Consider the following 144,179-nt stretch of genomic DNA (forward strand, 5'->3'; position numbering starts at 1 on the left):
GAGACTGAGAGACAGAGAGACTTAGAGACGGTGAGACGGGGAGACAGGGAGACAGGGAGACGGGGAGACAGGGAGACAGGGAGACAGGGAGACAGAGAGACAGAGAGACTTAGAGACAGGGAGACAGAGAGACTTAGAGACAGAGAGACAGAGAGACTTAGAGACAGAGAGACAGGGAGACTTAGAGACGGTGAGACGGGGAGACAGGGAGACGGTGAGACGGGGAGACAGGGAGACAGGGAGACAGGGAGACAGAGAGACAGAGAGACTTAGAGACGGTGAGACGGGGAGACAGGGAGACAGAGAGACAGAGAGACAGAGAGACTTAGAGACAGGGAGACGGTGAGACTGAGAGACAGAGAGACAGAGAGACAGAGAGACAGAGAGACAGAGAGACAGAGAGACAGAGAGACAGAGAGACAGAGAGACAGAGAGACAGAGAGACTTAGAGACTTAGAGACAGAGAGACAGAGAGACAGGGAGACAGAGAGACAGAGAGACAGAGAGACAGAGAGACAGAGAGACAGAGAGACAGAGAGACTTAGAGACTTAGAGACAGAGAGACAGAGAGACAGGGAGACAGAGAGACAGAGAGACAGGGAGACAGAGAGACAGGGAGACAGAGAGACAGAGAGACTTAGAGACGGTGAGACGGGGAGACAGGGAGACGGTGAGACTGGGAGACAGAGAGACTGGGAGACAGAGAGACTGGGAGACAGAGAGACTGGGAGACTGGGAGACAGAGAGACTTAGAGACTTAGAGACAGAGAGACAGAGAGACAGAGAGACAGAGAGACAGGGAGACAGAGAGACTTAGAGACAGAGAGACAGAGAGACAGAGAGACAGGGAGACAGAGAGAGACAGAGAGACAGAGAGACTTAGAGACGGTGAGACGGGGAGACAGGGAGACAGGGAGACAGAGAGACAGGGAGACAGGGAGACTTAGAGACAGAGAGACAGGGAGACAGAGAGACTTAGAGACAGGGAGACAGAGAGACAGAGAGACTTAGAGACAGAGAGACAGAGAGACAGAGAGACAGAGAGACTTAGAGACAGAGAGACTTAGAGACAGAGAGACTGAGAGACAGAGAGACAGAGAGACAGAGAGACTTAGAGACAGAGAGACTTAGAGACTGAGAGACTGAGAGACTGAGAGACAGAGAGACAGAGAGACAGAGAGACAGAGAGACAGAGAGACTTAGAGACAGAGAGACAGAGAGACAGAGAGACAGAGAGATGGTGAGACTGAGAGACTGAGAGACAGAGAGACTTAGAGACGGTGAGACTGAGAGACAGAGAGACAGAGAGACTGAGAGACTTAGAGACGGTGAGACGGTGAGACAGAGAGACTGAGAGACTTAGAGACGGAGAGACGGTGAGACTGAGAGACTGAGAGACAGAGAGACTTAGAGACGGTGAGACGGTGAGACTGAGAGACAGAGAGACAGAGAGACAGAGAGACTGAGAGACTTAGAGACTTAGAGACTTAGAGACGGTGAGACTGAGAGACAGAGAGACAGAGAGACAGAGAGACTGAGAGACTTAGAGACGGTGAGACGGTGAGACTGAGAGACAGAGAGACTGAGAGACTTAGAGACAGAGAGACAGAGAGACAGAGAGACTTAGAGACGGAGAGACGGTGAGACTGAGAGACTGAGAGACAGAGAGACTTAGAGACGGTGAGACGGTGAGACTGAGAGACAGAGAGACTGAGAGACTTAGAGACAGAGAGACAGAGAGACAGAGAGACGGTGAGACTGAGAGACTGAGAGACAGAGAGACTTAGAGACGGTGAGACGGTGAGACTTAGAGACAGAGAGACAGAGAGACAGAGAGACAGAGAGACAGGGAGACAGAGAGACTTAGAGACGGAGAGACTGAGAGACAGAGAGACTTAGAGACGGTGAGACGGTGAGACTGAGAGACAGAGAGACAGAGAGACTGAGAGACTTAGAGACGGTGAGACGGAGAGACTGAGAGACAGAGAGACAGAGAGACAGAGAGACAGGGAGACAGAGAGACTTAGAGACGGTGAGACGGTGAGACTGAGAGACTGAGAGACAGAGAGACAGAGAGACTGAGAGACTTAGAGACAGAGAGACAGAGAGACAGAGAGACAGAGAGACAGAGAGACAGGGAGACAGAGAGACTTAGAGACGGTGAGACTGAGAGACAGAGAGACAGAGAGACAGAGAGACAGAGAGACTGAGAGACTTAGAGACAGAGAGACAGAGAGACAGAGAGACAGAGAGACAGGGAGACAGAGAGACTTAGAGACAGGGAGACAGAGAGACTTAGAGACAGGGAGACAGAGAGACAGAGAGACTTAGAGACAGGGAGACAGGGAGACAGAGAGACTGAGAGACAGAGAGACTGTGAGACGGTGAGACGGTGAGACAGAGAGACAGAGAGACAGAGAGACAGAGAGACAGGGAGACAGAGAGACTGAGAGACTTAGAGACTGTGAGACGGTGAGACTGAGAGACTGAGAGACAGAGAGACTGAGAGACTTAGAGACAGAGAGACAGAGAGACAGGGAGACTGAGAGACAGAGAGACTGAGAGACTTAGAGACAGAGAGACAGAGAGACAGGGAGACTGAGAGACTGAGAGACAGAGAGACTGAGAGACTTAGAGACAGAGAGACAGGGAGACAGAGAGACAGAGAGACTGAGAGACTTAGAGACAGAGAGACAGAGAGACAGAGAGACAGAGAGACTGAGAGACTTAGAGACTGTGAGACTGAGAGACTTAGAGACGGTGAGACAGAGAGACAGAGAGACAGAGAGACAGAGAGACTTAGAGACGGTGAGACGGAGAGACGGTGAGACTGAGAGACTGAGAGACTTAGAGACGGTGAGACGGTGAGACTGAGAGACAGAGAGACTGAGAGACTGAGAGACTGAGAGACTTAGAGACAGAGAGACTGAGAGACAGAGAGACTGAGAGACAGAGAGACTGAGAGACTTAGAGACAGAGAGACAGAGAGACAGGGAGACTGAGAGACTGAGAGACTGAGAGACAGAGAGACTGAGAGACTTAGAGACAGAGAGACAGGGAGACAGAGAGACTGAGAGACTGAGAGACTGTGAGACTGAGAGACTTAGAGACGGTGAGACAGAGAGACAGAGAGACAGAGAGACAGAGAGACTTAGAGACGGTGAGACGGAGAGACGGTGAGACTGAGAGACTGAGAGACTTAGAGACGGTGAGACGGTGAGACTGAGAGACAGAGAGACTGAGAGACTGAGAGACTGAGAGACTTAGAGACAGAGAGACTGAGAGACAGAGAGACTGAGAGACTGAGAGACTTAGAGACAGAGAGACTGAGAGACTGAGAGACGGTGAGACAGAGAGACAGAGAGACAGAGAGACAGAGAGACTTAGAGACGGAGAGACGGTGAGACTGAGAGACTGAGAGACTTAGAGACGGTGAGACGGTGAGACTGAGAGACAGAGAGACTGAGAGACTGAGAGACTGAGAGACTTAGAGACAGAGAGACTGAGAGACAGAGAGACTGAGAGACTGAGAGACTTAGAGACAGAGAGACTGAGAGACTGAGAGACGGTGAGACAGAGAGACAGAGAGACAGAGAGACAGAGAGACTTAGAGACGGTGAGACGGAGAGACTGAGAGACTGAGAGACTTAGAGACGGTGAGACGGTGAGACTGAGAGACAGAGAGACTGAGAGACTGAGAGACTGAGAGACTTAGAGACTTAGAGACAGAGAGACTGAGAGACTGAGAGACAGAGAGACTGAGAGACAGGGAGACTTAGAGACTGTGAGACTGAGAGACAGAGAGACTTAGAGACGGTGAGACAGAGAGACTGAGAGACTGAGAGACTTAGAGACTTAGAGACAGAGAGACTGAGAGACTGAGAGACAGGGAGACTTAGAGACTGTGAGACTGAGAGACTTAGAGACGGTGAGACTTAGAGACGGTGAGACAGAGAGACAGAGAGACTTAGAGACGGTGAGACAGAGAGACTTAGAGACTGAGAGACAGAGAGACTGAGAGACTTAGAGACAGAGAGACAGAGAGACAGGGAGACAGAGAGACTTAGAGACTTAGAGACGGTGAGACAGAGAGACAGAGAGACTGAGAGACTTAGAGACAGAGAGACTTAGAGACAGAGAGACTTAGAGACAGAGAGACAGGGAGACAGAGAGACAGAGAGACAGTGAGACGGGGAGACAGGGAGACAGGGAGACAGAGAGACAGAGAGACAGGGAGACGGTGAGACTGAGAGACTGAGAGACAGAGAGACAGAGAGACAGAGAGACAGAGAGACAGAGAGACAGGGAGACAGAGAGACTGGGAGACAGAGAGACAGAGAGACAGAGAGACTTAGAGACAGAGAGACAGAGAGACAGAGAGACAGGGAGACAGAGAGAGACAGAGAGACAGAGAGACAGAGAGACAGAGAGACTTAGAGACGGTGAGACGGGGAGACAGAGAGACAGAGAGACAGGGAGACAGGGAGACTTAGAGACAGAGAGACAGGGAGACAGAGAGACTTAGAGACAGGGAGACAGGGAGACAGAGAGACTGGGAGACAGAGAGACAGAGAGACAGGGAGACAGAGAGACTTAGAGACAGAGAGACAGAGAGACAGAGAGACAGGGAGACAGAGAGAGACAGAGAGACAGAGAGACAGAGAGACAGAGAGACTTAGAGACGGTGAGACGGGGAGACAGGGAGACAGAGAGACAGAGAGACAGGGAGACAGGGAGACTTAGAGACAGAGAGACAGGGAGACAGAGAGACTTAGAGACAGGGAGACAGAGAGACGGGGAGACAGGGAGACAGAGAGACGGGGAGACAGGGAGACAGGGAGACAGGGAGACAGAGAGACTTAGAGACAGGGAGACAGGGAGACAGAGAGACAGGGAGACAGAGAGACTGGGAGACAGAGAGACAGAGAGACAGGGAGACAGAGAGACTTAGAGACAGAGAGACAGAGAGACAGAGAGACAGGGAGACAGAGAGAGACAGAGAGACAGAGAGACAGAGAGACAGAGAGACTTAGAGACGGTGAGACGGGGAGACAGGGAGACAGAGAGACAGAGAGACAGGGAGACAGGGAGACTTAGAGACAGAGAGACAGGGAGACAGAGAGACTTAGAGACAGGGAGACAGAGAGACGGGGAGACAGGGAGACAGAGAGACGGGGAGACAGGGAGACAGGGAGACAGGGAGACAGAGAGACAGAGAGACTTAGAGACAGGGAGACAGAGAGACTTAGAGACAGAGAGACAGAGAGACAGGGAGACTTAGAGACTTAGAGACGGTGAGACGGGGAGACAGGGAGACAGAGAGACGGTGAGACGGGGAGACAGGGAGACAGGGAGACAGGGAGACGGAGACAGGGAGACAGAGAGACAGGGAGACAGAGAGACTTAGAGACAGAGAGACGGTGAGACGGGGAGACGGGGAGACAGGGAGACAGAGAGACAGAGAGACTTAGAGACAGGGAGACGGTGAGACAGAGAGACAGAGAGACAGAGAGACAGAGAGACTTAGAGACTTAGAGACAGAGAGACAGAGAGACAGGGAGACAGAGAGACATAGAGACTTAGAGACAGAGAGACATAGAGACTTAGAGACAGAGAGACAGGGAGACAGAGAGACAGAGAGACAGGGAGACAGAGAGACTGGGAGACAGAGAGACAGAGAGACAGAGAGACAGGGAGACAGAGAGACTTAGAGACTTAGAGACAGAGAGACAGAGAGACAGGGAGACAGAGAGACAGAGAGACAGGGAGACAGAGAGACAGGGAGACAGAGAGACTGGGAGACAGAGAGACTGGGAGACAGAGAGACAGAGAGACAGAGAGACAGGGAGACAGAGAGACTTAGAGACAGAGAGACAGAGAGACAGAGAGACAGGGAGACAGAGAGAGACAGAGAGACAGAGAGACAGAGAGACAGAGAGACTTAGAGACGGTGAGACGGGGAGACAGGGAGACAGAGAGACAGGGAGACAGGGAGACTTAGAGACAGAGAGACAGGGAGACAGAGAGACTTAGAGACAGGGAGACTTAGAGACGGGGAGACAGGGAGACAGAGAGACAGAGAGACAGAGAGACTTAGAGACGGTGAGACGGGGAGACAGGGAGACAGGGAGACGGGGAGACAGGGAGACAGGGAGACAGGGAGACAGGGAGACAGAGAGACTTAGAGACAGGGAGACAGAGAGACTTAGAGAGACAGAGAGACAGAGAGACAGAGAGACTTAGAGACAGGGAGACAGAGAGACAGAGAGACAGAGAGACAGAGAGACAGAGAGACAGGGAGACAGAGAGACAGAGAGACTTAGAGACAGAGAGACAGAGAGACTTAGAGACAGGGAGACAGAGAGACTTAGAGACTTAGAGACAGAGAGACAGAGAGACAGAGAGACAGAGAGACTTAGAGACAGAGAGACAGAGAGACAGAGAGACAGAGAGACAGAGAGACTTAGAGACGGTGAGACGGGGAGATGGGGAGACAGGGAGACAGGGAGACAGAGAGACTTAGAGACAGGGAGACAGGGAGACAGAGAGAGACAGAGAGACAGAGAGACAGAGAGACAGAGAGACTTAGAGACGGTGAGACAGGGAGACAGGGAGACAGAGAGACTTAGAGACAGGGAGACAGAGAGACAGAGAGACAGAGAGACTTAGAGACAGGGAGACTTAGAGACGGGGAGACAGGGAGACAGAGAGACAGAGAGACAGAGAGACTTAGAGACGGTGAGACGGGGAGACAGGGAGACAGGGAGACGGGGAGACAGGGAGACAGGGAGACAGGGAGACAGGGAGACAGAGAGACTTAGAGACAGGGAGACAGAGAGACTTAGAGAGACAGAGAGACAGAGAGACAGAGAGACTTAGAGACAGGGAGACAGAGAGACAGAGAGACAGAGAGACAGAGAGACAGGGAGACAGAGAGACAGAGAGACTTAGAGACAGAGAGACAGAGAGACTTAGAGACAGGGAGACAGAGAGACTTAGAGACTTAGAGACAGAGAGACAGAGAGACAGAGAGACAGAGAGACAGAGAGACTTAGAGACAGAGAGACAGAGAGACAGAGAGACAGAGAGACAGAGAGACAGAGAGACAGAGAGACAGAGAGACAGGGAGACAGAGAGACAGAGAGACTTAGAGACAGAGAGACAGAGAGACTTAGAGACAGGGAGACAGAGAGACTTAGAGACTTAGAGACAGAGAGACAGAGAGACAGAGAGACAGAGAGACAGAGAGACTTAGAGACAGAGAGACAGAGAGACAGAGAGACAGAGAGACAGAGAGACTTAGAGACGGTGAGACGGGGAGATGGGGAGACAGGGAGACAGGGAGACAGAGAGACTTAGAGACAGGGAGACAGGGAGACAGAGAGAGACAGAGAGACAGAGAGACAGAGAGACTTAGAGACGGTGAGACGGGGAGACGGGGAGACAGGGAGACAGGGAGACAGAGAGACTTAGAGACAGGGAGACAGAGAGACAGAGAGACAGAGAGACTTAGAGACGGTGAGACGGGGAGACAGAGAGACTGAGAGACAGAGAGACTTAGAGACGGTGAGACGGGGAGACAGGGAGACAGAGAGACAGAGAGACTTAGAGACGGTGAGACGGGGAGACAGGGAGACAGAGAGACAGAGAGACAGAGAGACAGAGAGACAGAGAGACAGAGAGACGGGGAGACAGGGAGACAGGGAGACAGGGAGACAGAGAGACAGGGAGACAGAGAGACTTAGAGACAGGGAGACAGAGAGACAGAGAGACTTAGAGACAGGGAGACAGAGAGACGGGGAGACAGGGAGACAGAGAGACAGAGAGACAGAGAGACTTTGAGACGGGGAGACAGGGAGACAGGGAGACAGGGAGACAGAGAGACAGAGAGACTTAGAGACAGGGAGACAGAGAGACTTAGAGACAGAGAGACAGAGAGACTTAGAGACAGAGAGACAGAGAGACAGGGAGACTTAGAGACGGTGAGACGGGGAGACAGGGAGACGGTGAGACGGGGAGACAGGGAGACAGAGAGACTTAGAGACAGGGAGACTTAGAGACGGTGAGACGGGGAGACAGAGAGACTGAGAGACAGAGAGACTGAGAGACAGAGAGACGGTGAGACGGGGAGACAGGGAGACAGAGAGACAGAGAGACTTAGAGACGGTGAGACGGGGAGACAGGGAGACTGAGAGACAGAGAGACAGAGAGACAGAGAGACAGAGAGACAGAGAGACAGAGAGACAGAGAGACTTAGAGACTTAGAGACAGAGAGACAGAGAGACAGGGAGACAGAGAGACAGAGAGACAGGGAGACAGGGAGACAGAGAGACATAGAGACTTAGAGACAGAGAGACTTAGAGACAGAGAGACAGAGAGACAGAGAGACAGAGAGACAGAGAGACAGAGAGACAGAGAGACAGAGAGACTTAGAGACTTAGAGACAGAGAGACAGAGAGACAGGGAGACAGAGAGACAGAGAGACAGGGAGACAGGGAGACAGAGAGACATAGAGACTTAGAGACAGAGAGACAGAGAGACAGGGAGACAGAGAGACAGAGAGACAGGGAGACAGGGAGACTTAGAGACAGAGAGACAGGGAGACAGAGAGACAGGGAGACAGAGAGACAGAGAGACTTAGAGACAGGGAGACGGTGAGACTGAGAGACAGAGAGACAGAGAGACAGAGAGACAGAGAGACAGAGAGACGGGGAGACAGGGAGACAGGGAGACAGAGAGACTTAGAGACAGGGAGACAGAGAGACAGAGAGACTTAGAGACGGGGAGACAGGGAGACAGAGAGACAGAGAGACAGAGAGACTTTGAGACGGGGAGACAGGGAGACAGGGAGACAGGGAGACAGGGAGACAGAGAGACAGAGAGACTTAGAGACAGGGAGACAGAGAGACTTAGAGACAGAGAGACAGAGAGACTTAGAGACAGAGAGACAGAGAGACAGGGAGACTTAGAGACGGTGAGACGGGGAGACAGGGAGACAGAGAGACGGTGAGACTTAGAGACAGAGAGACAGGGAGACTTAGAGACGGTGAGACGGGGAGACAGAGAGACTGAGAGACAGAGAGACTGAGAGACAGAGAGACGGTGAGACGGGGAGACAGGGAGACAGAGAGACAGAGAGACTTAGAGACGGTGAGACGGGGAGACAGGGAGACTGAGAGACAGAGAGACAGAGAGACAGAGAGACAGAGAGACAGAGAGACAGAGAGACAGAGAGACTTAGAGACAGAGAGACAGAGAGACAGGGAGACAGAGAGACAGAGAGACAGGGAGACAGGGAGACAGAGAGACATAGAGACTTAGAGACAGAGAGACAGAGAGACAGAGAGACAGAGAGACAGAGAGACAGAGAGACAGAGAGACTTAGAGACAGAGAGACAGAGAGACAGAGAGACAGAGAGACAGGGAGACAGGGAGACAGAGAGACATAGAGACTTAGAGACAGAGAGACAGGGAGACAGAGAGACAGAGAGACAGAGAGACAGGGAGACAGAGAGACAGGGAGACAGAGAGACAGAGAGACTTAGAGACAGGGAGACGGTGAGACTGAGAGACAGAGAGACAGAGAGACAGAGAGACAGAGAGACAGAGAGACAGGGAGACAGAGAGACAGAGAGACTTAGAGACAGGGAGACGGTGAGACAGAGAGACAGAGAGACAGAGAGACAGAGAGACAGAGAGACAGAGAGACAGAGAGACAGAGAGACAGAGAGACAGAGAGACGGGGAGACAGGGAGACAGGGAGACAGGGAGACAGAGAGACAGAGAGACAGAGAGACAGAGAGACAGAGAGACAGAGAGACAGAGAGACGGGGAGACAGGGAGACAGGGAGACAGGGAGACAGAGAGACTTAGAGACAGGGAGACAGAGAGACAGAGAGACTTAGAGACGGGGAGACAGGGAGACAGAGAGACAGAGAGACAGAGAGACTTTGAGACGGGGAGACAGGGAGACAGGGAGACAGGGAGACAGGGAGACAGAGAGACAGAGAGACTTAGAGACAGGGAGACAGAGAGACTTAGAGACAGAGAGACAGAGAGACTTAGAGACAGAGAGACAGAGAGACAGAGAGACAGAGAGACAGAGAGACAGAGAGACAGAGAGACAGAGAGACAGAGAGACAGGGAGACAGAGAGACAGAGAGACTTAGAGACAGGGAGACGGTGAGACTGAGAGACTGAGAGACTGAGAGACAGAGAGACAGAGAGACAGAGAGACAGAGAGACAGAGAGACAGAGAGACAGAGAGACAGAGAGACAGAGAGACAGAGAGACGGGGAGACAGGGAGACAGGGAGACAGGGAGACAGAGAGACAGAGAGACAGAGAGACAGAGAGACAGAGAGACAGAGAGACAGAGAGACAGAGAGACGGGGAGACAGGGAGACAGGGAGACAGGGAGACAGAGAGACTTAGAGACAGGGAGACAGAGAGACAGAGAGACTTAGAGACGGGGAGACAGGGAGACAGAGAGACAGAGAGACAGAGAGACTTTGAGACGGGGAGACAGGGAGACAGGGAGACAGGGAGACAGGGAGACAGAGAGACAGAGAGACTTAGAGACGGGGAGACAGGGAGACAGAGAGACAGAGAGACAGAGAGACTTTGAGACGGGGAGACAGGGAGACAGGGAGACAGGGAGACAGGGAGACAGAGAGACAGAGAGACTTAGAGACAGGGAGACAGAGAGACTTAGAGACAGAGAGACAGAGAGACTTAGAGACAGAGAGACAGAGAGACAGGGAGACTTAGAGACGGTGAGACGGGGAGACAGGGAGACAGAGAGACGGTGAGACGGGGAGACAGGGAGACAGGGAGACAGAGAGACTTAGAGACAGAGAGACAGGGAGACTTAGAGACGGGGAGACGGGGAGACGGGGAGACAGGGAGACAGGGAGACAGAGAGACTTAGAGACAGGGAGACAGAGAGACTTAGAGACAGGGAGACAGAGAGACTTAGAGACAGAGAGACTTAGAGACAGGGAGACAGAGAGACTTAGAGACAGGGAGACAGAGAGACTTAGAGACAGAGAGACAGAGAGACAGAGAGACAGGGAGACAGGGAGACAGAGAGACTTAGAGACAGGGAGACAGAGAGACAGAGAGACTTAGAGACAGAGAGACAGAGAGACAGAGAGACAGGGAGACAGGGAGACAGAGAGACTTAGAGACAGGGAGACAGAGAGACAGAGAGACAGAGAGACTTAGAGACGGTGAGACGGGGAGACAGGGAGACTTAGAGACAGTGAGACGGGGAGACAGGGAGACAGGGAGACAGAGAGACTTAGAGACAGGGAGACAGGGAGACAGAGAGACAGAGAGACAGGGAGACAGAGAGACTTAGAGACAGAGAGACTTAGAGACAGGGAGACAGAGAGACAGAGAGACTTAGAGACAGGGAGACAGAGAGACTTAGAGACAGGGAGACAGAGAGACAGGGAGACAGAGAGACAGAGAGACAGGGAGACAGAGAGACTTAGAGACGGAGAGACGGGGAGACAGGGAGACAGGGAGACGGGGAGACAGAGAGACTTAGAGACAGAGAGACTTAGAGACAGGGAGACAGGGAGACAGAGAGACAGAGAGACAGGGAGACAGAGAGACTTAGAGACAGAGAGACTTAGAGACAGGGAGACAGAGAGACAGAGAGACTTAGAGACAGGGAGACAGAGAGACTTAGAGACAGGGAGACAGAGAGACAGAGAGACAGAGAGACAGGGAGACAGAGAGACTTAGAGACAGAGAGACAGAGAGACAGGGAGACAGAGAGACTTAGAGACAGGGAGACAGAGAGACTTAGAGACAGGGAGACAGAGAGACGGGGAGACAGGGAGACTTAGAGACAGGGAGACAGAGAGACTTAGAGACAGAGAGACAGAGAGACAGGGAGACAGAGAGACGGGGAGACAGGGAGACTTAGAGACAGGGAGACAGAGAGACTTAGAGACAGGGAGACAGAGAGACTTAGAGACAGGGAGACAGAGAGACTTAGAGACAGGGAGACAGAGAGACTTAGAGACAGGGAGACGGTGAGACAGGGAGACAGAGAGACTTAGAGACAGGGAGACAGAGAGACTTAGAGACAGGGAGACAGAGAGACTTAGAGACGGGGAGACAGGGAGACAGAGAGACAGAGAGACGGGGAGACAGGGAGACAGGGAGACAGAGAGACTTAGAGACAGGGAGACAGAGAGACTTAGAGACAGGGAGACAGAGAGACTTAGAGACAGGGAGACAGAGAGACTTAGAGACAGGGAGACAGAGAGACTTAGAGACAGGGAGACGGTGAGACAGGGAGACAGAGAGACTTAGAGACAGGGAGACAGAGAGACTTAGAGACAGGGAGACAGAGAGACTTAGAGACGGGGAGACAGGGAGACAGAGAGACAGAGAGACGGGGAGACAGGGAGACAGGGAGACAGAGAGACTTAGAGACAGGGAGACAGAGAGACTTAGAGACAGGGAGACAGAGAGACTTAGAGACAGGGAGACAGAGAGACTTAGAGACGGGGAGACAGGGAGACAGAGAGACAGAGAGACGGGGAGACAGGGAGACAGGGAGACAGAGAGACTTAGAGACAGGGAGACAGAGAGACTTAGAGACAGAGAGACAGAGAGACTTAGAGACTTAGAGACGGTGAGACGGAGAGACTTAGAGACGGTGAGACGGGGAGACAGGGAGACAGGGAGACGGGGAGACAGGGAGACAGGGAGACAGGGAGACAGGGAGACAGAGAGACTTAGAGACAGGGAGACAGAGAGACTTAGAGACAGAGAGACAGAGAGACTTAGAGACAGAGAGACAGGGAGACTTAGAGACGGTGAGACGGGGAGACAGGGAGACGGGGAGACAGGGAGACAGGGAGACAGAGAGACAGAGAGACTTAGAGACGGTGAGACGGGGAGACAGGGAGACAGAGAGACAGAGAGACAGAGAGACTTAGAGACAGGGAGACGGTGAGACTGAGAGACAGAGAGACAGAGAGACAGAGAGACAGAGAGACAGAGAGACAGAGAGACAGAGAGACAGAGAGACAGAGAGACAGAGAGACAGAGAGACAGAGAGACAGAGAGACAGAGAGACTTAGAGACTTAGAGACAGAGAGACAGAGAGACAGGGAGACAGAGAGACAGAGAGACAGGGAGACAGAGAGACAGAGAGACTTAGAGACTTAGAGACAGGGAGACGGTGAGACAGAGAGACAGAGAGACGGTGAGACGGGGAGACGGTGAGACTGAGAGACAGAGAGACAGGGAGACTTAGAGACAGGGAGACAGGGAGACTTAGAGACAGGGAGACAGAGAGACTTAGAGACGGTGAGACGGGGAGACGGTGAGACGGGGAGACAGGGAGACAGGGAGACAGGGAGACAGAGAGACAGAGAGACAGAGAGACTTAGAGACGGTGAGACGGGGAGACAGGGAGACAGGGAGACAGAGAGACAGAGAGACAGAGAGACTTAGAGACGGTGAGACTGAGAGACAGAGAGACAGGGAGACAGAGAGACTTAGAGACGGTGAGACGGGGAGACAGGGAGACGGTGAGACTGAGAGACAGAGAGACAGGGAGACAGAGAGACTTAGAGACGGTGAGACGGGGAGACAGGGAGACGGTGAGACGGGGAGACAGGGAGACAGGGAGACAGAGAGACAGAGAGACAGAGAGACTTAGAGACGGTGAGACGGGGAGACAGGGAGACAGGGAGACAGAGAGACAGAGAGACAGAGAGACTTAGAGACAGGGAGACGGTGAGACTGAGAGACAGAGAGACAGAGAGACAGAGAGACAGAGAGACAGAGAGACAGAGAGACAGAGAGACTTAGAGACTGAGAGACTTAGAGACTGAGAGACAGGGAGACAGAGAGACAGAGAGACAGGGAGACAGAGAGACAGGGAGACAGAGAGACAGGGAGACAGAGAGACTGGGAGACAGAGAGACTGGGAGACAGAGAGACTGGGAGACAGAGAGACTGGGAGACAGAGAGACTTAGAGACTTAGAGACAGAGAGACAGAGAGACAGAGAGACAGAGAGACAGGGAGACAGAGAGACTTAGAGACAGAGAGACAGAGAGACAGGGAGACAGAGAGAGACAGAGAGACAGAGAGACAGAGAGACTTAGAGACGGTGAGACGGGGAGACAGGGAGACAGGGAGACAGAGAGACAGGGAGACAGGGAGACTTAGAGACAGAGAGACAGGGAGACAGAGAGACTTAGAGACAGGGAGACAGAGAGACAGAGAGACTTAGAGACAGAGAGACAGAGAGACTTAGAGACAGAGAGACTTAGAGACAGAGAGACTTAGAGACTGAGAGACAGAGAGACAGAGAGACAGAGAGACTTAGAGACGGTGAGACTGAGAGACAGAGAGACAGAGAGACTTAGAGACTTAGAGACAGAGAGACAGAGAGACAGAGAGACAGAGAGACGGTGAGACGGAGAGACTGAGAGACTGAGAGACAGAGAGACTTAGAGACTGAGAGACTGAGAGACAGAGAGACTTAGAGACGGTGAGACGGTGAGACTGAGAGACAGAGAGACAGAGAGACTGAGAGACTTAGAGACGGTGAGACGGTGAGACGGAGAGACTGAGAGACAGAGAGACAGAGAGACAGAGAGACAGGGAGACAGAGAGACTTAGAGACGGTGAGACGGTGAGACTGAGAGACAGAGAGACAGAGAGACTGAGAGACAGAGAGACTGAGAGACTTAGAGACAGAGAGACAGAGAGACAGAGAGACAGGGAGACAGAGAGACTTAGAGACAGAGAGACTTAGAGACGGAGAGACGGTGAGACTGAGAGACTGAGAGACAGAGAGACAGAGAGACAGGGAGACAGAGAGACTTAGAGACGGTGAGACGGTGAGACGGAGAGACTGAGAGACAGAGAGACAGAGAGACAGAGAGACAGGGAGACAGAGAGACTTAGAGACGGTGAGACGGTGAGACTGAGAGACAGAGAGACAGAGAGACTGAGAGACAGAGAGACTGAGAGACTTAGAGACAGAGAGACAGAGAGACAGAGAGACAGAGAGACAGGGAGACAGAGAGACTTAGAGACAGAGAGACTTAGAGACGGAGAGACGGTGAGACTGAGAGACAGAGAGACAGAGAGACAGGGAGACAGAGAGACTTAGAGACGGTGAGACGGTGAGACTGAGAGACAGAGAGACAGGGAGACAGAGAGACTTAGAGACAGAGAGACTTAGAGACGGAGAGACGGTGAGACTGAGAGACTGAGAGACTGAGAGACAGAGAGACTTAGAGACGGTGAGACGGTGAGACTGAGAGACAGAGAGACAGAGAGACTGAGAGACTTAGAGACTTAGAGACAGAGAGACAGAGAGACAGAGAGACAGAGAGACAGGGAGACAGAGAGACTTAGAGACGGAGAGACTGAGAGACAGAGAGACTTAGAGACGGTGAGACGGTGAGACTGAGAGACAGAGAGACAGAGAGACTGAGAGACTTAGAGACGGTGAGACGGTGAGACGGAGAGACTGAGAGACAGAGAGACAGAGAGACAGAGAGACAGGGAGACAGAGAGACTTAGAGACGGTGAGACGGTGAGACTGAGAGACAGAGAGACAGAGAGACAGAGAGACTGAGAGACTTAGAGACTTAGAGACAGAGAGACAGAGAGACAGAGAGACAGAGAGACAGAGAGACAGAGAGACAGAGAGACTGAGAGACTTAGAGACAGAGAGACAGAGAGACAGAGAGACAGAGAGACAGGGAGACAGAGAGACTTAGAGACAGGGAGACAGAGAGACTTAGAGACGGTGAGACTGAGAGACAGAGAGACTGAGAGACTTAGAGACTTAGAGACAGAGAGACAGAGAGACAGAGAGACAGAGAGACGGTGAGACGGAGAGACTGAGAGACAGAGAGACAGAGAGACAGAGAGACAGGGAGACAGAGAGACTTAGAGACGGTGAGACGGTGAGACTGAGAGACAGAGAGACTGAGAGACAGAGAGACTGAGAGACTTAGAGACAGAGAGACAGAGAGACAGAGAGACAGGGAGACAGAGAGACTTAGAGACGGAGAGACGGTGAGACTGAGAGACTGAGAGACAGAGAGACTTAGAGACGGTGAGACTGAGAGACAGAGAGACAGAGAGACTGAGAGACTGAGAGACTTAGAGACTTAGAGACAGAGAGACAGAGAGACAGAGAGACAGAGAGACAGGGAGACAGAGAGACTTAGAGACGGAGAGACTGAGAGACAGAGAGACTTAGAGACGGTGAGACGGTGAGACTGAGAGACAGAGAGACAGAGAGACTGAGAGACTTAGAGACGGTGAGACGGTGAGACGGAGAGACTGAGAGACAGAGAGACAGAGAGACAGAGAGACAGGGAGACAGAGAGACTTAGAGACGGTGAGACGGTGAGACTGAGAGACAGAGAGACAGAGAGACTGAGAGACTTAGAGACTTAGAGACAGAGAGACAGAGAGACAGAGAGACAGAGAGACAGAGAGACAGAGAGACTGAGAGACTTAGAGACTTAGAGACAGAGAGACAGAGAGACAGAGAGACAGAGAGACAGGGAGACAGAGAGACTTAGAGACTGAGAGACAGAGAGACTTAGAGACGGTGAGACTGAGAGACAGAGAGACTGAGAGACTTAGAGACTTAGAGACAGAGAGACAGAGAGACAGAGAGACAGAGAGACGGTGAGACGGAGAGACTGAGAGACAGAGAGACAGAGAGACAGAGAGACAGGGAGACAGAGAGACTTAGAGACGGTGAGACGGTGAGACTGAGAGACAGAGAGACTGAGAGACAGAGAGACTGAGAGACTTAGAGACAGAGAGACAGAGAGACAGAGAGACAGGGAGACAGAGAGACTTAGAGACGGAGAGACGGTGAGACTGAGAGACTGAGAGACAGAGAGACTTAGAGACGGTGAGACTGAGAGACAGAGAGACAGAGAGACTGAGAGACTGAGAGACTTAGAGACTTAGAGACAGAGAGACAGAGAGACAGAGAGACAGAGAGACAGGGAGACAGAGAGACTTAGAGACGGAGAGACTGAGAGACAGAGAGACTTAGAGACGGTGAGACGGTGAGACTGAGAGACAGAGAGACAGAGAGACTGAGAGACTTAGAGACGGTGAGACGGTGAGACGGAGAGACTGAGAGACAGAGAGACAGAGAGACAGAGAGACAGGGAGACAGAGAGACTTAGAGACGGTGAGACGGTGAGACTGAGAGACAGAGAGACAGAGAGACTGAGAGACTTAGAGACTTAGAGACAGAGAGACAGAGAGACAGAGAGACAGAGAGACAGAGAGACAGAGAGACTGAGAGACTTAGAGACTTAGAGACAGAGAGACAGAGAGACAGAGAGACAGAGAGACAGGGAGACAGAGAGACTTAGAGACAGGGAGACAGAGAGACTTAGAGACGGTGAGACTGAGAGACAGAGAGACTGAGAGACTTAGAGACTTAGAGACTGAGAGACTTAGAGACTTAGAGACAGAGAGACAGAGAGACAGAGAGACAGAGAGACAGGGAGACAGAGAGACTTAGAGACAGGGAGACAGAGAGACTTAGAGACGGTGAGACTGAGAGACAGAGAGACTGAGAGACTTAGAGACTTAGAGACAGAGAGACAGAGAGACAGAGAGACAGAGAGACGGTGAGACTGAGAGACTGAGAGACAGAGAGACTTAGAGACGGTGAGACGGTGAGACGGAGAGACTGAGAGACAGAGAGACTTAGAGACTTAGAGACAGAGAGACAGAGAGACAGAGAGACAGAGAGACTGAGAGACTGAGAGACAGAGAGACTTAGAGACGGTGAGACGGTGAGACGGAGAGACTGAGAGACAGAGAGACTTAGAGACGGAGAGACTGAGAGACAGAGAGACTTAGAGACGGTGAGACGGTGAGACTGAGAGACAGAGAGACTGAGAGACTTAGAGACGGTGAGACGGTGAGACGGAGAGACTGAGAGACTGAGAGACAGAGAGACGGTGAGACTGAGAGACTGAGAGACAGAGAGACTTAGAGACGGTGAGACGGTGAGACTGAGAGACAGAGAGACAGAGAGACTGAGAGACTGAGAGACTTAGAGACTTAGAGACAGAGAGACAGAGAGACAGAGAGACAGAGAGACAGGGAGACAGAGAGACTTAGAGACGGAGAGACTGAGAGACAGAGAGACTTAGAGACGGTGAGACGGTGAGACTGAGAGACAGAGAGACAGAGAGACAGAGAGACAGAGAGACTGAGAGACTTAGAGACGGTGAGACGGTGAGACGGAGAGACTGAGAGACAGAGAGACAGAGAGACAGAGAGACAGAGAGACAGGGAGACAGGGAGACAGAGAGACTTAGAGACGGTGAGACGGTGAGACTGAGAGACAGAGAGACAGAGAGACTGAGAGACTTAGAGACTTAGAGACAGAGAGACAGAGAGACTGAGAGACTTAGAGACTTAGAGACAGAGAGACAGAGAGACATAGAGACAGAGAGACAGAGAGACAGAGAGACAGAGAGACAGGGAGACAGAGAGACTTAGAGACAGAGAGACTGAGAGACTTAGAGACGGTGAGACGGTGAGACGGAGAGACTGAGAGACAGAGAGACAGAGAGACAGAGAGACAGAGAGACAGGGAGACAGGGAGACAGAGAGACTTAGAGACGGTGAGACGGTGAGACTGAGAGACAGAGAGACAGAGAGACTGAGAGACTTAGAGACTTAGAGACAGAGAGACAGAGAGACTGAGAGACTTAGAGACTTAGAGACAGAGAGACAGAGAGACATAGAGACAGAGAGACAGAGAGACAGAGAGACAGAGAGACAGGGAGACAGAGAGACTTAGAGACAGGGAGACAGAGAGACTTAGAGACAGAGAGACTTAGAGACAGGGAGACAGAGAGACTGAGAGACAGAGAGACTGTGAGACGGTGAGACGGTGAGACAGAGAGACTGAGAGACAGAGAGACTGTGAGACGGTGAGACGGTGAGACAGAGAGACAGAGAGACAGAGAGACTTAGAGACTTAGAGACAGAGAGACAGAGAGACTGAGAGACTTAGAGACTGTGAGACTGAGAGACTTAGAGACGGTGAGACAGAGAGACAGAGAGACAGAGAGACAGAGAGACTTAGAGACGGTGAGACGGAGAGACGGTGAGACTGAGAGACTGAGAGACTTAGAGACGGTGAGACGGTGAGACTGAGAGACTGAGAGACTGAGAGACTGAGAGACTGAGAGACTTAGAGACAGAGAGACAGAGAGACAGGGAGACTGAGAGACAGAGAGACTGAGAGACTTAGAGACAGAGAGACAGAGAGACAGGGAGACTGAGAGACTGAGAGACAGAGAGACTGAGAGACTTAGAGACAGAGAGACAGGGAGACAGAGAGACAGAGAGACTGAGAGACTTAGAGACAGAGAGACAGAGAGACTGAGAGACTTAGAGACTGTGAGACTGAGAGACGGTGAGACAGAGAGACAGAGAGACAGAGAGACTTAGAGACGGTGAGACGGAGAGACGGTGAGACTGAGAGACTGAGAGACTTAGAGACGGTGAGACTGAGAGACAGAGAGACTGAGAGACTGAGAGACTTAGAGACAGAGAGACAGAGAGACAGGGAGACTGAGAGACAGAGAGACTGAGAGACTTAGAGACAGAGAGACAGAGAGACAGGGAGACTGAGAGACTGAGAGACAGAGAGACTGAGAGACTTAGAGACAGAGAGACAGGGAGACAGAGAGACAGAGAGACTGAGAGACTTAGAGACAGAGAGACAGAGAGACTGAGAGACTTAGAGACTGTGAGACTGAGAGACTTAGAGACGGTGAGACAGAGAGACAGAGAGACAGAGAGACTTAGAGACGGTGAGACGGAGAGACGGTGAGACTGAGAGACTGAGAGACTTAGAGACGGTGAGACTGAGAGACAGAGAGACTGAGAGACTTAGAGACAGAGAGACAGAGAGACAGGGAGACTGAGAGACTGAGAGACAGTGAGACTGAGAGACAGAGAGACTGAGAGACTTAGAGACGGAGAGACGGTGAGACTGAGAGACTGAGAGACTTAGAGACGGTGAGACTGAGAGACAGAGAGACTGAGAGACTTAGAGACAGAGAGACAGAGAGACAGGGAGACTGAGAGACTGAGAGACAGTGAGACTGAGAGACAGAGAGACTGAGAGACTTAGAGACAGAGAGACAGAGAGACAGGGAGACTGAGAGACTGAGAGACAGAGAGACTGAGAGACTTAGAGACAGAGAGACTGAGAGACAGAGAGACTGAGAGACTTAGAGACAGAGAGACAGAGAGACAGGGAGACTGAGAGACAGAGAGACTGAGAGACTTAGAGACAGAGAGACAGAGAGACAGGGAGACTGAGAGACTGAGAGACAGAGAGACTGAGAGACTTAGAGACAGAGAGACAGGGAGACAGAGAGACAGAGAGACTGAGAGACTTAGAGACAGAGAGACAGAGAGACTGAGAGACTTAGAGACTGTGAGACTGAGAGACTTAGAGACGGTGAGACAGAGAGACAGAGAGACAGAGAGACTTAGAGACGGTGAGACGGAGAGACGGTGAGACTGAGAGACTGAGAGACTTAGAGACGGTGAGACTGAGAGACAGAGAGACTGAGAGACTTAGAGACGGTGAGACTGAGAGACAGAGAGACTGAGAGACTTAGAGACAGAGAGACAGAGAGACAGGGAGACTGAGAGACTGAGAGACAGTGAGACTGAGAGACAGAGAGACTGAGAGACTTAGAGACAGAGAGACAGAGAGACAGGGAGACTGAGAGACTGAGAGACAGAGAGACTGAGAGACTTAGAGACAGAGAGACTGAGAGACAGAGAGACTGAGAGACTTAGAGACAGAGAGACAGAGAGACAGGGAGACTGAGAGACAGAGAGACTGAGAGACTTAGAGACAGAGAGACAGAGAGACAGGGAGACTGAGAGACTGAGAGACAGAGAGACTGAGAGACTTAGAGACAGAGAGACAGGGAGACAGAGAGACAGAGAGACTGAGAGACTTAGAGACAGAGAGACAGAGAGACTGAGAGACTTAGAGACTGTGAGACTGAGAGACTTAGAGACGGTGAGACAGAGAGACAGAGAGACAGAGAGACTTAGAGACGGTGAGACGGAGAGACGGTGAGACTGAGAGACTGAGAGACTTAGAGACGGTGAGACTGAGAGACAGAGAGACTGAGAGACTTAGAGACAGAGAGACAGAGAGACAGGGAGACTGAGAGACTGAGAGACAGTGAGACTGAGAGACAGAGAGACTGAGAGACTTAGAGACAGAGAGACAGAGAGACAGGGAGACTGAGAGACTGAGAGACAGAGAGACTGAGAGACTTAGAGACAGAGAGACAGAGAGACAGGGAGACTGAGAGACTGAGAGACAGTGAGACTGAGAGACAGAGAGACTGAGAGACTTAGAGACAGAGAGACAGAGAGACAGGGAGACTGAGAGACTGAGAGACAGAGAGACTGAGAGACTTAGAGACAGAGAGACAGAGAGACAGGGAGACAGAGAGACTTAGAGACTGTGAGACTGAGAGACTTAGAGACTTAGAGACGGTGAGACAGAGAGACAGAGAGACAGAGAGACTTAGAGACGGTGAGACGGAGAGACGGTGAGACTGAGAGACTGAGAGACTTAGAGACGGAGAGACTGAGAGACTTAGAGACAGAGAGACAGGGAGACAGAGAGACAGGGAGACAGAGAGACAGAGAGACAGTGAGACGGGGAGACAGGGAGACAGGGAGACAGAGAGACAGGGAGACAGGGAGACAGAGAGACAGAGAGACAGAGAGACTGAGAGACTTAGAGACAGAGAGACAGAGAGACAGGGAGACAGAGAGACTTAGAGACTGTGAGACTGAGAGACTTAGAGACGGTGAGACGGTGAGACTGAGAGACTGAGAGACTGAGAGACTTAGAGACGGAGAGACTGAGAGACTTAGAGACAGAGAGACAGGGAGACAGAGAGACAGGGAGACAGAGAGACAGAGAGACAGTGAGACGGGGAGACAGGGAGACAGGGAGACAGAGAGACAGAGAGACAGGGAGACAGGGAGACAGAGAGACAGAGAGACAGAGAGACTGAGAGACTTAGAGACAGAGAGACAGAGAGACTGAGAGACTTAGAGACGGTGAGACAGAGAGACAGAGAGACAGAGAGACTTAGAGACGGTGAGACGGAGAGACGGTGAGACTGAGAGACTGAGAGACTTAGAGACGGTGAGACGGTGAGACTGAGAGACTGAGAGACTGAGAGACAGAGAGACAGAGAGACAGAGAGACAGAGAGACAGAGAGACAGAGAGACAGAGAGACAGAGAGACAGAGAGACAGAGAGACAGAGAGACAGAGAGACAGAGAGACTGAGAGACTTAGAGACGGTGAGACAGAGAGACAGGGAGACAGAGAGACAGAGAGACAGTGAGACGGGGAGACAGGGAGACAGGGAGACAGAGAGACAGAGAGACTGAGAGACTGAGAGACAGAGAGACAGAGAGACAGAGAGACAGAGAGACAGAGAGACAGAGAGACAGAGAGACAGAGAGACAGAGAGACAGAGAGACAGAGAGACAGAGAGACAGAGAGACAGGGAGACAGAGAGACAGGGAGACAGAGAGACTGGGAGACAGAGAGACAGAGAGACAGAGAGACAGGGAGACAGGGAGACAGAGAGACTTAGAGACAGAGAGACAGAGAGACAGAGAGACAGGGAGACAGAGAGAGACAGAGAGACAGAGAGACAGAGAGACAGAGAGACTTAGAGACGGTGAGACGGGGAGACAGGGAGACAGGGAGACAGAGAGACGGGGAGACAGGGAGACAGAGAGACAGAGAGACAGAGAGACTTAGAGACGGGGAGACAGGGAGACGGGGAGACAGGGAGACAGGGAGACAGGGAGACAGAGAGACTTAGAGACAGGGAGACAGAGAGACTTAGAGACAGAGAGACAGAGAGACAGGGAGACTTAGAGACTTAGAGACGGGGAGACAGGGAGACAGAGAGACGGTGAGACGGGGAGACAGGGAGACAGGGAGACAGGGAGACGGAGACAGGGAGACAGAGAGACAGGGAGACAGAGAGACTTAGAGACAGAGAGACGGTGAGACGGGGAGACGGGGAGACAGAGAGACAGAGAGACTTAGAGACAGGGAGACGGTGAGACAGAGAGACAGAGAGACAGAGAGACAGAGAGACTTAGAGACAGAGAGACAGGGAGACAGAGAGACATAGAGACTTAGAGACAGAGAGACAGAGAGACAGAGAGACAGGGAGACAGAGAGACAGAGAGACAGGGAGACAGAGAGACAGAGAGACAGGGAGACAGAGAGACTTAGAGACTTAGAGACAGAGAGACAGAGAGACAGGGAGACAGAGAGACAGGGAGACAGAGAGACTGGGAGACAGAGAGACAGAGAGACAGAGAGACAGGGAGACAGAGAGACTTAGAGACTTAGAGACAGAGAGACAGAGAGACAGGGAGACAGAGAGACAGGGAGACAGAGAGACTGGGAGACAGAGAGACTGGGAGACAGAGAGACAGAGAGACAGAGAGACTTAGAGACAGAGAGACAGAGAGACAGAGAGACAGGGAGACAGAGAGAGACAGAGAGACAGAGAGACTTAGAGACGGTGAGACGGGGAGACAGGGAGACAGGGAGACAGAGAGACAGGGAGACAGGGAGACTTAGAGACAGAGAGACAGGGAGACAGAGAGACTTAGAGACAGGGAGACTTAGAGACGGGGAGACAGGGAGACAGAGAGACAGAGAGACAGAGAGACTTAGAGACGGTGAGACGGGGAGACAGGGAGACAGGGAGACGGGGAGACAGGGAGACAGGGAGACAGGGAGACAGAGAGACTTAGAGACAGGGAGACAGAGAGACTTAGAGAGACAGAGAGACAGAGAGACAGAGAGACTTAGAGACAGGGAGACAGAGAGACAGAGAGACAGAGAGACAGAGAGACAGGGAGACAGAGAGACAGAGAGACAGAGAGACAGAGAGACTTAGAGACAGGGAGACAGAGAGACTTAGAGACAGAGAGACAGAGAGACAGAGAGACAGAGAGACAGGGAGACAGAGAGACAGAGAGACAGAGAGACAGAGAGACTTAGAGACAGAGAGACTTAGAGACAGAGAGACAGAGAGACAGAGAGACTTAGAGACAGGGAGACAGAGAGACAGAGAGACAGGGAGACAGAGAGACAGAGAGACAGAGAGACAGAGAGACTTAGAGACAGAGAGACAGGGAGACAGAGAGACAGAGAGACAGGGAGACAGGGAGACATAGAGACTTAGAGACAGAGAGACAGAGAGACAGGGAGACAGGGAGACAGGGAGACATAGAGACAGAGAGACAGAGAGACAGAGAGACAGAGAGACAGAGAGACAGAGAGACTTAGAGACAGGGAGACGGTGAGACTGAGAGACTGAGAGACAGAGAGACAGAGAGACAGAGAGACAGAGAGACAGAGAGACAGAGAGACAGAGAGACAGAGAGACAGAGAGACTTAGAGACAGGGAGACAGAGAGACTTAGAGACAGGGAGACAGAGAGACTTAGAGACAGAGAGACAGAGAGACAGAGAGACAGGGAGACAGAGAGACTTAGAGACGGTGAGACGGGGAGACAGGGAGACAGGGAGACGGGGAGACAGGGAGACTTAGAGACAGGGAGACAGAGAGACTTAGAGACAGAGAGACTTAGAGACAGGGAGACAGAGAGACAGAGAGACAGAGAGACAGGGAGACTTAGAGACGGTGAGACGGGGAGACAGGGAGACAGGGAGACAGAGAGACTTAGAGACAGGGAGACAGAGAGACTTAGAGACGGTGAGACGGTGAGACGGGGAGACAGGGAGACAGGGAGACGGGGAGACAGAGAGACTTAGAGACAGGGAGACAGAGAGACTTAGAGACAGGGAGACAGAGAGACTTAGAGACAGAGAGACAGAGAGACAGAGAGACAGGGAGACAGAGAGACTTAGAGACGGTGAGACGGGGAGACAGGGAGACAGGGAGACGGGGAGACAGAGAGACAGGGAGACAGAGAGACTTAGAGACGGAGAGACGGGGAGACAGGGAGACAGGGAGACGGGGAGACAGAGAGACTTAGAGACAGTGAGACGGGGAGACAGGGAGACAGGGAGACAGAGAGACTTAGAGACAGGGAGACAGGGAGACAGAGAGACAGAGAGACAGGGAGACAGAGAGACTTAGAGACAGAGAGACTTAGAGACAGGGAGACAGAGAGACAGAGAGACTTAGAGACAGGGAGACAGAGAGACTTAGAGACAGAGAGACAGAGAGACAGGGAGACAGAGAGACAGAGAGACAGGGAGACAGAGAGACTTAGAGACGGAGAGACGGGGAGACAGGGAGACAGGGAGACGGGGAGACAGAGAGACTTAGAGACAGTGAGACGGGGAGACAGGGAGACAGGGAGACAGAGAGACTTAGAGACAGGGAGACAGGGAGACAGAGAGACAGAGAGACAGGGAGACAGAGAGACTTAGAGACAGGGAGACAGAGAGACAGAGAGACTTAGAGACAGGGAGACAGAGAGACTTAGAGACAGGGAGACAGAGAGACAGAGAGACAGAGAGACAGGGAGACAGAGAGACTTAGAGACAGAGAGACAGAGAGACAGGGAGACAGAGAGACTTAGAGACAGGGAGACAGAGAGACAGAGAGACAGGGAGACAGAGAGACAGAGAGACAGGGAGACAGAGAGACTTAGAGACAGAGAGACAGAGAGACAGGGAGACAGAGAGACTTAGAGACAGAGAGACAGAGAGACAGGGAGACAGAGAGACTTAGAGACAGAGAGACAGAGAGACAGGGAGACAGAGAGACTTAGAGACAGGGAGACAGAGAGACTTAGAGACAGAGAGACAGAGAGACAGGGAGACAGAGAGACGGGGAGACAGGGAGACTTAGAGACAGGGAGACAGAGAGACTTAGAGACAGAGAGACAGAGAGACAGGGAGACAGAGAGACGGGGAGACAGGGAGACTTAGAGACAGGGAGACAGAGAGACTTAGAGACAGGGAGACAGAGAGACTTAGAGACAGGGAGACAGAGAGACTTAGAGACAGGGAGACGGTGAGACAGGGAGACAGAGAGACTTAGAGACAGGGAGACAGAGAGACTTAGAGACAGGGAGACAGAGAGACGGGGAGACAGGGAGACAGAGAGACTTAGAGACAGGGAGACAGAGAGACTTAGAGACAGGGAGACAGAGAGACTTAGAGACAGGGAGACAGAGAGACAGAGAGACGGGGAGACAGGGAGACAGGGAGACTTAGAGACAGGGAGACAGAGAGAGACAGAGAGACTTAGAGACAGGGAGACAGGGAGACAGAGAGACAGGGAGACAGAGAGACTTAGAGACTTAGAGACAGAGAGACTTAGAGACAGAGAGACAGAGAGACAGGGAGACAGAGAGACTTAGAGACAGAGAGACAGAGAGACTTAGAGACAGGGAGACAGAGAGACTTAGAGACGGTGAGACGGGGAGACAGGGAGACAGAGAGACAGAGAGACTTAGAGACGGTGAGACGGTGAGACGGGGAGACAGGGAGACAGAGAGACTTAGAGACAGGGAGACAGAGAGACAGAGAGACAGGGAGACAGAGAGACTTAGAGACAGGGAGACAGAGAGACAGAGAGACAGAGAGACAGGGAGACAGGGAGACTTAGAGACAGGGAGACAGAGAGACTTAGAGACAGGGAGACAGAGAGACAGAGAGACAGAGAGACAGGGAGACAGGGAGACAGAGAGACTTAGAGACAGGGAGACAGAGAGACTTAGAGACGGTGAGACGGGGAGACAGGGAGACAGGGAGACAGAGAGACTTAGAGACAGGGAGACAGAGAGACAGAGAGACAGGGAGACAGAGAGACTTAGAGACAGGGAGACAGAGAGACAGAGAGACAGAGAGACAGGGAGACAGGGAGACTTAGAGACAGGGAGACAGAGAGACTTAGAGACAGGGAGACAGAGAGACAGAGAGACAGAGAGACAGGGAGACAGGGAGACAGAGAGACTTAGAGACAGGGAGACAGAGAGACTTAGAGACAGGGAGACAGAGAGACTTAGAGACAGGGAGACAGAGAGACAGAGAGACAGAGAGACAGGGAGACAGGGAGACTTAGAGACAGGGAGACAGAGAGACAGAGAGACAGAGAGACTTAGAGACAGGGAGACAGAGAGACTTAGAGACAGGGAGACAGAGAGACTTAGAGACAGAGAGACAGAGAGACTTAGAGACAGGGAGACAGAGAGACTTAGAGACAGAGAGACAGAGAGACTTAGAGACAGGGAGACAGAGAGACTTAGAGACAGGGAGACAGAGAGACTTAGAGACAGGGAGACAGAGAGACTTAGAGACGGTGAGACGGGGAGACTTAGAGACAGGGAGACAGGGAGACAGAGAGACAGAGAGACAGGGAGACAGAGAGACTTAGAGACAGGGAGACAGAGAGACTTAGAGACAGGGAGACAGAGAGACTTAGAGACAGGGAGACAGAGAGACAGGGAGACAGGGAGACAGAGAGACTTAGAGACAGGGAGACAGGGAGACAGAGAGACAGGGAGACAGAGAGACTTAGAGACAGGGAGACAGAGAGACAGAGAGACAGGGAGACAGAGAGACTTAGAGACAGGGAGACAGAGAGACTTAGAGACAGGGAGACAGAGAGACAGAGAGACAGGGAGACAGAGAGACAGGGAGACAGGGAGACAGAGAGACTTAGAGACAGGGAGACAGGGAGACAGAGAGACAGGGAGACAGAGAGACTTAGAGACAGGGAGACAGAGAGACAGAGAGACAGGGAGACAGAGAGACTTAGAGACAGGGAGACAGAGAGACTTAGAGACAGGGAGACAGAGAGACAGAGAGACAGGGAGACAGAGAGACTTAGAGACAGAGAGACAGAGAGACAGGGAGACAGAGAGACTTAGAGACAGAGAGACAGAGAGACAGGGAGACAGAGAGACGGGGAGACAGGGAGACTTAGAGACGGGGAGACAGGGAGACTTAGAGACAGGGAGACAGAGAGACTTAGAGACAGGGAGACAGGGAGACAGAGAGACAGAGAGACAGGGAGACAGAGAGACTTAGAGACAGAGAGACTTAGAGACAGGGAGACAGAGAGACAGAGAGACTTAGAGACAGGGAGACAGAGAGACTTAGAGACAGGGAGACAGAGAGACAGAGAGACAGAGAGACAGGGAGACAGAGAGACTTAGAGACAGAGAGACAGAGAGACAGGGAGACAGAGAGACTTAGAGACAGGGAGACAGAGAGACAGAGAGACAGGGAGACAGAGAGACAGAGAGACAGGGAGACAGAGAGACTTAGAGACAGAGAGACAGAGAGACAGGGAGACAGAGAGACTTAGAGACAGAGAGACAGAGAGACAGGGAGACAGAGAGACTTAGAGACAGAGAGACAGAGAGACAGGGAGACAGAGAGACTTAGAGACAGGGAGACAGAGAGACTTAGAGACAGAGAGACAGAGAGACAGAGAGACAGAGAGACTTAGAGACGGTGAGACGGTGAGACGGGGAGACAGGGAGACAGAGAGACTTAGAGACAGGGAGACAGAGAGACAGAGAGACAGGGAGACAGAGAGACTTAGAGACAGGGAGACAGAGAGACAGAGAGACAGAGAGACAGGGAGACAGGGAGACTTAGAGACAGGGAGACAGAGAGACTTAGAGACAGGGAGACAGAGAGACAGAGAGACAGAGAGACAGGGAGACAGGGAGACAGAGAGACTTAGAGACAGGGAGACAGAGAGACTTAGAGACGGTGAGACGGGGAGACAGGGAGACAGGGAGACAGAGAGACTTAGAGACAGGGAGACAGAGAGACAGAGAGACAGGGAGACAGAGAGACTTAGAGACAGGGAGACAGAGAGACAGAGAGACAGAGAGACAGGGAGACAGGGAGACTTAGAGACAGGGAGACAGAGAGACTTAGAGACAGGGAGACAGAGAGACAGAGAGACAGAGAGACAGGGAGACAGGGAGACAGAGAGACTTAGAGACAGGGAGACAGAGAGACTTAGAGACAGGGAGACAGAGAGACAGAGAGACAGAGAGACAGGGAGACAGGGAGACTTAGAGACAGGGAGACAGAGAGACAGAGAGACAGAGAGACTTAGAGACAGGGAGACAGAGAGACTTAGAGACAGGGAGACAGAGAGACTTAGAGACAGAGAGACAGAGAGACTTAGAGACAGGGAGACAGAGAGACTTAGAGACAGAGAGACAGAGAGACTTAGAGACAGGGAGACAGAGAGACTTAGAGACAGGGAGACAGAGAGACTTAGAGACAGGGAGACAGAGAGACTTAGAGACGGTGAGACGGGGAGACTTAGAGACAGGGAGACAGGGAGACAGAGAGACAGAGAGACAGGGAGACAGAGAGACTTAGAGACAGGGAGACAGAGAGACTTAGAGACAGGGAGACAGAGAGACTTAGAGACAGGGAGACAGAGAGACAGGGAGACAGGGAGACAGAGAGACTTAGAGACAGGGAGACAGGGAGACAGAGAGACAGGGAGACAGAGAGACTTAGAGACAGGGAGACAGAGAGACAGAGAGACAGGGAGACAGAGAGACTTAGAGACAGGGAGACAGAGAGACTTAGAGACAGGGAGACAGAGAGACAGAGAGACAGGGAGACAGAGAGACAGGGAGACAGGGAGACAGAGAGACTTAGAGACAGGGAGACAGGGAGACAGAGAGACAGGGAGACAGAGAGACTTAGAGACAGGGAGACAGAGAGACAGAGAGACAGGGAGACAGAGAGACTTAGAGACAGGGAGACAGAGAGACTTAGAGACAGGGAGACAGAGAGACAGAGAGACAGGGAGACAGAGAGACTTAGAGACAGAGAGACAGAGAGACAGGGAGACAGAGAGACTTAGAGACAGAGAGACAGAGAGACAGGGAGACAGAGAGACGGGGAGACAGGGAGACTTAGAGACGGGGAGACAGGGAGACTTAGAGACAGGGAGACAGAGAGACTTAGAGACAGGGAGACAGAGAGACTTAGAGACAGGGAGACAGGGAGACTTAGAGACAGGGAGACAGAGAGACTTAGAGACAGAGAGACAGAGAGACAGGGAGACAGGGAGACAGAGAGACGGGGAGACAGGGAGACTTAGAGACAGAGAGACTTAGAGACAGGGAGACAGAGAGACTTAGAGACAGGGAGACAGAGAGACTTAGAGACAGGGAGACAGAGAGACTTAGAGACAGGGAGACAGAGAGACTTAGAGACAGAGAGACTTAGAGACGGGGAGACAGGGAGACAGAGAGACAGAGAGACGGGGAGACAGGGAGACAGGGAGACAGGGAGACAGAGAGACTTAGAGACAGGGAGACAGAGAGACTTAGAGACAGGGAGACAGAGAGACTTAGAGACAGAGAGACAGAGAGACAGGGAGACAGAGAGACGGTGAGACGGGGAGACAGGGAGACAGGGAGACTTAGAGACAGAGAGACAGGGAGACAGGGAGACTTAGAGACAGAGAGACAGGGAGACAGAGAGACTTAGAGACAGAGAGACAGAGAGACAGGGAGACAGAGAGACTTAGAGACAGGGAGACAGAGAGACTTAGAGACAGGGAGACAGAGAGACAGAGAGACAGGGAGACAGAGAGACTTAGAGACAGAGAGACAGAGAGACAGGGAGACAGAGAGACTTAGAGACTTAGAGACAGAGAGACAGAGAGACAGGGAGACAGAGAGACGGGGAGACAGGGAGACTTAGAGACAGAGAGACAGAGAGACAGGGAGACTTAGAGACGGGGAGACAGGGAGACTTAGAGACAGGGAGACAGAGAGACTTAGAGACAGGGAGACAGAGAGACTTAGAGACAGGGAGACAGGGAGACTTAGAGACAGGGAGACGGTGAGACAGGGAGACAGAGAGACTTAGAGACAGGGAGACAGAGAGACTTAGAGACAGAGAGACAGAGAGACAGAGAGACAGGGAGACAGGGAGACAGAGAGACGGGGAGACAGGGAGACTTAGAGACAGAGAGACTTAGAGACAGGGAGACAGAGAGACTTAGAGACAGGGAGACAGAGAGACTTAGAGACAGGGAGACAGAGAGACTTAGAGACAGGGAGACAGAGAGACTTAGAGACAGAGAGACTTAGAGACGGGGAGACAGGGAGACAGAGAGACAGAGAGACGGGGAGACAGGGAGACAGGGAGACAGGGAGACAGAGAGACTTAGAGACAGGGAGACAGAGAGACTTAGAGACAGGGAGACAGAGAGACTTAGAGACAGAGAGACAGAGAGACAGGGAGACAGAGAGACGGTGAGACGGGGAGACAGGGAGACAGGGAGACTTAGAGACAGAGAGACAGGGAGACAGGGAGACTTAGAGACAGAGAGACAGAGAGACTTAGAGACGGTGAGACGGGGAGACAGGGAGACAGAGAGACAGAGAGACTTAGAGACAGGGAGACAGAGAGACAGAGAGACAGAGAGACAGAGAGACAGAGAGACAGAGAGACAGAGAGACAGAGAGACTTAGAGACGGTGAGACGGGGAGACAGGGAGACAGGGAGACAGAGAGACGGTGAGACGGGGAGACAGGGAGACAGGGAGACAGGGAGACAGGGAGACAGAGAGACTTAGAGACAGAGAGACTTAGAGACAGGGAGACAGAGAGAGACAGAGAGACAGAGAGACGGTGAGACGGTGAGACGGTGAGACGGTGAGACGGTGAGACGGTGAGACGGTGAGACGGTGAGACGGTGAGACGGTGAGACGGTGAGACAGAGAGCCCCTGCACCTTACATTTGCAAATGCTAAACAGCAGCCTTTTGCATGCTCACAAATGCACTGGATGTATGTTTATTAATCTGTGTGTTGCTGTTACATAGAATGCCAGGCATTGCACTTGAGCCAGAAGGGCAGCATTCACCAACTTATCGTTTGTCAGGTACCAATCATGGCACTCAGCGTCATCAAACTCAATGTGCACTGAAAATGAAAACATCCATACAGTATACTGTTCATAAAAACCCCACATGGAAACTTCCTCTAGAAACTGTTACCAATTATTTCTAAAACAAATCAACCAAGCAGGTTAATAAAAAGCACTGACAATGTAACTATCACACTGCATCCACCTGTCATTCAATTACAACAAATCGCCTTGCAAAAGCTGTCAAACAACAGCCCCTGTTAATTGTGCAAATCCTGACTGCAGTACCTTTACCTTTAATATGAGGATCCACTTTATGTTTGGGATAGTTGATTTATGAATTTTAATGTTCAATCTAGCAATGATATCACCCATCATTTCTCAAACCAAAACACAATGCACACCCAGTTTCTTCAATCTTACCTCAGAATACAACAGCACCACCACTACACAACGTCTATGGCAAGTATTTCCTTCAGTGAAACCAAAACTGAGACAATACTCCAGCTTCACAATCCCCATGGATTTCTGCAACTGCAACAAAACATCTTTCTGTTCTCAAAACAACCTGTTCCTTCTGTACAAATTGTTATATCTACATCCTAGCTTTTAATGCCTCATGAACAAGGACACCCACATCAAGAAATCTCAGCCTTTCCTTTTTGTACCATGTAAACAACTTCACTGTGAGTAACATTATATCCCATCAGCCATGCTTTTCCCCATTCAGATAGCCCCTTCAAGCCTCCTTGCATTCTCCTCAATACTTACATACTTGTTTGATGCACACATCTGGAAAGAGTCCAATGCCTCTGAACATCCAAATCACTGATACAAATTGTGAACAGTGGGGTAGTTGGAAACTCTGATCCTTCCACTCCACCACTCCCAGCAGCCTGAATCACTCTAACAACCCACATTCACCTACAGTCTGATTGCTACCAAACCAATCTGCTCTATTTCTCTTTGCAAACCTCCTGTGTGCGAAATTTTCAAACACCTCCCAAAAAGCAACATAAACCACATCCACTGATTCTCATTCAACTAGGCTACAATTAACACCCTTGAAATAATCCAAACAATTTGTCAGACTACATTTCCCTTTCATAAATCCATTTAACATCACCAAACTTATACCATTACTTTCCAAATGTCCACTGATCACATCATTGATAACAGATTCTTTCCATTTCCACACTACTTATATCAAACTAAAAACACAAAGCAGAAGTATTGTCTCCCACCTTTCTTGAGGAGTGCATTTACATTTGCTGCTTTCCACTGTGCAGCAACCTTTCCAGCATGTACAGGTTTTGCTAACATACACACCCAATGCCTCAGCAATTCTTCCAACTACCTCCTTCAAGCATCTGCAACACAGGTCATTTCATTCACAATGTTCAACAAAGTTGTCTTCACAAACACCAGATCTATTAACAATAATTTTTCATTCCTCATATTGACAATTTCCTTCATTGCCAAACATTTGATTGTATGCTTTATATCTTCTGGCATTAAGACAAATAAAGGAATTATTTGTGTCTCTATTTCCCTGTTCTCCACCTGTAATGCACCGACATTTCGCCAAACTAACCTTATCCTTTTCACATACCTAATTAGAGCTGCTTTTATCATCCACCATCATATTTCTCACCATCCTACACTAATATTCTCCTTTCCTCAATTGTACATTAGTCACAATTCACTACTTCAAGTACCAGCCATTGCATATCAACACTCAAATCTTTTATAACATTTTCCCAATCCAACACAGCCAACTTTCCCTTGCTACCTTCATCATTTCCCTGGTGCAGACCCAAGACCAATTTGACAATCAACTACAGAACTTTCAAACTTCACAAAATATACTTTTTTATCGACACAATTTCCCAAAGGCTAACTTCTGACTGAGCCTTTTCTCACTGCAGAATACTAAATGGAAAATAGCCTAATTCTCAGTGGATTATCCATGATTCAAGTACACAAACCCATCTCCAACACACTCCACAAATTCATCCATCACTGCATTAGTGCTGATTACCTTTAGACAATCAGTAGGCAAGCTAATTTGCCCCTTAGTACATGCATCACTAATTTACACATTTCTACTGTTCCCAACACTTACCACAACTGTTTACTGCCCCCGCTTGTTCACTACACCAACATTGATAGTACATGTAGAACTTTCAATCTCATACCTTTCACGAATGACCTGATATTCTCCATGAACAGCACTCCACCACCTGCTGTTGGGTAAATGACAAATCCCCTTCAATATTGAGTTCCCATTCCTTCTTTCCCTGTCGCCACATCTTGAGAATGACAATCACATACCCATTTACCTCAATTTGTGCCTGCAACTGATGAACCAGATTGGAAATACTAGATGCATTCACATGCAGTGTCTTGAATCCTACCTGTTTATTCATCCACATTCTGAGAACATTTCACAATTGTCTTCACCTTCCCTTCCCTCCAATCTGAACTCCTTCTTAACTTCCCGTAAACCCTCACAAACACCACAAGCAAATTTCCCTATGTTTCAAATCCCACTCCTCCTAACATGCCACCTGTCCATCTGGTATATCTCCCACCTCTCCTATAAACATTCTCAATGATATCAAACAGTCTCAAAGATCTGATATAAAAACAAGAAATGCTGCAAATACACATCAGCACTTGCATCTGTGCAGATAAAATATATTTAACATTTCAAGAGTGTGACCTTTCTTTGGAACACACTGATGAAATATCACTGACCTCAATCATTAAAGGTTCTTCTCTCCACAGCTGCTGCCAGACCTAATAAGCATTGCCACGAGGTCATGATGCAGCTGTACAAAACTCTGGTGCGGCCGCACTTTGAGTATTGCGTGCAGTTCTGGTCACCGCATTGTAGGAAAGCTTTGGAAAGGGTGCAGAGGAGATTTACGAGGATGTTGCCTGGTATGGAAGGAAGGTCTTACGAGGAAAGGCTGAGGGACTTGGGGTTGTTTTCGTTAGAGAGAAGGAGGAGGAGAGGTGACTTAATAGAGACATACAAGCTAATCAGAGGGTTAGATAGAGTGGATAGTGAGAGTCTTTTTCCTCGGATGAGGATGGCAAACACGAGGGGACATAGCTTTAAGTTGAGGGGTGAAAGATATAGGACAGATGTCAGAGGTAGTTTCTTTACGCAGAGAGTAGTAGGGGCGTGGAAGGCCCTGCCTGCAACAGTAGTAGACTCGCCAACTTTAAGGGCATTTAAGTGGTCATTGGATAGACATATGGATGTAAATGGAATAGTGTAGGTCAGATGATCGGCGCAACATCGAGGGCCGAAGGGCCTGTACTGCGCTGTAATATTCTAAATTCTTGTTTTTAATTCACATTTGTACCATCCACAGTACTTGGCTTTGATATCCAACATCCAAAACCATCCCTCCTACAGTTCTCCAGCCACATTTTCAATCACGATCCTCCTGTTCCCATGCAAATGCAGTTACAGATGGGATTGAAAGAAACAATTCCAAGTCAAGAAACATAGATATGTCAATATAAGGGGCTTTTCCAAATGCTCCAATGACTGAACATGACTATCTAGCATTTCGCACTGTCTCATCTAACACAATTCAGCACTCTGGTCTCTGATGGCTTGTAACTATGCTGTGAGTCAGTGTCTCATTTCCTCTCTGCAGTTCCCACACCACAACACTGACCTTGCACAAAACCCACATCACCTCAGCTTCCAAATGACCTCAACAACGCCTCATGCAGACTGTCTACCCAAAATCTTAATACAACCATAATAATTGTTCAACCATTCTTCAGCATGGATCCAAATTTTCTCACAACAGCTCTAAATCTGCCACAAAAATTACTGATTGATACCTGCTGTTTTTTAAATAGCATTCAAAAGCCTGCTTTCACTTCATGGAGATTCAAACAACACAATTCGTCAAACACTCAAATACAACTGAGACAGCAATTAAATGTACATTCAATGTCACATCATACCAAAAATAAATATATACTCCACTGAGAAAAAAGGCCATTTCCACCTAAACTCTCTCAGTACGCAACTTCAAATTATCTAGCATGACATGATCACCACACTTCCTTCAGTAATTAACACTGCAGTCCCTGCCTGTTACAGTAATGATCAATTTTTATAGCTTCATGTATGCTCACCACTCAACAAATACACTTCCAACCAGTGTATCAAACCTGTGTCCTCAGTACCTTGCTCTATGGCAGCGCAGCCTGGACAACCTCTGTCAGTCAAGAGCAAGGTCTCAATTCATTCCATCTTCGCTGCCTCCGGAGAATACTTGGCATCAGGTGGCAGGACTGTATCTCCAACGCAGAAGTCCTCGAGGCGGCCAACATCCCCTGCTTATACACACTACTGAGTCAGCGGCGCTTGAGATGGCTTGGCATTGTGAGCCGCATGGAAGATGGCAGGATCCCCAAAGACACATTGTACAGCCATCTCGCCACTGGTATCAGACCCGCCAGCCGTCCATGTCTCCGCTTTAAAGACGTCTGCAAGCGCGACATGAAGTCCTGTGACATTGATCACAAGTCGTGGCAGTTAGTTGCCAGCGTCCGCCAGAGCTGGCGGGCAGCCATAAAGGCGGGGCTAAAGTGTGACGATTCTAAGAGACTTAGCAGTTGTTCGGAAAAAAGACAGAGGCGCGAGGGGAGAGCCAACTGTGTCACAGCCCCAACAAACAAATTTTTCTGCAGCACCTGTGGAAGAGCCTGTCACTGTAGAATTGGCCTTGAAAGCCATTCCAGGCACTGCTTCACAAACCACCTCCAAGCACTTACCCATTGTCTCTCGAGATAAGGAGGCCAAAGAAGACCTTGGTGTCCAGGGCACAAATTCTAAATATGCGGATGATATGAAACTTGAAACCACTCAACAAATACACTTCCAACCACTTCCTTCCAAACATATGTCAAACAGCAGCAAACCCATTCCATTCTCTGCAACTTTATTTCCACATGTCCTTTCCCTGTTTTTCACTTCCAACAGATGGAACATTTTACATTCTAATTCATATAGTGACCACAAAAACACACCCTTTGGCCCATTTCATCCCTGCTGGCCATCAATTCCACTCTGATTTTCCAGCACTTGGCTTGTAGCCTTGGATGCTATGTCATTGCAATCACTCATCGAAAAACTTCTTACATTTTGGGAGGATTCCTGCCTCTACCACTCCTTCAGGCACTACATTGCAGATTCTACAGCACCGTCTGGTTGACAATATATTTGCTCTAATCACCTCTAAACCTCCTGCCCCTTTCCTTCAATCCATGCACCCCAGTTACTGACAGCTCTGCTGAAGGAAAAAGTTTCTTAATATCTAACCTCTCCATGCCCCTCACAAATTGGTTTACCTCAATCAGGTCTCCCATCAGCCTTCTCTACTGTAAGCAAAACAACCCTAACCTATCCACTCTCTCTTCATAGCTGAAATGCTCCAGCTAAAGGTCTGCTACCCAGCATGTTCACATCAGGCCACTCTTCCAGGTCCTTGTTTCATGCTCAGGTCAGGTCAGGTCAGACACACACACACACAAAGTGCTCTGCCTCTAAGTATTAATAAAAAAATGAACTGATCTGGGATTCCACAACAAAACTGAGTCTGACCACTGACCAAGTGATGTCACAATGACATCGCCACACATGCACTGCAGCTTCCTGGAACTTCCCACTCAGGAAGTAAGCAAAGGCAGGGTCAAGTCAGAGCAAATGCATTCAGGCTCTGGTCATGTCAGCCTCACACCAAAATTGGAATGACTCGAGCCAGGTCACTCACACATCCACTGTGCAATTGTCAGGTTCATGTTAGTTTTTTTTCCCAATCTGAGCAGGCCTTTAGCTCCAGCCCAAGCAACATCCTGGTGAATCTCCTCTGCACCCCATCCAATGCAATCACTTCCTTCCTGTAGTGTGGCACCCAGAACTGTATACAGTACTCCAACTGTGGCTGACTAACATTTCATACAACTCCATCGTAACATCACCTCTCTTCGATTCAATGCCTTGGCTAATAAAGGCAAGTATCCCATGTGCCTTCCCAACCACCTTATTCACCTGTGCAGCTCCTTTCTGTGATCTGTGGACAAGTACAAAGTCCCTCTGACCTTCTGTCCTTCCTTGGGTCCGACCATCCAATGTACATTCCCTGACCTTGGTAGTCCTCCCAAAATGAAATCCCATTTGCCACTGCTCCACCCATCATGCCAGGCCATCTATATCATCCTGTAATCCAAGACTTTCGTCATGACTTCCTCTAAAAATTCAATCATATTAGTTACACATGATCTCCCCCTGACAAAGCCATTCTTACTATCCTCGATTAATCCCTGCCTCTCCGTCTGGATTTTGATCCTGTCCCTCACAATTTATACAAGCTGAGTAAACACCATTGAACCTATCCAGGCTTTTCCAATGAACTTCGGTAACCTGAAACACACCATTTCCTGCTCACATCCTGTGGGCAGACAATTGCAGAGCACTACAATTTACCCTGCATCAACCAACCACCCAACATGCAACATTTTAACCAACAATATCTTTCACAACATCCCAAAATGCTTTCCAGTCTATCAAGTCCTTTTTGAAACATGACACTCATGTCAAAAACACAGCACATAATGAGCACAAAGTCAAGTCCCACCAAGCACAATACTAACAATCTCGGGTTGAAATCATGTTGCTGGCTAGTTACATATTGCACAAAACAACCATGTAAACTCCCCTGCTCGTCAAGCACACACATGGGGTCTTCACTTCCACATCTCATCACAAAGACAGAACCTCAAACAGTGCAGCACTATCAGTCTTCAGTTTGTGCTCAAGTCTCTGTACAACAGCTTGGACCCACAACCAAGAATGGTACAAAGGGAGGCATGCCTCATCAATGTCAGTCATCCCAACAACAAAGTAGTGCTGATGACAAGACTGATCATTTCCACCCATTGGGCTAATGCCTCAAGTGACAGACATCATATTCAATTCACTGATGATCTTCTGTATCCCTGGTACTCATGAATAGATATCACTGCCAAATACATACAAGACAAATAATAGCAAATTAGCCTAAACCTCAACAATTATAAAAATTGACTTTAAAAAAGTACCTTACTTTTAATACATAAACAATTTGCTCCAAGATACTCAACAAAATTTAAAATACTGGGCCTTTCATGTCAAACTGTGTGACAAGAAACAAGGACAGGCGTTCAAAGCTAAGAGGTGTCAAATGCATCCATCCTGAAATCAAGTGGAATGTGTTCTTCTGAAAAAATAATTATGCAAATTGAAAACATTACACCTGCATTATTGTCATCCTGGGCCATTGTCTGATCACAATGGGAAACAAAAGGAACAGTCTCCTACCCTGAGATAAAGTGACAAACCTCTCCAACCAAGCAAAAGATATAAAGGTGCAAATACTTTGGTTCCACCTAAAATACCAGAAAAAATGCACCTCGCCAAAAGCAACAGGCCCTGCTGTAAAATTCTACATCTCTACTTGAACTGCAGTGTATCACATTTAATTCACTGTCTTCAACCAAGAGACAAACCGACAATCATCATAAGTATGCAACCAACAAGACGTTGGAAGTTGACTTCCAAAACAGTCCAACATATTTACCATGATTGTCCCATAGCCTACCCTCCTTTGCTTCGATCTGTGTGTTTGTGTCTGTGTGTGCATGTTAATGCAAGTGAGCAAATGGATGTGGTTGTGACAATTTCAGGTTGAGGCATATTAATCAATAAGTTCATTTTAAACCTCCCAAGAAAACCTGTCATTGTCTGTTTCACAAATATTGAACTCAAAACAGCTCCAATTTTAACATTCAAACCACCCACTGTCCTCACCAGATGAAATTACACTACATTTACATGATGTTGGCCTAACACACAATCCTATCAGCTCACACGTGAACAATAGTCATTTCAAACAGCTGCCAGAAGATCTGAACAATACTACCCCAACAATCTGCACTCTCTCAAACCAAACAGAAAAAAAACCAGATAGCCACATGCATTACATTGAACAGAGCCTGGAGCAGCAACATAGCAATGAATAAAGCATACGCAGGAACTCCTGGATTTATACCGTCACTGTTATGAGTTCCAACATCACACTCTCACTGCCCTCTGGCCCCTCTGCCAACACAGTCGAAAGTTAACTGCCTTTCATCCACTGCAACTCATATCTGACGAACAACCTGATTGAAGTAAGCATTCCTGATGCGTCAAAACATCTGTACATTTCCAAATTCCATTTACCACTGGTGAACTCAGTTCATACATTCGAAATGAAGATTACAGACAACTTCAGCACTAATACCAAAGTCATCCATTCATGCTGTATTTGAAGAAATCTTTGCTCTTTTTCAAACACATGCTGTACCTGCCCTCAGAATTTTAACAGACACTATCGAAGGAGCTTTACTCCATCTAACCCTGACAGGCCATTGATAACTGTAATTTTCACACTTATTGCACTCAAAAAATTGTACGAGAATTTGACAACTCTCTTCCAGAAATGAAGCTACATAAATAAATGATTTCACATCTCAGATTCATGCATTTATGCCATTAAGCATGACAGACTTACATTACAGAACCACTATAATCTAATTGAATGGCTGAACAAGCTCAATCAGCTGAATGTTTCTGTATTCCTAGATTAAGGTTAAAAGGCAGTTCATGCCAACTCTGGGATGTTGCTCAATGGCCTGAACACTCCAAAAAAAAAGCATTGCTCTCACATTGTGCTATTGATTAGCACCAAACTGCTCTCAGAACTGCTCAGGCTGGTTGGCCTCTGCATTTTTTTCTCCAACTGTGCACAGAGCCCCCATAGGCTTGCCTCAAAGTGCAGGCAACCACTGTACTACTCAGGGACACAGCCCACACATACCTGTGCCTCTGATCCTTGCCTGTCCAAATTATGCAACTATCAGCGTTGCCAATGATTGCACACTGCAGAAAACCTATCACCAGTGGACTCATGAAGATGATTGACCCCATCCCAAATTGCTGCTATTTCTCAATCAATATGCCTGTTTGTCTGCATGAGCAAGACAAGGGCCCAGCACCCAAGAAAGCCAACCCCAATCTGTGCTTACCAGATTGCACATCACCAATCACAGTGTATCTATCAAACAAAAGGGAAGTTACTTCTCCCCCCAATCCGATTACATAAATCATGAAATGAACTTTAGTACCTCAACTGCCATGTCAATCCATTTCCAGGCTCAACTGTCTGCCCAGAGCTCAATTATCCATGTCAAGACATTTCTAACCCAGACTACACACAGACACTGAGCACATTCAATTATCTTTTACACAATCATGCCCTTTATCAAATATCACTGAACTGTTCCAGAGATTGGTGCCACACATGGAATTAGTGACTCAACACGGAGGATTTCTGCGCTAATTGCAATGGAATCACCCAATCAACATTTCGCTACAAAGCCCAATTCCTGACCCACTTATACCACTGCCCAAACTGTTCAAGATACATAACAATTCGGAACAGCATTAAGCATTCAATACAATAATGGCTCATCTCAACGTGGCCTCAACTCCACTTTCCTGCCAGTTCTCCATAACCATTCTAATTAAAAATCTGTCTATCTACTCCTTTAATTTACTCAATCTCCCACCATCCACTGCACTCTGTGGTCCTAAATTCCACAGACTCACCACCCTTTTCACGAAGTAATTTCGCCTCATCTGTTTTAAATCTGCTACCCCTTATCCTAAAACTGTGAACCTCTCAATCTAGATTGCCCCACCAGATGAAACAGTCTCTCTACGTCTTAGTCAATCCCCTTAATTATCTTAAAAACCTCAATTAGATCTCCTCTCTTTCTTCTAAACTTGCAACAGGAAAGGCCTAAACTGCTCAATTTCTCTTCATGAAATCCATGCACATTAGGAAGTTATGATATACACTGGCAGCTGGCTGCTCCAATTGCTTTGAGTACACCCGGCTGAGGGAAAGAGCAGAAATTATTCCAGATGCCACTCCTCCTCACTCTCCAAAGATAGACACTTGATAAGCCGTCAGTGTGTCATACATAGGAACATCGGAAGACACTAACAGGAGGCGGCCATTCGGCCCCTCGAGCCTGTCCCACCATTCAATGAGATCTTAGCTGATCCACGGCCTAACTCCATATACCTGCCTTTGGTCCCATTTCCCTTGATAGCTTTGCTTCACAACAATCTATCTACCCAAATTTTAAATTAACTGTTCTACCTGCAACGTCTGTTTCTGGGAGAGAGTTTCAAACCTCTTCCACCCTTTGCGATAAGCGCTGTCTAATATCTGTCCTGAACGGTCTGGCCCTGATTGTTACAGTATGCCCCCTACTTTTACAATCTCCTACCAATGGAAATCCATTACCTTTATCTCGACTGTCTTTTCCTGTTAATATCTTGAAGAGTTCAATCAGATCACCCCTTAACCTGCTAAATCCGAGCGATGACGAGCTGAATTTGTGTAATCTCTGCTCGTTACTTAACCCCTGTAGTCCAAATATGATTGTTGTAAACCTACATTCCTCTCCCTCCTTCCTAAGAGGTAGTGCCCAGAACTGCTCACAGCGCTCCAATCCTCTCGATATCAAAGCTACCATTCCATTGGCCTTATTGATTATTTTGCACACTTGCTCATGACATTTTAAAGATCAAGCACCTGAACCCCCAACTCTCTTTGCAATCACTGACATCCACTGTACTTAACCTCTTCCCATTCACAAAGTACCTTGCTCTATCGTTTTTTGGTCACAACTGGATAACCTCACACTTGCCCACATTGAAATCCATCTGCCACAGCCTCAACTATTCTGTCAATTTCTCATTGCAATTTTATGCTCTCATCTACAATGTCACCTAACTTAGTATCAGCAGAAAATTAGGATTTATGACTTACTGTGCCATCATCTAAGTCATTGATGAATAATGTGAATAATTGAGGCCCCAACACAGATCTCGGCGGAACACCACTAGTCACATCCTACCAGAGGCCTGACCCGTTATCCCCACTCTCTGTCGCCTTCCACTCAACCAACTTCCTAACCATGTCAATAATTTGCCCTCGACTCCATTGGCATCTACCTTCATTAACAGTCTCATATGTCGGACTTCACTAAATGCCTTCGAGAAGTCCATATAAATAACATCCAACGACATTCCCCTGTCGACTACCTTCGTATGATGCCCCAAAATGACTAACAGCCTGTCAACAATATTGCTTTTGCTGCTCCTGCGATGAATGAGCAATATGTAAATGAACACCCCATTAATAGTCAACACTTCCAGCAAACAGACAATTTATCACTTTTCACACTCGATCTTTCTCTGACAAACTCCAACATACCACAGCGCCCATCTGGCTTATCCTGCCTTGACATAGCTCAACCAAGAGCACGATGCATTCAACTCCATCATTCCTCCCTGCAACAGTTCTCCACACCTATCCACTGGGCATACCATCTGCAACAAGCTACAAAGAGAAACATAGCCTTAAGCCCATTTACAAAAAACATCTCTCCAAAATTCCCCTCTAATCCCCAAGATGAAGCAGCAAATTCCAACATGTCTATCATCTCATTCATGACAGCCACCCTTTATTTACCTGTTTCAACGCAAAGACTCTGTGACTGATGAAACTCGCCCAGCTCTAAACTGTCACACTGCAACTAATCCACAGTTACTCAACATTTCATGCTCTATTCCACAAGTCCAGAATACACTATGAAAGGAAACATATTCTCACATCTAACCTAACTTTGCTTGCCCAGTTTTCATTGAAACTTGACCATTTTCTCATCCAACACCAATCTCAAACACCATTCCATTGACATTGCAACGACACACAATTGCAAGCCAAACACAATTCACCACCTACACGACCTCTCCAACCAATATTTAAGCAAACTGCTCAGACAAGAGTTCCTCTTGCAAATGCCATGTTGGAATTTACCCACAATTATCTCTACTCTTTGCAAATGATCCAACAGCACATTTCTCTTAATACCTGCACACAAAACTTGCCTGTAACCAACTGCCAAGTAACTGGCTGAATTTTTCAACCCATTAACATGCTCCCCTTATTCAATTTCAGGATCAAGTTTTTACATCACACAAACATAACATTCAGCTCAACAGCTCTGTGTCAAGGCTCAAGCTGTGCACAAATTTCCTACCAACATTCTTCATTTCACCTCATCAATATAACCTTCTAACACTTTCACGTGCTTAACTAACTTGCCTTGAAATACATCTATGTTCCGGAAATCAACTATTGCTTGCAATTATGAATTCGACACTGTCACTCCTCCCTAATTAAAGACCATTATCCTGAATTCCCTAGTGCATTTATTTGTCACCATCATATACTTTAGGCCCTCTCAGGTTGGCCTAACATTCAATACAACCAAAATCAAAACTTATGAGCCAGCAGTTGATTAGCACAACACAGCCCCCATTAATGCTGCCTCGCAAGCCCAAACCCCACAACACCACTGACAGAACCAAAATGATGCAATTTAATTCGCACATCGAGCAGCTCAGCCAACTCAACATCATGTTTACTGAGAACATCGGAGGAATACAACTCAATCAACAAACCTATTTCATCAAGCTCAAATTTCTTAACAGCACACTTTATGTTATGGTTCCAGCAGCACTTGCAATAACTCCAGCTTGTCAGAAATTGATGGATGTTACGACCCAATCTCCATTTGAAGAGCAATGGAGCCTCTTCCAGCCCAAACACAAACCACACCATTTAAGGTAATGTTTGTGCACTGTATCGATCTCCTCCAGTATCACCCCATGACCTCTCATGACATGAACCAGCAACATATGCTGGATACTTGCCAGTCCTTGCATCATTGCCAATCTCTTTCCATCTTCTCAGGGTCAACACTGTACGCTGAAATAAACTGTTTTACAGCTGGGGGTTTGCAGCAGATGATAGAGAGGAACAACAGAAAGGCAAGGGTTTAGTAACCTTGCACTCATCCAAAGAAGAAAACAATTACATTGACTTCCCCACAGACCTGCAGCTTGGCATTATTGCAACTCGGGGGAGGGCCATCTGGGTGTCCTAGTACACAAATCTCTGAACATTAGCATGCATGTACAGCAAATGATTAAGAAGGCAAATGCAATATTAACCATTATTGCAAGGGCAATCAGGTATGAGAGTAGGGATGTTTTACTGTTGATGTACACAACCTTGCTGAGTACGGTGTACAATTTTAGACTCCTTTTTTCAAAAAGCACATCATTACACCAGAAGCAATTCAGAGAAGGTTCACTTGACTGATGACACAGATGAAGAGCTTATCAAAAGGTTGAAAAGTTTAGGCCTATAAACATGAGAGTTCAGAACAATGACAGGCAATCTTACTCAAACATTTAAGATTCTGAGAGGGCTTGACAACATGCATACTGTGAAGATCTTTCCTCTTGTGGAGGACACATTTAAGAATGAGATCTCCCTTTTTCAGACTGAGTTGAGGAGACATTGTTTCACTCAGACAATCATTACTTTGCATTTCTCTTAACTACAAAAGTAGTGGAGGCTGGGTCTTGCGATATACTCGAGGCTGACTTCGATAAATTTTTAAGACACAAGGCAATCAAGGGTTATGGGGAGCGCACAGAAAGGTGCAGTTGAAACCACATTCATGACAGCCATAATGTTAACGAATGGCACAGCAGCATAAAAGTGGCAAACGGCTTACTCCTGACCCCAAGTCCTGTGTTCCTAAGCCCATGAAAACAGGAAATATATGTAATACTATATCTCAGAAAGAGAAAAGTAGAGGGAGAGTAACATTACATCTCAAGTGCACTACTTTAAGCTGACCAAGAAGCAAACAAGTCACTTGAAGCTGGTACACAATGTCTCAACCATTAACATCACCCTCTTGTATCGGTCCTTCTAGCCATGTCGTCCACTTATTCTTCTTAACTCAAGCCGTCCAGTCACTCAGATGGTTACACTGTTACATGTAGCAATCTGGGCAACTCCAGATATATCACTGAATCAAGGTATTATCGTGTCATATAATGGTTACAACAGAGCATGCGATACAAACAGCCCATTCTGTTTGTGTCAGAACTCCAAGTAATACAGCTACTAACACTCACCCAGCCTTTCCCTGCGGCCCTGCCATCTTTTATCTTCAGATTATTATGCAGTTTCCTTGTGAAACCCACACTTTGATCTGCCTCCATCCCACTTTAAAATAATGCAATTCAAATCCTAATCGTCTGTTAAAATTCTTTTCCGCATGTCACCTCCAGTTCTGTCAACAATCACGGAAGCTTTGTCCTCTGGTTCTTCACCCCTCTGCCAAAGCAAAAGTTTCTCCCTATCTCCTCTGTCCAAACACCTCATGATTTTCAACCACACTATCAAATCGCCTCTCAACCTTCCTCTCCCTCAAGAGAACTGTTGCACCTTGGCCAATCTATCCCACAAACTATGCTCATTGACTTTCTACACCCTCTCCAATCCTTCCACAAGTATGCCTTCCACATTTGCAACAGATCAGTCTTTTTTAAAAACTTGTACGTAAATTCCTTGCTTTTGTACTCTATGCCTGTCATTTAAGAAGCCCAGAATCCCATATTTCTCAACCTGCCCTGACACCTCCAATGATTTGTGCACATTTACACCCCTCAGTGTCTTTGCTCCTGCACTACTTTTATAACAGTTTTGTTTTATTTCTTATAGCCTCTCCTTGTTCTTGTGACCAAAGTATATCACTTCACACTTCTCTACGTTACGTTTCACCTGCCGTTTGTCTGCCCATTCCTCTAGACTAGCTTTGCGAGCTGGAGGTCTATCACTATCCTGGTCACAATTCAAAATACTTTCACATTTTGTATCACCTGCAAATGTTGAACTTGTTACCCTCCACACACCCAAGTCTCCTTCATGAATATGAAACTCAAAAAGCAGGGGTCCTAACCACAACCACTGGAAAAGGCCACCTGTACACCTTCCTCCAGTTCAAACAACTGTTCACTGCTCTGTTTCCTGTCGTTCAACCACCTTTACATCCATGCTGCTCCTGGCCCTTTTATTCCAGGCTCTTCAACTTTGCTGACAAGTCAGTTACATGTCACTTTTATCAAATACATCTTGGAAGTCCAAGCACCCTCACTGGTGCCTCAAACGACTCAAATGAGTTAAACACGATTTGTCTGAAAAAAATGTGTGCTGCCTTTCTTTAGTTCATCCACATTTATCCAAGTGGTTGTTACATGTGACCCAGATTATCACTTGGAAAGATTTGGACAGCACCGAGCTTAAACGGTTGCTGGCCTCTGTTATTCTCTTTTTTGAACAGTTGCTCGTGGTACTGCGGTCAACTAAGGTGGCAGGGGGATAGTAAGCGGGAGCTCAAATTAGACAGAAAAAGCAATGTGCAAACTGAATCACGACATACTATTCCTTACTCTAGTGCAAGCAGTAAGGGAATATGTACCGTGAGAATAAGAGGAAATGCATTAAGGTCTATGAGGTTGGTGAGCTGCACATGCAGCTAGCTATGTGGGAATATGATCTCGTGGCAATAACCAAGACCTGGCTTCAAAAAAAGGGCAGTACTGCGTACTAAAAATTACTGGATACAAGTAGTTTGGCAAAGAGAGGTGTGGTGGCAGGATTGAATTGAATAAGGTGAATATTCATGTTGTGAAGAGATGTCCATCAGAGGTCCACGACAGAATTATTTACTAAGAGCTGAGAGAAATAGAGGTACCATTGCATTCATGGGTGTATTCTAAAAGCCATCTAACAGTGGGTAAATATAGAGGAAAAAATTTGCAAGCCAATTGGAGAGCTGAAAAAACTACACAGTAGTTATAATGGGGACTTGAATTACTCTGAGACTGGGCTACTACCAATGTAAAGGACAGAGGTGGCCAAGAGTTTATGAACTGTTTTCAGGATAGTTTTACACGTGTTCTTTTGCTACAATGAGGAAGGAGGCATTGCTAAATCTGGAATGAAATTGGGCAAGGGGATGAAGGGTCAGAAGGAGGAAAGTGATCATCTCATCTGGTTCAGGCTAGCTATGGAAAAGGGGGAGGTGCAATCTCGAGGGAGAAGCATCAATTGGGACCTGTAATTTCAATGCAGTGAATACGGATCTGGTTCAGGTAAATTGGAAACAAACATTTGCAGGAAAACCTGGGATAGATCAATGGGCTGCCTTCGCAGAGCAGTTCGTTTCGGTCCAGTTGAGGTACATGGCTGTGAGGAGCTAAAGGAGGATAAAGAAAGGCAGAATGGAATGGATGATGGAACAGATAGCGACAAAGATAAAGGATGTGCACGATACATGTCACGTTGATATCAGTGGAAAACATTTCAAAAACGAATTGCAGAGGGGAGCTGAAAAAAGTAATGAGATGGAAGGAGATAGGAGAGAAGAAACTGACAGCCATCATAAAAGGGTCACTGACCCGAAACGTTAACTCTGCTTCTCTTTTCACAGATGCTGCCAGACCTGCTGAGTGATTCCAGCATTTCTTGTTTTTATTTCAGATTTCCAGCATCCGCAGTATTTTGCTTTTCTTATATTATATAAAATATCAAAAGTCTTCTACAGGGATTTAATTAATCGAAGGATGGGGAAAGGAGATTTAGGACTCATGTAGGGAGGAAAAAGTGGATCTTAGTATGGAAGCAGATGGCATGACTTAAGTACTGAATGAGTACTTTGCATCACTCTTTACCAAGGGAGGAGTTGCTTCCCAAATTGCAGTTAAAGAGGAGTTATTTGAGCATGTGGTTGGGCTCTAAATCAATACAGCATCGGCACTAGCAAGGATAGATGTAAAGTTAGGAGGACTGGAGCACAATAATCTCAGGATCTTGCGGAAAGTAAGGATGAAAATAGTACAGGCACTGGCCGTGTTGCGCCCTTGTTCAAATATGAAATCCCTGTTGATTTAAAACAGAAACAAACCAGCCATTATAATTTAGACTTGAGCTCAAACAAATATTGATTCAAAGACATTTACAATATTTATTGATACACTTACTTGTTTGTCCAGGGTTACAGCCTCACAAGTAAGTGGTCTGTGAGCCAATCTCAGTGATGCTGTCATGCAAACTGGTGGTTCTACACCTACAATTCAAATGAAAAACAGACAGCTCCTCATCTCAGCCATCAAGCGCAGGCTCAGCATTTCATTGAGCAGCAGGGTGCAAAAGTACACAACAGAATAGCGCACTGCCAAGGCACAGTGGCATCAGTAAGCAAAGCTTGTCCCAATCATCATGCCCTCAAGTACTCTCAATTCCGATACACACGTGGAAAGGCGCAAAATACAGCTCCCTCCACACTGCAGAAACAAGCACCACAAGTGCGGCACATCAAAGTGCGACCCATGCAACTGACTCATGCAACTGACTCTACTCCGATCCAAAGCGATCCATTTCCCACATCAGGCATGCGGTGGTCTCACTGCGAGAAATGGACAAGATGTTTAATTAGTGCTCATATTTCCAAAGACCCATATAACCCATGAGAAAATGGAAGAAAACTGCTCCAAACTCAATTCATAGATAGCACATATAACCAGCAGGTGGGTTCTCTTCTCAATCTCACCTGTGTTGGAACCCAACACCCTGGAGAATGACTTGCATTTATAAAGGACCTTTCATGACCTCAGGATGTTACAACACACTTTACAACAAAGGAAGTACTGTTCAATTCACTACTGTAAAGCACAAGTTCCCACAATCACCAACGTGAGCATAAGTAGATAATCAATCTTTTTCAGGCAAAATTGATTGAGGACTATTTGCTAGGAGAGTATGAAGAACTCAAAATTGTGCCAGGGCATCTTGCACATCTGCCTGAGAGCATCGACAGGACCTTGCATCAATATCTCAACCCAAAGATAGTGCAGCACTCTTCCAGTCTTGCTCTGGACTGTCAGAGATTTTTCCAACTTGAATTCAGAACATTCTCAGCCAAGAGGTAACAACGCGACACACGAAGCCATGGCTGCCATCCTAAACAGGTGGAAGGAGCGTCAATTCAGTAAACACTTACTTGAACTTACCAAATCAATTAAGCATTTCAAGGTGATCTGAAGTGGGCCACATTCTGCAGTCGATATCACCAAACTTTAACACAAACAATTTGGAGACTGTAGGTGTTGTAGCACATTTTAATCATTTTAATTGATATAAAAATACTTTCATAAATATTTTCCAGAGAGGCTGTACAATATTTAAATTACATGCTGAGCTCAATAAGTTACACAAGAAAGTAGAATACCACCTGCAGATTGATTCAAGTACATTATATGCAACCACATTGCAGACAAATCCACAGCACATCACACACCCCTCTCTCTCACTTCTCTTCCCGATCCTCCCTTCTGGACTCAACAAGACAGTGACTGAGATGATGAGGGGGAAAATGGAACATGAAACTGTTGCTGGACCCCTTCCTCCCGACTGACTCCAGGACAAACTGAAACCAGCCACCAAGAAGGCTATTTGCATCACTCAATGAACCTTACTCTGGTCACAATGCAAACACCATCTGCACCCCTGCACTCTGCAGCTGACTGGCTTTTCCCTCAGGGAACTCCCCGTCCCCTGCACACCCCACACCGGCTTTCTTTCTCATATTGTCTGCAATTTGCTCCAATTGCTCATTTCTACCTTCTCACTTCACTCAAACAGCATTTGCTATTCCTGCCACTCACTCCCTTCCTCTGCATTCGCTGCTATTTGCAGTGACAAGACTGAAGCTGGGTGCAAGGGGCTGATGGGTCTCGCCTCAGGTCCTCCCTCCACATCGCGACCAATTACACAGATTCTGACAATCAGTCATTGCCCTCAAACATTAACTGTTTATCACGGCACAGATGATACCTGACTTAAGCACTGCTTCCAGCATTTTCTGTTGAGATTATACCAATTTAACCCTTGGGTTCTCACATTCATGTCTGCTCTGTGTCCCACACCAGTCTTAACATGCCATAAATCTCTCTGCTGCCTATTCATACCAAGAGGATCTTCACCTGCAATTGGACTGAAGCTGGTTTGGATAGTCTGTCAATCTAAACCCACCAGTATACTGCTCTGCGCCAAACATCCAAACAACTTGCCCCACCTAATGCAACACTATACAACCACGTGACCACACGAACAGCAACAAACTATTTTCCAGCACTACTACAACCTTGAAGGAGACCTCAAAATAATGTCGACCACCATATGGATTGTCCTTCAAACAGAGATGGGAAAGCAACTTAAGAACAAACTTGCTTAAATACTTTTTCCCACTGAGACCCAATTAACACTTATTCAACTTGGTCATTATTTGACAACCATTCATCTTCCACTGGGAAACAAGCACTCATGAGACAGAGTCCATCAAATCAGGGCTTTCACCACCTTCAAATAGGTTAGAAACTGCTTTCAAAATAAGCCATTATATTCCTGGTATCTATTATTTTACATAGAAACCAGCCAAACCCTCACAAGAACTTCCTTCCCTTAAACTCACTCCTAAGTATCCAACAAAAACATCCAAATCCTTGAAGTCAACTCAAAGCTGACTTGGTAGCGTTAAGCTGAAGGCCCCAAATAACTCCGACAGTACCGATTTCTTGCGTATTCAGCAGTGTTGAGCAGCAGCATCCGTTCTATTTACCAATAAGCAGAAAAGTCACGCCCATCAAGACCAGGCGGTCTGGCAATTTCAGCATCACTCAGCAGGACAGGGGGAGAGAACGTACAGCGAATGGTGAAAGAGTGCACCTCTTCAGATTGCACATTTCATCTCTAAGTTGAAGTGCCACATCGGCTCCTTGTTGCTATGCTACATGCGTTATCGAGTTTGCCACAGTGTTGTGAGTTGTGGGCCCAGTAGAACGAAGACCCTGGTATCTTGGCTGGTCGATATTCCTGTCTCTGAAAATGGTGGGCCAGCGAGCAGTTTCCAATGCAGCTATGATGGGTCACACTGTGAAGAAATCAATGGGACAGTTACTTGGGAGGAGAGCAAAGACACACAATGCATGATCCAGTGTCACAACTAATGTCACACATTGGTTTGTTTGCTCAGTGATACCAAGCTCACCGCTCTCACATACTGAATGGTCAAAGGGTTCATGCTGAGAAATGAAATACGCTGCACTATGAGCATTTAGGGCAAGAATTCGAAGCAGAGAAAAGCTCCAGCTCTCCACCTGAGTAACTGTGGGAGTTTCCAAACACTAATTCGATCAGCACTTGTGTGGCCTTGCTGAATCAGCCAACAATGAATGCGACACTTGGAGCATCTCACCGCCAACTACACACCACCATCTGGACTTGAACCATACAAATCCTAGGATTCAACTCGAGCCTCAGTGTGTAGCCTACACTCAAGGTGAACTGAAACTGCACTCATTTCTTGTTCATTCATCAGTGGATCCATTGAAAATTGCAGACATATACAACTTGAACCCTTTTCACATAAAGCTCTTGGAACCGAAGACCACCTGTGGTCTGACCTTCCAACAGCACCAACATGATCCAGTTGGTCAACTGGAAATCCTCCCCCAGAGCTGCAGGGCACTGCCCGAGCTGTCATCCTCTCCAGACCATCAGCTCCATCTGGTACCTTTGTAAAGAGAGCTGGAGAGTCCTCGCCAGCTCATGACCCTGACACAGCACAGAACATAAGCCCTCTACGCGAGGTCAATTCACACCTACCTGACACCTGACATCCACCTTGATGAACATCAAACACTGCAAGAAGTGGAAAAGTGTCTCAGTTTGGATTCTCTCTTCCTGTTCACAGTATCACACAAGTTTGGCTACATAGATGGCAGGTACATTGTACAGACACAATCTGTGCTAAGTTGGCTGCGTATATTTTTAGGATTTCTTTTGGTTGGTAACTTTAAATCTTGATCTTTTAAAAGCAGATGTGGTCTCGTGAAATATATACACAATGTTGACAAAGTTTATACGTCAGTGAGTTTTGTTTCTTCTTCTGTCCTATTTACACAAAACGTGAGGTAGCCATATGCGGAATGGAGTGCCAAGCATCCCTCACACTGAGGACTCCTCCGGGTTTGCATCAGGCAACATCTGCCGCTGTTTCAGCTTCTTCCTCAACTCCTCAGAGAAAGGGTCCACCCCCTCCTCGCCCAGTTGGAGCCGGATGTAGCCGTTGGTGTTGGCCCCACGGATGTTGGCCAGGTTGAGGCGGGTAGGAGACTGGACGGCAGTGGGCAGGGGCTGCCCGGGGATCCCATTGGCAGTGCCGTTATGTGATGGCGAACTCCCATTCTGACATAGGGCATGGCCAGGGACGATCTTCAGGGAACCATCAGAGTAATAGTAGGAGGGGGAATCCCACAACTTCTCATCAGAGTTCGACGTCTGGCTGGGAATGAACTTGGTACCTTTGGGCAGCTCCTTGGGCAGGATGCGCTCAGCGGGGTAAGCACTGGCGCGGTCAGCTTCCTTCGTCGCTGCCATCTTCTCCAGCCGTTCCTTCAGCTTGCGGTTCAGGTAAAGAACCGCCCCCAGCAAACAGATGCAGACGATTCCCAACACAAAGACGCACAGCCACACGAGTCCCAGATTACTCGCGGCTGCCTGGCTCTCCAGCACCATGGCTGGATTGGAGACAATGTTCAGCAAGTACTTCCCCACCAGGAAGAGCTCACGCTTTTCCTCAGAATAACACCAGTAACTGCCGCTGTGTCGTGACCCCACGTCCGATATTAACAAAGCCTTCGGCCGTATCTCGTAGTTGGCGTCAGAGAGTTTGTCAAGGTCTTGCTGCTCAAATGCCCACTTGGGCACCGCCAGGTTGGAGATGAGCTGACATGGCAGCAGGATGGTTGTGCCAGCTACAACAGTGAAGTTCTTCACCTTCAAATCACCTGCAAACACATACGAAAACATAAAGAGATCAGTCAGCCTTTACGCCAGAGCACATCCCTGTGATTGCTCAGTGGTTAAAAAAAAGACTTGCATTTACATAGCACCTTTCACAATCTTGCAGAACGACTCAGCGCTTTATTGTCAATAAGGCATACTCACTGGTGTAATGTCCACAATGCAGAAGCCAATTGGGACACAAAAACATCTCACTAACAGCAACGTGATCATGACCAGATAATGCACCTTTAGTCATGCAGAGTGAGAGACAAATCATGACAAGCACACTGGTGAGAACCCCCTGCTCTTCTTGTCAATACTCTCATGGGATTCCTTTCTGTCCGCCTGTGGGGTCAGAAAGTACCTTGTCTTCATGTCTTAGCTGCAAGATGGCCCCTCTGGCAGCGCAGCACTCACTCAGTATTGCACTGGACTATCAACTTGGATTTTGAGCTCAAGTTCCTGGACAGGGATTCCAGTGCAGAACCTTCCAACCCAGAGGAAGGAGCAGAACTACTGCAAGAAATACCAAGCATGCAATGACTAGTAAACATATTCGTCAAACTGTCTGATCACTGACGAGACAAGTGCATAGCCTTAGCACAAACAGACAAAAATACACACTCACATACACACACATACACTCAGCTGCTACAAGTTGCATCCATGGCCTGTGCAAAGTGACCTGAACTCAGTACAAAGGCACAGGCCTCAGGCTCAGGGACAGGCCCTCATCTCGATCAACTGACAGGAAGCAGTCGACCATGTTAGCAGATGAAAATATTCTCGGCCGAGGCTGCCGCACAAAGCATGGGCGAACCAAACAGGCAGTGATGCCTACGGGAGCCCTTGGAGAATAAAAAGAGAAAGGATACAAGAAACATCATTCAGATATCAGGCCAGGGCTTTCAAACTGCTATTTACTCTGGCTCCTAATGAACTGACAACAGCAGCTTGCCACTTCCTGGCAGAACTCCCAGTCTGGAAAATTCCCAATCTAGCCAATGGCAACCAACATCATTTCTTGACCACCCACCCTGCCCAAGTCGCTAGGCTCCAGTTACCTGCAGTGTGGTGGCACAAAGTGACATCTGCAAACTCGACATCTTGGTATGCGGCAAGAGCTCTAAGAAAAAGCACAAGAGTAGCCCAGGATTAGTCTCAACAAAAACACACACAACGGCACTTCAACAGGTAATGGGCAACATCACAGCCTGAATTCAATTCCTCTTCACAAATTGCAGTGGAGAAATAGAACTCTCTGGCCTCACCTGCTCACTCTTGGCCATCCAAACCTGACACAGTGCTGGTGGCTGCCAATGACTGTCAGACTGTCAGTTAACAAAGTGTCTCAGGACATCAGTCTCTCCCCTACCTACTGCAACAAGTGACTGACATTGAAGCACACGAAGTTGAAGGAGCGCCAGGAGCCGGAGATCAACACTTGCCCGTTTGTGCAATTGATGTCTGCAATAATCACTTCCTCGAAACACAAAGCCCTGGTCCAGTGGACTGACAATAAACAGAAGGCGCCCCATAGTTGAAAGCCTCAACTCTTCCTGAAGAAAACTATGTACCTTCGGACATGAGCTCGATGTGCACTCAAGAAAACACAAAGTCAGCTCAACTCAACACAGCTCTAGAGTTTCGGCATGGCTACACTAATCCAAGGATAGCCACAATTTTTAAGTCTCGTGACAATATTCTTAGTCAGACTTTGAAATTAGTTTTCACTGCGAAACCAATGTATGTCAAATTATTGTCTTACAAACTCACTACTTCTGATGAAGCCACAGTTCCAAGTGGCCAACTTTCATGCATGTCAATGTGTGATTTCATGAGGCAACCACTACATAATGTAACATCCCAGCCTGGACTCAAAGCATGCAGTTTCCAGTGATCGGTTATGAGCATCCTGTGGAAATCCCAGCTGACCTGCATTCCTTCCTTCAAAGCAAGGGCAATGAGACAAACAGCAGTAGCTCCACCAGAGAGCTATGTACACAGAACAGACCTTCCCAGTCTGGACACTGCAGCAACACAAACTAGGCTCCAGAAGTGTTAACTGAACCTTGAGTGTCCTCATCGCCCAGCACCTCCCACTGAGATCCCCATAAAAAAACCATTTCCTTATTAAATTTCTCACATCTGTACATTCTTTATATATGTGGGCAGCCAATCACTGTTCCCACAGGACACAAGATATTTAGTTTCCACCTCAATTGATGTCAATGCCCAAGAGAAGATCCATTAATGTTTATCAGGATCTCACAAGGATGATGAATTTCACCTCCATGAAGGGATCAGAGAAACCAAGATGCTTCACCTTAAAACTGAGATGGCTGAGGGAATACCTAATGTAAACATTAACAGTTCTATCGGTTTCTCTCTCCATAGATGCTGCCAGTCCTGCTGAATTTTTCCAGCATCTCCAACATTTGGGCCAATGCCATGCATTGCTCGCCATTTAAACAGAAGCCACCAGAACCGCACAAACCCAATTCCTTACTTCGTCAAAGAATCGATCCTCGTGCATGCCCTCTTGGTCCAGGCGCAGTATGGGTCCCTCGCTAGGATGCAGTCCACACAGCTTCTGTACTTCTCGCAGTGAGCAAAAGGAACCTGAACAACCTGACTCCAAGACCCGGCGAACAGGACTTTCTGTGGGAACCATGGGGAAACTGACATTACTGTCACCATGAGTACGGAGATCCTTACCCACCCTAAGTATAGCAAGGTGTATTTAGATAGCACCTGCAGTACAGTAACATATTACATGATGCTTCACAAAAACAATGAGACACAAACACAAAAGGAGATTTTCACACATGGCAAAAAGAGTTAGATTTGATGAAGTGTCCCAAGAAGAGTCATGGAAATCCAAAGCTGAGGGCCCAGGCATACGAAGGGACAGCCATCAGTGGTAACATGATTAAAATGGGCGATGCGTAAAAGACCAGAATTACAGAAATGGAGGGGTTGTAGGACTGGACAAAGTACAGAGATAAGGAGATGAGAACCTGTGAAGTGATCTGAAAACAAGAACAATTTGTAACGTGAGTAATTGCCTGACCGGCAGCCAATGTGGGTCAGTGAACACAGGTCAGGTGCCACAAGTGGCAAACTTCTGCGGTTTGCGATTGATTTCATGTCATTTCTATGCAATTCCATGCCATCTCACACTGCTCATTACACCCAAATATTGCATGCTCTGCCTACAATACTCTTTGCTTGGGGGTGGGGCAGCGGTAAAATGCAAGCCACATGTCAAGGAAGGGCGATGTAACTGTGCAAGAGCAACAGGTTGTGTTCTCGCACTACCATAGGAAGAAACCACTGCGCAGTTTAACAAGTGACCCTCCTGAAGCCACTGACTCACATTGAGGCTGCACTTGCCAGAGTCGCTCAGGTACCTGGACACGGAGTGCTGAAAACTATCAACGAGAAAAGCAGCATGATCGCATCAGCCAGAACTCAGACCAACAGTGGGAACACACCAACCACTGCCTTAGCTCTGAGCCATTTGGGTGAGCTGTCTCAAATCTAACAATCCGCAACATGGTGTCATGAGGTAATCCTGGTGGGCAGACCGAGAGGAATAGCATCAACTTACCTTGCTCTTGGAGATGGCAAGGCTTTCCACAGGCTGGGCTTCCTGAAACAGCTGGAGTTCTTCAATAATGTGCATTTGTGAGCCAATCATCACTGCTTTGTGCAACCATCCTGACCCTGTTCAGTGACAGGACAAACATGTGCATGAAGAATTTGTTTCAGAGAAGCCAACATCAAAGTAACACAAGCTCCCCAACCAGAAAACTAGTACACAAAGCCATCTGCATCAGGATCAATGCTGCATGCTGCTCTTTTAACTCAGCGAAAACAGTCACCGCCAGAGTATGGAAGTCAGGTGCACTGCAAGGTCCCAGCTTTAGTCTGTTCATGGATCGAGGGTGAAGCAGCCTCATGTCTCACTCCAGCACCCATTCTTCATCAATTATTGCAGAGAGCAAGTTCCAAGCAGCAGCTTTTGCATAGCAACTCAGACAGAATAAATCATCCCAAAGCCTTCCACAGGAAAGTTACCAAACACCATTCAATACCGAGCCACATAAGGCATTATAAGGGCAAGTGACCAGAAGCCCAGTCCAAGAGGTAGCTTTTAAGGGGAGTTGTGAAGGGGGGGGGGGCAGGAGGGTATGGCACGAACAGGCTTCAGGAGGGAATTCCAGAATTTACACCATTGCGGCTGAAGACACGACTGCCAGTGGGGAAGCGATTCAAATCCAGGGGCATGCATGAGGTCTGCAGCTGCCTTGGCCCGAAAATCTGTAATTCAGTCATCAAACCTTTCTTCATTCGTCCTCACTCAAGACACGCCTTCGAGCACATCTCTGACTAAATTTCTCAGTACCTCAGCATTATGTGACTCAGTATTGAATGGTGCTTGGTAACCTTCCTGTGGAAGGCTTTGGGATGATTTACTCTGAGTTGCTATACAACAAGCTGCTGCTTGGAACTTGCTGTCTGCAATAATTGATGAAGAATGGGTGCTGGAGTGAGACATGAGGGTGCTGGAGTGAGACATGAAGCTGCTTCACCCTCGATCCATGAACTAGCTGCAGACGAAAGCTCACATGGCTTGGTGTTGAATTTTCCTAACATTTGCTCTGGTGAAACTCATTGAGCCCGTTACTTGATTAAAGGCATGATATCAAGTAAAGTTACGCTGCATACTGCCTTCCTAGTGCATTCAGCTGTTCCACAATCCGTGTCTTTCAGAGTTTGAGTGCACAAAAGTATTAGGGACTGAACCAGTCTATAAAAGCTCACAAAATAAACCATCTGCAAGCATCATACATTTCACGTCATGTTCCCCTGCAGTTTTAGTCTCCTTGTTGTCATGACCACCCCCTGAACTAAATTTAGCTGTGCAGTTTCAAAAGGCTGGATTTTCCCACAGTGGCAATGTCAAGTACAAAGATCTCAGGGCAAGCATTCTTCATCCAGTCACTCCTACTCAATAATCTTTGCTTTCCAATATTACTTTGCTTCTCACAATGGACGACTAAGCAAAACCTTGGATTCACTGCACGTTTTTCATTTGACATCCATTTCTGGATTCAGTCTCAGGCTCCTTCTCTGACCAATACTATTCTTCATCTCTCAGAATTATACTATTTCACATTCTAACCAGGATCGCCCAGCAAAAATTAAATGAACACTGTGGTCCATCGTTGTGCTGCTTCCTCCAAAACCCAATAAGGGGTACACGAGCAGTGATTATGTTACTGGACTGGTAATGCAGAGAACTCAAGTGATGAGGCAGAGACATGAGTTCAAATCCCACCACAGCAACTGGGCAATTTACATTCAGTTCATTCATTAAAAATCTGCTCTAAAAAAGTTACTATCTGTAAAAGGTGACCACAAACTGACTTGATGTTTTAAAAACCCATTTGGTTCACTGATGTCTTTTAAGGCAGCAAATCAGCTGTCCTCTTCTGGTCTGACCTAAATGTCACTGTCGAGTCTCAGCTATGCAGTTAACTCTTCACAGCCCTCAGAAATCACCCAAAGCATTCAGTTGCGTCAGGATGGGCAATAAAATATGCCCTTGCCACTGATTTCCACATCCCATGCAATTAAAAAAAAGCATCTGCCAATGTCTTTTCCCCTCTGCAGTAAAATCAAGGGAAATCTCCCCCTGCGAACTCAAACACTTCCTTTTCCAGATCCTTCACACTAGGAAATTTCTAACCTCCCTCAACTTTACCTTCCTCCTCACTTCCAAGTATTTCTAGCACAAACTTTGTGTCAGTGAATCATTACTCCATTTCACCTCAGCATTTCTCCTGCTCGAAGCAAACTGGAGGGGGGGGGTCTCAGCCTGGATTTCTCAAATTCAAATACAAACATCTCTCTTTGATAATTCTAAAAAATTGTCCAGGTTTCACTGACCCACAGCTTTCCTCTGAATCCTAGGAATAGAAGCACTCAGCCTGTAGTTTTCTCTCTTCCTCTTAACCCAAATATCTCGCTTTTGACGACTTGACTGAAGAAATGAGGAAACCAATCCGACATCAGATATTAGAGGACACAAGCTTGAGAAGCAGATTTATCCACAGCTTTGAAGGAACTCTTGTTAGCAATGGCGAGTGGAAGGTGTCACCTGGCAGCATCAGACAGTCACCACGTTCTTGTGTAAAAACCAGCAGGGAAATGGATCTTTCCCTTTACACCACTGCACCATTTCTCACACCGTCCAGTGTGGACACTTGGTGAATTGCATACCAACAGCCCAAACTTGGATCGTGGAGCTGCTGCAGCTAGCAAAGAGAACCTATCACCACCATCCATGTAAACTCAAAGCCTAGTGTCTGACCCAACACAATGTACGTCAGCCCTTCCAGCTTATCCAAACCTGCTCATTGCAACTGACCTGTCCCAATAAACAGGATGTCATACTGCTTTCGACTCCAAGCCAATACCCGATCCACCACAATTCTCGTGTAGTTGACATTTTTCTGAATGAGTAGAGGTCTGTGGCCAACTGGATGCACCAGGTCATCCATCAGTGGGTGGTTCTTCACAAAGTTGAGAACGTTGTCAGGCAGCTCCAATGAGGTGTTGTAGCTGTTCACCCTGTGGCTGTTGGTGATGCACTGGGAATGAAGAAAAGAACACGTGAGGAAATAGAAGAGTTCCAAATTGAAATCTCACATATATTAACTTCCAGCAAGATTCCCATTTATTGCCACAGGTACAAAAGCAGCAACTGTGCAGTCATGAGCCCCACAAGCACAGGAAGATCCCAGATTCAATACCAGCACTCAGCTAGACAATATCAGTCAAGAGGATGTTTGGGTTTTACACATGAATGCAGCACCTCACTGCAGCTGGTGGGAAGATAAGACCATTTATCTTCCAGTTCCTGATTCCTGCTGCAGTGTATGTGTGTCAATGTTCAGTAACTAATTCAAAGCACTTTGCCTAAAGCAGAGGAGTACCTTGAAATACTCCCAAGACACGTGGAGACTAAAATTTAACCAGTGCACCGAGCACATTCTTGAACCATTTGACCCATCAACATCTGCAGGGTAAATTCCAGCCATCTGGGAGCCCCACAGGCTTCAGCACACTAACAGCGACATGGGCCATTAAGTTCCTTGAGGGTTCTCCAGATTTCCTGCTGCAACTTCAGCACAAACACATCCATTGACCATTTATCAGGTGTCTCCTGCTGAAGATTGGGAATCCAACCCCACTGACTCAATAGCAATTTTGAATACAAAGTTACACTGACCAATTTCAGACATCTGTCCTTGTGGATACAGAACCCACATTACAACAACAAATATGCCTGGTCTGTCCTGAAATACACAAAGTTATGTATCATTTGTTTGAGCTTTTTAGAATTGACTCAGTCGACAAAAATTTTTTCCACCGGTAAGCACCTCTTGGACAAAGGGACGTAAGCGTAAATCAGAGCCAGAGCAGACGTGTCAAGTTAAGAAACACTTCTGCACAAAGAATGTACAAAGGGCAGTCTCTCCCACAAAAGGCACTGCATGCCAGCTCCATTAGATTCCAAATATTAAGGGTTAGATTTTTGCTGGCCAAGTAAATAAAAGGATATGAATCCAAGACAGGTGGATGAAGTCACTATTCAGATCAGCCATGAATTGATAAAATGGCTTGAACAGGCTTGAGGAACTGAGTGACTTCCTGCTCTGCCCATGGCTTCTTTACGAGTAGAAAGCCACAAGAGACTTGAACAGTCATTGCTGCTCCCCCACAATACCCCCTCTCCTGCTGGGTTCCAGCTTCGCAGGTATGGTTCACCTTCTGGTACCTCACTCACAGGGCTATGCTTCATGTACAAGTCTAGATAAGGGAGTGCTTGCAAGCTCCCTGACACCAAGGGACCTCACAATGGAACTCAAGCCCGCTCTCAGATTGCAACCCAGCACCTTGAGGCCAAGGATTAGTATCGGCAAAAAATTCAAGGGTATTACTGGAAAATACATCTGACCTTCAAAGCCGAAAGCCATCAAAAACAGAATTCATTGATGCTGCAAGGAACACAATTAAAGCCTGCCCTGTGAAAGACTTACTGCTCCAGGCCTGGGACTTGGCACCTTATCCGAATATCGGCCCCATTTCTGGGCTTGGTCCCGGTACTCTTTGTAGGATCCATCAAAAGCACGCTGGATATTTTCGATGCTGTACTGGCAGACAGCAGACAAGTCCACATCAGCCCTGTGGGCACAAATACAAGTCAGAACAACCATTAAACAATTAACTCATCTGCCCACCAACCTGACAACCAAGCTCCCACTTCCCATGGCAGTACACCCACACTGACTACACCATCACTGTGCTTCACTCAAGATTTGGCACCTACAAATCACTGATAGTTATTCCATTTCTCAGAAATACTTGAAACTGTTCAATCGTTCCTTAGCCCAGGTCTGAAGGCAATACGTTACAGCTACACTAATTGACATCATGGAGCAGGGGCACAGAAAATCATGTAACAGTCACAAATCCATGTGTTAAACTACATATTTGCTCAGTATCTAACTCATGTTCCACATTCTCCAGTACTGTTTGATGGCACCTTGTGCTTTCTTCCCATCAGCAGACAGGGAACCAAGCCTTACCTGAACACATTTCAGCTTTCTATTTACAGAGAAACACTTAGTGATAAAGTCATTTACATCACACAAGTAGGCCATTCAGCCCAGTGAGTCCATGTGCCTCCTAACTCAACACCCGCCATTTCAATCTGCTGCTAAATATAAGAGTACAATTGAATCCCCAGTTCATGACCACCACAAGAATAAAATGCTCCATGACTAGAGAATTAGCAGTGGAGAGGGAGCTCGACACTCTCTAGCCCATGCAGTGCCTGCCCTGAAATTTCAAGTATTCCAATACTCAGTGCAGCAGCTTTCTACCTGACATAACAAGGGATGATCCACTCGCAACAAAGAAAAACATCTGTAATGCCGGGAACACCACAGGAAAAAACTGATTTGCAAACTTGCAGACACACAGAATGCTGCCAGCAGGCTGCACTGACAGAAACCTGGCCTGAATCTCAGCACAGACTCAGACATACATTTGTCCACTGCCAATATACTACCTCTCTCGATCAGAAATTTTGGATTCTTGCCCAAATTCAGTTGCTTCTGCTCACATTTATTGTGTTACAAATACTACAGTAGTTTTAGGAAAATTTAATCTGCGTCATGTCTCATCACACATTCACCTTGCGTCATTCCCACTTGTCCTCCCATGCCCCCAACCCACCCTTCCTCTCTCACCGCGTCTCTCCTCCTGCCTGGATTTACTTCCCCACTATGCACCCATATTTGACATCATCTGGATAAATTGGTTTTAAAAGCAACAGACAGTGTGCAAAGTCCAGAACAGCTCCTTGCACAACTCACTTCCTCAGTTTGGTGAGCAACAGAGGCAAATGCTTCCCTCAAATCACTTCAGCGATGACAAATTCTCACAAGTTCATAACTAGAACTTCAATCGGTCCCCGTGCTCCCACTGTTGCAAAGTCAGTGATGTATCCATTCAATGCAAAAATTGCACAATTAAATGTGGAAAACTGAAGACAAGTCACTAAGAGACTGCTGCCTGCTGGGATCCTGTATCTCACCTTCTGCCATATAGCACTGAGCAAAAACATTCTATCTGCACCCACCAGATGGTGTCAGCACTCAGCAGTCCCCATACACACACAGTACAGAAAATCCAACTTGGCCGTGTCTCATCTTCCCTATCAGACAAAGGTTTTGGGGGTACATACTCCAGATAGCAGAAATCCTTCAAGGATCACATTAAGAGAAAATCTCACACATCGCCTGCCACAAGGGGACTCTCAGCAGTTTGCAGACGGTGTACCTCATGGTTGGTGTCTTCACATACCGGCTGTGGTGGCACCAGAGACTTCCTGCATATATTACACCATCTTCTTGCCAACAAGACATAAGCTCCCTCTTTGAACATCTCTCCCCACCTCCCCCAGTCCACAAGCAGCCACAAGTCTCCCACAAGGCAGTTCTGTAACCTTCCTTCAACATGCCAGCCTATGCAGCAAGTGCCAACTCTTCGAGTTCGGGGGCATCACAGCTAATTACAGATTATGCCCAACAATCACACGCACACTCTTTCCACTGGGAAAAACTGCACAGTGAGTAATCATTTGCATAAAGCCCCTGCGCTGATGCTCCCTGGTGGCAGGAAGCCAATAATGCAGATCTGCCCAAACTACTACCCCAGCCTAGTCCTAGCACAGAGTCCATGACTCCATCAAATCATGGGGGCAGACTGGGCAAGCACATTCCTGCAGTTCTTACCTATTCCACATCATGTCCATGACCATACAGGTAAACAGAGGACAAGACCGACTTGCAGCATCAGCATGAAAACATGAGTTTCAATTTACACGAAACCAACATTTTCAAACTTTGGAACAACAACAACAGGGAGCAAAGATCCCCTTCAAAATTCTGCTCTAACCTTTGCACTTGTGAGGCTCAGAGGGAAGGCTTCTGTTTTCCCTCTGCAGAAACTATTTTAAACATTCTCATGGGCTGGATCGATCAGTGAATCTGCTGACTGGCTGCACTGCATTCCGAGAAAGTGCATCAGATCTTGGACAGAAAGCTTGGAACTGTGCATGTACTCTCCCTTTTACTGTCAACACCAGATGGAATCAATATAATCTTTCCCATCCCCCACCCCCACGTCAGCATCAGATGCCTAAACTCTAAACATGCCTGCATTTCTCTCCTACTATCACCTTCCTCTCTGTAAACATCAAAGATGAAAAGCTGTCTGATTACAGCAAATACGCCCAAAAATGACCTTCTGTGGTCTTGGGCCAAATGCAATGCATAGGACTTGACTGCGATGAAGGACGAGAAAATGTACTGAGTAAAATCAAAACACTTCCTTGCGTGGAACCACACAATGCCAAGACAGAGCTCAGTAGCTTGCAGTCACAGTAGGAGTTGGTGTCCCTGGGTGGTATTGATAGGGTGCAGTGGAGTGGGGGTCTGGTCAGAAATCATGGACTTGTTGGTAATACAGAGACACATGGCAAGACACTGCACTGGTCATTGGAAAAAATGACATGGTGATGCTTTGGGAGATGAATAGTCTGCCGCCACTCCAGGTCTCAGTTCACACACAGACATAAATCGCACTTTTGCAAAGAGACAGCACAAGGAAGGATGCGGGGGGTGGGAGGTGGTGACTATCAGGTCAATAAATGAACTGGAACCCGAGGACTTACCACTGTGCCTGGAAGATAGCAAAGAACACGCTGCTCTTCCAGTTGCTATCATTGAGCATGTAAACGGTCTGAATTTTGTTGAAGTGAAGTTGTTGCTCAGGGACTGAGCACAACAAGCGGGCCTTCAGGAAAGTTGTCCATTTCTTCTGAAGAGTTCGAGCACCACCCATGTCACCCTGCCATTTCAAAAACAGACATGCATTTATAAAGCATTTTCGCAAATCCCTGGCACCTTTGAAATGCAGTCACTGTTACGTGAAGAAATATGATAGCCAATTTACACACAAAAGTTCACCCTCTGTCACCTCACTGCTCCCTCTCTTCACCCAGTAATAAACCAAACAGAGCAAAACAGGGATGTGATCAATTCAATACATTTGCTTTTCAGGTGGTCAGTGAGAGAGAAAGTTGACCAACCAAAGCCTGTCTTTCTGCAAATCGTGACAGGACAACCATCACCCACTACCAAAGCACCAACTAGTATTTAGCTAGCAGCTTGCATGTTGCGCAACATCCCAAGGTACGCCAAACGATCATTATCAAACAACATTTCAAACTGAGCCACATTAGATGAGGACAGATGACCTAAAACATGGCCAATGAAGTACATTATTAGGAGGATCTTAATAAGAGACAGAAGCAGTCAAGTTTAGTGAGAGAATTTTAGACCTTAAGGCCCGCAAGTCCAACAGCACGACCGCCCGCGGTCAGCGACTTAAGTCTGGAAGGTGCAACACATAACAATGAAAGGACCACTGAGACGCGGCCTCAGTTTTATGACCAAGGCAAAAGGCAACACCCCTGCAATGCAGCAATCCCTCATCACGACATTCAAGTGTCAGCTGAGAGAACCTGTACTTACATTTGCCCTGCCACTGGAGTCTGATTGCTCAAAGTAGAAATAAAAATGCAACTGACAAAACAAAGCTGCTGTCTGCATTTCAGGTGCATTTCAAACCCATGACCTCTCCCAATCTCACTGTCAATTAGTGCGGAAAGCAAGTCGACTGGCAATTGGATAGGGGTGCTCCAAAAATGTCGAAAGCAGTCCCTCAACAGCTGTTGAGACCTTTGTCTGATCCTAATTGAATTGGAAATGAGGACCCTAGGGTCACAAGGCAGTGTTGCAAACCATAATGATCTCCATTCGCCTCCCCTCAGAGAGAATCCCTGCTAATGATGGGCTTTTTAAAAGGTGGATGGTCATTGTAACAACGATGAGATTTTATTGGGCAAGATTAAACCAGGAATCAGATGACGTGGAACCAATAAACAGCTGTTGCAGTGGAAACCAGATGTTACAGGAATGACAAATGAGATGATGGATGCTAGTTTGATTTCAGAGACGGAGACGAGAAGCTGGCAGACAAAAAACAAGGCTAGTGCCATACGAAAATCAGGACAAAGGAAAACAACAGTTTCGGCATATTGAACGATGCCTGAAGCTTATGCATGTCAATAACCTGAGGAGTAACACAGAAAGAGTGCAAACCTGTGCCTTTAACCTGAACACAAAGCTCTGGCTGAATAATTATATACATTTCGAAATCAATTTACCAAGAGGTAAATTACTTCACATAAGTTTGGCAGGGGAAGAGGATCAAGACTTTTCAGATGACAAACAAATGTAGATGTGGTGTGGGATACAGGGACAGTATTGTAGATGGAGGTGCGTAAAAGAAAGGTAAAGGGGCAATGGTTAGGCTAAACCATTGTCATGCTGGCCCCCACCTGCCAAGAATGAGGCGCATGAATTTCGCCACATGGACATTACATTTCAAATTGTTGCTGGGAAGCAAAGAAGGCCTGTGACAAGGGGTTGCCTGGCCCCTGCCTGGAAGGACATACTTGTGCATTAACAGACACTGCTTGAAACAAAGGAGCTATCCCCTGCTCCAATACAACTCTCAAACAGATACGGACAAACCAGTTGGTCACATGACTAACTTGCTTGGCTGTCTGGGTTTTTTCTTTCTGAATTGTCCAGTTTTGAAATGAGAAAACTCAAAACTGGATTGAAAAGCCATCTCCATGCTGGCTCACCACAGCCTCTCTGTCTACTCCCGTCTCTTACTCATGGAACTCCAAAAACCCACTGAAGACATGTGAGCCCCAGGAGAGAAAAGTCTCCTGCAGTGAACAACACTGGGCCCCAACGAAACAAGGACTCGAAAGTGAACTCGAAAACCCATAATAAAAACTCTTCAAATATTGCCTTAAACTTTTCCACTTTATTTCTTCTGCTCTTTTCTGTCTCTATTGGCATGTGTTACTTCAGACTGGGAGGTCAGGGAAGAGAACTCAGCTGATATCTTCCAATAACACCATGAGGTCTGCCAGAGACCACTAGAAAAATGTCTTGGCATGTGCAGAAGGTAGCAACATCTCGTTTTGCATTGCCACTTAACTGAAATGATGGAAGAAGCAGGCTAACAGGGAAAGGATTTTTTCAATAGTGACTTTCTCAACATCATTATGTCCCAAACTGTTGTATTTATTTCACTACTTGTGAACTGTAGTCACGGTTGCAATGTATGAAAATTCCACACAGTCAGCTCCCACAAACAGTTATTTAATCATGGCCACACGATCTGCTTTGTGCTGTTAGTTGAGAGAGAAATGTTGGCCAGGACATTGAGGAAAACTCCCCTGTTCATGGAATACTAACACTTTCTTAAATATATCTGCCATGTTCATCATTCACCCTCCCTTAGTGAAAATTTGGCGAGGGGGAAAACATGGGAGAGAAGAGGAAAGAATGTGGCAAATACAAAGAGTTTCAACAACCCAAAACTAGGGAGGGTGATTAAAACACAGCCAGGGTGTCCACACTTAATTCACTCACCTTCCTCAGATTAGCAATGAGTCCTCTCATGGTGGATTGTACAAATCCATCTCTTCTTGAACACTATTCCACACAACAAGGCCAACAGAAGAGCTGCCTCAGCATGTGCTGACTTATGAAGCAACATGATCAAATTGACCCATTGCAGAGCATGCAAATGTGATAGCTCACGTTACCTTGCAAACACGAGCAACCCTCGCCACCACCTGCTCTCTGTAGCAGTCGTACTCCACAGCTCTCTCGCTGAAGAAAAAATAGATCTTATCATCATCCCCCGCGTCGCTGTTGGCACTTTCTTGGATATATGCAGAACCAACGAAGTTGGGCTCTGAAATAAATTAATAATAGTCAAGTCTTTGCAGAACAACATAGTTTTCCAGCACCTTGCATTTTCCAATTTCTATCACACGGCAGCATACTGCCATGCCAATGAACTGCCCATTTGTCACAGCATCACAATAGTTCAGGAATATTAATAAGGGTTTCAAACTAGTTCTTCAGGCAGCTGGGTGTGCGTGCTGGCTGCATTATTCTTCAGCAATGTCTCTGACATGGTTGTTTCTGCAGTGTCCAACTTGGTAGCAGTTTCCTCAAGGGTATGTCAAACGTGGGTCTGTTTGTCCCAATCTGTCGAATTTAGACAGAGGCAGCAAATGGAGTTGTATCCCCGTTGGACAGAAGTGTCATCCAGGAAAACCCACACGTTAGATAGAGGCACAGAGTTTCCCAAAGCAACAAAGTGGGGAAATGGGCTGAGCAAATAATGGCCAGATTCGAGAGCAGGCCAGGCAGCAGTCAGACTATTTCATTTAGCTGTAGTGGTGTAGAGTATCCATTGACCCTTGATGGAAGGTGCACACCACCTATTTGGATTGGTGAGCACCAGGCCACAATTGCGTGCGAGAAAAAAACATTACTTCTCTCTTCAATATCTAACTTCTTTTTGAAATTTAGCTTGGTGTGCTCATGCACTGCTCAAGGTTGGGGCTCAGTTCCAGGGACTGCCAAGTGCACATCAGATGATTGTCAGAGCAGGTTTGGCTGTGATGCTCCCACAGTTCAATAGTCTATGCTTCTAAATAATGAAAAACATTTCATACCATTGGACAGCACCAAAGATAGCTATCTGCCCATTGAGCATACTCTTTCTAAACTATCCCATTATTCCAACGTCCTGGATCTTTTCCCATAGCCCTGCTGATATTCCCTCTTCAAACGTGTTTGTGAACTGAACCCACTTCCACAACCCCTTCAGATCATAAATTCCGTGTTCAAGAAAGCCTCCCCCTCTGCAGCTTTTGCCATTACTTAAAATCTGTCTCCTCCAGTCACCAATTCCCCTGCCAGCAGCAGCATTTCTCTTGATTGACTCCATCAAAACCCTTCGTACTTTTGCACACCATGACTCAAATCCCTGTAATCTTCTCTGCTCCGAGGGAGAGCTATGACAGCTTCTCCAGACTTTCCATCTAACATGATGCCTGGAACCAAGCGCGTAAATCTCTTCCGCATCTTCCTTGAGGCCTCGACACCGTTCTTAAACTGTGGTGGCCAGAATTGCATACAGTACTGCGGCTGGGGACTAAGCAGTGATTTATAATGGTTTCGCACTACTTCCTTGCTTTTGTACTCCGCCTCTATTCATAAAGCCAAGGATACCATGTGCTCTAATTTTAAAACCTGAAGCAGCCATATCAACTTTTCCTGTCACCTTCCAACCTTTGACTCTGTGAACCCCCCAGGTCTCTGTGCTCCTTGGCCCCTTTGCATTCAGTATCGAAAGGCATTCTGATGCTTAGCAACGGGATCCCAAGTGAGAGGTATCGCTTTCAAGAGCGGATTGGATGAAAATTGGCAGGGTGAGGCGTTCTGTGAATAAAAAATCCAACATCCAAAAAACCTACAGCAAGCCTATTCCTTCACAACACTATGACAGCTGCGACTATTTGATTTACCCATTTGGCCCATCAAGCTGTTTACTTGCTCCAGACAGTGAACTGAGTGCCTGACAGTTTTCGGCGTTAGCTCTTCAGACACCAGGAAAGTGCCCGTCTGTCAGCTACAACTGTCACTTTTACAAATGAAGGCCAAGAACTATAAGCCGTCTGCCAATCTTCTCTCGCATTATTCGAGGGATAATCTGCTGCTCTGCCTCCCTGAGTGCACAGTCTCCTATTTGTTCCTGCGTTGGCACAAAGCCTGCTTTGGAGAGATCACGCCACCTGGCAGACTGAGGCCCTCAGTTCAATCCAATTTAAAAGCCTTCTCGATTCTGGCATGTTACACAGCGACCTGGTACTTTTTAAAACTTCTGCAGCCACCGGAGCAATACAACAGCCGACAACATTTTCAATTGCTCCATCGGCAACGACTGCTTTTTCCTGGGGGTTTTCCCTTCAAAATCAACTTTCATTGCACCCAAACAATCTTCACACTTTTGAGCAAAGGACAAACTAACAGGAGACCCAGTCCTGTCCTTAGCATCAGCAGGAGCTCGTGGACAACAAGAGGACCGAGATGGTTTCCACCTCCTTGAACCAGCTTCCATAGCAATTGCAGGCTCCCTTCCATTTCCAGTCTGCAATGGTGACAAGGAATACTGATTGGTACAGACAGGGCTTTGCACGTGGGCACTTGGCTGCAGCTTACTCTATCCTGCCTTCTCCTGGGCTCCTGCATTTCTGCGAGGAAAGGTCATCTGCTAAATAATGCAGCAGAGATGGGGCAGGGGGAGAAATATGAAATGGGCCAAATGGGGTAAAGCTTCAGCAAGATTTGCGGCAGTTTTTCTTTTGTTGAATATCATCAGAGAGCTGCTGATTCAAAGCGACAGAATGGGTGAAGGGTCTTCCAGCAGTGAAGCAATCAGGGAAGGCAAGAAGTCAGGGCATCAGTCGTCTTCTGTCATTACAACAATGAGACCAATGCCAAAGATTTGAGTGGGCAGGAACTGACAATGAAAAAGGTTCAATAAGCTTTCCTCCAACAACGCACCAGCTTCGGGTGCAGGGAGAAATGTTACACAAATTCCACTTAGATAGGACACGACATGCTACAGTCAGGATAAGGAACTGGAATTCAACAGACAACAGAAAATGTTGACAATGCACTCAAGGTCAATTAGCATCTGGCAAAACAGCCTCACTCTGCATGTAAACCATGCCGGTAGGTGCTCTGGGAGATTTCGATGGGGACTTTATAGAGATAGCTTTAATCTGTGTCAAACCCTTATTTTTTGGCCTTTTTGTTTTGGGAGCTTTACTCTGTATCTCTGTGCTGTACCTGGCTTGATGCTGACCATCAGTGCATGCACGAGCAACTATTCCAGTCCCCAACACTCCCAGTGTTCATTTCATGACCAAGTTAAAAATGCAGGACAAATGACTAGCTCAACAACCCTACCATTGAGCCAGGAAGCTAGATATTCCGTCTTCATAGAGTAGTGATGCCCCAGATTCCGCAGGATCACTGGTTCTGTGCCAAGAAAATTGTTCAGAGTTGCCGAATATAATTCTCCATCTGAAATAAAGAGCACAGGGAGCATAACCCATTTAAGTCCTGCTTTTCATTGAACAAAGCAACACCACTAAACATGTACATAAAGCGGCACCCATCCTTTCTGGGCCACATGAGCCACGGAACGTTGCTCAGTTATTCACCGTGTGGAGTTCTAATCAACAACAAGTCAAAAGCAAGAAACTGCCATCGAGTATGCTGAATCAGTCAAGTACACAAACTCTCCAAATCACCCCACTGTACAAAACACCCACTGTACTATTGCACTTGGCAGATTATTCTAAACTTTAATGCAACATCTGCTTTGAGTGGACTGCTCACTCAGTTAGATGTGAGGTCCAGAGGTGCAAATCTCCTTCATCTTTCCCTTATCCACATTCAATCAAACATTTTAGATTTCACAACAGTTCATACCTCCAGCTGCTTTCTTGCAACTCCATCCCTTTGACCTTCTGGATTTTTATGCAGTGATGACCCTATCAATGCCTGGCTAACATGCAACTCCCCAAATGTAAAGCTTCAGTATGACCATGTGTAGGGTTGCGCTTCATCCTTCCCAACTCCATTTACTTCACAACACATCTACAGCACGTGGTCAATCTGCTATCATCCTGCAGCCCCCCAAATCTGTCTCCGACCTTCCAACTGCCAATTCGATTCCATTCATTACCCGTCAGCTGCTCTTTTTTCAAAACCCACAGCAAATCTGATGTGGAACCTTCTATGAAGTCAGGAATTGCACCCTCGGTTCAGAGTGCCTCCCTAGCTGTACTTACTATACTGGCTGTATATATAGCACACCATTTGGTTGCAGTATTGCTATTCAATGCTGAAAGACTGGCTGGCCCCTGTGTGCCTCCTCCACTGACTGTGTCTCAAGATTAATGCATTTTCTATTCCACAACAACATCCTGGACATTGACATATTGCCACTGCATTTACTTACATTAGTTTTTAAGAAACCTCATTCCATTCACATGCCTAACAGGGGCCAGATGAGAGCAGTCAGAATGGAGAATCCCAGCTGACCTTTTTTTTCACCACAACAATACTATCCTGAGGAACCTGAGCCAAGTGGGACCAGGCGATGCCCACCGTAAAGAGTCTGTCAAGCTAAGAGGTCCAGGCAGTATTGGACCAAACTCACATACGATCCACAGCTCGACAGCCTGCCAACACTTCGAGGTTACACACGGTGAACTGTACAAAGTGTGCTGCAGTCCGTCCTTCTCCCCTTCGAGCCTAATCCAGCTCTTGACCAAAACCATCTCCTCTCATCCCAATTCACTGCTTTTACCTAGTGCTCTTCCTGACCAACAGCTACATGGATGAAGTACTGGCTACTAAAAGGAGAGTCTGCACCTTCAGGGAAGAAGAAAATCTGAAGGGCATCTTTTGAAATAGAACATGGAGTTCAAAATCAGTGGAAGGTCAATGGTGTGACCTTGACACTGCAATTGAAAAGTTGCACTCAGTTTGCAATTCTTTATCATATCACCACATCCTGTTATGCATTTCCCATCAAAATATTGTTTTGTGGAAAACTGGCTCCCACATCAACCGGAATTGCCTTGCCTGTTGCGGAGAACCAGACAAACACACACCTCTGTGACAGGAGCAGAGTTGGTTGGAAAAGGCTTTTTTGGGACGAGAGATGCCTACTTTTTTGCTTCAACAAACACCCAAAGGCACATGAAAACTCTCCTGGGATATGCTGACAATTCTATTTAAGTTGGCTGGCACTGTGTGTTGAGATAGTTTATACAATGGGGAGTGAGAGGGTCGGTGGGAGGGAAAGGAGTGTGGTGTTTGGAAAGCATGCCAGTTGTTTCTACAGATCAGTTTACTCTTCTAATCAAGTGGAAATAGAGCTGACAGACAGGATAACTCCTACATAAACACGTCTGCCCAGCCCCTACAAACTATTACCTCCCTTCAACAATAACAGCCCGAGCTTGTGGACTCCAGGCCCTCGTTTGGAAACAAAACTGGGGATCAGACAGTGTCATCAGGCTGTTATCCCAAATATTTCCATTTCCTCGTATCTCACCTCCTGTGCTGAAGGCATTGACTCTTCCTGGATGGCAGTTTCACAATGTTGAGCCTTGCGGCCATGATCGCCACCTGCAGGCGTGACGGATGTAAAGCTTGCTCATGGTGAGAGGTCGCGCTGTTAAACCCAATCCTGCCCTCATCCCATAGCAGTTAGGAACAGCTGGCTGCTAAAGCTTGCACAAGGGGGACCCCAGACAAATTTCTGGTCTCCCCTAAACCAGGAGCAATGAGACCAACTGCAATGGGTCCAAGACAAGTATTTTAAACTTAAATAATGACAATTGTGAGTGCATTCAAAGCAGAGCTAGCTGAAGTGAAGTGGCAAATGGAGGTTAAGGGATAGGGCAAAAGAGATACAGTGACAGACATTTAAAGGGATATTTTAGAATACAGAGAATAGATAAATTTCAATAAGGAAGAAAAATTCCAAGGGTGGGACCCACCATCCGTGGTTCACTGAAACAGTTAAAGATAGTATCAAACTTTAAGGAAAAACCTATAATTGTGCAAAGATGGGAGGCAGGTCAGAAGATTGGACAGAACATAAACAGCAAAGAATGACCGGAAGATTGATAAGGAAGGTAAAATTTGAGTACGAGAAAAAGCTAGCTAGAAATATAAAGACAGATAGTAAGATTGTTCAGAGATATTTTTAAAAATAAAAAATAATTAAACTGAGTATTGGTTCTATAGAAAAGGTGAGACTGGGGAATGGATAATAAGGAGATGGCAGATGAATTGAACAGATATTTCGCATCGGTCTTTACTACTCAGGGTACAAGGAACATCCCAGTATTAGCTCGGAGTCAGGAAATGGAAGGGAGGGAGGAACTCAAGAACATTACAATCACTTGGGAAATGGCACTGAACAAATTGTTGGAGATGTGGGCTGACAAGTCCCCAGTTCCTGATTGGAAAATAGCTAACGTAACTGCTTTATTCAAAAAGGGAGGGAGAGTGAAAGCAGGGAACAACAGGCCAGTTAGCTTAGGGAAAATGTTAGAAGCTATTATTAAGGATGTTATAGCAGGGCAGTTAGAAAAATGTAAGGTAATCAGGCAGAGTCAACATGGTTTTGTGAAAGGGAAATTATGTTTAACCAATCTATTGGAATTCTTCTGGGGAGTTACATGGGCTGTGGATAAAGGGGAACCAGTGGATGTATTGTACTTGGATTTCCAGAAGGCATTTGAGAAGATCATAGGCTACTGCAGAAAATAAAAGGGGATGATGTAGGGGGTAACATATTGCCATGGATGGAATATTGGCTAGGTAACAGGAAACAGAGCAGGCATAAATGGGTCATTTTCTGGTTGGCAACATGTAACCAGTGGTGTGCCACAGGGATCTGTGCTGGGGCCTCAACTTTTTACAATTTATATAAATGACCTAGACGAAGGGACCGAAGGTATGGTTGCGAAATTTGCTGATCACGCAAAGATAGGTCGTAAAGTAACTCGTGAAGAGGACATAATGCGGCTACAAAGGGATATAGATAGGTTCAGAGAGTGGGCAAAGACCTGACAAATGAAGTATAATGTGGGAAAGCGGGAAATTGTCCAGTTTGGCAGGAAGAATTTAAAAAAGCATATTATCTAAATGGTGAGAGATTGCAGAGCTGTGAGATGCAGAGGGATCTGGGTGTCCGAGTGCATGAATTGCAAAAGGTTAGCATGCAGGTACAGCACGTAATTAGGAAAGTTAATAGAATGTTATGTATTCCATTCCCCTCGCGATAAACGATAAGTAGGGAGGTTATGCTTCAGTTATACAGGGCATTGGTGAGACCACATCTGGAGTACTGTGTACAGTACTGGTCTCCTTATTTAAGGAAGGATGTAAATGCATTGGAAGCAGTACAGAGAAGGTTTACTAGACTAATACCTGGAAAGGGCGTGCTGTTTTACGAGACAAGATTGGGCAGGTTAGGCTTGTATCTGTTGGAATTTAGAATATTAAGAGGTGACTTCATTGAAACACAAGATCTTGAGGGGTATTGACGGTGGATGTGGGAAGGATGTTTCCTCTTGCAGGAGAATCTACAACTAGGGGTCACTGTTTAAAAATAAGGGGTTGCCCGTTTTAGACAGAGATGAAGAGAAGTGTGTTCTCTCCGAGGGTCGTGAGTCTTTGGAATTCTCTTCCTCAAAAGGTGGTGGAAGCAAAGTCTTTGAATAATTTTAAGGCAGAGGTAAATAGATTCTTAATAAGCAAGTGAGTGGAAGGTTATCGGGGGGAGGAGGAGGTGGAAATGTGCAGTAATCAGTTCAGCCATGAACTTGTTGAATGGCGGAGCAGGCTCGAAGGGCCGAGTGGCCTACTCCTGCTCCTAATTCAGATGTTCGGATGTATGCTCATAGACCCAAACTACAGCTCTTTCCTCTCGCATATCAGCTAACTTAGCTCCAACCAGAAGTTTAATACAGGACCTCTGGTGCTCACTAACACACTGTGTTCCAATTATCCGTGAGGGAAACGATCATATTTGCGTGAAAATAAACATTACACAGAAGTAATCTTACTTTGCATTGGAAAATTCCGTTTCATCGGTCACAGAATCACCGACTGTGAGAGCAGAGAAGGCCATTGTTTGGCTCAGCGTCTCTGCACAAGATCAAATTACCTACCGCCACTCCCCTGCCCATTCTTTGTTTTCAGCCAACAGTCTAATTCCCTCTTCAATGCCTCAACTGAACCTGCCTCCACCACACTCTCAGTCAGTGCATTCCAGATCCGACTGGCGCATGCGGCAAGGAACTTTTCTTCTTGTCTCCATTGCTTCTGTTGCCAATTACCTTAAATCCGTGCTCTCTCGTTCTCTATCTTTACACTAGTGGCAACATTTTCTCCCTACTTGCTCAGTCTGCACCCCTCAACACTTGGAATAGCTTTATCAAATCAGCTCTCAACCTTCCCTTCTCCACGTTGAGCAGTCCCAAATTCTCCAATCTGACCTCCAAACTGGAATTCCTCATCCCTGGAACCATTCTCACGAAACATTTCCAAATTCAGACTAATACCTTCACATCTCTGCTCAAGTGGGTTGCCCAGAATTGGACACAATACTCCAGTTGAGGCCAAATCAGTCAATCCAACTCAGCAACAAGCAAAAAGGGTGCGGGATAGGGGAAGCTCAGATCACCGACTGACGCATGCACAACTTTCTCCAAGATGCCCATAACATGACACACAGTAGCACTGAAGTTACAATTTCACTTCCAACTCAATTAAGCTGCACCCAAGCTGAGAATTCAAACCATTACCTTCAGGTACATGGAGCAGGCTTGAATATCAACAATCAGAGACTATCGAAAACTAAATGGCTAGCTCTGTTGGAACCCTCCAGCTTCTCAGCCACATTCAGCAAAAGCGACAAATTTAATTAGCTCTTAAAAGCACAAACACTGGCTTTGAGGCATTTCACAACAAGCTGCACCCAAGGGCCGCCACTACTTACCCACAATCAGGCCAGTGTGACCTTCGGCAGGGTCGTAGGGACACTTGCCTTTCCCATCCTCCATGGCTGCTTTGTTCAAAGTAAAATTTTGCACCTCCTGCAAAAAACAAAGGTTTTATTCTCCTTTATCAGAGAAGACTTCAAAATCTTTTCCTGCATAGAAGTTATTGCATGGTACAGCTGTAACATAATGGATTGATTCGAACGCAATGCGTGCATTTACAAGAGCACAGCCGAAATCCTACCCCAAGGGGATTTTCAACTTGAAAAGTGGAACCAAGAGATAAAGTTACCCATCTCCTAACTGATGCCTGGCCCTCCCAATTTCCAGCCATTAGCCATCTCCCCTGGTTGGCATCAGTCCATCAGACATTCAGTCCTCTAACTGCTGTCAACACCCACCCCATCCAAACATAATTTGTTTTCCTTGCCCAGTCACTCCCTGCAACTTAACTCATCCTTGCCCCGTTCAGTCACTACTCAATTCTGAACTTCTTTTCCTTCCCATTGGCATTGACCTCCACCGTGACCCAATCTGCTGCTTGACTGAACGATATGCTAATTACCTGGGTTCCCTTACAAAATAGCACCGGTGCTGAGTGACAAGGTCTCATCAAACACTGGGCCCATGCTGGCAAAAGTCCTTACAATAGATTCCAGCCAGTATACAAGAGGTCTATTTTTCTCCTGCTTTAATTGACCATCCCAGAGGACTAGAACACTGCTGTGCCTCTCCCAAGCCCCATGAGAGCTGGGTGCTCCCTGATTCACAGCCTGGTTCGAGCACACACAGGAAGCAATGGGTGTCATCAGTCATGTGTTTGGTGGAGCTTCAAGGAGAGTTGCACTCCCCTGCAGTGTGGCGATTGGTGCACAGGTTCAGTGCCATAGAAGAGATGGATGCTGCTTTGAGTCTCCATGTGCTCAGTTTGTACGCCACTCCACATCAGCCGAGGGACAGAGCAAACTGAGGCTGTGGCTGAAAAACTAGAGGGAGGAGCAATTTAGAGACCCCAGCTACCACCTTGAATGCGTTACTGGTAATGGGAGATAGCTGTATATCTATATAGCTGGAATGCAGTGCCTGAAAGGGTGATGGAAACGGATATACTAACTCTCAAACAAGAATTGGATATCTACTTGAAGTGGAAAAATGTGCAGAGCAGTGGGGAAAGGCCAGAGGAGCAGGACTAAGAACATAGCTTTTGTGCCATGGGCCAAAAAGCCTCCCTCTCAGCTCAAACATTCTCAAAGTAAAAACACAACAGTTGCTGGACAATGGAACTGATGAAGGATTTCCCCCAGACAACCCCTTGCCCCTCAGCAAAAATCTGACAGTCCACCACCAGCAGGGACTAAGCCAGGCAGAGGGTACAGGATAGCAGGAAGGAGCAAAAGGCATTAATTCCCAGAGTATCTCCACACTGCTGAGTGTCTCATCGCACCTACCCCACTCTTCACCCAGTTGCGGTGTGGGAACATTCCACCTTATCAGCCACAACTAGCCCCGGTTTAACCTCTGCTGCAAAACACCGTCCCTCCAACAATGCAGCACTCAAGTGCAGAAAGGGGAAGAAGCAGGAAACCCAAGATGGCAGACAACGGGAGGCAGCGCCCTTACCATGGATAGGGTACTTACGATATACGTGCATCTGGGCTGAAAGGCATAAGTCCCACATATGTACAGGTGAGTACTGTTGAAGTTCTGCAGGAAACGAATATAATTGAAGCAGTCGGTCTGTGAACAGAGAACAAACAAACAGCTTATTTCTCAAATCACTAGCAAAAGCTGAAAAAGTGCAGAGTCCATTTTCCTGATAGATCCTTGGCGTATCATAGCATCAGGTATGGGAGTGAGCTCAAGCTCACTTCTGTCAGCTGTGTGCTAGAACTGGCTGCTGCACCGACAAGTTTGCAACACAAAAAGATAGAAATACAAACGTGAGCATATTTGTCACTCCCAAATTACAAGACAGTCACTCAACAACTTGCATCTATCTATATAGCGTCTTCAACATTGTAAAATGATGCAAGGCACTTCCCAGGAGTGTTAAGCAAAACTATCTGACATCCTGCCATGAGATATTAAGACAGTCAGCCAAAATCTTGGTCAAAAGAGATCATCGTTAAGGTCTGGCTGAAAAGGAGGAAAGGTGGAGAGGTATCAGAACAGGAGAGCAGAAAGGAGGACACCCATATAATGCAAAGTTACTGCTCTGGGGGAGGGGAGAGTTGAAAGATTTTAGAGCAGGCAAGTCTTAATTGTCAAATTGCAGTTATGTGCTCCGACAATGGGCCTCAGTCCAAAGGGGGATTAGAAGACAGTGCTCAAGTTTAGTCCTCCACAACGCAATGGCCTCTGTCCAAGCCACAGTAGCCTATGGCTAGTATTGACGCACACCCAGTTTCTTCAAACACACAGCAATGCCCGGCTCTGAGCTTCTTCTCTCTGCTGTCACAATCTTCCGTCTCTGATGAAAAATGGCAGTCGTTTTGTTTAGCTTGGCAGCCATCCAGCACAAATCAGAAGGCAAAAAGAAAAACACACCACCTTATCCCAACATAATGCAGGCTGCAATGTTATGCGCCTGTGCTGCGTGCCTGCAATATGATCCCAGGTTGACCTTTGCATGCCTTGGTCTAATCCACTTACTGTACGCTCCAAGCTTCTGAAATAACAGCATTTCCATAATCTCACAGCCAACGAGACTGACCTACCTGGTTATTTTTCCCCTTCTGAACACACTCCATTTTCTTCTCAATTGGAGCGTCCCAAACAATCTATATAACGAACAAAAAAAGCAATTACAATGACATTCACTGGGCAACACCAATGGCACATTGCCCTCAGTCTGACACATCCTCAATTTTCTATCACAAAGTGATGACTATCTGGGGTCTGGATCCATTGGCAAGGGCCATCCTCTAGTACCTCACCTACCGAGGCTTTCCCTCAGATGTGGCCCCAGACTAAGTACTGGAATGTATTGAAATCTAGGTTAAATTATGAGGCAAGGTTATCTAAAATCAACTTGTACTATGTGGAACGCCAACGGTTAATTGGTGATGGCTGGGGGGAGAGCGGGGGGGGAGTGGGGTTTGCTTTTTATAAGGTTTGAAAGAGTACAGGGAGAGATTTTTCCCACTAATGAGACACATCTCAGACAAAATCAGAGACTTCAGGAACTAACATACGAATTAGGATGAGTAGGCCGCTCGGGCCCCTTGAGCCTGCTCCACCATTCATTAAAATCATGGCTGATCTGACTGTAACCTCAAGTCCATTCATGAAACATCTGTCACGTCAAAGATGATGTGGAACCCTGTCCCATAAAAAGCACGATGCTAAAAGAATAAATATTAAACCTGTGCTTGATAACACTCTTGGCTTGCAAAAGTCGAAGACATAACAAGACAAGGTAGACTGCTGAAGTTTGCAAACTGACCAGCGATATACCCATAGAATGGCACAAACACGCTCCAAGGGCGGGTTAACTTGTACATTCCTGCTTCTATGTGGACCTGCCAGAGTTAGACGATCGCTGGACAAGGACCAGGACAGGGATCTGGGCCGATTTGCCCTCCTCCCACTCCAGTAGTACTCAAACAGAAGTGGCAGTCCTGCCGGAGCAGCTCATCTAACCTGCAAACTGGCTGATCTGTTTAGTTTAGTTTAGTTTAGAGATACAGCACTGAAACAGGCCCTTCGGCCCACCGAGTCTGTGCCGACCATCAACCACCCATTTATTCTAATCCTACACTAATCCCATATTCCTACCAAACATCCCCACCTGTCTCTATATTTCCCTACCACCTACCTATACTAGTGGCAATTTATAATGGCCAATTTACCTAACAACCTGCAAGTCTTTTTGGCTTGTGGGAGGAAACCGGAGCACCCGGAGAAAACCCACGCAGACACAGGGAGAACTTGCAAACTCCACACAGGCAGTCCCCAGAATTGAACCCGGGTCCCTGGAGCTGTGAGGCTGTGGTGCTAACCACTGCGCCACTGTGCCATCTGCATGGCTTCATAGCACACCAGGTGTTGCATTTACCAACTGAGCCATTCCCACTGCCCTTCCTTCCCACCCCTCCACCACATACCCCCAAAACCCCAATTGATGTTTGCTCAGCAATGGACACAGCCAAAGCTCGAGCACTTCCTCCAATGTAGATCTGCAATACCAGCTGCACAAAGGGGTCCCCCTTCACGAGCCACTTACAGTAACATTTTTGTTGGAGCTAATCATCCCGGAAGCTGCCAGAGATACAGATCGCAAAGATAGACTGTATTCCAGCAAGCAATAGTCCAAGGCGGTTGTTCTCAAGAGGTCTTGGAAGGTGACAGCACATGAAGCAAGGCAGAGGAATTGACAGAGACAGGAGTTCTAGGCTGCAGAACAATGATGGCCAGAGGGTTTGCCATCAACGGTATCATCATTGGGGAGGGAGGAGAAAGCCCCACTGTACTCCTGAGCATGACGGCTAGAGAGCATAAACTGTAATGTAGAGGTAGAGAAAGTAAACCTTGGGAGGAACATGTACAGTCGGACAATGAGATGGAAATGACGTGGTTTGGGACCAGTGGGAACCGAAGGAGTAGAGGTTGGACAAATGGCATATGATGCAGGTAGCCAAGTTGATGCGTGACTTGTTTATCCTCTTTTCCTGCAATTCCATCATTGCCAAGAGTCTGAATAACAGGACAGTATCATCCTGCAGCAGAGATCCCATCTGCTGTTACTGTCACTCCCATTTCCTCCCCTCATTGACAGCTGCCATTTCCTTTGATGGGAAGACAATCATATGACAAGGGATTTACAGCAAAGGGCAGGAAAATAGTTATTTGTGAAACGTATGTACAAATTCGCATGTTTCAGTCTCAGGACATGCAATGTGACTGGAAGTTTATGAATGGCCCAGTAATAGCAGATGTTTCATAACTTGACCAGGGCACCCAAGTAAAAGCTATCTAGCTGGAATAAAACTGAAATGGGAGTGGTTTTGTCCACCTTGTTCCAGTGACCTGGAAACATTTCTGGGTCGAGTCTACAGGGAAGCACTGGGATGGGGCAATTATTTCTTTCCAATTGAATGAAAAGGACAGCAAATAAACTAATTGCAGGAGAATCAGCTGGTCTAAGATTTAATTCAATTGGCATGCTTAATGATTTGGTTAAAACTTGTTTCCACAGAAAAGATTTGGGAGCATGCAGTAATTTACATGTGGATGTTTCATGGCAAAGTGCATTCACATCAAATAAGAATGAAGTGCTGAGATGTACAGTTTGTTTGCTTTTGGGTTAAGCTTTGATATTGTTCTGCCACAGACTGTGAACAATAACTAATAAAGCTGTCTCAGCAATACATCAACACCCACAACCACTCTGCTACTTTCTGGTCCCTTCTACCAGTGAATACAAGGAGATGGAAGGAGCGATGGAAACACATGCAGTCAGTCAGTTTGACCCAGCAAAGACTGAGAAGCTCTTGAGCTTTGGACAACAAAGTTACAAAGGCACTAAAGAACGAACCAGGCCGCAATGGAGCCAGCAGGGAGTTAGTTCTGAGTTACTTTGTCCAGGTTCAGCAAGATGATGCAATGATGTAGCAAAGTGTACTTCATGCAGTCTTTTGCATAATGACAGCAAAAATCAGCAATATTCATTGATCTGTGAGAGTGGGACCATAGCTGTCGCGAAGCATTTTCAGCCATTCTCAAACAAAGTGGCTGGCTGATTCTCATCTCGTCCATCTCATCACATGCTTGCTCAATTTGATGAAATGGACGCAGCACACGTGAAGCATACTGAATGAGGTACTCACACAATGCTGTCAAACCCATTGACCTCTCAGGCAAAAAGAACTTCAAACTAATTTACCACATGCCCATAACTGCACATGCTCATCCTCCAGCTTTCAAGGGCTGAATAGCCTATTTGCCACTGGGCAGAGCAATGCACATTCATCCAACAGTGCCCTTGAATTTCAGCCAATGTCACTAAAATTAAACATAGTTATTAAGGAGATATTTATAAGGCATCTCGAGAGACAGAGAGTGCGCAAGCAGTGGGACTAGAAAGGTGACGAGAGAAGCAATTTAATACCAGTGTTACTTCCTTCTCCAAACTCATTGAGTGCACACAACAGGTAATCTTGCAAGAGCATAGAAACCTAGCAATGTTCTTCATGTTTTGCTGTTCTTGAGCAAAAGCAATGCATGGATTTTTGGTCCATCACAATGGAGTTCAAGTACAGAGACATGAACCTGAACCAGCGACACTTAAACCCCCCTCCCCACCATCCACTCATGACAACAAACCCCCCGCACCGCTCCCCAACCCTTCACACACACTCAACCTTACAGATTTCATTGCTCCCACTGTAGCACCTCACAACAAGAGAATCATATAGCACGTAAGCCCATTCAGCCCTTTGAGCCTGTGCTAACCCTTGGAAGGAGCTATCCAATTAATCTCCCTTCCCTGCTCTTGTCCCACAGACCTCCAAGTTCTCTTGTTGTCTCAGTTAAAACCCAATCGTCTTCTGAACATTACTGCTGAATCTGCTTCCATCACCCTTTCACTAAGTGCATTCGAGATCATAGGAGTTCAGAGTACAAAAAAAAATTATCACCCCCCACCCCCACCCTGGTTCGTCTGCCAACTACCTTAAATTGGTTTTCTCTGGTTACCGATCCTCCCACCAGTTCATAGACTTTACAGGAAGGAAAAGATTCCAGTTGAGAAAGGTTTTTTCCACTTGCTGTGTGGAGGCTTGAAAAACCAATCCTACTGAAAGCACTGCCTCCTCTCACCTGCTTTCACCAAGAAGCAATAAAAGGAGAGGCAAGCAAGCACCATCTCACAAGCTGGATGGCTAGAGGCTGCCGGTGACAGAGATTGCAACATACTACTGCTCTTCACCATCTGGACTGCCAGAGAGGGGGAAGTTACACGAGACAACTCAAACTTACACTACAGGGGCTCACAGATCCCAGAGGTCAGCATGAAACATTGCTCTCACATTCTAAGACACAGATGAATTGTGCGAAAGGATCCAAATGCCTTTTCACTCTGAGGAATGGTTGCTGCAAAACTTCCACACTCTTGTCACCATACGTCAGCAACATTTTTACAAAGCAAAACTCACTTCCCAAAGATTCAAATATAAATGACACTCCAACTTGTGGACTTAAGACTTGTCCAAGACCCCAAGTCCAAACAACTTGACAGTTTTCAAAGTCAAGACTGCTGAGTTCTTGATAGCTCAGAGAGCAGAGCACCAGGCCCGGCTGTACCCAGCCATAATGAGCAGGAACATCCCAGTTGTGATATTCAGTCTGTGCTATGCAAGCTTATCGAAGTGTGGACGATGCAAGTATTCTATCATTTGCCATGGCAACATGCTCCCCAGTCAATTAATTTCCCTGCAAGATCAAGGATGACCCACAATCCATAAGTGAGTGTTAAAGGCATATTTGCAACAGGCTGTGGCACTTGAAATATTTCAATTGAGATGATGCTTACCGCTTCTTTCACCTCCTGAGTAACATCGTGAATCAAAAGGGCAAAAACTGCCTCTCGAGCCCCGACATACAGAATCTGTTCATCTTCATCCAGTTGCAGGGTGGTGTAATTGTACACATTGGGTTTTGAGAAGCGTTTCACCTCTTTCAGGGCTGCAAAGAGAAAAGGAGATTAGCCTCCAGATAACAGTTGGCTGACACGTCATACTGCAGCCAATTCCTGCACGCCAGCAGGGTCCAACACCAACTACCCCAATCACCACCAGATGAAAAATGCCAAGCTCGCACATCATGAGATCACAACACCCATCCCATCTCCGCAGACCAGACAAACACCTCGCCAACTCAAACACAGCAGAAGAGGGCACCCACCCACCACCCCCGTTGTCTCATAACCCCACAAACGAGCCAATAACCAAACCACATCAGCTCTCTATGGCACCAACCGCAATCACCACCACTGTCTCTCTCTCTCTCTCACACACACACACATACACACAATACCTTAACAAGGAATGGGGCAGCTCAAATACACCTGTTGTTCAAAAAGGTTTACAAAGGTAAACCTAGCTCTCGAGGTTCTTTCGAGAGTAGAAAAGAAAAGTTATCCCATACTTTAATCAAACCTTGGTAAGATAACACTTCCAAGTACCGTGTACAATTCTGGTCATCATGTTACACAAAGACGTAGAGGCACTGGAGGGAGCGCAATAAAATCTTTTCAGGGCTGACACGAGAACCACAAAGTTCTACCCATCAGGAAAGGATCAACAGACCAAGCCCCTTATCTCTACAAAAGAGAAGGCTGAATGCTGTCCTCATAAGGGGTCTTTAAGATGATCAAAGGATTTAAGAGTAGGCACAAGGAAGCTACATAAAAAGTATTAATTCTACTTATGGGAAAAAACACAACTAAAGGCCATTAAGAAAAGGTAGTCACCAAAAAATCCAACAGGGAATTCAAAAGAAACCTCTTTACCCCGAGAGTGGGGAGGATGTTGAAGTTGCTACCACAGGGAGACCTTGAAGAGAACAACATTGACGTATTAAAGCAATAGTTCAATAAACACAGGAATAAAGGGTTATGCTGATCGAGAGTGAGACGAGGATGAAGTGAGACATGCATGCCCAATGGCTTGTTTCTATGTTATAGATTCTATGTAATTTTATACAACCCCTGATTGGACTTTTGTGTTCGTGACAAGACCTCTACTGGGCATTTCTGAAAACCAGTGTTACACAGCTCACAGTCTGGAATGACAATAGCAGGATTATACCCAAGTGTTATTCCAAATGTAAACTGAACTTATACAATAATTTCATACACCCTTCTGCATCTCAATGAAGTTTTGCCAAAACTAGCACAGGCCAATGATACCTTTGCCAAATAAAGCTACTGCCAACAGCATTGGGCTCATCAATCATGAGATGAGAACTGTGAAAGTAGAGCCCAAACCCACCCAAGCACCGAGCAGTAACAGCAACTGGTGACCTTGAACTCATGACCCGGACAGATCAAGTCAATTGTAGCATCCTCCATGCTGCCCTGGGCAGAATTCAGCACTGACTGCCAAACAAAGCAAGTTTGAGAAACACTGTGCCTTAATGGACAGCTTCATCACGAGTGCAGACAGGGGCTGGTGGGGGTGGGGGGGGCGCGGGGGAGAAAGACCATGGAGAGCACTTTTATACAACAGATTTAGTGCTTTTTTTCTCAAGTCCAACAGAGAGCAGCTCCCACTTAATTGACAAGTAGCACTTTTCCCCAACAATACGGTGTCGCTGTACCATGGGTGACATCATGGCCATACTCATTGCTCTCTCCTTTTGTCTAGCCACTCTACTCTGCTGGCCCCTAGAGGCAGACTGAGAGTTATAAATAGGTCACAGCTGACACCAAGAAAACATGTGCATCATCCCTTGCTCACTGTTCCAATTCTACCAGGTATGGGACTATCCCTGAAGCACCAATTCCACAACGTACTTGTTTCTTGGGAGCTAATCCTCATTGTCTCACACTAACCCCTCTTCTGTGGATCCACCCAGGACACAAGTACCATTCCCAGGCCAAAAGGAAAACAACCAACTCATGTCGCTGTTGCCCATGAGATTACTTAGCGTTTAGGTATGAAAATGAGACACTCATTTTTAACAAACATGCTCCAACCTTCCACAATATACTTCTTGGGCAGCACTAAATCATCCCTTCAAATCTTGCTCCCACCACCAATGACAGATCAGTACCCACCAGCACTTCTGACGACTGTAAAACAGCTCATTATGGTCACATCATACGAGCCAAGCTTGCAAGGGGCAGATCTATAATTGTACTGTTCCATAGTTGGTGTGATTGTGCAGTGCAGTCGGATATTCCCTTCCACCCAGTCCAGTGAAGTAACAAACTTGAGCTCAGTCTGCCACCATTTCCGATTGGACACAGCCGACATCTGGGGGCTGAGCAACTAACATCAGATGCCCAATCCCTACTGGAAAGCAGGCCTTGGGCAAAGAATAGGAGGAAGTTCAACTTAACAGGAGGTATTGTTCCATTTTTTACATCAAAAATAAGGTTGCTTAATTGCCACACGTCCTTGGTATTCTAAGTCAAGGTTGAATCAGGGAGTTGGATATTCTCACTGTTCACAATCTGAAGTGTTCACACGCATGGAGGAAGTTTCGAACAGCTTCCCAACGACCAACTTAGAAAAACTTCCCAACAGTTCCCTTTCTAAACCAACTTTTCAGGAGAGATTTGTTATAGAATCTAAATAGTACTTTGAATATTTCAGAATGCTGGAAATGTTCCATCGTAACTCCTCGCCAAAGATTAACTGCCACGTAAGCGTATGAGGCATTAGCCAAAACTACAGCAGCAACTCAACTACCTCATCTCCATTGGATGTGATGTATGAATGGAGGTGTCTTTAGAACTGATCCTTTTAATCTGATGACACTTCTGTTGCCAGATCAAACAATGCAACAGAAAGCCGCAAAGGCCAGTGGTTGCCAGGATCCGACCAAATAGGGCAGTCTCATGTTGCTGCTGAACAGACCCCGCAATAGAAAAAGGATAATAGCAAGCATGAACCACTTCACTCATCACTCCACGGGTCTTGCAATGCACCCCATGAACATTACCCTGCTCAATGTACTGGGGAGCAGTCAGCAGCTCTGCCAGAATTCTGCACAAGAGGTCACAGCTGAAATGTGAAATTGTCTCTCCTTTCCATCAATGCTGCCTGAGCTGTTGTGTCTTTCCACCACTTTCTGCTCTCATTAGACATGTCCAGAGTCTGCAGATTTCTGTCCTTGTTTGTTTTTCCATTCAGACTAGCTCAAGTCCAAAAAGTCTTCAAATCAACTCAAGAAGATGCCAAGTACTTAACACACTGAGCAGAGAGTCAGATCTTTTTCAACAGTGCAGTAGCTCACACCCGTACTGACATGCACTATGTGTGCAACTCCTAACTAGGGTTGCTTACTACCACCCCCACTGAACTCAACTTGTGCTCCATCAGGCTCACAAGAACCTCAAAAGCAACCATGGATGCCAAGGAACACTCGCTCCTCCTGGTTTTGCTGTACCAACCCCCAAGATGCATCGCAAAGCGAAGGAGCCAAAAACTGAACTCAACTGGGGCTGCGGGAGTGGAGTTATAACCCAAAGAGACGAGTAGCCAAGGTTCGTAGTCTTCAGCACCAGGCTCAGACCTCTTGCTGAGAAATGCAGTGTGCACACACGATGTGAAGGCCTGTTCTGCACACCCCGACCAAAACCAGCCAAATATCTGCATGCTATGTGCAGTATTGGCTGAGAGAAGAACAATCTCTGTGGCGGGGCGGGGGCGGGGAGGTAGTAAATACTGGAAGGAAGCTGTAACTGGAAGGAAGCAAGTGATAGCACCTTCCTGACTAGCAAGTACATCATTTAAGAGGTCACCATCATTGTACGAATCTTTTCAGATTCTGTGTGAATAGGAGTTTTTCCAATGATTTCTTAGGAAGTTGTACTTCAAAGGAGGAGAGAGGCGCTCTTTCATACCTTCACAGGATAGTTTGTGTGAACAAAGTCATTCAAAACCTCAACACACAAGAGACAGACAATGGAACGCGGTGCAAGGGATTGACTGAAAAAATGAGTACAACAGGAGCTGGCATTCATTGATCCTGCTCCCCAAGGAGGCACATGGAATTGTGCCACAGGCTCAACTCTCAGAAGGCATTACACCTAGTTTCCAACATAAATAGCACATGCACTGAGCAAAGCATACCATGCTGAGGTGGCATTAAAGCTGGTGCCCCCATACATGGCATCATCTCGGTTCAACAATTCCCCTCGAGACAAAGTAAACGTTGACATAAAGAGGTGAAATGCTACAACCATGACCCAAATCTTCTCTCTTCCCCACATCCAAAAGAGCATGGGCAGTTGGGACCCACTCGTACACTCATGTGCTTTGCAAGCCTGTATGGCATTCAGCCAGTCAAAGCAAAGGGCGGCACAGTGGCGCAGTGGTTAGCACCGCAGCCTCACAGCTCCAGCGACCCGGGTTCAATTCTGGGTACTGCCTGTGTGGAGTTTGCAAGTTCTCCCTGTGTCAGCGTGGGTTTCCTCCGGGTGCTCCGGTTTCCTCCCACAAGCCAAAAGACTTGCAGGTTGGTAGGTAAATTGGCCATTATAAATTGCCACTAGTATAGGTAGGTGGTAGGGAAATATAGGGACAGGTGGGGATGTTTGGTAGGAATATGGGATTAGTGTAGGATTAGTATAAATGGGTGGTTTATGGTCGGCACAGACTCGGTGGGCCTAAGGGCCTGTTTCAGTGCTGTATCTCTAAACTAAGCTAAACTAAACTGAACAAAGGTCCCATCATGAATCTCAGTCAGGACATGAGTAGCTGTGTCCAAAGATACCTCCTGATGACTACCTGCTGGCAAAGTATGGGCTTCAAGGAGAGGGTCAAACTGGACTGTGAACGACCTGTAAGTCACTCCCTGCCAACACCCATGAGAAATGGACATGTCGGCTTGGAGACACAACAAGGTAGACTCCAAGGCGACCTCAGTAACACTCAGTATCGCAGGAGGTGAGGCTCCAAGAAGGGAAGGCCATTGGAATTGTGTGTTCGCAATACTTTTGGCTGCATTTCCCTCTCACTTGGACAAAGTATTAGGTCTTATTGCTCACTTCCCTCAATGCATAAACCAAATTAGGTCGAGTTCACAACAGTTATCAGTGCTGAAAGAGCAACTTGATTATGTGATAAGTTCCAATTGCCACTGAGACGTCACAGCTCAGTATTAACACAATACCAGCACAGCCTTCTCCAATTCAGCATGACAGAAGGCAAATTCCACTTTGCATTATTTCTCTCTTCCCACGTGTCCGAAGACTCCTGCTAGGCTAGGGCTCCACTGGGTAGCTCACCCCAAGAGGACATTCTTGGATGAAAAAGCTGCGCAGAGCTTGCCAGAAGCTGACAATAGGAAATATCACAGCCAAACCACTCAGTTCAAGAGCAATTAGGGATGGGCAATAAATGCTGGCCTGGCGTTTGACGCCCACATCCCATAAATGAATTTTAAAAATGGCCTCCTTCTGTGCTACATCGGGGAAATCCTGCCCTCAGCCAACACCCACGTGCAAAACTCGACTGTACCATCCCGGAATTGTGTTTGGATAATGGCATTCCTTCTCTTTCCTCCATGACAATTGTGATTAGACTTCAAAAAGGCATCACTGGTTGTTGGCACTTTGGGGCATTGCAGAGATGTGGAAGGCCCTGTATAAATGCAAGTTAGTCCTTCTCTCTAAAAATACATGGACTGATTCAATTTTGCTTTCACCATATTCCAAATTTTCTATCCTAACTTTGCGACCTCTAACAACTGATAGCAGAATCCACGAAAAATGCACAATGCAAGCCTTTTCAAAGTCTAATACATAACTACTTCCTGCCTGGCTTTCTACAAGTTCCTCTTGGAACATTATACTGCTGGGGTTTTTCCAGCTGGTGTAGCTTTTGGCAAGTAATCAGAAAGCTCTGGGACAAAAGTTCTTCCCTTAAACCTGATGATTGGGCAGACTGCAAATAAACCGGTTTGCAACAAAACAGAACTACCGGCTTCCAAGTCCAAACATTGGACATGTTGACACTTAGAGACCAAGATAACATGACATCGATTGCTGGTCTGCGATGAACGACCACAGCTCAGCCAAGGCAGCAACTGGGAACTGTTGCCCAACTGAATCCCAGGCCACAACTTACTCCAATAAAACAATTCTTCTATATTCCAACCAGCCAAACCCCTAAGTAGGTTCGCAGCCTGCAACTCACTCCAAATTCATTATTCTATCCAGAAACAAACCAAAATCCTGTTAGATTCTAACCTGGAAATAATTCATGCATATCCAAGATTCTATGTCTAAAACATCCTATCCCTAATCCAAACATTGCACCATTAGATGCCAGCTTCAAACTCACTCACAGGTACCCATGATGCTGTACATGAACATTACAATTCCCTCTCTCGATACCTGACTCGAATTGAGTCCTGTGAATCCATTATTGACAGCAGCAACACCACTCCAAGAGTTCTGGTGCCACTTCATTCCACAAGGTCAGCAACAATTCTGCCAGAATACAGTGCTCTTCAGATTTCATGTGGAAAATGCCAGATCGCAAACATTATTACAAGTTGAATAGCTCAATTTTGGCTGAGAATCTTTCCTTCCGATCAGCTCTTGCCAAGCCAAGTCCAAAGTAATTTGTGTGCTCTTGACAGCTTTAAACTATAAATTCTCATGGTAGAATTTTCCACCCAGCCAAGTTAGGGAAGAAACGAGGACTATTCTATCAGATTAAACTGGAGTGCCTTTGGCAAACGGCAACATTTTTTTCCTCTGCCTTATGTTCTGGGGGACAGTGCTCTCCAGTACCGGACCCCAGTGATCATTCTTCCTCTCCTGAAGGTACCAGTCCTTGTTGCAGTTCAGGATGTTAGTCCTGCAGTGCGTGTGGTGTGGCTGGCTTCTGCCCATCTATTTGCAAGCTGGGCTCCACCTTGTCCTCAGATATTCACATGTATACGAAATGAAAACAGGAAGTTGATAGGCAAATGCCTGCCCCACACACCTGATTATCAGGACATCAGACATAGACCCTCAGTAAAATCCTGGGAGAACAACAATAAACCCAGTACCACTAGGGAAAAAGTACTCTGGAAAATTGCATTAAAACCCCTTCAGACTTTACAGACAAGTCCGAGAGATCACATGGGCCATTTTCCAAAGACATCACTGGATTGTGATCAGAAGCTGGAACCTTGGCTGCTTTCCCCCTCCTTTCTATACACCCAAAGGTCTTGCTGCCAAGTGTAATACACAAACTTCTTACTGCTGCTCTGGTTGAGATTCATTGATTCTGCACAGAGCAGGGACGTGTCAAGTTTAGGACTGCATGAATCACAACCACACTGGGCAGTCCACTCACCAAGTCAAGCTCCAAGGGAGCAACGTGGAATATTCCAGACCACACTGGTTTTGTTCCTGTTTTATTTACACAACGCACAATGAGATCATGGAGAACATGGATTTGGCGATGAAGCTTGGGAGGACTGTGCTCCTGACAATCACCCTCCAGATGTTCAAGCAAGTTCCTCACATCATGCAGCTGAGTGACTTCTCCGATATGGAGTCATCATAACAGATTGGTCACTGCAGTGGAAACCCCAGATCACCAATAACTCAGAAGCATCTCTTCAAACTATCACCACACATGGGCCCTACTGTGCAAGAAATACTACAGTCGTTGTAATGCTGTCAGACACGGTTCCAAATTATTAGCGCACTTGCTTCTGAGTCATAAGGTTGTGAGTCCAGCTGCTGCTCCATGACTTCTCAACAAATATCTCAGCTGACACTTCCAGCGCATTACTGCGCAGTGTTCCACATTCAGAGGTGCTGACTTTCAGATGAGATGTCAAACAAAGGCCTGCCTGCCCTCTCAGATGGAGATAAAAGATTACATGGCACTCTATAAGAGTAGCAGGGGAGCTCTCCATTTTATCAGGGGCAATATTTATTCCTTAATCAACATGGCTCAAAACCCATTCTCTTATTTTCACAATGCTGTCGGTGGGAGCTTAGTGCGTGCAAATTGGCTGTCACATTCCCTACATGATAACGTGTCAATACGTAACAAATACTTGCTCATCTGTCAAGTGTTTTGGGACAAGGTCAGCTTGTTAAAGAGACTATATAGCTTCAAGTCTTTGTCATATAGTACATGATAATTCTTTATGCCGTCAGGCAAACAGCTCCCTCCAACTTACCTCCTTATGTTGTATCAGAACCAAACATGCTTTCGGTCATCCACATATCTTGGTCATTGCATCTCATAAAGCATGCAAAACTAGATGTCTGGGTTTGATCTGCGCTGGGTACAAATCTCTTCAGCTGGGTCAACAGCTAAGGCTCAGAAAACTGGCCAGGGCACCCAATATAAGCCAGTGACCCCACCCCCCCCCCCCCCACCGTCTCTGCTACTGGAAGGGTAAATGTGTGCAATTCAGAGTAGGACCCAATCAGGTTACACTGTGATTTGCACCACCGTTGAGCAGATTGGCAACATTCAGTGCCAGGTCTCACACATGAAGCATGGCCATCTAGGTGGGGCAGTGCAGCATGCTGCCAAGATCAGACTGAATGTAAAGCAGAAAAACAGGCCATTTGGCCCAGTCCTCCACAGAGGCCTCCTTCCACCCAATCCCACCAATCTCATGTTCTCTTCCTTTCTGATCTGCAACCAGAACCCGAACAGCCAGCATCTTCAGGACCAGAGAAAAATACGGATCGAAAAAAAATGAACACTCCTCCCGAATAGTCTCCAGCAAGGTTTCTTGGATCCACACGATTGGGAAACTGTGCACCTGGGGACCACAAGTTAGCAACTTGCTCAAAGCCACCACCTCATCGTGCCGCTCAGGAGATTGCAGAGATGCTGAAGATTTCTCAAACTGACAAGAGCTTACAATTCGGGGTGCAGAATGGGTGCCGGTAGCTCAGCACACAAATCGCACCAGTAACCACTCAGAATCTGGAGTGTCTATGGAGTGGGACGGGAGTTGCAGTGCTGCTGACTTGACTGTCCAAACCCAAATGGTAAACTCCAGAGGTGAAAGCACACCAGGTTTCCAGTGATTGTACCTTTCAACAGTCCACCAATCTGGACTCTCTCCAAATTGAGGATTAAGGGGAACACTGTTGTGTCAATTATAATGGGATCAAACCACAATAAAGTCGCCTCCTCTGATGCAAACTATCCCAAATCACATCAGTCACTGCCCCAGTATCTTGTTCGAAATAAGGAGACCTATTTTCTTCATGCACAGTCAGTACTGCCAGGCTATTTAACTGCAGGGGCAATCGCTGTCCAGCCTCCTGAACTCAGTGGATGCCCGCTCGAGAACAATCATCAAAAGCCGTCACAGCAGTGTGATGAGAAGTGCGTGCAATTGTAGCTGCCAACTGCTGCCTGAGGTCATTTCAGTACCGGGGACGAGGGGATGAAGAGTCGGCTTTGCATTCATCCACCGAGTAAAGCAGGGAGCCCGCTCACTTGATACTTCACACACTCGTACATGTGGTACAGCTGGCTTCGAGACAGCTTGACTGTCAGCTTTCTTGTACATGCCCACCTCCTCAGAGACGCAAAGAAATGCCAACATGTGCAAACACACGATACCAAGTATGACTCCATCAGCTATCCTCTGCAAGCCACACATCTGAAACCTCCAGATTATCTGACAAACAGCTGCAGGCCCAAGGAACCAGTTTAATAATGAGAGAGCTTCACAAAAGAGCTGGGTGGATGCGCACATGGACAGGTGGATCTGTCCACAAAGAAGATCAAATCTTTCAAAGTCAACCTGACAACTATGCAGCAACTATAAACAAGCATCATCTGTGCCAGTTCATCTCCTCTCAGCTGAGTTTGCTGATTTTAACAAGAGCTGTTGGGCACCTCCAACTGGCTTCGGCCCTCTGGTAATGAGTAACCATTAGTCGAAGTTCCTGTTGCTGGAAAATAGCTGTTGGTGGATGTTGTGCAAGGACATCACCTGCTTTCGCAGTGATAATCTCCACTCAGCTCAATGACTGCAGTTGCACCACCACTCAAGAAACTCAACAGCATCCAGCAGAGAGAGGTGCTCAATTGTTTGGTGTCTCTGCCACTGAGCTCAATAGCCATCCCATCAATCACCGGCACACATGGGCTCAGGATGCGTTATGAAGAGTGTGCAACGCAGCACCTCGCACAGGTTTCTTGGAAGCACCATCCCTACCATCAAGAAGTACCACAGCAAGGTCACAGGAGCACCACCAATGGAGAGATACGGCCATTTCTTCCTCATGGCTGTGTCCAAACTCTGGAATTCCCTCCCTCACACCACTATGGGAATACCATCATTCACAGGGACTGCAGCAGTTCAAGAAGGCTCAACAAGCGATGGGCAATAAATGCCAGCCTTGCCAAGATGCCTTAAAAAGCTGGCACTGCCTGGCAATTCCTCCACAAACGTATTCCAGAGATAGAAACTAAAAAATTGCCCCAATGCTCACATTGTAGCAGAGCAAAGTGGCAATCTTGGAAACAATCCCCAATTGGGAAGATCTGCTGACCATTTCTGGCACAAGCTGCTCCTCACGAAGGCACCTTTGACAAGAAGATTTACCAAACAAGCAGTACTCCTTCTTAAAATAAAGAGCTTGCCACAAGGCAAAGCACAATCAGCAATAAATTGCAGCACACGCCATCTGGTAATGTAACACCCAAGCCGTGGAGCTCCTTCAGTGCACTTGGTTGATTGACTTAAAAACTAATCAAAGCCAAATTGGACTGGAAACTCCACTCGGCCCAACTAGCTGCATGCATTTGCCAGTGTTTGAACTGATGGAGTGCATTCCCTTTAAAGACAGACTTTGCTCAGCTTGGTTGAAACCTTTCCACTGAGCAGTTGCTTAGCTTGAGCAAACTAAATGTCAAAACAGGCTCAGTGCCATGGGCTCCTATTTCTATCTAGTGAGAACCATGTTGGAAAGTATACAATTGTGGCGAAAAGGTGGAATCAGGCAAGGACATCAGGCTTACATACGACAAATCCCACAGTTCAATAACAGTGCTACACTCACGTCATAAAAAATGGCTACTTGGGCAAAAAGCTGGAAGGGACTGGGAGCTTTGGACCTGCAGCTTGGCATAAATCAGCACAAAGAAATTGGCACGGTTAACAAACAACTGAGGTGGAGGTGGAGACAATCTGGGCAGGGAAATAGCCATTTTCCAATGTTCTTTGCACATGTTGCACTCTTACTGAAGAGATGAACCCTTCAGCAGAACTCCTGATCTCAATGCCATCATGGGTAGTGAGAGCACTGAAACCCTCCCTCCTTCTCTCCCAAATGTTGCCACTGTCACACCTGCATCTTCAGCCACTGAGGCATCACAACAGATCTCAATCCCTTCCTCACCAAACAAACATTCACTTTGTAACTTTTCACTAGAATCACTGGACAGCCATCGGGACCAGGGGATCCTGGTTAATCAGTCTTCACTCTCAAACCCCAAGGGGCTGATTACTGCCCTTTAACCACTGCACCCAACTTTAATCAATGAAATGTTATGTTGCACTCAGTGCCCATTTTTACACGGTGTGACATTGCCTTTGAGACAGGTAAACAGGCATGATGACTGGTAAACTGCACTACACCCAAACCAGCAACACTGCAACCCAGTACGGCAAACACACACTGGTTCTGGATCAACTGATAATACACTAGAATCTAACAGGACACCACATCTTATGGTAATGGAATACAGCTATTACTCCCTCATGCATCAAATGAGCAGACAAGCTTATGGAATTAAAAGCTCGAGATTTTGGGAGCACAAGAATTGCAAAGGGGCTGCCTGATTTATTTCAACTCGCAAAAAGACATTTTTAAGGGCTTGGTGTTAGTGAATTCAACAAGGGCCCCTGTCCCTCTGCTGCAGCCCAGAACGGTGAATGAAAGCCTCGGGCCTTCACAATCCAGTTCCCACAGATAACGGACGAACAGCATGGCTTCAGCCAAAAGCCACAGGAACAGAATTGCCCTGATAATTACGGCTCTGTGTACAAGGACCCTCAGAATCTCACCAAGCAAGCCGAACGCCAGGGAAGCCATCAAAGGGGCTCCTGGCAATGTGGAAAGGGAGTCTGACTCTATTTAACCTGGAGATATCCACCTCTTTCGATGTTTGATGGGACAGCATAGAGGGAGCTTTCCTCTGTATCTAACCCCGTGCTGTACCTGTCCTTCTGGTGACAAGAATGGAAACAAGATTATCTTAAACTGGCAACTACAAAATCCATACATGGCAAACTAAGAGAAACTCTGAGTGGATATTAATCTTTTCCTTGTAAAACCACTCACCTCCACACCCTTGTCTGCAATGAATCTCCACCCACCCATAACAGGACCAGGTAATATGATTTCCCTCTCGTTTAGTATCTGACCAGCAGCCTGTTCATAGTACAAAGCACCACAGAGCAGGTTTATAACATCAGCCAGTTCTCAGTTTCATTGATACCGTGGGCAGATGTCAACTCTTGCCCATGTTGACAAATTTGCCCTGGCTAAACCATACTCAACACCCAGCCACAACTGCATACTGCAGGCCTGCACTGGCAAAGCAGTCAGTAGATCTCCGTGAGAAAAAAAACAATGCGGACTGCTGTCTTCCTGCTACTCCCTTTGACTTCCTTGCCAAAAACCTGCTGCAAGTTGCTTGCTGCACTCACAGCTGACTTGCCAAATCTTCTGCAGAGAAAACTGACCCTTTCAGGTCACTTTTCTCCTCTGATAATAATCTGCATCATCCTGGTAGGAAAGCTCCCACCATGTGAACCAACAGCAGGTTTCCTTCCTCCTGTCAGATCCTTTGGCACCAAAAAAAACATCTGGTAACCCTCCTGTCATTCTCCAAGCACGTAGCCTGAACTTACCACAACCTCTTGCTGGTACCTTTACTGCTTTCTTCTCAGTCTGCCTGTCGTCCACCTTCACAAGTTGCCCGTGCTCACCTTATTTCATCACCCCCACACCACCCCACAAGAAAGCTAACCACTGCTCGCCTTCAAACTAACCGCTTTCGACTTTCCCTTAGTTTCCGTAAATGCATGGTCAAGGAAGTGGGTTTTATGGAGTGTTTGCAAGGAGGACAGCTTTTGTCATGGTCATCTGAATGATTACCTTGCTTTGCTGCAACACACACATGGAACTGTTTGGTGAGTCATCTGCCCTTCCATGGTTTTGGACAGCTCCAAAGCCTTTCATCTGGCTTCAATCACTTCTTAACAAGAACACCACCCTGCTTTCATCATCTACTTTCCCCACCAAATGTTCCATCTGTGCTGTTGTTGATAAGCTAACCTTCTCAAGACACTCTCCCACACTCTGTTTGTTCCTCATTTCAGAAACTTCCTGCTGCACGCATCAATCAAAGCCATTCATTCTTTTGTTGATGATTTCAATCTGCCGTTTCTCCACTATCTTCAGATTGTACACCATGGGTTGAGGGTTTCTGAGCCTGAAAATAGCATCAGGCACGTCTGCCCAGAAATCCAACATAAAGACTTGGGTTCCAGATTTAGTCAGCAGTGGGAAAGCAGCACGGTGGCAGTCTCACCATTCTGACACAATGGGAGCACAATTTAAATGGCAGAATATATAGCTGAAATACATTAGTATCTAATTGTAATCAATTCAATTGGGGGGAGGGGGGCTTGGAATTAAGTGCACGACACCCTAACATGCCTAGCCACTGAAAGCTGGTGCCGCCAACGTCAGGCCTCAGTGCCGCAACAGGTAGGCAGCCATGACCAGCACTGCGTCGGGGAAGAACGGGAGTGGAAGCCATTATTGGACTGCAATTGTGTGCGCTCTGCATGGGTGGGCTGGATCTCGGGGGCTCTTCGTTTTGGGTGGCTGTACCGGGTAACTCAACTGTTGAGCGAGAGGGTCGCCTATCAGGATGGGTGGCCACTGAGAGCCATTTGGTATTCTACCGAGAGAAGCAGCAAAGCACAGCTGCAAAAGCTTGGGTCATCTCTCCAACCACAGCGCTCTTGCAGGTCTACTGCCAAGGGTGTCATCCAACCTGTCGGCATAGCATGATGCAGCGCCTCAAACACACAGAAGGCCAAGAGGCAGCTGCACCTGCCCGCGAAGCTCCACAAGGAGCCACAGCAGCCGGCCCTGCCAAGAGGGCCCAAGTGAGCCAGAGAGTCAATTTTTTTTTTTCCAAAATATACTTTATTCATAAAAATCTGTAAAAATTACATTCCCAGACAGCTTAAAAATGCATCAAGTCAAAAAATACAAACAGTGCAAAGGTGATCAGTTTCCTTCTATACAATCATGAGTTGCCTCACAACTCTTCCATTTCATTGCCATGCCAAATACATTTTTACATTTACAACACACAAAATTTTCCCGATACAGTTCGAGGGGTTTCCCATGGATCCAGCCCCTCAGTTCAGCTTGGTGGGGGGACCTTACACTGTGGTCTTTCCCCATTGAGCCTTTGCTGCGGCTGCCCCAAGCGTCCCTCAGCACGTAGTCCTGGACCTTGGAATGTGCCAGTCTGCAACATTCGGTCGTGGACAACTCTTTGCGCTGGAAGACCAGCAGGTTTCTGGCAGACCAAAGGGCCGTCTTTCACCGAATTGATAGTCCTCCAGCAGCAGTTGATGTTTATCTCCGTGTGCGTCCCTGGGAACAGCCCGGAGAGCACAGACTCCTGTGTTACAGAGCTGCTTGGGATGAACCTTGACAAAAACCACTGCATCTCTTTCCACACCTGCTTTGCAAAGACACATTCCAGGAGGAGGTGGGCAACCGTCTCTTCCCCACCACAGCCACCGCGGGGGCATTGCGCAGAGGGGGCGAGACTTCAGGCGTGCATGAAGGATCTGACGGGGAGGGCCCTTCTCACCACCAGCCAAGCAACATCTTGGTGCTTGTTTGAAAGTTCTGGTGATGAGGCATTCCACCAAATGACTTTGACGGTCTGCTCGGGGAACCATCCGACAGGATCCCCCGTCTCCTTTTCCCGTAGGGCCTTGAGGACGTTCCGTGCAGACCACTGCCTGATGGATCGGTGGTCGAAGGTGTTTTCCCGCAGAAACTGCTCCACGAAGGATAGGTGGGACGGCACGGTCCAACTGCATGGAGCGTTCCGCAGCCATGTGATCAGGCCCATCCTTCGCAACACCGGGGACAGATAGAACCTCAGCACGTAGTGACACTTGGAGTTTGCGTACTGGAGGTCTACACACAGCTTGGTGCAGCCGCACACGAAGGTGGTCATCAGGATGAGGGCCACGTTGGGTACATTTTTCCCGCCCTTGTCCAGAGATCTGAACATCGTGTCTCTCCGGACCCGGTCCATTTTAGATCCCCAGATGAAGCGGAAAATGCCACAGCGCAGGAGTGGGGTATGGGCCAGACCTGCGCCACGTACAGCAACGTGAGTGCCTTGCAGCTGATGACCAGGTTCTTACCCACAATGGAGAGAGATCACTGCCCCACATGCTCAATCTATGCTGTACCTTGGCTACTCGCTCCTCCCAGGTTTTGGTGCACGCCCCGGCCCTTCCGAACCATATCCCCAGCACCTTCAGGTAGTCTGACCTGACGGTGAAGGGGACAAAGGATCGGTCAGCCCAGTTCCCAAAGAACATGGCCTCGCTCTTGCTGTGGTTAACTTTGGCTCCCGAGGCCAGTTTGAACTGGTCGCAGATGCTCATCAGTCTGCGCACAGACAGCGGGTCCGAGCAGAAGACGGCGACGTCATCCATGTACAGGGAGGTTTTCACGTGAGTGCCTCCGCTGCCTGGGATTGTCACCCCTCTTATGCTCGCATCCTTCCTAATAGACTCAGCAAAGGGTTCAATACAGCAACCAGAGGTCGATTGGACTCAAATCAACTACCTCCACAATTTCGGAGCAGCAGTCGGAGTTGAGCCCCATGGGATTTGGTGGTCATCCTATGCACTTCAAAGTCACTCTGCCACTGAATTTTTACACGTCTGGATCATTGCAAGGATGCACTCCGGACATGCGTGGAGTCTCCCAAGCAGGAGCCCATCACTGCATCACAGAGGTTCAGGAGGGCCGGCTGCTCTGTGCACTACTGAACCGACACTGACAGTCAGGCCAAAAGGGCAATGGGATTCAGGTCCAGTGCTGGATTCCCCCACATGCAAGGTGTGATAGATTGCACTCTTTTGGCCAACAAGGCTCCAAGGGATCATCCAGCCGCCTTCAACAAGAAGGTGATCCATTCAATCAAAGTTCCAATGATCTGTGACCACCGAAGGCAATTCTTTCCGGTGTCTCCCCCCTTCCCATGAAGCGGGCACAAAGCCTCCATCTTAGCCAATGCCAAGTCCCACAGCCTTTCCAGCCTCCTGCTTACTTTCAAGGATGAGTTCTCAGGGACAAAGGCTATCCATAGAAGACATAGCTTGTCGCGCCGGTGAGAAACCCTCACCCTGCAGCAGAAATGCAACACTGCTCAATGCTCGACATGAATGACCATCAAGTAGGCCATTGGGCTGCTGAAGGTGAGATTCGGTCACCTGGATTGATCCAGTGGAGCCCTACAGAATGTGCAGAGGGTCTTGCGTATCGTGGTGGTCTGCATTGCAGAGGTAGAGGGCTTCCATGACAAGGACATGTTTGAATACCACTCCTGAACTGACGAGGGGGGTGCAGAGGAGGGTGATGAGCAGACAGCACGAGACGTTGAGCCCCTTGCACCGGAGGCCAGGCACATTGAACGATGGGCCAAGGAGGCAACAGACAGACAGTCTCATACTTTCCCACTTTCAACCACCGTGATGGCCTCAGAGTTAAACAATATCGGCTCGCCTCAATGCATTCAGTCTGTCACCTCCTTTCGACTTGTCTTCCATGCCAAGTGCCCAGTTGAACCATGTGTTAGTGGCCCATGAGACACTATCAAAATGAGGGCTGTGCCTATACGGGCAGCCACAAAGGGGGAAGGGTGTAGTCAGCAGCTCGCAATTAGGGCATGATAGAATACACATTTTCCACAATGAAAGTTTATTTCAAAAAACAACATTTTTTTTTAAAATGAGAATACGAATGCGAAATGGCAAACACCCATGAAACCAAGTGCCTCTGGGTGCTTTTCTTTATTTGTTTACCAGTTCTTCTACGAGGCGTAACCCCTGCAGTAGCAGCTGGGCTGGGCGCAGGCTGATCAGGCTGCCCTGTGGCCTGCGGTAACTTCGCTGGACGTCCTCTGCCTGCTGAGGCCTGGAGGGGCCCAGCTCCCTTTGAAAGGCAGTGGGGGGGGTGGTCTCTGCACAGGTGCAGGACTTTACTCAGGCATTCCCACTACTGGAATTGTGCTCACTGGCAGAGAGACTGAGGAGCCGCTATCCACACTCAGACTCAGACCACCCTGAGGGGTGCCCCCAGCTGCGGAGGTCACCGTCTCCTCCTCGCTTTCAAGGCTCACTTGAACCTCCCTGCTGACCAGAGAAGGACGTGGAGCTGGAGAATATGCAAGGGGACTCGTCCTTCTCTCTCCTTACCACTGCTACGTTGAGCTCATCGCCAAGACAACGGTGCACAGGTCAGAGTACATCTGTGGGATTTGGCTCTCCACAAGGGTCGCCAACCTTTCAATGGAGAAGTCATGCACTCACATACCCGAGACATGACAGTACTCATGGCACGAGTGGACTCCTCCATCATCCACTCATGGCTGCACGCTGCCTCCAGCATCGCCACCAGATGGGGCCTTACCACTCCAGCATGTCCTGTGCTGCTGTCACCAGTGACTTGTCATGAGTCTGGAGCTCAGCATGTACTTGACCACCCACGGTCTTCTGATGATCAAAGCCCTCAGTTGCTCAGACACGGGTGCGGTGCTGTCACCAGCTTGTGATTCTAAGTCTAAAGTCAAGCAGAAACCCATCCAGGAGAGATTGTCCTGGTGGAAAGTGCAGGACAGTCATGTCACAGTGCTTCCTCTGCCTGCGGATCCTCCTCAGGGCGGGCTCACTAAATGCAGCAACTCCCACCAACCTAACCCCTCCCCTCACCACCCCAAGTACTCAAGATGCCATGACTCAACCATATCATCTCCAACAAGTCCCTCACTAGCTGAGTCGAGAGATTCTTCCTTCAGTTTTTCCAAAGATGCAGTAGTCTCTATTTGCATGAAACAGGTTCTCAATAATTGGAAGACCAATGCATTTTTTTCCTCCTGCATGTCTCTTAGCTGACAACAAATTACAATCCTCTGATCTTGAACGGCTCTACCTTTGGTGCTCCTCCATCGACTTGCATCCTTGGCCCTAACATTTACTCTAACCTCAACGAAAACATCCAGATGTCCTGCATTGCTCAAGCAGCTTCCAGAATCTTGCATGCCAAACATTTCTTGCCTCTTTAGCCATTCTTCAAAAGAATGATACTGATATGACACACATTAAAATAAGGGAGAAAAAAGCTTGTCCAAATCAACCAATATATGTAGCATTGAGAGTCGCCATTTAACAAATGGAGGTTTGTGGTGCTGCCACGCGACTGGCACTGGATTCTTTAAGCTGAGAGGGTCCCATTCACAATTCTAGAATAGCAGAACCAGCTTCCTGAGTGAACGGCCTACTCCTGACTCTGAGGAAAAAGAGCCAGACACAACAAGAAGTGGAATGACAGCCTCCAAGGAGTGATGGAACGAAACTCAACAGTAACCGTCAAAAGGAATTTGCATAAACACTTGCAAAATAAAAATATCGGCCTATGGGGAAAGAGCAGGGCACTGTGACTAATAGGATAGCTCTTTCAAAAAGCTGAGCACAGGCATAATGGTTCAAATGGCCTCTTTTTGTGAAGTATCTGAATCGATGCAGATACTGCGTGTGAATAATTTGCCCATCTAGTCACTTGGCTTCACTCACCAGTGGAATCACATCCCTGAGCAGTGGCATCAGCAGAGAAATGAAAGGCAGAGTTATGGACAAATGCCTCCCTTGTTACATGTTCCCTCAAGACAGAAATCTCTGCTTACATATCAGGGCCACGACAACACAGTTGCTATCTTTTGTTAAAACAGTTCAGTCACTTGACATCAAGTCCACTTCTGATATTATTGGTCTGCTCCAACAGGAAGCAAATGTTGGTTAACTGGGGAGGACGTACGACCCTGGGCCAGTGCATGGTCATGTTGCAGGAAGGACACGCAATACTTCCAAACCACCTACATATGATGCAAATGGCAAGTTTACTGAGCTCATAGCCCATGGTGGAAAATCAGAAGCTGCCCCAACTCCTGCTTCAAGAAGTGAACATGACCACACACAGAAATTCCAACAGATCAGGAGTTAGCTGCAAGAGATCAAAGGCACTTTCAATCCCCGATATCAGGAAGGAATTTGGCCAGGAGGGACAAGAGAAACAAAGCGATAGGGGGGGGCGCGAGAGAGGGAGGGAGGGCCAGAGAGAGGGAGGGCCAGAGAGAGGGAGGGCCAGAGAGAGAGAAAGAGAGAGAGAGGGAGGGAGGGAGGGCCACAGAGAGAGAGAGAAGGGGAGAGGGGGAGAAGGGGAGGGAGGGAGGGAGGGCCAGAAAAAGAGAGAGGGAGGGAGGGAGGAGGGAGGGCGAGAGAGGGAGAGAGGGCGAGAGAGGGCGGGAGGGAGGGAGGGCGAGAGAGGGAGGGAGGACGAGAGAGGGAGGGAGGACGAGAGAGGGAGGGAGGGAGGGAGGACGAGAGAGGGAGAGAGGGAGGAGGACGAGAGGACGAGAGAGGGAGGGAGGACGAGAGGACGAGGGAGGGAGGGAGGACGAGAGGACGAGGGGAGGGAGGGAGGACGATGAGGACGAGAGAGGGAGGGAGGACGAGAGGACGAGAGAGGGAGGGAGGACGAGAGGACGAGAGAGGGAGGGAGGACGAGAGGACGAGAGAGGGAGGGAGGACGAGAGGACGAGAGAGGGAGGGAGGACGAGAGGACGAGAGAGGGAGGGAGGACGAGAGGAAGGGAGGACGAGAGGACGAGAGAGGGAGGGAGGACGAGAGGACGAGAGAGGGAGGGAGGACGAGAGGACGAGAGAGGGAGGGAGGACGAGAGGACGAGGAGGGAGGGAGGACGAGAGGACGAGAGAGGGAGGGAGGACGAGGAGGACGAGAGAGGGAGGGAGGACGAGAGGACGAGAGAGGGAGGGAGGACGAGAAGACGAGAGAGGGAGGGAGGACGAGAGGACGAGAGAGGGAGGGAGGACGAAGAGGACGAGAGAGGGAGGGGGAGGACGAGAGAGGGAGGGAGGACGAGAGGACGAGAGAGGGAGGGAGGACGAGAGGACGAGAGAGGGAGGGAGGACGAGAGAGGGAGGGAGGACGAGAGGACGAGAGAGGGAGGGAGGACGAGAGGACGAGAGAGGGAGGGAGGACGAGAGGACGAGAGAGGGAGGGAGGACGAGAGAGGGAGGGAGGACGAGAGGACGAGAGAGGGAGGGAGGACGGGAGGACGAGAGAGGGAGGGAGGGAGGGAGGACGAGAGAGGGAGGGAGGGAGGGAGGACGAGAGAGGGAGGGAGGGAGGGAGGACGAGAGAGGGAGGGAGGGAGGAGGACGAGAGAGGGAGGGAGGGAGGGAGGACGAGAGGACGAGAGAGGGAAGGAGGACGAGAGGACGAGAGAGGGAGGGAGGACGAGGAGGACGAGAGAGGGAGGGAGGACGAGAGGACGAGAGAGGGAGGGAGGACGAGAGGACGAGAGAGGGAGGGAGGACGAGAGGACGAGAGAGGGAGGGAGGACGAGAGGACGAGAGAGGGAGGGAGACGAGAGAGGGAGGGAGGACGAGAGGACGAGAGAGGGAGGGAGGACGAGAGGACGAGAGAGGGAGGGAGGACGAGAGGACGAGAGAGGGAGGGAGGACGAGAGGACGAGAGAGGGAGGGAGGACGAGAGGACGAGAGAGGGAGGGAGGACGAGAGGACGAGAGAGGGAGGGAGGACGAGAGGACGAGAGAGGGAGGGAGGACGAGAGAGGGAGGAGGACGAGAGGACGAGAGAGGGAGGGAGGACGAAGAGGACGAGAGAGGGAGGGAGGAAGAGAGGACGAGAGAGGGAGGGAGGACGAGAGGACGAGAGAGGGAGGGAGGACGAGAGGACGAGAGAGGGAGGGAGGACGAGAGGACGAGAGAGGGAGGGAGGACGAGAGGACGAGAGAGGGAGGGAGGACGAGAGGGGGAGGGAGGGAGGGCGAGAGAGGGAGGGAGGGCAAGAGAGGGAGAGAGGGAGGGAGGGCCAGAGAGAGAGAGAGAGAGAGAGAGAGAGAGGGAGGGAGGGCAGAGTGAGAGACAGAGAGGGAGGGAGGGCCAGAGAGAGAGAGAGAGAGAGAGGGAGGGAGGGCCAGAGTGAGAGACAGAGAGGGAGGGAGGGAGGGCCAGAGAGAGAGGGAAAGAGAGAGAGGGAGGGAGGGCCAGAGAGAGAGGGAGAGAGGGAGGGAGGGCCAGAGAGAGAGAGAGAGAGGGAGGGAGGGCCAGAGTGAGAGACAGAGAGGGAGGGAGGGCCAGAGAGAGAGAGAGAGAGAGAGGGAGGGAGGGCCAGAGTGAGAGACAGAGAGGGAGGGAGGGAGGGCCAGAGAGAGAGAGAGAGAGAGAGAGAGAGAGGTAGGGAGGGAGGGCCAGAGAGAGAGAGAGAGAGAGAGGTAGGGAGGGAGGGCCAGAGAGAGAGAGAGGGAGAGAGAGGGAGGGAGAGAGGGAGGGAGGGCCAGAGAGAGAGAGAGAGAGAGAGAGAGAGAGGGAGGGAGGGCCAGAGAGAGAGGGAGAGAGGGAGGGAGGGCCAGAGGAGAAAGAGAGAGAGGGAGGGAGGGCCAGAGAGAGAGAGAGAGGGAGGGAGGGCCAGAGTGAGAGACAGAGAGGGAGGGAGGGCCAGACAGAGAGAGAGAGAGAGAGAGAGAGAGGGAGGGAGGGCCAGAGAGAGAGAGAGAGAGAGAGAGAGAGAGAGAGGGAGGGAGGGAGGGCCAGAGAGAGAGAGAGAAAGAGGTAGGGAGGGAGGGCCAGAGAGAGAGAGAGAGAGGTAGGGAGGGAGGGCCAGAGAGAGAGAGAGAGAGAGAGAGAGGTAGGGAGGGAGGGCCAGAGAGAGAGAGAGAGAGAGAGAGAGAGGGAGGGAGGGCCAGAGAGAGAGAGAGAGAGAGAGAGGGAGGGAGGGCCAGAGAGAGAGAGAGAGAGAGGGAGGGAGGGCCAGAGAGAGAGAGAGAGAGAGGGAGGGAGGGCCAGAGAGAGAGAGAGAGAGAGGGAGGGAGGGCCAGAGAGAGAGAGAGAGGGCCAGAGAGAGAGAGAGAGAGGGAGGGAGGGCCAGAGAGAGAGAGAGGGAGGGCCAGAGAGAGAGGGAGGGAGGGCCAGAGAGAGAGAGAGAGAGAGAGGGAGGGAGAGCCAGAGAGGGAGGGAGGGCCAGAGAGAGAGAGGGGGAGGGAGGGCCAGAGAGAGAGAGGGGGAGGGAGGGCCAGAGAGAGAGAGGGGGAGGGAGGGCCAGAGCGAGAGGGAGAGGGAGGGCCAGAGCGAGAGAGGGGGAGGAGGGCCAGAGAGAGAGAGGGAGGGAGGGCCAGAGAGAGAGGGAGGGAGGGCCAGAGAGAGAGAGGGAGGGAGGGCCAGAGAGAGAGAGGGAGGGAGGGCCAGAGAGAGAGCGAGAGAGAGGGAGGGAGGGGCCAGAGAGAGAGAGGGAGGGAGGGCCAGAGAGAGAGAGGGAGGGAGGGCCAGAGAGAGAGAGGGAGGGAGGGCCAGAGAGAGAGAGAGAGGGAGGGCCAGAGAGAGAGAGGGAGGGAGGGCCAGAGAGAGAGAGAGAGAGAGGGAGGGCCAGCATCCTTGGATTACACAGCAATTAAAATGCTGGTTGTTCCCACAGTTCATGCACGTAGTGAGCTGCCATATCTTGTGTCATCGGCTTGTTTTCAGGGCTGCTGTTCATTTGTCAGTTTTTGAGACTACCGGTCACGCTTTGCCATGGGCCTTAATGTGAGCACAGTTTGTGTGTGTGTGTGTGTGTCTCTCTCTCAGTTCCACATAAAAATAATCATGTAATCCTCCCTCGACTGTGGGGGCTGGTGGAAATGTGGAGTCATCAGTTCAGCCGTGAACCGATTGAATGACGGAGCAGGCTCAAAGGGCCGAGTGGCCTGCACCTGCTCCTAAATTTTTATGTTGATACTGTAGACTGGAAACAAAGATTTTATGGTGGGACAGTTGACGAGCAGTGGAGGACTTTCAAAGCAATTTTTCAAAGTGCTCAGCAAAAGTATATTCCAGTGAAAAGGAAGGACTGGAAGAAAAGGGGTAATCTGCCATGGGTGTCCAAGGAAATAAGGGAGGCTATCAAATTGAAAGAGAAGGCATACAAAGTGGCCAAAAACAGCATGAAACTAGAAGATTGGGAAAACTTTAAAGGTCAACAGAAAGCCACAAAAAGAGCTAGAAAGAAAAGTAAGATAGAACATGAGAAAAAACGAGCACAGAATATAAAGACAGATCGCAAAAGTTTCTATAAATATATAAAACGAAAAAGAGTGGCTAAAGTAAACGTTGGTCCCTTAGAGGGTGAGAAGGGGAATTTAGTTATGGGATATGATGAAATGGCCGAGGCATTGAACGGGTATTTTGTATCGGTCTTCACAGTGGAGGACACAAATAACATGCCAGTAATTGACAAAGAGACGAACGTAGGTGAGGACCTGGAAACAATCATTATTACGGAAGAGGTAGTGTTGGGCAAGCTAATGGAGCGAAGGATTGGTAAGTCTCCTGGCCCTGATGGAATGCATCCCAGGGTACTAAAAGAGATGGCGGGAGAAATAGCAGGTACACTGGCGGAAATTTTCCAAAATTCGCTGGACTCTGGGGTAGTCCCTGCAGATTGGAAAACAGCAGATGTGACGCCACTGTTTAAAAAGGGAGGTAGACAAAAGATGGGGAATTATAGACCGGTTAGCTTTACCTCTGTAGTGGGGAAGATGCTTCAGTCTATCATCAAGGAAGAAATAGCAGGGCATCTCGATAGAAATTGTCCCGTTGGGCAGACGCAGCATGGGTTCATGAAGGGCAGGTCATGCTTGACAAATGTTTTGGAATTCTATGAAGACATTACGAGCAAGGTGGACAATGGTGACCCACTGGATGTGGTGTACCTAGATTTCCAAAAGGCCTTCGACAAGGTGCCGCATAAGAGGCTGCTGCATAAGATAAGGAGGCATGGCGTTAGGGGTAAAGTATTAGCATGGATAGAGGATTGGTTGACTAACAGGAAACAGAGAGTGGGGATAAATGAGTGCTATTCTGGTTGGCAATCAGTAACTAGTGGTGTGCCTCAGGGATCGGTGTTGGGACCGCAATTATTTACAATTTATATCGATGATTTGGAGTTGGGGACCACGTGTAGGGTGTCAAAGTTTGCAGATGACACTAAGATGAGTGGCAGAGAAAAGTGTGCAGATGACTGTGAAACTTTGCAGAGGAACATAGATACATTGAGTGAGTGGGCAAAGGTCTGGCAGATGGAATACAGTGTTAATAAATGTGAAGTCATTCATTTCGGTAGGAACAAACAAAGAACAAAGAAAATTACAGCACAGGAACAGGCCCTTCGGCCCTCCAAGCCTGCGCCGATGCAGATCCTCCACCAAAACATGTCGCCAATTTTCTAAGGGTCTGTACCTCTTTGCTTCCTGCCCATTCATGTATCTGTCTAGATACATGTTAAAAGACGCTATCGTGTTCGCATCTACCACCTCCGCTGGCAACGCGTTCCAGGCACCCACCACCCTCTGCATAAAGAACTTTCCATGCATATCCCCCCTAAACTTTTCCCCTCTCACTTTGAACTCGTGACCCCTAGTATTTGAATCCCCCACTCTGGGAAAAAGCTTCTTGCTATCCACCCTGTCGATACCTCTCATGATTTTGTACACCTCAATCAGGTCCCCCCTCAACCTCCGTCTTTCTAATGAAAATAATCCTAATCTACTCAACCTCTCTTCATAGCTAGCGCCCTCCATACCAGGCAACATCCTGGTGAACCTCCTCTGCACCCTTTCCAAAGCATCCACATCCTTTTGGTAATGTGGCGACCAGAACTGCACGCAGTATTCCAAATGTGGCCGAACCAAAGTCCTATACAACTGGAACATGACCTGCCAACTCTTGTAATCAATACCCCGTCCGATGAAGGAAAGCATGCCGTATGCCTTCTTGACCACTCTATTGACCTGCGTTGCCACCTTCAGGGAACAATGGACCTGAACACCCAAATCGCTCTGTACATCAATTTTCCCCAGGACTTTTCCATTTACTGTATAGTTCACTCTTGAATTGGATCTTCCAAAATGCATCACCTCGCATTTGCCCTGATTGAACTCCATCTGCCATCTCTCTGCCCAACTCTCCAATCTATCTATATTCTGCTGTATTCTCTGACAGTCCCCTTCACTATCTGCTACTCCACCAATCTTAGTGTCGTCTGCAAACTTGCTAATCAGACCACCTATACTTTCCTCCAAATCATTTATGTATATCACAAACAACAGTGGTCCCAGCACGGATCCTTGTGGAACACCAGTGGTCACACGTCTCCATTTTGAGAAACTCCCTTCCACTGCTAATCTCTGTCTCCTGTTGCCCAGCCAGTTCTTTATCCATCTAGCTAGTACACCCTGGATCCCATGCGACTTCACTTTCTCCATCAGCCTACCATGGGGAACCTTATCAAACGCCTTACTGAAGTCCATGTATATGACATCTACAGCCCTTCCCTCATCAATCAACTTTGTCACTTCCTCAAAGAATTCTATTAAGTTGGTAAGACATGACCTTCCCTGCACAAAACCATGTTGCCTATCACTGATAAGCCCATTTTCTTCCAGATGGGAATAGATCCTATCCCTCAGTAACTTCTCCAGCAGCTTCCCAACCACTGACGTCAGGCTCACCGGTCTATAATTACCTGGATTATCCCTGCTACCCTTCTTAAACAAGGGGACAACATTAGCAATTATCCAGTCCTCCGGGACCTCACCCGTGTTTAAGGATGCTGCAAAGATATCTGTTAAGGCCCCAGCTATTTCCTCTCTCGCTTCCCTCAGTAACCTGGGATAGATCCCATCCGGACCTGGGGACTTGTCCACCTTAATGCCTTTTAGAATACCCAACACTTCCTCCCTCCTTATGCCGACTTGACCTAGAGTAATCAAACATCTGTCCCTAACCTCAACATCCGTCATGTCCCTCTCCTCGGTGAATACCGATGCAAAGTACTCGTTTAGAATCCCACCCATTTTCTCTGACTCCACGCATAACTTTCCTCCTTTGTCCTTGAGTGGGCCAATCCTTTCTCTAGTTACCCTCCTGCTCCTTATATATGAATAAAAGGCTTTGGGATTTTCCTTAACCCTGTTTGCTAAAGATATTTCATGACCCCTTTTAGCCCTCTTAATTCCTCGTTTCAGATTGGTCCTACATTCCCGATATTCTTCCAAAGCTTCGTCTTTCTTCAGCCGCCTAGACCTTATGTATGCTTCCTTTTTCCTCTTAGCTAGTCTCACAATTTCACCTGTCACCCATGGTTCCCTAATCTTGCCATTTCTATCCCTCATTTTCACAGGAACATGTCTCTCCTGCACGCTCATCAACCTCTCTTTAAAAGCCTCCCACATATCAAATGTGGATTTACCTTCAAACAGCTGCTCCCAATCTACATTCCCCAGCTCCTGCCGAATTTTGGTATAGTTGGCCTTCCCCCAATTTAGCACTCTACCTTTAGGACCACTCTCGTCTTTGTCCATGAGTATTCTAAAACTTACGGAATTGTGATCACTATTCCCAAAGTAGTCCCCTACTGAAACTTCAACCACCTGGCCGGGCTCATTCCCCAACACCAGGTCCAGTATGGTCCCTTCCCGAGTTGGACTATTTACATACTGCTCTAGAAAACCCTCCTGGAGGCTCCTTACAAATTCTGCTCCATCTAGACCTCTAACACTAAGTGAATCCCAGTCAATGTTGGGAAAATTAAAATCTCCTATCACCACCACCCTGTTGCTCCTACATCTTTCCATAATCTGTTTACATATTTGTACCTCTATCTCACGCTCGCTGTTGGGAGGCCTGTAGTACAGCCCCAACATTGTTACCGCACCCTTCCTATTTCTGAGTTCTGCCCATATTGCCTCACTGATCGAGTCCTCCATAGTGCCTTCCTTCAGCACAGCTGTGATATCCTCTTTGACCAGTAATGCAACTCCTCCACCCCTTTTACCTCCCTCTCTATCCCGCCTGAAGCATCGATATCCTGGGATATTTAGTTGCCAATCATGCCCTTCCCTTAACCAAGTCTCAGTAATAGCAATAACATCATACTCCCAGGTACTAATCCAAGCCCTAAGTTCATCTGCCTTACCTACTGCACTTCTTGCATTAAAACAAATGCACCTCAGACCACCAGTCCCTTTGCGTTCATCATCTGCTCCCTGCCTACTCTTCCCCTTAGTCATGCTGACTTCATTATCTAGTTCCTTACAGGCTTTAGTTACGACCTCCTTACTCTCCACTGACCTCCTCATTTGGTTCCCAACCCCCTGCCACATTAGTTTAAACCCTCCCCAACAGCGTTAGCAAAAGCACCCCCAAGGACATTGGTTCCAGTCCGGCCCAGGTGTAGACCGTGCAATTTGTAATAGTCCCACCTCCCCCAGAACCGGTCCCAATGTCCCAAAAATCTGAACCCCTCCCTCCTGCACCATCTCTCAAGCCACGCATTCATCCTGACTATTCTTTCATTTCTACTCTGACTATCACGTGGCACTGGTAGCAATCCTGAGATTACTACCTCTGAGGTCCTACTTTTTAGCTTGGCTCCTAACTCCCTAAATTAACGGTAAAAAGGATTATTACTTGAATGGTAAAAAGTTGCAGCATGCTGCTGTGCAGAGGGACCTGGGTGTCCTTGTGCATGAATCGCAGAAGGTTGGTCTGCAGGTACAGCAAGTAATTAGGAAGGCAAATGGAATTTTGTCCTTCATTGCAAAAGGGATTGAGTTTAAAAGCAGAGAGATTATGTTGCAGCTGTATAAGGGACTGGTGAGGCCGCACCTGGAGCACTGTGTGCAGTTTTGGTCTCCTTACTTGAGAAAGGATGTACTGGCACTGGAGGGGGTGCAGAGGAGGTTCACTAGGTTGATTCCGGAGTTGAGGGGGTTGGCTTATGAGGAGAGACTGAGTAGATTGGGATTATATTCATTGGAATTCAGAAGAATGAGGGGGGATCTTACAGAAACATATAAAATTGTGAAGGGAATAGATAAGATACAAGTAGAGAGGATGTTTCCACTGGCAGGTGAAGCTAGGACAAGAGGGCATAGCCTCAAGATTAGAGGGAGCAGATTTAGGACTGAATTGAGAAGGAACTTCTTCACCCAGAGGGTTGTAAATCTATGGAATTCCTTGCCCAGTGACGTAGTTGACGCTACTTCAGTAAACGTTTTTAAAGCTAAGGTAGATATCTTTTTGAACAATAAAGGAATTAAGGGATACGGTGAGAGAGCGGGTAAGTGGATCTGAGTCCACGAAAAGATCAGCCATGATCTTATTGAATGGCGGAGCAGGCTCGAGGGGCCGGACCGCCTACTCCTGCTCCTCGTTCTTATGTTCTATGTATGAGTTCAGAAGCTGCATTCAATAAGCAGAGTCCTTGAATCCAGGGCTCGGTTCCAGATCCTGTCAATTCCCTATTTAACACAGGCCTTCCTGATGGAAAGTTAAGGCCACCTCTTGTAATGGGCAAACCAATGAAAATATCGACCACTGTTGTGTAGACGAATGCAGATCTGAAATGTCAATTAGCCTCTCAGCTCTGAAAGTTCAGCCAAGGCTCAGAAGTGGCAATGAATCAGGCCATTGTTTCTTTTCCTTTTGCATCCCACTTGCTGAATCTCATTCAGGTAATTGTCTTTGGGGACCAGGACTCTCCAGCACCCCATCCAAGTAGCCATGGTTCTTTTCTGAGTCAAATAGGAAGTTTTATTCCGCTATTGGACTGTGGATGGCTAGAACAGAGCCTAACCCTGACATCACACATGCACTTGCCACTTGGGAGTCACAAGAGCAAGAACAGGCCATTCAGGCCCTCAAGCTTGTTGCACTGTTGAGAGCTAATGGCAAATATGTATCGTAACTCCACTCATGTGCCTTGGCTCCATTTCTGTTGGCTAGCAAATTCCATCAATCTCTCAGATTTAAAATGATGAACTGAGCTCACTTCTACTGTTCTTTTGTGGCTGAGCATTGCACACTCATTTGGCACCCCATTCACAAGCATTCACTCCCTCCACCACCGACGCACAGTGGCAGCAGTGTGTACCATCTACAAGATACCCTGCAGCAACGCACCAAGGCTCCTTAGACAGCACCTTCCAAATCTGCAACCTCTACCAACTAGAAGGACAAGGGCAGCAAATGCACAGGAACACCACCATCTGCAAGTTCTCCTCCAAGCTACACACCATCCTGACTTGGAACTATATCGCCATCCCTTCACTGTCGCTGGGTCAAAATCCTGGAACTCCCTTCCTAACACTGTGGGGGTCTCTACCCCACATGGACTGCAGTGGTTCAAGAAGGCAGCTCACCCCACCTGCTCAAGGACAATTGGGCATGGGCAATAAATGCTGGCCTTGCCAGCGATGCCCACATCCAAGTAACGATTTAAAAAACACTTCCAGCACCCTTTACTTGAGGAAATGGTTCGCAATTTGTCTCCTCATTGGCCGCCTCTCATTTTAACGTTAGGTCCCCTTGTCGTCAATTTGGCCCCACATGAAAAAAAATGCTCTCTTTTTCTCTAAACTATCAATGCCAAATACTACCAAACCTCTAGCAAACCACCCTTGAACGCTTTATATTCCAGAGAATACAAGCCTCGTCCCAGTATTCTCTCCTCCTAATGTGACCCCTGAAGTGACTAGATCAGGTGCAGGAACAGGGTGTAATTTTGCAGCTCCCCAGCTTGCTCTTAGTGACAGACGGTGTCATTTCCAAGTTAAACATCACAAGAGTTCCAGTCAGCACTGCATCACCACATGGAACACATTGCTTGTTTGCCCCAATTTCTGTCCACATCTTCCTGCCAATAAGATACCAGGTTCTCAGAACACTATATCAGAAAGCAAATAAACATTGGCTTTCTCATCAAATAAAAAAATAATCAGCAGTGGACCTGAAGAGTTTACTTGCCCTCAACTACTTTTGTGTTGGTTTCAGATATTTGCCGTTTATAAGACTACACAGGGGATTAATGAGACTAGTCTGCGATGAAGTTGAAATGATGAAAAGGCTTTAAACACTGAGCACCACAATGGCTGGCGGGGGGTATAGCTCTCGCCAACAGCCAACACAATTACCATGGACCAAATGCCTGCCTTCTGTGTGAGATGCTACGCCAAAAAATAAGTTAGTTAGGAGAAAGGCGGCAATGTTTTTGTACAAAAGCTAATGTCGTTCTGGCTTGCAAGCAAGTTTATCAAAGACAAGAGCATCACACAGTTCTGACTTCACACCATATTAGAATTTATGGAACATGTCCTGGAGAAAACAAACCTCTGTCAGGAAAAAAAAAAGGGATCAGAATTTATCCCAGAAACCTACCCTGAAAGGCACTCACAAACTCAAAAAAGCAGAACTCCTCCAACTTCAAGTGGACAAAACAGATCACAAGGCCAAAAGCCTGCTTCATTCATCCACAAAGAAAGGGCAGCCTATTTTCAGATACTGATTTCAGTTCCGAGGAAATTATATTCTTTGCTTATAATTGTAGACTTGTAGCCAAAATCTGGCAGCAAGGCTCTATAATTTGTAAAGCTCAAAGGTTAGGTATAGGATATAAAAATAGATCTGCATTCAACAGCATCGTGTACAGAGCACGAACTGTTGTGGAAGGTAGTGTTTAAGAGAGCCCTTTTTTTAACTCTCTTCTTTGCCAATTGCAGTCTTGGCATTGTTTCTCGTCTCACCTCCCATGTGCAGGTGTCAGAGTTAGGCATTTCACAATGTCATTTCAGGGGGAAAGGCAAAAACTGAATTGGAGAAGTTCAAGCATGGAGTTGTGGCAACGTTACAGGAAATATGAGCCACGGATTTGGGACTTCATAGAATATTCAAGCACTGGACAGGAAAAGGAGGCTCGAGATGGGTTAATAGTTTGCAAGACCAACCGGATCTGGGGTGTTTTGTCAATGAAAAAAAAAAGTGGGGTAGAGATGAGAGATTTGAAAGGGAGTGGGAGAGTACCACAAGAGAGTGACTTTTTCCCACGTCAGCTAATATCTGGGCCAGGCAGGGAAGCTGCATGGTCAGCAGAAAGAGTGACCCGAAGGTGGGTCGCATGGACAAGGTCAGCTTGGAGAGGATATGAGAGGAGTTGGGTTCAGATAAGCATAACAGGCACTTCAGGAATACTGGGCATATCTTGGTTCAAGAACCAAATCAGATGACTATTTATCAACTAAAGTCAGTGGTTCGGGAAATGACTGGAGATCCTGAAATGCACTGTGCTTCCAAGTACCATGTTCACCCACCGCTGTGGCATGTAACAAGGTGGCATGACTGCCACCTTGGCACTGAGACCACCAGGCCAGTTCTCACATAGTTAACAGCCTGCTGAACCTCCACACAATTTCACCGCACACTCGACTGACCAAACAGACACTGGGCTGCCTGTCGCACTCCAACATCATTAAGAATGGTCACGTGGGTGAGATCTCAGATGCCATACAGCACCCGGGGAAATATTTTCACATGCCTCGGGAGGTTAATGGGTAGAAAAACGAACAAGCTATTCAGAGACAGCTCATACCCAATGCAGCATTTTGATTGAGGGGGAGGAGGAGAAGGAGAGGGAGAGCAAGAGTGACAGAAAGACAATTACAACATTTCAGCAGCAAGGAAGCTCGAGCAGAAATTGACTTGAGGACCGGGTTTCAGTCCAACACAACGTGAGACTGTTCCACAGCCAGGACCACCAGCATGATAAACTTTGCAACCATATCCCATCTTTTGACGACTTTACATCAGCGTTCGACTATTTACTGTGCTGTTTCCTAAAATCACTTTTTTTCCCCCAAAGTAGTGCATGCTAATTGCAGTTACTGAGTGACACATGGCAGGGGAGCTGAACACTTGCCTGTAGATCCTGTCTATTACCCAGCAGGGATCTGGCGTGATTCCGTTCAAATTATGCCTGGTAATTGAGTTCTCTCACACTGTCTGACACGATAATTACCCCCCACCATGTCTCCAACTGAGGAAAGCATCAATGACTGGGGAACGAAAGCAGCTACAATGCCACAGGAGACAGGAAAAACAGTGAATACCTCGAATGACAAACACTCCACCAAGGTTTGCTTGTTACGTCGAGGAGGGTGCTGCATGAAAATCAGCTCCCTTCCCTTGGATTTTCTCCTCCAACCTCCCCATCTTTACCCAACTGCAAGATGTAAAAGGACATTCACATGATCAATACTGCCCACCATTGCTTTAATAAAAAACACAAAGTGCTGGAAATACTCAGCAGGTCAGGCAGCATCTGCGCAGACAGAAGCAGAGTTAACGTTTCAGGTATGTTACCTTTCACCACAACAGCAATGATGCCATATCACAGACCTGATACGTTAACTCTGCTTCTCCCACCATTACTTTGTAGCTCCGTGGAAACTGCTTTCAAGGACTCTCATTTCCTCTTGTTCACCAAATATTAGATTTTTCTTCTGTCAACTACTGTCTCCAAAGCCCAAGTCAACGAAGACTTGAATTGCTCTGATATCTAAGGAGATTCCTGTTCTATATCTCACACAGATTTCAGGAGACTCCTTTCGGAGCTCTGTCACTTTGTTCCAAAGGCAAGAAACAAAGCTGCAAGTCCCAACATTTCTTTTCTTTTATTCCTTACATTTCACACAAGCAGCTCTTGCCTGCCTCTCATTTATTGATACTACTATGTTTAGTGATTCTCCAAGACACGGTTGTCCACGGACCTCCCGACTCCAACCAAACTCACCTATGTTGAGATCAGAACACTCAATGCCATTTACCTTAGTGAATCCTCTCATTGTTCAATTGATGTGATCCCAGAAGGTCACATCTGTGGAACTCATCACTTTGATAATCCTTCCTGCACTCCTACATGAAGAGGCTTTGATAACATTGAATCAGGAATGCCCGATTTAGATCATTGCTGCTCCTATTGTTAAACTTGGTGATGTCTTGCATCATGAACTAATACCTAGCTCAATTTTTTTTTAAATCAACAGTTTCTCTGCCACTTGCCCAAAGACCGATTTGGTCACCTACCTAAAGGGTGACATGACAAAGGCCTAAAAAAAACATTTGACATATATGAAATTCTCTACTCACCACTGTGGCTGACTGTCTTGCGTGGCACTGTATTCCAGCGACTGGCCTGTGTGAGCTGAAGGACAGTCACAATCACAAGGCCAAATACGAGGGAGCAGGAGCCACCACTGGCCATCTCTTCAGTCGCTTTGGAGAGCTCTGTAATGTCTTGGTCTTTCTTTGCGACTTCCTGTGCCTCAGAATCTTGAACGTTCTGGTCAACACTGCAACAGTGATTAAACCATAGATGAGTTGTGGGTGACCAGCGCAGGCCATGCCAACTTTAAACATCACCATGACAGCAGAGAAGTAAACTGAGTGGGTACATATACACCAATGTAAGAAAAAGGATGAATGAAAAGACAATCTGTGTCAAACCGGTCACATTTAGACACATTGCAGCATTGTGCACAATCAACCCACCTTTCCAGCCCATAGCTAAACGTTATGAGATACAAAGAGGAAATCACATTCCAATCACACAGCACAGAAGGAGGCCATTCAGCCTGTGCTGACTCTTGCTAAGAACTATACCACTCATCCTACTCCCCTGCACGTCTTTGGTTAACGAGCATATATCCAAATGCCTTTTGAAAATTACAGTTCATCTGTTTCCACCACCCTTTCAGGCAATGCATTCCAAATCACAACTCATTGCATTAAAAAATATTCTCGTCACTTACACCACGCCCCTCCGACCCAAGATTTTTTGCCAATTCCTTGAAATCTGCGTCCTGATGACTAAGTCTTGTGCCAATGGAACCAGTTCCTTCCTAACCACTCTGTCAAAACCCTTCATAATTTTCCATGTCTCTATCAAATCTCCCTTTAAGGACAGCAATCTAGTTTCTACTCTTTTCTAGTCTGTCCCTGTAACTGAAGTCACTCATCCCGAGCACCAAGCTAGTAAAAACTACACCCTTACCGATGCAAAAAACAATTCAGAAAAATGTGGGGTACACTGAAGGCGAGCTAACAAGCAAGCTCCAGGATACAGGGGTAACTCAAATGTTCCGCTGGCTGACCTTCTGTAAGCAGAAACCATCCATTTAATTTCTAATTTGTCTGCCTCCATTCCTAATGCCAGCCATTTACATTGGTTCAGGTGAGGCAGAATTTGAACAAGAAGTAAAAGTGGAGCAGGGCAGGCAGGTAAATACCATAACGCTACCCCAAATCTCACCTCCCACTGCAACAGCTTTAGCTGACTGTATTACTTGCCATGTTACCAACAGTAACCAGGACTACCACAGATTCCCGCTCTGCAATTTGATTCCTCCTCCTTGGAGATCACAGATCAATGAGCAGCAGCCTTCCAATAGGTCAGACCTCTTGTGGGATCCTCAAGTGTGACTGACAGCCAATGACTGGATCCTTCAAACACAACCCCAATTTTCTACTCTCAGCCAACGTTGCCAGACATTTACTTTGCAGCAGAGCCACTAGTAGCCTTTTCTGGGCTCAGCACAGGCCAGTGATTAAACCAGTTACCCTATTGGGACTGGATAGCTCTGAAACTATCTAGCTGATAACTTCTTTCATGAAGCTCTTGGACGTGAATCAATGCTGCAGTCTGCCTGAGACAGACATAACATACAGACAAGTGTGTGCTCTGTAATCAAACACAGTCTGTGTCGCAGTTAACATCCGATCACGCGTTCAAGTATCACGAATCCCAACTGAATGCTCATACACAAGCAAATGAGTCCTCAGCAGTGAGATCATTCCCATCATTAACATTACGAAGAGCAGCTCCCACAGGAATCTCATCCCCAGGTCACCATGGCGTAATGCATGTAAATTAGATCAGGGCCTGCTCCCTCGTCGCCATGGCATAATGCAGGTAAATTACATCAGGGCCTGTTGCCAATGGCATCACGTCAACACTGCGAACTATTGTTCACAATTTCTCTGGAACTCAGTTAAAACAAACCAACCCATCTGCCGAATAATGGGCATGAGAAATGGTAATTGCAAGAATAAAAAGCACCATTGCCTGAATGTTATATCGAATGGACAGCACAGCAACAGGCCATTCAGCCCAACTGGTCCAGGCCAAGATTTATATTCCACATAAGCATCCTTCTCCTACACTTCATCGAACCCTACCTTCTTTTCCTTCTATTCCTTTCTCCCTCATGTGTTCATCCAGCTGCCTGTGGGATCCATCAATGCTATTTCCTCCTTGTGTTCTCAAGTTCCACATTCTCAGCACACTCCGGGTAAAGAAGCTGCTCTTGAATTCTATATTGGAGTCATCAGTGGCAATCTGAACTTGATGACCTCTCATTTTGGACACCCCAACGACTGGAAACTTAGACAACTTTGCCCTATTAAATCCTTCAACCATCTTGAAGACAACTCTCATGTCACAACTTATCCTCTTTTTCGAGAGACAAGAGTTTCAGCCTGTGCAGTCTTACCAGCGAAGTAAATCTCCCCAGTAAATCTGGACAATTTCTCCAGTGCCTCTGTATCCATTTTATACCATCGAGACTTGAACTGGTCACAGTACCAAAAGTGTCGTCTAACCAATATTTTGATGCATGTTTTACAACTTCTCCCTATTTTTCAATTCTACCCTTTTCGAAACAATCCCCAGTGCTTGTTTTACTTTTTGTCTTCCATGGTCTGATGAATCTGCGTCACTAATGTTATCACTTTGTCTGTCTGTATCCCTAGATCCTTGTGATTGTCTATACCAGTCAGACTCTTCGAACCCGATATACCACTGAATGCAGGAGACTACAATGCTCCAACATGGACTGTGCTACCTCAATGAAGACAGCAACAAGGCTGTTATGATGAGCCCCAAGCATCCTGCAGGGGAGTGGGAGGGGCAAGAAACAGTCCCTATGCAACCAAACCTGCTCGCTCGCACGTGGATGACAGGTGAGGGCAGCATGCAGCTTGGCATTTACAGCACTCTGTCAAATTCACTGGCTGGGCTCACACCTGAGCAACAGTTGAGAGACTGGAAGTCTGTTCACATGCATGACACACACTTGCTGCAGCAGGAGTCAGCACCTTCTGGAGAAGAGGGATGCAATTTGCTCCATAGTAGGGGTGGAGGACAGAGTACAAGACATAAAAGCAGCTGTGTTTGACTAAGACACTGACTGTCCAAATAAAAGTTATCCAAGTTGTGAAAAATCCGAATTTGAACTCGAGCACAATGCTTGCAGGCTGCCAATAATTATTTTTGATGAAGGTGACTGTTCATCAACGGTGCTGGCATTTTGGCCAACAGGTGAAGAAAAGCATAATGTTGGATACCACCTCACAACAGCCAGTGAGACACAGCCTACCCAATCATCGCTGTGGCCCACAGGACAAGACTGTGCCAATCTCAGAACTACAAAGACCGGTGACATTGTGACATAAACAAGGTCAAAAAAAAGAGACCACTGCAGGCCGGATACAAAGCCAAGGCGATAATTATTTCACAACTGTAGAAAATCAGCAGTCATTCTCACTGACTCGAAAACCAAAAGCCTCATATTATTTCCCTTCCCTTCCTGTTTATACCTATGTTCGACATGTTTAGAGAATGAGTTGGAATATATCCAATTCCCGTTTCTGCATACAATTGACAGCACAAACTTTTGACGAAGCCTGTTAGTTGGGCAGAAAAACAGCAACTTAAACAATACTTCAAAACTGGGAGTGCTCGGCATCTGATTTTTCACAAGAGTTTTACAATTCACTATGGGTTAGTCTGTAACACACAATTAAAGTGCAGATAGAGGCCATTCAGCACATCATGCCTCAGCTTACTCTTTCAAATATCTACCCAATTAGTGCTACAAACTTTTTCTTTCAGTTTTCATCCAATTCCCTTTAAAAAGTCACTAGTGAATCTGAATCAACTAAGTCTCCCCATGGCTTTATGTTGCTTCCACCTGGGTCCAGTGATTCCTGAATCTTCTGCCAATACCAAGATGCTCCTTATTACTCCATCAAAACCTTTCACTTAGAACCCAGATATTAAACCACACCGAAACCTTCTCCAGTCAAAGAAGAACAGCCCCAGCTTTTCTACTCTCTCCACATAAGTGAAGTTACTCATCCTTGGTACCATTCCTGCAAATCTCTTCTGCACCCGCTCCACAAACCCAACATTCTTCCGAAAGTGCAGGCCCAGAACTCAATACAATGTGCCAGCTGGGGTCTTAACAGTGATTTATCAAGGTTTATCCTAATTTCTTTGCTAGCACAGGAAATGTAGCCCAAACTCCCTCATTTTTATTTTCTCACATTTTAATTGTCGACAGCAGTAATTGCCAACTTGTAGGCCATTAATTTGCTCAATTGTAAAGCTCTTGCTTTGCATCTGAACCACCTCAGGAACCTCACCCACGTGACCATTATGCATGATTGACTTTAAATAATGGATATGTGCTAATGTTGCGAAGAGGCAATCATTGTCAAGTCTAAATCTGTCCTCATCTGACATTGCACACGAAAGCACTTTCTGCAGAAGTCAGGGAAGGGAACCTTGGCTTATTCACCTTATCAATTGAGAGGTAAGGATGTGGAGGAGCAAGAGTGTTTCCACTCAGACAAAAGGAAATAAACTTGGCCGAAGAGCTGATGGTAGCAGTGGTCCTAAACCAAGATCACCCGAACAGGTTATCTGCTCATGATAACATTGCAGTTTGTGGCAACTTCCTGTGCACAAATTGACTGTGTTACTGACGTTACAACAGTGACTTAACTTGAAAAATATTATACACTGACTGTAAAGCACTGTGAGACGTCCGAAAGTTGCGAAAGACAGAATAGACTTAAGTATTTCTTTTGCAGGTTGAACTGGGTGGGCAGAGGGTTTACAGTTCAGCACAGGTCTTACTGCAATGCAAGACCTGTGATCTCTCCCCTCCCCCTCCAACTCCCTCACACATCCATTTACACTATGCGGTTTGCTTTTCAAACATTCTCCAACAAATCCAAGACGACATGGTTAGCATCACTCTCAATAACAGACCAAACACACAAGAGGGTGTGTGCCTGGCCAGAATGAGCAACGTGGCATCCCTCTGCCAATGAAGCACACCCGCCAGAAAAATAACTCAGTGGCTCAAAGTTACATACACTCCGTGGTGGCCATAGATCAGCACTCCCCAAGTTAAACTGCTCAATCTGCACTCCACTAGGTGAAGTGTCAGCTTAGGAACAAGGGTGCTCTGACTAGTAAGCCGTCAGCCAGGATTCACCAATCCCAATCTTGACCAGAACACATGGAATTTTGGTGGGAATAGGCCTGGGCTCAGACAAAATCACCAACACTAGACGATAACTGGGCAACTCCCACCATAATGTGACGTGTTACGACCAGGTGAGAAAGGTGTCTAATAGTCTTTTACTGTCTTCACCTGGTCTTATTTTAAGAGTGTTTGATTTTTAAACACACTGTTTTGAGCTCCTCCTTGGTGAATCCTTCTTCACCACTTTCCAATTATGATCCTAAGAACAGAGCATCAACAGGCCTTAGAGTTAAAGAAGAAAAGTGAAAAGTACTAAAACTTAAACTATAATTCGGGTGACGCATACGGATATACGATACGCCCACACGAGCATGCAGACGCAATACACACACGCAAAGACAGACATACACAAAGAATAAAGGAGAGGTTTGAAGCAATATCCAAAAAGTTTCTGGTTCACTGTCGGAGACTTTTCTGTCTTGGGATTCGTGTGTCTTCAATAGGACTTCAGTTCCGTGAGAAAGAGATGGGAACAGACAGGAGAGGGGTCTTCTCAGTCCAGGAGAAAAGAGCTTTCTCAGTTCACATGCCCTGTGGCAAGTTCAAATTCTAAAACTCCAACAGTTAGTCATGTCTCGAAACCGGTCTGACCACATCTGTTTGTGTATTTGGTCATTTTAGCAGTTAACCTGGAACGCCAGCCTCTCCAAATTCAACGTCTGGTAATCAAAAGTCCATCGTGGATTAAACTGGAGCCGGGAGTGGCCCCTTTGTCCACTCCAAGTACTGTCTATTACTGTGCAAAAAAGGTCTTTCCAGTGCAGGGCAATGCCTAATTGGGGAGGACCGGGGACTGCTGGGTAGGGGAAAACTATTTATTTGGGCAGTTTTAAAATCTTTGTCTTTTGCGAGGAGCAGCCTTGATAGAACGGGGTGCGGAGCGGACTTTCAGCTGAGCGGTCAATTTCAGTCAGTTACAAGTTAATCCCTTTTTTGTTTCGGAGGACCGGGGACTGCTGGGTAGGGGAAAACTATTTATTTGGGCAGTGGCAGTACCCGAGACACTACACGTGTAGTGTCTCCCACCCACCCTCCTCCTCTAACCAAAAAAAAAGGACTCTAGGGTGTTGATAAGGTAAGCTTTTTATTTAAAACTTCAGTCCGTCGGATTGCTAAGCGAACAAGTTTTGACTTTTTTTTTTCGTTTGGTTTTTCAGTAGATTTATTGGGAATCTAGAATAGTGGGAATGGAGGTAAAGGCAGTTGCATGTTCCTCCTGCAGAATGTGGGAGGTAGGGGTCGCCAAGAGTGTCCCTGCTGACTGCATCTGCGGGAAGTGCACCCAACTCCAGCTCCTCGCAGACCGCGTTAGGGAACTGGAGCTGGAGCTGGATGAACTTCGGATCATTCGGGAGGCGGAGGGGATTATTGACAGGAGTTATAGGGAGGCAGTCACACCTCAGGTAAAAGAAGTAGGTAGATGGGTTACCGTCAGGGGAAGGAAAGGGAACCAGCAGGCAGTGCAGGGATCCCCTGTGGCCGTTTCCCTCAACAACAGGTATACCGTTTTGGATACTGTTGGGGGGGACGACTTACCAGGGGTAAGCAATGGGGTGCAGGTCTCTGGCACAGAGTCTGTCCCTGTTGCTCAGAAGGGAAAAGGGAAGAGGAGCAGAGCATTAGTCATTGGGGACTCCATAGTTAGGGGAACAGATAGGAGGTTCTGTGGGAACGAGAGAGACTCACGGTTGGTGTGTTGCCTCCCAGGTGCCAGGGTACGTGATGTCTCCGATCGTGTTTTTGGGATCCTTAAGGGGGAGGGGGAGCACCCCCAAGTCGTGGTCCACATAGGCACCAACGACATAGGTAGGAAGAGAGATGGGGATTTAAGGCAGAAATTCAGGGAGCTAGGGTGGAAGCTTAGAGCGAGAACAACCAGAGTTGTTATCTCTGGGTTGTTGCCTGTGCCACGTGCTAGCGAAGAGAGGAATAGGGAGAGAGAGGAGTTGAACACGTGGCTGCAGGGATGGTGTAGGAGGGAGGGTTTTGGTTTCCTGGATAATTGGGGCTCTTTCTGGGGTAGGTGGGACCTCTACAAACAGGATGGTCTTCACCTGAACCAGAGGGGTACCAATATCCTGGGGGGGAGATTTGTTAGTGCTCTTCGGGGGGGTTTAAACTAAATCAGCAGGGGAATGGGAACCTAAATTGCAGTGCCAGTGTACAGGCTGTTGAGAGTAGTGAGGTAGGGGATAAGGTTACAGGGACGCAAGAGGGCACTGGCAAGCAAGAACTTGGTTTAAAGTGTGTCTACTTCAACGCCAGGAGCATCCGGAATAAGGTGGGTGAGCTTGCAGCATGGGTTGGTACCTGGGATCCTGATGTTGTGGCCATTTCGGAGACATGGGTAGAGCAGGGGCAGGAATGGATGTTGCAGGTTCCGGGATTTAGATGTTTCAGAAAGAACAGAGAAGAGGGTAAAAGAGGGGGGGGTGTGGCATTGTTAATCAAGGAAAGTATTACAGCGGCAGAAAGGACGTTTGAGGACTCGTCTACTGAGGTAGTATGGGCCGAGGTTAGAAACAGGAGAGGAGAGGTCACCCTGTTGGGAGTTTTCTATAGACCTCCGAATAGTTCCAGAGATGTAGAGGAAAGGATAGCGAAGATGATTCTCGACAGGAGCGAGAGTAACAGGGTAGTGGTTATGGGGGACTTTAACTTTCCAAATATTGACTGGAAATACTATAGTTCGAGTACTTTAGATGGGTCTGTTTTTGTCCAGTGTGTGCAGGAGGGTTTTCTGACACAGTATGTGGACAGGCCAACCAGGGGCGATGCCACATTGGATTTGGTACTGGGTAATGAACCCGGCCAGGTGTTCGATTCAGATGTAGGTGAGCACTTTGGCGATAGTGATCACAATTCGGTTAGGTTTACCTTAGCGATGGGCAGGGACAGGTATATACCGCAGGGCAAGAATTATAGCTGGGGGAAAGGAAATTATGACGCGATTAGGCAAGATTTAGGATGTGTAGGATGGGGAAGGAAACTGCAGGGGATGGGCACAAACGAAATGTGGAGCTTATTCAAGGAGCAGCTAATGCGTGTCCTTGATAAGTATGTACCTGTCAGGCAGGGAGGAAGTTGTCGAGCAAGGGAGCCGTGGTTTACTCAAGAAGTTGAAGCGCTTGTCAAGAGGAAGAGGGCGGCTTATGTTAGGATGAGACGTGAAGGCTCAGTTAGGGCGCTTGAGAGTTACAAGCTAGCCAGGAAGGATCTAAAGGGAGGGCTAAGAAGAGCAAGGAGAGGACACGAGAAGTCATTGGCGGATAGGATCAAAGAAAACCCTAAGGCTTTCTATAGGTATATCAGGAATAAACGAATGATAAGAGTTAGAACAGGGCCAATCAAGGATAGTAGTGGGAAGTTGTGTGCGGAATCAGAGGAGATAGGGGAAGCGTTAAATGAATATTTTTCGTCAGTATTTACAGTAGAGAAAGAAAATGTTGCCGAGGAGATTACTGAGATACAGCCTACTAGGCTAGATGGGATTGAGATTCACAAGGAGGAGGTGTTAGCAATTTTGGAAAGAGTGAAAATAGATAAGTCCCCTGGGCCAGATGGGATTTATCCTAGGATTCTCTGGGAAGCCAGGGAGGAGATTGCAGAGCCGTTGTTGTTGATCTTCAAGTCGTCATTGTCGACAGGAGTAGTGCCGGAGGACTGGAGGATAGCAAATGTTGTCCCCTTGTTCAAGAAGGGGAGTAGAGACAGCCCTGTTATTATAGACCTGTGAGCCTTACTTCGGTTGTGGGTAAAATGTTGGAAAAGGTTATAAGAGACAGGATTTATAATCATCTTGAAAAGAATAAGTTCATTTGCGATAGTCAGCACGGTTTTGTGAAAGGTAGGTCGTGCCTCACAAACCTTATTGAGTTTTTCGAGAAGGTGACCAAACAGGTGGATGAGGGTAAAGCCGTGGATGTGGTGTATATGGATTTCAGTAAGGCGTTTGATAAGGTTCCCCACGGTAGGCTATTGCAGAAAATACGCAAGTATGGGGTTGAAGGTGATTTAGAGCTTTGGATCAGAAATTGGCTAGCTGAAAGAAGACAGAGGGTGGTGGTTGATGGCAAATGTTCATCCTGGAGTTTAGTTACTAGTGGTGTACCGCAAGGTTCTGTTTTGGGGCCACTGCTGTTTGTCATTTTTATAAACGACCTGGATGAGGGTGTGGAAGGGTGGGTTAGTAAATTTGCGTATGACACGAAGGTCGGTGGAGTTGTGGATAGTGTCGAAGGGTGTTGTAGGGTACAGAGGGACATAGATAGGCTGCAGAGCTGGGCTGAGAGATGGCAAATGGAGTTTAATGCGGAGAAGTGTGAGGTGATTCACTTTGGAAGGAGTAACAGCAATGCAGAGTACTGGGCTAATGGGAAGATTCTTGGTAGTGTAGATGAGCAGAGAGATCTTGGTATCCAGGTACATAAATCCCTGAAAGTTGCTACCCAGGTTAATAGGGCTGTTAAGAAGGCATATGGTGTGTTAGCCTTTATTAGTAGGGGGATCGAGTTTCAGAGCCACGGGGTCATGATGCAGCTGTACAAAACTCTGGTGAGGCCGCACCTGGAGTATTGCGTGCAGTTCTGGTCACCGCATTATAGGAAGGATGTCGAAGCTTTGGAAAGGGTGCAGAGGAGATTTACTAGGATGTTGCCTGGTATGGAAGGAAGGTCTTACGAGGAAAGGCTGAGGGACTTGGGGTTGTTTTCGTTAGAGAGAAGGAGGAGGAGAGGTGACTTAATAGAGACATACAAGATAATCAGAGGGTTAGATAGGGTGGATAGTGAGAGTCTTTTTCCTCGGATGAGGATGGCAAACACGAGGGGACATAGCTTTAAGTTGAGGGGTGAAAGAAATAGGACAGATGTCAGAGGTAGTTTCTTTACGCAGAGAGTAGTAGGGGCGTGGAACGCCCTGCCTGCAACAGTAGTAGACTCGCCAACTTTAAGGGCATTTAAGTGGTCATTGGATAGACATATGGATGTAAATGGAATAGTGTAGGTCAGATGATCGGCGCAACATCGAGGGCCGAAGGGCCTGTACTGCGCTGTAATATTCTAATTCTAATTCTAATTCTAATTCTAATGATAGGCCCTCTTTTCTTCCCAGCAGCAATTTTAAGTTTGGAGGCTCATGTGGCAAAATAATGTACGCCTCATTCTTGGCAGGTACGGGCCTGCATAACAAGAAGCGTGGCTCGTTGGGAGCAGCGCTGGCTGCGTGGTCAGTATTCTTGGAACTGGAACTCAGCAAGTCACAGCGCCGTTGGGAAAAAGGAGTATTGTGGCAACAGTCTTGAAAACCAAAGCCTGCCATGTTGTGAACTGAGGGGCTCACTCCTACGCTCTCATCCCCCTTGTCCAGTGCAGTTGCATTTCCCTTGAGAAGAGATGGCTGAGGGCTAACCATCTGGAGCTCTTTAAAGTGTTCAAAAATCTTGAATAAACAATACACAGGATATTTCCATTTGTAGGGAACAGCAAAACCTGAGGTTATCAAGATAATCATCAGGAAATCAAAAAGGGAATTCAGAAGAAACCTCTTCACCCAGAGAAAGGGGACAATGTGGAACTTACCATCAGAGAGTAGCTTGAGCGAAGCACACAGGCATTTCGGGAAAGGCAGATATGCAATGAATGAGAAGGCAACCAAGGATCATGCTATTCAGCGTTAAATTAGCAAGGATGGAAGAGATCGAGTGGAAGATTAACATTGGCATGGATGACTTGTCTGTTTCTGTGCTCCAAGTTCTACGTAAATCCAGTAAACAGCTTCAGGCTATGCAAAGCACCATCAGCACTTTGCTGTGGCAATCACTCCTCAAGACCAGATGTCCCCAAAGACATAACTGACGACACAGCCACATACAAGACTGTGGGAACTCCATCCAGGATCCTGAGGGGCACTAATCATGAGAAGTCAAGATTCAATTACTGGGAACAAAGACAAGAGACGACGTTTGATAACTTCAGAAAGGGTCATTTCAGCCGTCCCACAGGATGAGCTTGCTTTATTCGTCATTTTATGACTGCAATCATACAACTTGAAAAAATATAGAGCAAAACATTGCACCAGTACTTCAAATTTCCTGGCCAATATTTGCCTGGCTTTTCATCTCCTTAAGCTACCAATTTGTACAGTTGCACTGTGCCAGATAGCCTCCAAATCATATGTGTGAGCCCAGACAGCAAATGGCAGCAGAGTATTCAATGACAGGAAATCGTGGCTGAGACCCAGACCCTCAAAACCCAAGGGCCACATCAAGAGTTCCCAACAAGGGTCAATGAACTAACAGTAACATCCCCCACCACCTCGGCATTCGTTTATGGCCTCATCACTGCCCCAATGGCCGCTGTGAGCTCTGGAATTGCCTTCCTCAAACTCTCCAACTCTCTCTGCTCCTTGAAGTCACTTTGCAAAATCTTTGTCTTCGACCAAGCTTTTGGCTATCTGACTGAATATCTCCTTCAGGGACTCCATGTCAAATTTTGTTTGAGAACAGTCCTGCAAAGCACCTTGTGATGTTTTAGTGTTAAACGTGCTATATAAGTGCAAGTTCTTGTTGAGATTAATCCTGTGCTCAGCCATTCTTGAGGGAAGCCAATGGTGCACTGTCCAGCACTGAGGATTTTTCAATGGCTGCCACCCCTGGGTTTTTCACTTGGATGGTTTCCTGGTTACAACTCAAACATACTTGACTTCAGATCAGAGAATCACTTTCCAGCTCTTGTCCTTTCCCAAGTGCGCTCTGGCTGTCATGGGATAGCCAGTCACCACTGACTGCTGAGCCTCATGCATGGCTGCTTTATGTGAGCTATCAGCTGAATGCCACAAACACCCCCACCACCAAGAAGCCCAAGACAGCACAAGTCAATAACATAAGACATGGGGAAAAAACAGGAAGAATGTAATACTAAATTACAGCTCTGAGCAATCAGGAATCCAGTCAACTGTAATTAAAGACAAGGGGCTCCATTCAGTCTACTTTCCCGCCCAGCAAATCGATGCTTCATGTCCTCACTTACATGTCGCTTAACTCCCCCATCCCCTCTATTCGATAGGCCATTCAGAAAACTGATCAAATAGAATCATAAAAATAAAGCTCCAAATGGAGCCCAGATTGGTAAGATTAATACCCCCTTTAAATCAGCCAGAGTTCAATGAGATGAGCTCAGGCAATCAAGTTTTTAGTGAAAACGGCAGTAAATTATCTCCAATCCAGCAGTGAGTGAAGTCACATAGCAGACTCAACGACTGCTGTAGAAAAATCAGTGGAGAAGAGGTCAGAGATTGTAACTGAGCCACATTGTTGGGGGTGGAGCTTGTCGCGTTGTGCTGTGTTTTCTTTTAGGTCGAGCCGCTCAGCAGATCAGTGATACTATTGAACTTGTGCTCAAGTAGGCTGAGCTTGGGCTTGTGAAATAAAAATCTCAATTTGGAACAGGCTGCAGTGCTCAACTTTAACACCCTTCACTTTAAGCACAAAGGACGAAATATTACTAGTTCAACTGGGTATGGTTCCATTGATACAAATTGGTTATCTGCAGGACTGCAACAACAGCCTTTTGGTTCTTGGCGCTGTCATTGCAGAACACAGAACCTGTGTGGTGAATGCATGCAAAATCACAAGTCCCTGTTCGATGCCGCAGGGCTGAATAAGGTTGGTTCACATCTCCACTTTCGGCCACTACACTTTAAAGCTGCCAGCCAGAAGCAGCAGGACATGGGCCAGTGGATTCAAATGGGGAATTTAAAAGAAAAAAGTGGGTGTGCAGAGAGAGATCCAAAACCCAAAACGAGAACTACAGGCAGAAAGCTCTGTCCAATCGCAATGCCACCCCCAGACACACCTCACGGGTAATCCCCAAACCGCTGAATGCTTCGCAATGCTGAACCTGGACAAGGATTCCGCTATCACAGAGCAATATGCATGGTAGCCTAGCAGATGAAGATGGCTGCGACTTCCATCCTTGCTTTGTGCCCAGCTGGGGCAGTACCTGTGGTGCTGCACCTTGGCTCCTTGGTTAAGGGGTGTGCAGCAGCACTAAGAAATAAGCCAAGGCTCCCACTGCCAGTGACATGTGGACATTTCGGAGCATAGGATCTAATGCCCCAGAAGTTAAACACCCTGCCAACACTGACTGTCTGGCTTCACACACCAAGAACAACAGCTAAGGGGAAAAATAGACTGGAAACCAAGAAGGACTGCAGTCACTCCTGATCAATAGCTGCTTTCCATATGAGGCAATGAACTCATGGACTCCGTCTTCAAGAAACTTGGGACAGCGTTTGGTCTTTGCAGAGAGACGGGTTGAACCCAATTCCCACTATGACACGCAGGTGACCTGGTACTGACCGTCAATTATGATTTCCACCAAATCCAATCCAATATGAAAGGAGAGGAATTTGACACTTGCTTCGCTTCCTGCAAAACCTGTCGCTACAGACAAACCTATGTTTCTCATATTACAGGAAGCTCAGGTCAGTAAATAGAGCGACTTGTGCCTTCAACAGAAGGCCAGCAGCAAACATACACTAAATGCAAAGACATTCACAACAGGAGGGGCTCTGTCACTGGACAAGGACTGTGAATAGAAATCAGGTTATAAAAGGACACGGACTGTGAAGTGGAGGGCTAGGGTAGCAAAGGAGGTTATTACATACCAACAAAGGCGGCATCAGGTTGGGTGACGATTAGACAATTAGTGAAAGCTAAGTGCTTCTCAAATCACACTGTGCCACAGAAATAACAACAAAGCAAAAAGGGGCCATCCATTGGGAGTGATGAGGCCTACGCCACCCTCAGCAAAACTCCCCATGTGCCAGGGCGCCTCCTCCCCGCCCCACCACACAACCCAACCCCCAAAACCAAGAGCTCTGATGGATTTTACTTTCCCTTGGGTAGTACAGACAACTGCAAGTCCTATAAAAGGAAGCTGTTGAACATTATGAACACCAATCCAAATGTCTTCATGAAATTTCAGCTTTTCACTCCCTCCGACATCTATATTGTTCTGTAACTAAACTTGGAACCTCAATGACATTCCAGCCTGCAACTCACTCCTATTGTCCATTGTTACTTATACAAACCATCCGAACCTCCTGATTAGATTCAAGCCTGTGACTTAATTGTGCATTTGACATTTCCTTGATATTATGTAGTGACGAGTGCCAAGCCTGCTATACTCTCAGCACTACATGAACTGCTATGCCTGTGCTGGGACGAGGGAGCAGTACCCCAGGACATGCGCGATGCCAATATCATCACCCTCTATAAAAACAAAGGTGACCGCGGTGACTGCAACAACTACCGTGGAATCTCCCTGCTCAGCATAGTGGGGAAAGTCTTTGCTCGAGTCGCTCTGAACAGGCTCCAGAAGCTGGCCAAGCGCATCTACCCTGAGGCACAGTGTGGCTTTCGTGCAGAGAGATCGACCATTGACATGCTGTTCTCCCTTCGTCAGATACAGGAGAAATGCCGTGAACAACAGATGCCCCTCTACATTGCTTTCATTGATCTCACCAAAGCCTTTGACCTCGTCAGCAGACGTGGTCTCTTCAGACTACTAGAAAAGATCGGATGTCCACCAAAGCTACTAAGTATCATCACCTCATTCCATGACAATATGAAAGGCACAATTCAACATGGTGGCTCCTCATCAGAGCCCTTTCCTATCCTGAGTGGTGTGAAACAGGGCTGTGTTCTCGCACCCACACTTTTTGAGATTTTCTTCTCCCTGCTGCTTTCACATGCGTTCAAATCCTCTGAAGAAGGAATTTTCCTCCACACAAGATCAGGGGGCAGGTTGTTCAACCTTGCCCGTCTAAGAGCGAAATCCAAAGTACGGAAAGTCCTCATCAGAGAACTCCTCTTTGCTGACGATGCTGCTTTAACATCTCACACTGAAGAGTGCCTGCAGAGTCTCATCGACAGGTTTGCGGCTGCCTGCAATGAATTTGGCCTAACCATCAGCCTCAAGAAAACGAACATCATGGGGCAGGACGTCAGAAATGCTCCATCCATCAATATTGGCGACCACGCTCTGGAAGTGGTTCAAGAGTTCACCTACCTAGGCTCAACTATCACCAGTAACCTGTCTCTAGATGCAGAAATCAACAAGCGCATGGGTAAGGCTTCCACTGCTATGTCCAGACTGGCCAAGAGAGTGTGGGAAAATGGCGCACTGACACGGAACACAAAAGTCCGAGTGTATCAGGCCTGTGTCCTCAGTACCTTGCTCTACGGCAGCGAGGCCTGGACAACGTATGCCAGCCAAGAGCGACGTCTCAATTCATTCCATCTTCGCTGCCTTCGGAGAATACTTGGCATCAGGTGGCAGGACTATATCTCCAACACAGAAGTCCTTGAAGCGGCCAACACCCCCAGCTTATACACACTACTGAGTCAGCGGCGCTTGAGATGGCTTGGCCATGTGAGCCGCATGGAAGATGGCAGGATCCCCAAAGACACATTGTACAGCGAGCTCGCCACTGGTATCAGACCCACCGGCCGTCCATGGCTCCGCTTTAAAGACGTCTGCAAACGCGACATGAAGTCCTGTGACATTGATCACAAGTCGTGGGAGTCAGTTGCCAGCATTCGCCAGAGCTGGCGGGCAGCCATAAAGACGGGGCTAAATTGTGGCGAGTCGAAGAGACTTAGTAGTTGGCAGGAAAAAAGACAGAGGCGCAAGGGGAGAGCCAACTGTGTAACAGCCCCGACAAACAAATTTCTCTGCAGCACCTGTGGAAGAGCCTGTCACTCCAGGCGCTGCTTCACAAACCACTGACCGCCTCCAGGCGCTTACCCATTGTCTCTCGAGACAAGGAGGCCCAAAAAAAAAGAATGTAGTGACTGAATTCTGACGCTGCTGTATAATGACTTGTGGAGACTGCAGATTTTCCCTGTTCAATGGCAAGAGAATCTGCTTTATAAGTAGCCTGGTAGCTTTACAGCAGGAAGTGACTGATCTTGTTTTTATTCAATTCCTTGCATGTCCAATTAGGCACTCCAACCCACTCATCCAGACATACAAGACAGCTGCTGCAAGAGCAGGCAGCACGGAACAGGCATGGAGCTAGGATGACTAAGAGTCAGTAACACGGGAGGAGAGCAATCCATTTGACACTCAACTGCTCATAGGCGTTAATGCAGCTGTTGTGCACATCTGTCCCAACTCGAGGCAAGCAACGAATGCACACTGTTGAGATCAAAAAACGGGATCGGAGCAAAGGGAAAAAAAAGTGAGAGGGGAAGAAGGCAGGGTCTCAGAACAAGCCCGCACATAAATGCTAGTGCAATCAAAGCAAACCACTTGCTACTGATTACTTACAGACTTCTTCCAACAAGGTGGCTTTTGTTTCATTTCCATCTGTGCATCTTAAACATTACCATATGCAATGGCTGTTATATTACATGACGAGGAAAAATGGTCTTCATAAGAAACCGAAGTGGGTGGCTTTCCCCACATTCCCATTATTCTCGAAGGTACTGACTTTGACTGGGATACAGTCCCACAGGTTACCACTTACACTCCAGTCATTCACCAAGCTCAGGCTTGTGGATCGGAAGCTTGATTCAACAGAGGAGATGCACTAAGCATCCATTGGACTCTGTACAGGGTGGCGCTGAAGCTCAGAGTTTGCTCTCCGTGACTTTAACAAGCAGAAGAGATGATCACAGCACCTCACCGAGGATGCACGTGTGCCCAATTACAAAAAATGGCAGCTCCCCCTAAGACTGAGCCAAGAGTAACACCCCTCCTGTCTCCTCCCAGTACCGAGCATCAAAGACTAATAAGGTCCAAGTGCTCCAATCCTGCTCTGTGCATTTTGAGATAATCTCAGCTGAGAGAGGAAGTGGTTCTCCAATTACACTCAGCAGTGCTGGGCTCATAAAGAGGCTGAAACCAAGTCTTAACCAAGGTATCCATTTCTATTTATTATCCAGTGCTCTCTGCTGTAAAGCATATTACAACCAAGTGAGGAGGGGGTTTCAGGCTCCCTTCTTGCCTTTCCTCTTGGTTCACCACAAAAGGGTTTATTCCTTTCATCAGTAGTTGCACTTAGCATCTCCATGAGTGTTTTACCTTTTCTCATAGTCCAAGAAGCAATTGGAAAGGTTTTCAGGAAGGAAGTAAGTTTATTACTCTTAATCGAGCCAGATATAAAACTACTAAAAAGTATGCGGCACATTAGCATGAGAATCAGACACATAGATTGCAGGAGAGAAAATAGATTTGGTGGTTGGTTTTCACTCGAAAGAAAGCAAACAAGCATGAGAGTGTGGACTGGGAGCAGCAGCCTTCTGAGGTGCTGTACGCTCAGTTAGTGCACCAACTCCAAAAATGAGATTTTTCTGCAATCTTCTGAACGCAACCCCAGGATGACCATTCACACTTGGAGGGGGTTGGCTTTTGCAACGTCAATGGCTGAGAATGGCCTTGACTGTCATACTATTGAAGCCATTTTCGGTAATTCAATCACTTAGAACAAACCATTGTCCTGGCCCCGTGCAATGTCCTGGCATTTCACATGTAAATGGCAGTGGCCATCTCGGCAGTTACCTTTTTTTTTTAAAAACGTTACTGTCGGGTTTTTTCTTTCCATGAAAAGACTAAGTTTCCAACTGATGAAATTAGTACTTCCCATTTGGCAAATAGGGTTTTCCTGACAGCAACATGTCAGGGTGAGGTAGGCCTGGTCTACGATAGAAGCACAAGTGGGGCATCCAGTTCCTTGTACATTTGTGTGTTAAATTACAACTGATCTGTACTTCCAAATCCATTTACCCACTTCACTCTATTTCACTTGATACCCTTACCCAACAAGAATCTCCCACTCACACTTGAAAGCTTCAACTGAAATGGACTCCACAGCTTATGTCGAGGAGTGAGTTCAGGCTTTCCACTCCCCTTTGTTTGAAAAGAGGTTTTCTAATTTCACTCCCAAGTGACCTCACTCATTTTCAGATTGTGCCGTCTTGGTCCCCCGACAGAGCAGAGTTTCTTCCCATCTACCCCAACGAATCCTTTCAGCACTTCAAACAGGATTACATCATCCCACAATGTTCCAAACTCAAGGGAATACAAGCCAGGTTGATGCAAACTAGGAGATAAAAGTTAACCTTTTCAACGCCAGTCATTTTGTGCTGTAGAATCCACACTGCACTCCCTCCAAGGCCAAAATATCTTTTCTGTTAGCAACTTTCACCACATATATTTGCATATGGAACTGCATCCGAGCAAGAGTATTGTCTTAAGCAGGGAGAAGAAACATGTGTAAACAGAGGGGCGATATGACTGTACCATACAAAGAAGAAGCTGGCCATTCGGTCCTTTGAGCCTGCTCCACCTTTTAATATCATGGCTGATCTGTTTGTCTAGAATTCCACACTCCTATCTACCCCTGATAATCTTTGATTCCCTTGCCCGAGAATCCACCTACCTCTGCCTTCAAACTATTGCATGACCCCACCTCCACCACCTTCTGAGCCAGAGAATTCCAAAGTCACACAAATCTCAAAAGATTTCTCCTTGTATGTGTCCTGAAAGGGCGACCCCTAATTTTAAAACAAAGCCCCTTAATTCTGCACTCCACCACAAGAGGAAACATCCTCTCCACATAAATCCTTGTCAAAACCCTTCTGGATCTTAAGTACTTCAATCAAGTCTCCCCCTCACTCTTCCAAATTCCAGTGAAAACAAGCCCAATCTGTCCAACCTTTCCTCATAAGACAACCAGCTCATTCCAGGTATTAATCTTGTCAAACTCCTCTGAACCGCCTCCAACGCATTCACATACTTGCTTAAATAAGGATACCAAAGCTACTGAACACTATGAATTGAATTCAAAAACAAGCTGAGCAAAGAACAGAGGGCTGCACATCATGTTGTTACATGTCTTTACAAAATTAAGATCCTTTGATCAAACAGTCCACAACCTTACAATTGTCTGGCAGACACACTTCAGCTGGTTTTGCACACAACTTGCTATGGTTCAGTTGCCTGTTACTGCAATCCAAGATAACTTTTGGGGTGCAAGCAAAATTTCAACATGCAAACAGCCTGCATTTGACATCAAATACAGCACGACAGTCACTTGCCCAGGATTGATTAGATACACAATGTGTCTCTGGAGGGATGGAACACAGCTTTGTCAGGTGCCATGACTCCTGATGTAGAAGCTAACTGTTCTCTGTCACAAATGTACATGCAGCAGTCCTGTACAGGGTGGCGCCGAAGCTCAGGGTTTGCTCTCGATGACTTTAACAAGCAGAAGGGACGATCAAATCACCTCACCGAGCATGCACATGCGGCCAATTAGAAAAAATGGCAGCTCCCCCTAAGACTGAGCCAAGAGTAACACCCCTCCTGTCTCCTACCAGTACCGAGCATGAAAGACTTACAAGGTCCAAGAGCTCCAATCCTGCTCTGTGCGTTATGAGATAATCTCAGCTGAGAGAGGAAGTGGTTCTACTGAAGCTGAGACTCCAATCAGTCCAGGCTCCAACAGTGGACAGCTGGAGTGAGACCGCGCAACCCTGCTCGAGACCTTGACTGCACTTTCTTGCAAACTCCAGTGTCTCCACTATGGACAAGCAGGCAAAAGGTCACAAAAGCTGCATGGACACAAGGCCTGCTGGTGTGAATTCTGATTCAAGAGTCAAGTATTCAGATTTATGTGGCATTAATGCCAGGATTGGTATCCGGTAAAGATCAAGGTGAGGCTCATAGTGCAGGACAGGGTGACGGAGAACGCTAAAGAGTACAAGAGAAAGATACATTAAGCAAAAAGTTGCGATTAATTCATTAGGAACTAAAATGGAGGAGGAAATGAAGTCCAAGGAAGATCAAGAGTTGCAGTTGAGATCCTGGGAGAGCCAACATAACAGAACAAAAGGACATAGAGAATATTAGAACACAGAAGCAGACATTTGGGCCCATACTAATTGTGACAGATAAGAAAAGAAATGTACGAAAGTAGTACAGGAGATGAGTTTTGTGCCAGTACACGAGTTTGTACAGGAAAAGCACTGACAATTATTTCTACCCCGTGGGTCTCCATTTCCAGTACAAGGAAGCTCAAAGCAGCAATCCAAGGGTCAAACCAATGACGCAGAGATACTGTGTTTTGGAACATTTTCCCAGCTAAAGATCCTGTGTAGCCAAGGCTGTGCCAATTATATCAACACACTGATTCTGTGTCACGTTACTAGATGGGCTCCTCTTACCACAGTTAGTAACTGACGTATGCCTGTGTTTAGAGCTCTGTTTCTTCCATGCAATTACAAAATCAACAGGGTACTTCCAGGAACAATCTTTCAGCAGAGAAAGCATTTGCACACAGCAGCTCCCTCCTCTCCCCCTCCCCCTCTCATACATCAGTTTCTCTTCTCCTCCTCCTCTCTTGTGAAGGAGTCTCTCTTACTTCCCTTTCTCTCCTCCCCTATCTACTCTTGCCTATCAGATTCTAGGGGCACAACGATTTAGGAAGCAAAATCAAACTGGTGATTCTTAAACCACATTCAATTCAATCAACAAAACCTGGTGAGTCATTGATAAACACTGCTTAACAATGGCACTAATATGCTCCAAAACAGAGATGGATTAGCTGGAACATTTTCCACCGAGCCATCTCTCTCACAATGCTCAAGCAATCCTACCTAGCCACCAAACAGGCATTTGAAAAACAATCAAGAAAGCTTAATAGTTAAAGAAAGACCATGCATTCATTTTGTGCCTTCCAGGACCTCAGGACATCCCAGAGCATTTCACAGCCAAACACATTTTCAAATATTATCACAGTTGTTAAAACCAAGGCGGGAGTAATCCACTGTAAATTCCATCGCACTACTCCACTGGTCACAGCATCTCAATAAATTTTCATACCTACCATTAAAGAGCCAAATTAGACACACTATTCGTCTCCCTGAATAAAGCACACCAAACCAGGTTTCTTGAAACAGCAACAAAATTATTCATTAAAGAAATAATCTTCTTTTTTCTTTCTTTTGGGCCTCCTTATCTCGAGAGACAATGGATACGCGCCTGGAGGTGGTCAGTGGGTTGTGAAGCAGCGCCTGGAGTGGCTATAAAGGCCAATTCTGGAGTGACAGGCTCTTCCACAGGTGCTGCAGAGAAATTTGTTTGTTGGGGCTGTTGCACAGTTGGCTCTCCCCTTGCGCCTCTGTCTTTTTTCCTGCCAACTACTAAGTCTCTTCGACTCGCCACAATTTAGCCCTGTCTTTATGGCTGCCCGCCAGCTCTGGCGAATGCTGGCAACTGACTCCCACGACTTGTGATCAATGTCACACGATTTCATGTCGCGTTTGCAGACGTCTTTATAACGGAGACATGGACGGCCGGTGGGTCTGATACCAGTGGCGAGCTCGCTGTACAATGTGTCTTTGGGGATCCTGCCATCTTCCATGCGGCTCACATGGCCAAGCCATGGCCAAGAAATAATCAATCAGTCTTAAACAATGAGATAAATCTAAATATGAAAAGATTTTTTCACACAACTGTTACTTACAAGCCTTCATGCACCCACACATACATTCAAAAACCAGGTAACCGGAGAAAAAAGGTTTTTTTTTGGTTTACAGTTGTTTCTTCAGAATTAAGAAAAAAAAGAAAAATGACTGAGTTTATCACATTCCAGTATAAGGTTTTGGGTCTGGTGAGGTGTCCCAGAATTGCATAGTCAGATGCCACTCAAAGTCTGTCCAGGCGAGGTTGATGAACAGTCTGTGATGGGTAGGCATCCAAGGCAATTTGTCTGCAGCAAGCATCACAGGAGGGGGGTATCAATTGGTCTACTCAGGACTCAGCAGGAGCAACAACAACACAGCAGCAGAAGCTTCCTGCATGTTCCAAGAGGAAACAGGAACCATACTGGATGCAGGAATTCTTCAGAGACAGGAAGCAATAGGAATCTGCCACCAGTCAAATGCAGGATTTCTTTTCAAGAGATGCAGGTTTCCTTGACAGAGCAACAGATTTTTTTCGCTACTCTCCACTAAGGTCACAGCCAAATTTCAAATGCCTGCTCCTTTAAAATTGGAACGAAACTGAAACAATCAAGTCACATGACAATCATAAATCTTGACCTGTCATTCCCGAGTTGTTTGGAAACAGGTGCCTTGCAGTCTGTGTACTTCACTCAGTCCAAACCCACCAAGTTTCAACAATGTCCACAGAAAAATCTTGGCCTCAGTTTTTAAAAACACACAGAATTCCAAGTTTTCAATACAGAAACAAAACTCTTCACACTGTTGTAACCTAACAAAATTTAGTCCTTGCAGTGTGCCCAATGGCTGAATGCACAATCCAGTGAGCCACAGAGAAAGCAAAAACTTGCATCTATGTCACGCCTTTCACAACTTGTATTAATGTAGGAACTTGAAATTCAATACAAAGCTCCAAGGTACTTCATGTAAGCATTGTAAAAGCTAAACCATTGCACAACCAAGAACAATAAAGGTTCACATGAAAGCTCCAAGTGAAGCTGTTTTCCACTGCTTTCAGTTTAGCTCAACCTCCAAATGCCAATAATATAAACCAATAAATCTCAAAATATTCTGCAATAACTTCTTGACCCAGAGAATGGCTAGAATATCACAGAGATGCATTCGAGATCCAGCTCCATTGGTGCATGAAGGAAAAACGAATAGAAGGCTATGTTGATATGGTGAGATGAAGTAGAGTGGGAGGAGGCTCACGTGGAGCACCAACAGCAGCATGGACCTGTTCGGCCCAATAATCAAGTTTCTGTACCTAGAGATTCTTGATTCTATGATGGAGTCAATCTCAGTGGCACAAGTTGCGAAATGGACCTTAGTCAGCTACCTCAGCTCTGTGGGAGAGGGTTTTAAGGTCATCCGTAACTGGAGAACAGGGCCAACCCTTACGGCGATGGCACTTGCAACAGTGCACAAACGGTACTGGGGGGAAACCATTCTCGTGCGGATCAGTGCTGCCTTTATCTCTATCTAACCTATGCTATAATGCAACTGGGATAGTCTCCAGCTTATCTGACTACTTATCAGAAATCCAGTATTAAAACAACAGAAATTTCCTGACTGAAGATCTGGAAGAACAAAGCCATTGTCTTCACTGCCCAACACAAGAACCACTCCAATCTTGTGCTGCCCAAGGTAAATGCATTGTCAAACTCTCCAAGGAAAAACCAGCCTAAATCTAGATTAGCATAGTCAGTCTAAAATCTTTCAGATTCAAAATTCTTCTTCAGTATGCCACGCCACGAAATCAAGCCAACACTGGGACTGATCCTTAATTAACTTAATAAGCAAATTCATGAAGTCAATCAGCCAGAGCCACTAGTAGGCAGTGAATGGGGAAACGATGTCCAGCTTTACCCTTAAAAGCTACTGCTGCTAGATTTGCTGTACCTATAGGTGGAACAGTACAAGAGAGTGCCAACAAACAATGAGCAATGAAATGTGGATAAATACATGCAATCCCAGTCTTGGCCACAAAAACGTGGGAGGCTAGACACATCAGGGAGTACAAGGCACTCCTCTTTGTGACTGCAAACCATGTGCCTCAGATATTGGCAGTGTAATGGGTACTCAGTGCCTGTCTGTTACTGCTCTGCTTTGCTTTGCCAATGACAGGAAGCAAGTGTTCTAATTGCAAGACTGTTTGGGCAGCCAGTTGATTGGCACAGAGTAAACAGCACCCACTTCAGGGCAAGTAGAATGAGAAACCACAATTTCAAGAGGACCTTTATCGCTTTTCGAGCATTGAAATGCTTTCAAACACTGCTCTGCAACTTCTCAAAAATATGAGCAATTGTGAAAAGATTGATTGGAGCTGTCAGTTAGAAACTGGTTCAAATCCAGCTTGGATTAACTGAGTCAAGCGTTCCACTACTTGTACAAGTCTGACGTGGGAAACATCAAAACAGCTCCGAGCGGGAATGCATCCAAAGCACAAAACTACCGCAATCCAACAAACTAACTCAGATCCATGGAGTTTGAAGTAGAAAAATATTACACTGCAGTTAGGAATGTGTCTCTAAGATTGGAGCACACAGACCACTGCTCGGATGCTGGCAAAGACAGCCAAATACTGTATCTGACCATTCTATACCTGTCCTGGAAGTGTCAAAGGAGATTTTATCTGAATCTAGCCTTTGTTATACTGCACCTGCAACAGTCTCTAGCTTCTCTGACTGATTGTCCAACATTCAGTCTTGCAGCAGAAATTTCCTCCGACTAAATATCGGGAAGAACACAGCCATTGTCTTCATTCCCCAAAACAAGATCCACTCCCTCAGCACAAACTGCATCCTTATCCCCTGGCAACTGTCTTAAGGCTGAGGGAGACTAATTGTAACCATGGTGTTATATGCAACCCTGAGCTGAGCTGCCGACCACATTACAGCACCAAAGAGCACCCATTTCCACCTTCCTAACATTGCCCAACTCGGAACAGTCTCAGCTCATCTGCTGTAGCATCTGACATCTATCTCCTCTTCACCTCTAAACAATGCACTGTCGGCCAATCTCCCAGCTTCCACCCGAGTTCATTCACAATTTTGCTACTCATGTCCTAACTTGCACCAAGTCCCATTCACACTTCACCCAGCTAAGCAATGCCTCAATTTTAAAATTCTTGACCCGCTTTTCAAATCCCTCACCCCTCCCCTCTCCATGCTGCATCCTCCAGCCCCCAGCTGTCAGATCTCATGGCTCCTTGCGCATCCCTGTTTTTATTCCCTCCTGAAACCTCTCAGCCGTTCATTAAGACACTCCTTAAACCACCTGTCCTTGCCCAAGCTTTTCGTCAAGAGCCCGGACAAATTTTCTGAAGTCTCTGAGACAGTTTACAACATGAAAGGCACAAAACATATACAAGTTGGGGCTTCATTCTGGGTCCACCTCAGGCTCTCTCTGACCCGCGAACGTTAGATTGGGTTGCAGAGAGGAAGCTCGACCAGGTATCCAGCCTCTGCGACACCTGAGCGAGCTCATTGGGTTATGTCACGGGAGCATTCCATTGGTTAAAAACTGTGGGATGCTTGGGAATGCTCCATCCTGGATGCCATACATAGCAAAACTGCTCCACTAACCAGCACTGACATCCTTCACCAGGATGAGCACCCAACTCAAATTCGAGGGGCACTTCTGCCCTCCCCTGACCACCCGAGACACCCCCTTTACAGGCCCTCAACATTTCTGACCTGTATGCTTGCACTGCCCCTTTAAGTGAAATGACGTCACAGTTTGAAACAAAATAGCCCGACTTAAGTTACAGATAATCTCCTGCTGCACATCCCATTATCATTCCACCTTCCAGACAAATAACCTTTAATAACAACCTTCAAAGCTCATATTTAGAAAGCTTTTTCAAAAAAATTGTAGAGAACTGGGTCTGCGAAAATGAAACTGCTGCTGTGTTGTTGTCTCAATTACATCTCACTGCCTTGGAGATTCACAAATATTATGCAGATCAGTACAATAGGTGTTACACACGGCAGTAAGGTCCCGGCACAGCCTCCAACACTTAAAGAAGCTCTACCCCCTGCATGGAAAGCCTTCTGGTCAACCCAACAGACAAAAAAAAAATCCCAAAAGCCTTATTTTTTTGCAGAAGCTCCAGCACATTCACAAGCTTCCATTATCTGGATTGCTTCTATATTTAGACGTGTTGACTCCCTTCATTGACTCGGTTCAAGCGTCTCAATGAT

At 47.3% G+C, this 144,179-nt stretch overlaps 1 protein-coding gene across 1 annotated transcript; it reads right to left on the minus strand.

Moving 5' to 3' along the window:
* Window positions 1-50,224: 50,224 nt before the first annotated feature.
* On the minus strand, window positions 50,225-118,412 carry sema4c (sema domain, immunoglobulin domain (Ig), transmembrane domain (TM) and short cytoplasmic domain, (semaphorin) 4C). The gene is made up of 15 exons (XM_068023380.1): window positions 118,216-118,412; window positions 84,688-84,839; window positions 79,874-79,936; window positions 78,795-78,893; window positions 77,156-77,252; window positions 71,530-71,646; window positions 68,304-68,455; window positions 65,283-65,458; window positions 62,080-62,224; window positions 60,405-60,627; window positions 57,579-57,694; window positions 56,475-56,626; window positions 55,030-55,091; window positions 52,784-53,967; window positions 50,225-52,049 (listed from the first exon to the last, which is right to left on the minus strand). The coding sequence occupies exons 1-14, from the start codon at window positions 118,328-118,330 to the stop codon at window positions 53,126-53,128; spliced, it is 2,511 nt and encodes an 836-aa protein (XP_067879481.1). The 5' UTR covers window positions 118,331-118,412; the 3' UTR covers window positions 50,225-52,049; window positions 52,784-53,125.
* Between the last annotated feature and the right edge of the window lie 25,767 nt (window positions 118,413-144,179).

The sequence above is a fragment of the Heterodontus francisci genome, chromosome 47, assembly GCF_036365525.1.
Source record: "Heterodontus francisci isolate sHetFra1 chromosome 47, sHetFra1.hap1, whole genome shotgun sequence".
Classification (NCBI taxonomy): domain Eukaryota; kingdom Metazoa; phylum Chordata; class Chondrichthyes; order Heterodontiformes; family Heterodontidae; genus Heterodontus; species Heterodontus francisci.

What these genes read in the sequence shown, in the direction of transcription:
- sema4c (XM_068023380.1), bottom strand. Translation starts at nt 118,330, where the DNA reads ATGGCCAGTGGTGGCTCCTGCTCCCTCGTATTTGGCCTTGTGATTGTG. An exon ending in CAAGACAGTCAGCCACAGTG is followed by an intron (nt 84,840 to 118,215) that starts GTGAGTAGAGAA and finishes TTCTCTTTGCAG; the next exon opens with CCCTGAAAGAGGTGAAACGC. An exon ending in AGAAGGGGAAAAATAACCAG is followed by an intron (nt 78,894 to 79,873) that starts GTAGGTCAGTCT and finishes CTCTGTTCACAG; the next exon opens with ACCGACTGCTTCAATTATAT.